Source organism: Trachypithecus francoisi, unplaced genomic scaffold, assembly GCF_009764315.1.
Source record: "Trachypithecus francoisi isolate TF-2019V2 unplaced genomic scaffold, Tfra_2.0 Contig01474, whole genome shotgun sequence".
Taxonomy (NCBI): Eukaryota; Metazoa; Chordata; class Mammalia; order Primates; family Cercopithecidae; genus Trachypithecus; species Trachypithecus francoisi.
In genome coordinates, this window is record NW_022681435.1 from 4,436,884 (window position 1) to 4,563,778 (window position 126,895).

The following is a 126,895-nucleotide window of genomic DNA, read 5'->3' on the forward strand; positions in this document are numbered from 1 at the left end:
AGTGAAGTTTAAGGACTGCTTCTGCTAGAAAGAGGTGGAGACTGTACGGCGCACCTACCTCGCCAACATGTGTAAGAATATAGCTATCCAAATTATTGGTCAGAAAATCCTGCTGCCTTGGGTGTTGAAAAGCTAATGGCAACAGAAATTGGGCCAGGAAGCCTTGTGTAGGGAACTATCTGACTGGTCACATTTCGTAAGTTACTTCCCTTTTTGTCCCAAACGAAGCCATAGTTTTCAAAGGGATAATGGCCTTGGATGTTGCTAAGAGTGGCAGAGAGAGCTCAGGTGTCATCCATTACGGATCACTCCAGGGAAGGGCATCCTCTACAGGGTTGTCTGCTTTGACGACGAAGATTGCGGGGGGCAGTCTGACCCGGGAAAACCAGATTATTCCTGCTAAATACAATCATTTCCAAGATCTGATTAGCCTTAAATATGCCACAGCTCAGTTTGCAAAGTAGTAATTTTTTAAAAGTCTAGTCAAAAATTTTGGCCAATTCCAACTCAAGTATCCGGATCTCTAGCACTACTTCCCTCTAGCAATGCCATACACATCTAACCCTAAAACGAGGAAGCGTCCGCTGAGGTTGCCCATTGCAGGATTCTGGTGTGTCGCTGGGCACATGCAAGTTCCTGAGTCAGGGGAGAGCGCCCACCGGAGAATGCGGGCGGGAGCCGGCGACGGAGAACCGCATGCCCAGCTCTCTGGCGTGAGTACGCAGGCCTCCTCCCACGGTCTCGGGAAGCCCAGACACCGCAGGCTTCCTCGTCGTAGAGGAGCTGCCGGGGCGTAGTTCCTCCACCGCTTCCTCCTCCAGCTGCACCCAACCCGTCCTTTCCTGCTCTGTGTGGCCTCCCCACCTCCCGGTTTTGAAGCGCGCGCCACGGCCAGCCCGGGACCGCAGGGGTGGGCGAGGGAGGCGCACAGCCGCACGCACGCTCGCTGTAGGCGACCCCGCCCCGCCCCTCGAGGCCCAAGGTCCCGCCCCTCGAGGCTCCGTGGCTCGCCCCCCGGGTGCCCCGCCCCTCTGCGTGGCTGGCGTGGCCGGTAGGCCCGGCTCCCCCGGGCAAACCTGTCTAGTTGGGGCGGGGAGCGGAGCTTCCTCCTTCGAGGGCCGTGCCGCGCTGCCAGATTTGTGCTTCCGCCCCTGCCTCCGCGGCTCGGAGGCGAGCGGAAGGTGCCCCGGGGCCGAGGCCCGTGACGGAGCCGGCGGGAGCCCCGGCAGTCCGGGGTCGCCGGCGAGGGCCATGTCGCTGTTGGGGGACCCGCTGCAGGCCCTGCCGCCCTCGGCCGCCCTCACGGGGCCGCTGCTCGCCCCTCCGGCCGGCGCGACCCTCAACCGCCTGCGGGAGCCGCTGCTGCGGAGACTCAGCGAGCACCTGGACCAGGCGCCCGAGGGCCGGGGCTGGAGGAGGCTGGCGGAGCTGGCGGGGAGTCGCGGGCGCCTCCGCCTCAGGTGAGCTCGGGGCCGCGGCAGGCCGGGCGCGCGTGCCGAGCGAAGTGGGCTCCCGTGGGGAAGTGGGGGTGCCGTCGCGGGGCTGAGCGCGGCAGGGGCGGCCGGCGTGAGTGAGCAGAGGTGGGGAGGACTTCGGTCATTGAGACGAGCGGAACCCAGCAGCGCCCCGGAACGCCTGGGATTTGAGAGCGGAGCCCAGAGCTCCGGAAGGAGGAGGCAAAAGTGGCCCAGCGGCTGCCTCGCTCCCTTTTCCCACCCCCGCCCCTGGATGAGAGGGAGAAGTCGAGGTTGACCCGGGAGAATAGTGAGAGAAGGAAAGCTGTCCGGAGGCCCCTGGGATGGGGCAGTCATCCAGAGGACTTAAAATGCAAAAGAAAGGGATGTGGACACTGCCCTGGGAGACCTAAGGAAGGCTGGGAAGAAGCGCAGGCGAAGTGATGAATGCAGAGGGTGGAGTGCAGGAATTCATGAACATTTTGCAGGGTATTGGAAAAGACTGACGCCGAACTCATCATCTTCCTCCATCAAACCAGGTTACCACGTTCCCTTCTTGACTTCACCATGAACATGAAACTCGAAGTAAAACTATTTTCCTTATTAGGTTTGGAATGACTGTATTAGGGTTCCTGAAGTTTTGGTCTCGAGACTCCTTTACCCTCTTAAGAATTATTGAGGACCCCAGAGAGCTCTTATGTGGGTTAGAGATAATACATACATGTAATATATACTGATATTTACTGCCATTGAAATTAAAGCTAAGACATTTTAAAAATATTAATTTATTTAAAAAGAACCCATTACATGGTAGCGGAAATAATACTTTCGTGGAAAAACAAATTTTCCAAAACAAAGAAGTCAATTAGAGAAGTGGCATTGGTTTTCATTTTGAAGATCTCTTTAATGTCTGGACTTAATCACAGAGCTGGATTCGTTTATGTGCTTCTGCATTCAGTCTTTTGCACTATTACAGGTCACAAGACACTGGAAACTGCAGTGTCCACTCCTGAAAGAATGAATGAAAAAGCTAAATAAAATCTTAATATTATTATGAAAAATCTTTCTGACCTTGTGGACCACGTGAGAGGCTCTCAGGAACTGCACTAGGGGTTCCCAGACCCCACTTAGAACCATTACTTTGTACCATTGTTGTAATTTTGGCCTGCCTTTGAACCCCTTAGCAGTTTTTTACACTTCTCAAATGACTATGATTTGTCTTATAGTATAATTATTTGTACACATCTTTATAAATGCCCTAAGAACAGAAACCGTCTCTTAATATTCTGTTATGCGTAGAAGTTCGTAAATACTTGATGAAAGGGAAGTCATTTATTCAAAATGGTATTAAGTGCTTACTATTTGCTAGAAATTTTAGAAGATAAAAAACTAACAAATATTAAATTCCTAATCATAAGGGGTTATCCAGTAATGGACTATTATTTGGGGACCTTTATAATAACATTAAATGCTGTGTTGGGTATGAATGATAATGGATTTTTGTCATTTTGTCATTTATTGAGGACATGGTATGTACCACAAAATGTACTAAATGTTTACATGCTGCTGCTGCTGTTTCATTCTTCTTTATTCTTCTTATTTTTGCATTATCTTTTTTTTTCCCCTCAAGATGGAGTCTTGCTCTGTTGCCCAGGCTGGAGTGCAATGGTGTGATCTTGGCTCACTGCAACCTCCGCCTCCCGGGTTCAAGCAATTCTTCTGCCTCAGCCTCCCGAGTAGCTGGGATTACAAGCATGTGCCACCACAGCGTGCTAATTGTTTTATATTTTTAGTAGAGACGGGATTTTGCTGTGTTAGCCAGGCTGGTCTTGACCTCAGGTAATCCATCTGTCTTCCAAAGTTCTGGGATTACAGGCATGAGCTACCCTGCCTGGCCACATTATTTTCTTAAACCCTCCTGACAACTCTCAGTTTCAGAGTTTGGGATTGAGGCAAAGGGTAATAGTGACTTGGGATTATTGCTTGTGCAAAGGAGTAATGATGTAAGGAGGGAATAACTAGCAAGACCTAACAGAGAGGTGGCATATTTTTTTTCTGTTCTAGGAAAAACACGTTGGGCTTTTGGATATGCAAAAAAAAAAAAAAAGTCCAAAATACTGTTATGCTAGGTCCATAAATTTCTGAATTTCTGGACTTACCATAATGTAAAAAATTGTCTTTGGGGGCAGATCTCCAGAGTATTACAGTGTTAAGAGTACTCTAGTTAGGGAAGGTTCTGGGCTTCCTGAAGAAAGCCGGCTATGGAGGACTCCTACATGGCCATGAAGGAGGGAGAAGAAAGTCAGCAAGGCCCTGCCAGGGCAGAAGCGTGGCTGCTGGAATCCAAAAGCGGTGGATACTTGATGTTGGATGTTGTGTTTTCTTTGCCTGCCTTCAGTCAGTTTTTGTTAAAGGCTACAGAATGGTCTTAGCTTTGGGGGAACTAAAGGAAAGATTTGCGGCCACTTTTCTGTGGAGTCACACAGAGAAGGGGACAGTTGCCTAACAAGAGGTGGCAAGCACAAAGGGCATGCAGTTATGGAATCTGAGAATTTGGGGTGGGAAGTCTGATGAGAGGCAGATGAATTTCACCTGTCTTTCAGGATGGTAAAGGTTAGTTTGGAGGAGGTTGGTTGCAGTGAGAAGTGTTGGAGAATTTGGGAACGTTAAGCTCATCCTTACTGAGATCAGAAGAATTAAACTGACTTTTTTCAAAAAGCAGCACTGAGAACTTCGGGGCTGGACAGTGAAGCAAGGTCAGCTGAGGATGCTTACTCTATTTAAGACAAAAAAGTTACTGTAAAGTGATTTCATACTGATGGGGGAGGATCTGTGATACTAGAAGGTCCTAAAGGTATTTTTTCCCTGGTGCCAGAGACAGGAATTACGGTGTGAGTGTCTAGTCCGTGTGGATGACAAGTCCCACGAGGCTGTGAAGTGCTTTCTGGATCTGCATGAAATCTCGAAATGTTGCCCATTCTGTTTCTTTTTCTTCTCTTCACTTTTTTTTTCTGACACTTTACATCTTTCCTCAAACTGGGTGAAAATTTAATAATACAAATAAGTAAACCACAAGAAAAGAGCCCGTTCAAACTGTCTACAAGGGATTAGGAATAATTGTAAATGTTTTCATTGCTGGTGACTCACAGTAAATCCTTGTTTATAGCTTAGTTCCCCACAGCCATGTACATTTGGGAATGCACTATAGTCAAACTCAGCCCTAATTCCATTCAAGACTGACCTGGACACCTTTTGCTGTTAGTGTGGATAGGCACAGACTCTGAGGGTCTTGCCCAAGCTATATAAATTCTTTGGTGGCATGGAACATCGGAGCCCTAAGGATGGCAGACCTTACAGGAGGCATTACATGCTGCCTGAAATTCTGTTAAGTAGGGAGCTTAGAAATGAGGCTGTGGAGCCTGGACCAAGGAAAAACAGTCATTGCATACCTGCTGAGTAGAAGGTGCACTTTTAGCTACAGAAATCCTGCTCTCAGGATTTCTGCTCGCAGTTTATTATAGGAATGAGAACATGTAAAAGGCTCTAACAAAAGGTTTCCTCCCAGCCTAGGAAACATACTGAGACCCTGTTTCTACAAAAAATAAAAAATTAGCTAGGCATAGTGGCACACACCTATAGTCCCAGCTACTCTGCAGGCTGAGGTGGGATTGCTTGAGCCCAGGAGTTCGAGGCTGCAGTGAGCCTCAACAATTTTGATTGAAATTCATTCAGTAATCATTCATTTATGAATAATGTGGACAAGACAAAATTTTAGGTATTGATTTAGGTATTGTCAGCCTCCAGCATGGTCGACAGAGTAAGACCTTGTCTCTAGAACAAATAAACTAAAAAAGGTTTCCTTCCCGTCCTCTTGGTCTTATCCTTCAGTCCCACGGCTTTACATTTATTTGGGTTGATTACTCCTAATTTCTATTTCCAGCCCGTTTCTCTGCTTTGAACTCCTAGATTCATGCATGTAAACACTTGTTTGCCATCTTCTCTTGAATGACTAAAAGACATCTTAAATGTAACATGTCCAGAATTTAACCTGTCTTTCCTTATAAACCTCTTTCTTTCACAGTTTCCGTACCCTCTGGTTGTTGAGGCCAAAAACTTCGAAGTCATTCCTGACTCCACTTGTTACACACAAATCACTTTTGTCAGTACATCCTGCCTGCTGTACCTTCACTATATGTATGTAGAATCCAACCTCCACTGCTGGCACACTGGACCAAGCCACGTTGTCTCTCAACTAGATTATTCCAGTAGCCATTTAACTTCTCCCTCTTTCGCTTTGCTCCCACCCCAGTCTGTTATCAATATAACAGTAAGAATGATTCTTTAAAAACATCACATCAAGTCTTATTCCTCCTTTGCTCAAAACTCTCCTATTGTGGCCATGCGTGGTAGCCTCACACCTGTAATCCCAGCACTTTGGGAGGCCAGGGTGAGAGGATTACTTAAGCCTAGGACTTCAAAACCAGTCTGAGCAACATAGACCCCATTAAAAAAAAAAAATGCCAACTCTCCTATTGCTTTTCCATCTCAGAGTAAAAACACCATTAGCTACCAGTTCAGTCTTCATCCTGATATCTTCTTATCTCCATCCCTCTCTACTCTGGTCACATGTGCCTTCTTGCCTTCCTTTGGACACAGTAGTCTTTATACTTGCTGCTTACTCAGACTGAGATGGTCTCCATAAGTAACCACATGACTTGTTCACCTCACTGAGCTCTTGTCTGATCATAATATTTAAAATTACCCCCTACATCTGCTCAGTGTTACCTGTCTACTTGCGTTACCTTAGTTTCCTCCAAAACACTTATGATCATTGGCTGCTTGGATACATACACAAAGAGATATCGCTGTGTATATTTAAATTTATGTCTATACTTCTCTAGAATGAAAGATCCAGGAAGATACAGAATTTTGTTTTGTTTCCTGCCGTATCCTCAACACCTAGAAAAAACGGTGGCCTGTTTTAGGTGATTGATAAATAGATCACATTAATGAATAAAGATTCCAAATAGTAAATGTACCAAGAGGAGAAGCAGAAGAACCTAAAAACAGCATTATGGTTTGTCCCCTAAAGGATGTATAATACATTCTATTTGATTATATATTTTTAAAGATAAAAATAGAGATATTTTTAAAAAGCAAAGTACATTTGTTTCAGTAATAAAGCAGTTTTTAAATAAAATCAAAAATTCTAAATTAGGACTTTCAGAAACTACTTCAAAGCACACTCTTACAGGAATGTAACTTAAAAAGGAAAGAAAGAAAAGTTAGGTCTGTATAAGCATCATCTTAGCTGAAAGCCAGTGCCCATGTGGAAAATCAGTAAAACAAAAAGAGATACAGTATCTTCTTTTTCTCCTGTGCCTCTTGTAATGGAAGATAAATCATCTATAGTTCAATTTGATCTTTGTTCTTTTGGGGGGAAGGAAAGCCAAGTGTTTTTAATTTTCTCTATATCAATATGACATTAATTAAAGCATCACTTGGTTGCATTTGATAAGATGGCTTCTTAATTTCATTTGTCAGATCCTGGTAAACTTCTGAATCATAAAAATTATATTTAGCATACAGCATCCTTATTTTTACAAATCTCATTCTAATTATTTACAAAATTGGTAATCTTTGTATTGTTTCTAACACAGGTTCTTTCACTTGGGCATTTCAGAAACTAAAATAATAAATAGTAAAATAAAGTTTCACAAAATAAGAGCACTAACAGGCAGCTTCAACTTTTTATGTATTCTGTCATCATAGTCACCATTGTTTCTTAAAAGAAAGAACACTTTAACACCTAAAAATAGAAAATATAATTTTAGAATAAAAGACAGCTTTATTGTCCTTATTTGTATCATTTTACCTTGGACTGCAGATCGTGCTGCCACTGGTCTGCAGTCCAGAATTTCAGACTGGTTGACCTGTGATATGATGATTCACATTTAACAAGAATGGCATATTGAATATAATAAAATTGAACGAAGATGCTTAGAAAAGAATACCTAGTAAATATAGTGATCACAGGAGGCCTTCGAGGACATTTTCAGGTTACCAAAATAATAGTTACTCAAAAAAATTTTTAAGGAAAAGCTAAAATTGTTTCAGAAATAAGCATAGTTAAGAAATTAGCTTTGGCCGGGCACGGTGGCTCAAGCCTGTAATCCCAGCACTTTGGGAGGCCGAGACGGGCGGATCACGAGGTCAGGAGATCGAGACCATCCTGGCTAACATGGTGAAACCCTGTCTCTACTAAAAAAAAAAATACAAAAAACTAGCCAGGCGAGGTGGCGGGCGCCTGTAGTCCCAGCTACTCGGGAGGCTGAGGCAGGAGAATGGCCTAAACCCGGGAGGCGGAGCTTGCAGTGAGCTGAGATCCGGCCACTGCACTCCAGCCTGGGCGACAGAGTGAGACTCCGTCTCAACAAAAAAAAAAAAGACAGAAATTAGCTTTAATATTCTTTTAATATCCCCATATTCTTATTGCATAGTAAGAGCTAACCTTTATTGAATGTTTGTTACCTGTCAAGCACTGTGTTAAACACTTCTTACATGGATTAGTTATTTAATTCTAACAACTCTATGAGGTAATGTTACTAATGAAATTAATTTGATCATATACATTTTTTCCATATGAAATAATCAACATCGTTGAATTATAAATCTTGGATGACAGTATAAATGGTATGGTAGCATCTTAATAAGACTACTCAAAATGAATGAAGATTAATATTTTAAGCAATAAAATAGCTTGCTAACCTTGATTCTGTCACACCCCGGCACTATTATGTTTCACCCCTTGCATTTCTTCAGGCTTTCAGCCTTGACAGTTATGATTGAGATTCATTCAGTAATCTTTCATTTATGCATACATAATTAATATGGACAAGACAGAATTTTAGGTATTGAGGGATTTTATGTCTGTGTGTGTGTGTATACACACATGTATGTTTAATATGCTGGGGTGTCTGTTTCAAGGAGTTTACTATAATCTAGTTGGATAAAGAAGCTTTTCTTCATGCTCATGAAGAAAAGCTCACAGTTCTGAGGTTAAATTATGTGAGATAAAACATGAAACAAGTCTGCACATGACTGCCTAAGGCCCAAATCCAGGCTGCTACTTGTTTCATATAACCCATGATTTAAGACTGGTTTTTGTGTTTTACGAATTGTAAAACAAAACAAAAAACAACAAAGAAGAACGTGTGATAGAGACTTTATGGCCCAGAATATCTAAAGTATATACTCACTGGCCATTTAGAAAAACAGTTGTCTATAAAATTAGTGCAGTTAGAAGACTGTCTATAAAGTGTGTTTGATGGACTGATGTGGTCTAGGAGGACCTTATAGAGAAGCTAGAGTTAATATGGGACTGTAATTGAAATTGGCAGGAAAAGGAGCAGGATCTGCAAAGATGGATGAGGTATGAATTTTACAGTATATCACGCAGATTATCTAAACACTTTGGTTGGCTGTTGTTGGTTATGTTTCTTGGGGAAAGTTTTTGTGTCGTTGATTGCTTGATTTTTACTTGATTCTTTTGTCTCCCCTTGAATGTTTCGTACTTACATTTTCCCCTTCTATAAAATGATTACAATTCATATCATTGTGCCATTCTTCCTGGCCTTCTGTGATCTGATCGTAACCTGTCTTTCTAATCTCGTATACCACTACTGCACACAATAACATGGAAAAGGAAATTGTATATGTATGTTAAATACTGACATTTTAAAAAGAATAGTTTTAACAAAAGGACAATAAGACACTCTTTAAAGGAAGAGTTAGCAAACTATTTCCATAGAGGACCCAATGGTAAATATTTTTGGCTTTGCAGCCAGGTATTCAGCTCTGCTGTTATATCAGGAGAGCTGCCATAGACATTTGTAAATATGTGAATGAATGAGTGTAGCTGTGCTCCAATAAAACTTTATTTATGGAAATCAGGTAGCTGAACACATTTGGCCCACAGGCCATGGTCCCTGCAGTAGGATATTTCTAGGTACTTAGAAGTACTATGGTTTCTTTTTCCTTTTTTTTTAAGAGAGTCTTGATCTGTCGCCCAAGCTGGAGAGCAGTGGCACAATCTCAGCTCACTGCAATCTCCGCCTCCTGGATTCAAGCGATTCTTGTGCCTCCTGAGTAGCTGGGACTACAGGCGTGCGTCACCACATACCAGCTAACTTTTGTATTTTCAGTAGAGACGGGATTTCACCGTGTTGACCAGGCTGGTCTCAAACTCCTGGCTTGATGAGATCCGCCTGCCTCGGCCTCCCAAAGTGCTGGGATTACAGGTGTGCGCCACCATGTGCAGCCTAAGTACTTTGAATGTCAATAGTACTGGTTCTCTTTCTAAATATACTTTTTAAAAATTATCAAAAGAGCCAGGAGTGGTGGCTCCAGCACTTTGGGAGGCAGAGGCGGGATTATCGCTGGAGCCGAGGAATTCGAAATCAGCCTCGGCGACATAGCAAGACACCATCTCTATTTAAAAAAAAAAAAAAAAAACTATCAAAAAATAAATGCACATAAAAAAACAACCATACAAAAGGGGTTATAGTGAAAAGTAGATCATCCAGCCATGAGCTCTACTGTCTTACCCTCTCTGAGGCAACCATGGCTATGAGTTTCTTAGATAGCTTTTCAAAGTTTACTCTCCACGGGTAAGAACACACACAAATGATCTTGGTAATAGCAAACACTGTTCTGTATCTTCCTTTTTTTGTATGAATATACACATAGACATACTACCTTGTTAATGCAAATAGTGTAAAATATACAGTTGTTTATGTTAATTCATTTTTCAGTATGTCTTGAAGACCTATGCCCTTACCTCAGGCTCAGTTTTTTGTACTGAATTAACAGTATTTCATTTGATATGCATGCCCTACTGTATTTAAACTAGTAATTAAGGATATTTTAAATATTTTTCCGTTGCTAACCTTGTCACATTGATTGTTCTGTCTAGTGTCATTTTCGAGACATTAGCCTCTCTTCCTTTCAATTCAGAGTACTACCAACACCGTTTGTATACATGCATGTTCTATTATTTAAGATGTTTTGGCTCCATAATGGAATGAGTGCATATTTCTTTCACTCAGGAGGCAGCAAAATGTAGCCTACTGGGGCTTCATTTGGGGCCACTTTGTATTTCACCATCTTTGAAGAAGGAGTAAGGAAATTTTTCTGGCCTTGCTATTCCCCATTCCTAAATTAAAGGCAAAAAACCTTTAAGTATCAAGGCTCAATTTCTCTCACATCCTGTTTCTAGGTTTCTCATTCTCCTGATTTAATAATCATGGGAGCTGAGTGGGAGAAGGGAATAAAGAGGGATTCTTCCCCATGGTGAAAGAGGAGGAAAGGATACTTGCAGTCATTATGTGAAAGTTTGTCACCACCCACCCACTCACTTGTGATTTATTCTGTACAGCACCACCGTGGTCCAGATGTATAGCAGGTGTAGCATGTGGAAGAAAGCTGTTGACTTGAATTCTTTCTGTTGCTTTCAGTTGCCTAGACCTGGAGCAGTGTTCTCTTAAGGTACTGGAGCCTGAAGGAAGCCCCAGCCTGTGTCTGCTGAAGTTAATGGGTGAAAAAGGTTGCACAGTCACAGAATTGAGTGACCTCCTGCAGGCGATGGAGCACACGGAGGTTCTTCAGCTTCTCAGCCCCCCAGGTGGGTTTGGTTCTTAGGAGTTCATGGAGCCAAACTTAGAAGAAAATATCTCTTTTTAACCAGGTGAATGGTGTTAAGTATTTTTGGAAAATGTAAATATGTAGTGCCTTGTTTGCTTTCCCAAGCGAAAGAACACATAAAAAGCAAATGCAGCACATGAATATTGGTTGGGTTGTGGTTGAAGAAACCAGCTACATGAGACATATTTGAGATAGTTGGAAAAATCTGAATATAACTACATATTTGACATATTAAGTAATTATCATATGATAATGATGCTATAGGAGAATGTCCTTTTTTTTAAAAAGGAGATGCATTTTAAAGTATTTAGGGAGAAGATTCCTATAATGTGCATTGGAATAGTGCAGCCAAAAAAATGAACATATATTTAATCCTATATATCTGTATAGATGAGGTAAAGCAAGTATGACACATGTTTAAGTTTTTTTGCTGCAGTGAGGCTTTTGAATGTTGAAATGGTATACATCAAAACCACATATAACTCAACCTTATAACCTTATGAGTTTTTCCTGAATTACAAATATTGGGTGAGGCTTTGCACTTCCCACATCAGGTGAGGCTTAGGCAACAGTCCATCTTCTCCATTCAGCTCCTCTCTTCTCAGCTGCAGATAGAGTTGGTCTGCAGCAGTGGTGGGAGGCAGGAGGGACATGCCATCGAAGTTGCCTGGTTGTGGCAGCACTACAGGCCTCCTTCCTTACCCGGGGGTCCAGTGGCCATTCTTTGTCCCACCGGAAGCAGAGAGGCTGGTTGAGCTTGGAAGGGCAGTGGACAAAGGACCTGATGCACTCTATTTTACGTGGTTTTGATATATACCATTTCATTATATAACCAGCTTGGTTATGATGTATTTTTAAGTTAACATGAGGAACTTAAAACTATAACTGAGATGTTATTTTTTTATTGTTAGTTGTGGGATAGGGAATTAGGAACACATGGTATAGTGCTATGCTGTCAGTTACATGTACCAGAAACCCCAACTCAAATAGACCTAATAAAGAGAATAATTTCTCCTTCTAATTGAAAAGCGTAGAGCTGGTTTGGCTTCAAGAGAATCAAGGAACAATTCTGTTCTCAAGGAGTTGGTTGGTTTTTGTCTTTGCTCTTCCTTTCTTGGCATTGGCTTCCTTCCATGACTGACTTTCCATATAACCCAAGATGTTTGCTGGCTGTTTCTGGGCTCTTCATTCTTGTCCCAGCAAAACCCAGAGAGTTCATCTGGTTAACTATTGGTCACGTGCCTAACTCTAAACCTGTCACTGTGCCAAGGAGATGGAATGTGCTGACTCCCTGGCTTGAAGCCGGGAGGGGAGTTGGGTTGAGTCAGCTTTCCTGGAACCACATGGATCACCAAACAAAACTGGAACTATTAGAAGGAAAAAGGAAGCAGCAGATACTGGGGAGGTAACTAGTTTTCTATTTGTAGTTTACTGCAAATGGAAAGGGCCCTGGATTATAAATAAGGAGACTTGGACTCCCAGTCATCCCTGCTTTACAAGGCCCGCTGTAGGTGGTGAAATAGGCCTCTGATAAATGCCCTATGAATGTGATACACACTGTATTGGATGCTTGCCTTCTGTTTCCCAGCGCCTCTTCCTACCAACAGGGCTGGGGTGGGAATAAGTAGCTGCTAATGCCACCCTCCCAAATGCAACCGTTGACTGGCACCAAATAGTAAACTTTCTTTTTTAAACCTGGCCCATTACTGATAGAAACAGTAGACTTCCTAAAGTGGTATTTATTAATTATTATATTGCTGGTACCTGAAGCAGCACCCAGGAGTTGTGACATTTGAAATCTACTAGTCTAGGTTTCATGCTGGTAAAGTCCGAGTTCTCATACTTAGTAAAGTCTCATACTTAGTAAAGTCTGCTTTTACTTACTTTAGTAAGTTCTCATACTTTATGGAATACTAGGGCCTCTGAAAGCTTAGGAAACCTTTCTGGGAAGTAAATATAACATGTATTTCATTCTCTTTTTCAATAATTATGCTTAATTACCCTAACCATTGTTTGCCAAGGCTATAAAATGAACATAAGTATTCTCTACCTCGCGGAGTTATAGGAGCTACATGAGATGATGCTGTGTTGAATTTCATCTATACAATGACAGGGGCCTCGTATCTCTTTTGATTTGTGTTGTGATCACTGGCCTGAGATCTAGGGTTTCGGAATTTTTTAAGGTTCCCATATGTGAAACCAGGCTTGACTGAAATTGAGTCGTATATTTATTTAGGTATAACAATTTGCCTGAATTTTTAAAATAACACTATATTTTTATTTTTGACAGGCCAGCAACTAATAAAGTGCCACCCTAATAAATATTAGTAATCTTCCTTTGAAAAATCCATTTTTGCTCATTGTGCTTTTTTCCAAATAGGATTAGCACTTTTCTATCAATGTTCCCCAGTGCAGATTATCCTGATATTTGGCTTACAGGCTTTCTCAAGATTATCTTATAGGGCTTTTTTGCATTTGAGGAGAGAATAGGAAAAGAAAAGCAGTTTCTTTTTCTCTTTTTGTTTTAAATTTTCTCTTCAGTCCATTTGTGAGCTGTAAGGAAATATTATTTGTTTTGTTTTTTAAGTTTTTTTGTGAGAAATGTCTTGCTCTGTCTCCCAGGCTGGAATGCAGTGATATGATCTCGGCTCACTGCAGCCTCTACCTCCCGAGGCTCAAGCAATCCTCCCGCCTCAGCCTCCTGAGTAGCTGGGACTACAAGCACACACCACCCAGCTAATTTTTTTTATTTTTGGTAGATATGGAGTTTCGCCATGTTGCCCAGGCTGGTCTTGAACTCCTGGGCTCAAGCAATCCACCTGCCCTGGCCTCCCAGAGTGCTGGGGTTATAGGCAGGAGCCACCGCCCTGATTCTGTGTTACCACTTGTGCACTTTTTCTGTGAGGTTTTCTGTCATGTTAGCCATATAATATCCTTAGGAATTGGTTGTTGCTTGAATGTTAGTTATTGATTTAACAGCAAATATTTTGGGATCTAATAAAGCTCAGTAATTTTAGGAAGAAGTAATTAATTTGTTATCTTACTATCTGCATCTAGTATGAATAATCTAAGCTTTACTCTTTTTTTTTTTTTTTTTTTTTGAGATGGAGTTTCACTCTTCTTGCCCAGGCTGGAGTGCAGTGGCGTGATTTTGGCTCACCGCAACCTCTGCCTCCTGGGTTCAAGCAGTTCTCCTGCCTCAGCCTCCCGAGTAGCTGGGATTACAGGCATATGCCACCACGCTCGGCTAATTTTGTATTCTTAGTAGAGATGGGGTTTCTCCATGTTGATCAGGCTGGTCTCGAACTTCCCACCTCAGGTCATCCACCCGCCTCGGCCTCCCAAAGTGCTGGGTTTACAGGCATGAGCCACTGCACCCAGCTGACTTATTCTATTTATACATAGTAGAATAAAGAAATATAAGGCCGGGCGCAGTGGCTCAAGCCTGTAATCCCAGCACTTTGGGAGGCCGAGACGGGCGGATCACGAGGTCAGGAGATCGAGACCATCCTGGCTAACACGGTGAAACCCTGTCTCTACTAAAAAATACAAAAAACTAGCCGGGCGAGGTGGCAGGCGTCTGTAGTCCCAGCTACTCGGGAGGCTGAGGCAGGAGAATGGCTGGAACCCGGGAGATGGAGCTTGCAGTGAGCTGAGATCCAGCCACTGCACTCCAGCCTGGGCGACAGAGGGAGACTGTCTCAAAAAAAAAAAAAAAAAAAAAAAGAAATATAAGAATTATAGAGAAGAATTTTAATATTTTAATAAAGATATTGAGAATAAAAGCTACTGTAATTATATTAAGAAGATAAGCTCTGATAGAATCAACTTAATTGGTGGTTTGCCTCATGCATTCAGTAAAGTTTGCTGTATTGCAGTGCCTTTGCTGTGCTAGACATTATGCTAGGCACTGTGAGTTCAGAGATGAATAAAGCAATAGTTTCCACCTGCTGATAGGTCATAGTTTAGTAGGGGAGACAAACATGTAAAAGATCATATCCAAGACAGTTGTAAAAAATATATATATAGTAAGTTTATCTGATCTCCAATTTTCCCTCTTTGCTATATTCTTGAGTCTTAGTGAAAATACAAAATAGAAATATACTAATGTTTTCTCTTTTTTGCATTAATACTATTTCATAGAAGGACATTACTTCTTATTCCGCAGGAAGTCTGATGATTTTTCTCGGTCCTTACAGAGAGAAGCCTGGTTTGGGTTGTCCTGTGAACTGGCCTTTGAGGTCTAAATGCAGGGAGAAGGGGAAACTTTAGATTTCTTTTGATTAAATGAGAAACTATAGTCTTATGTTGCCATAGTCTGTTCCAAGTGATGGTTCCAACTACAGTCAGAGGTAGCTCTGAGAGGTAACTATCATGTGGAGTTTCTCTGGCTTTTGAGAAACTGACCAAGTTTCTTTTCTGGATTTGTTTTGGTGCCCAGAAATAGCTAGGGCAGTATCCATGCATCTCTAAGTAGAACAGTTTCTGTGATGAGGAGCCAGCTTCAGCAGCCACTCAGCATGAAGTCTGAGTGTAAACTCCCTCTGGAATTGTAATTTTATCTATTTTCTGAAGGAGCCTCAGAGGATCCAGGTTTACTCTCTGTTGCTTTCTCTCTGGTCAAGCATTTCCACTGCACATGGGTTGACCAACTTGCCCCTCAGTCTGCTCTTACTTGAATTATATGATAGAGAAATCGCTTCTAGTTTTTATGTGTGGATGGTGTTCATCCCATTTTCCAGTGCTAGTAAATTGTTTCCCTACTTTTATTCCTTTGCTCATCTCAGTGGGAACTGCAGAAGGGGGTTAAATGAATGTGTTGAAATGGTTTTGAACCAAAGATCTGTAATGATTTTTTTTTTTAGATCTTATTTAAGTTTCAAAGACTGATTCCAAAGCAACCAATATTGACATTTGTGTTATTGGCAAATGCAGATAGACTTAGATGTGTAGTTCAAGGTGCTTTTGTTTCTTTTGTTGTTGTTGTTGTTGTTTGCTTGTTTGCTTTTTGAGTCTCACTCTGTCACCCAGGCTGGAGTGCAATGGTGTGATCTTGGCTCACTGCAACCTCGTCTCCCAGGTTCAAGTGATTCTTCTGCCACAGCCTCCTGAGTAGCTGGGATTACAAATGCGCACCACCACACCCGGCTAATTTTTGTATTTTTAGTAGCGATGAGGTTTCGCCTTGTTGGCCAGGCTGGTCTCAAACTCCTGACCTCAGGTAATCCGTCCACCTCAGCCTCCCAAAGTGCTGGGATTGCAGGCATGAGCCACCACACCCAGCCTATTTGTTTCTTTTGTTTTAAGTGAAAACATTGTGAGTGTAGAATTATAGGCTTCATCAGTCCTAGTTACATACACCACGAAATGGTTGCCTGGAGAAGTGATGCCCTTAACCTGGAATGGGCAGACCAGAGGCTGAACAATGGGAGCTGTTCAGAGAGAACATTTTTGATGTGGGTCTCATTAAGATGAATCCCAAGTTGCTTTTCAGCTGAAGTGTTGCGATATTGCTGTTTTATATCACTCTTCATATGAAAGGTGCCTCACTGAGGGTACCTATGAGATGTCTGTGGCAGGGTCATGTGCCATCTTTTCAGTAGCATCTTTTCCGTTTGCCTCTACTCCTTTTATTTCGTATCATTTTTTCTTAGATCCGGTGTAACACATGCATTATTATGTTTTGGCTATTAATTTTTATTTTTTATTTCTAAAATAAGTGCAAAGATTGTTTAATATTATTCTTTAGTTTCTTTTTTTTTTTTTTTTTTTTTTTTTTTGAGATGGAGTCTCGCTCTGTCGCCCGGGCTGGAGTGCAGTGGCCGGATCTCAGCTCACTGCAAGCTCCGCCTCCCGGGTTTTACGCCATTCTCCTGCCTCAGCCTCCCGAGCAGCTGGGACCACAGGCGCCCGCCACCTCGCCCGGCTATTTTTTTGTATTTTTTTTTAGTAGAGACAGGGTTTCACCATGTTAGCCAGGATGGTCTCGATCTCCTGACCTCATGATCCGCCCGTCTTGGCCTCCCAAAGTGCTGGGATTACAGGCTTGAGCCACCGCGCCCGGCCATTATTCTTTAGTTTCTAAAATGCCTTTACTTCACATTTTATCTTGACAGTTCTGTGAAGCGACGGAACAATACTATTGTGAACATTTAAATTTTAACCAACAAACATTTATATGGAAAATGAGATTTCCAAAAGTTATCATTTGGCCAAAGTCACAGTTATTAACAAAGATGGGATTAAAAACCAGGTCTGCTGACCCTGACCTGAACTCCATGCCATTTCCATTGTGCTAGGAAATTTCTGAATTAAGAAACTTAGTTTTGTATTATTACCTCAGTTGCCTCTTTGACCCATGGACTTCAATTTTTTTCTTCTTGCCAACTTCAAAAGTGCTCAGAGACTAGATCTTGTTTGTAAGGGACTTTTCTTATTTCATGAACATCAGGAAATTGGCAATTATTCCTCAAAGAAAAATATCAAGAAGTGAAGAGAGAAAAAGATGGTATGGATGGGCATGAATATAAGGAAGAAGTAGAGGGAGAGAAAGGGCTGGTGAACAAGGCATGAAGGAATATCTTTCTGGGTGTGGAGTGTTGAGGGGAGTCTCAGGCAATGTAACAGGATAAGGCATGTGATGTGGGAGACTAGATTTAGCTACAATCTATACAAATTTCAGTTGACATGTAAGAGAAACATGTAGACATACTTTGTATAATGCCCTGGGAGGGACACACATGGACTTACTTTGGTTATACAGTGGGGGAAATTGTTAGAGGAAGAGGAATATTTATCTGGGCACCTGTGGGGCATGTAGATACTCTTCTGTGATAGCATAGAAGATTGCAGAGTAACTTTGAGGATGAGTTTTAGATGGAAGTTGATGAAAATCATTTTTTTTGTGTCATGGCCTCTGAAAGTAGATGAACTTCAGTATATGGAATAGATGTGTTTCTGGAAAAAGTATTTATTGATAAACTGCATCAACATTTAAATGTGTTGTGAGAGACAGTAACTTCAAGGGAAGCTATGATGTGTCCTTTTGTCAAAAATTATCCTACTTTGTCTTTCTTATTCCAGCAGGGTTTTAAATTTTTGTTTTATTGCTTAGTAGCATGTACTTGTTTATCAGCATATGTGTGTGTAGTTGAAAGCACAATCCTTGGTTCCATCGTACCTAGTCACATTCTCCCAGGGTTACAGGAAATCAAGTAACTTCTCTGACTTCTTTGTAGATGTTATCTGAAAAATATGCTTGTTTGCCAGGAAGCTGTGTGTTCACCGTTTAAAATAGAACTTTCATTTGTGTGCCTTCATACAGCCTACATAGCACTATACCATATTCTTTTTTTACCTTTGTTCAGCACCTTCTCACTAGTGGGTGCTGCATTGGGGTGGCTAAGGGTTGACCATGGGTCCCTGTCGCACAGGGCTTTGTGGGAGGAAGGAAATTTGTGTGGTTAAAACATGGGAGGTATTGCAACTAATTTTCTTGACTATTCACCAGGGGTGGTTTCCAAATCACATTTTGCCTTTCAATTCTCAGTCTTTGAAGCAATAAATTGTATATATATTTTATACACACACACACTTGCTTATTAATAAAGTTGTTGGTGCAGGACAGGCTTATAAACTGTGAATTTAGATGTACATTAGAGGCCACTTTGTCTTGGCCCGGCATGGTGGCTCACACCTGTAATCCCAACACTTTGGGAGGCTAAGGTAGGTGGATCCCTTGAGGCCAGGAGTTCTGGGCAACATATGAGGCCAACCTGGACAATGTAGTGAGACCCTGTTTCTACAAAAAAATTAAAATAGTACTAATTTTAAAAATCACTTAGTCTTGTGTCCCACACAAAGGAAGGATAACTTTTAGAACCTGGCCATGTGGTCCGTTTCCAGTAGTCACCTACTTCTTTGTAAAATACTCAAGAGGAAAAACACTTTCCATCATTCTTGTCTCTTATCTTCTTGTAGAGTGGCAGAGAATATTTGCCATGGTATATATTCATGAGCAGTGTCCTGGTGTGGGATTGCTCTTTGTGTGATACACTTTCTCAGTAAGATAGGCTCACTGTGGCAGAAAGTGGATTACCATGGGAGCTATATCGAGAATCACCAAGAGGCCAGGCATGGTGGTTCACTCCAATAATCCCAGTGCTTTGGGAGGCTGAAGTGGGGTGGATTGCTTGAGCCTAGGAGTTCAAGACGAGCCTGGGCAACATGGCCAAACCCTGCCTCTACAAAAAATGCAAAAAGTAGCCAGGCATGGTGATACACACCCTTAGACCCAGCTACTGGGGGGCTGAGGTGGGAGGATAGCTTGAGCCCAGGAGGTTGAGGCTGCAGTGAACCCTGATCATGCCACTGCACTCCAGCCTGGGTGACAGAGCAAGACCCTATCTCAAAAAAACAAAAAAAAGAATCAGAATCACTGAGAAAGCAAAGCATAAGGGTTTAAAACCTTTAAAAGGCAGGAAAACCTAGGTTTGCATCCTGGTTCTGCCATTTTACAATGTTAAAAAAAAAATAGTCTCAGTTTAATTTAGCCCAGGTAATCTGGGTGACCTTCTGCAAATTATGTACCTTATTTTCATTGTAACATAGTTGTAAGTAGTATCTACCTTGTGTGGTTATTTCAAAGGTTAATGATAAAAATGCCTGGTACATGTAAAGCAGTAACTTGCTGCTGTAGTAATTTCTAGTATTATTATGTATATTCAACAAACACATGTTGAACACCCACTAACACCCACTGCACTGCCATATGCTGGGCACAATTCTAGGTGCTGAATGAACTGGTGACTAAGACCATCGAGGTCCTTGCTCTCATGGAGCTTCTATTTTAGTACCTAAGACAAACAGTAAGAAACAGGGATTTTAGAAAGTGAAGGACACTGAACTGGGTGAATGTAATAGATAACTGTGGGGGTGGGAAGGTACCTAATTTAGAGACATTTCCCAGAGAAGCTGGTGATAATTTAGTAAGAAACCTGGATGATGAGGAAAGGGCCTGCCATGAAACAGAATAGTGGAAGCCAGTGGGGTGGCGGTTGTAGGGGATGGCAGAGCGGAGCTTGTTGGGGGGAACCCAGCAGAGGACTGGTAAGTGGAAGGCAGAAAAGAGCTTGGCTTGTGGAAGGAAGGAGGCCCAGTACGGCTGGAGCTTGGTGAGCCTGGAGGAGAGCGGGAGGGGCCAAAGGAGGGAGCAATTCGTGGAGGACTTTGTAGCCCTGGTAAGGAATTTGGATTTTTTATTCTAAGTACAGGCACACTTTGTTTTATTATGCTTCACTTTATTGCACTTTGCAGATAACTTCGTTTTTTACAAGTCGACAGCTTGCGGCAACCCTGTATCTAGCAACTCAGTGCCATTTTTCCAACAGCATGTGCTTACTTCATATCTCTGTGTCACACTTTGGTAATTCTTATAATATTTCGAACTTTTTCATTATATCTGTCATGGTGATCTGTGATCGGTGATCTTTGATGTTACTACTGTGATTGTTGGTGCGTGGAAAGATGGCAGCATCCAGGTGGCAGTCTTAAGAAGACCAGATCAGTATGGTGTTGGCATTGGGGACTGCTAGGCAGGCACTGGCTAGCTCCAGGCAGCTCAACCTTGGGCACTCAACTCCGAGACGTGGAGTGGGGCCCCTGTAAGTGGGGCATGCACTCCATGTGGAAGCCAGAGCCTTCTCCCCTGGATGGAGTGTATGAGATCCCTGGACTGGAGCCCATCCGTCCGTCCGTGGGAAAGATGTACTTCATGCCCGGGCTGCCACCGCTGATCTTTCTGCCCTGGGACCCTGGCTAGAAACACCCAAAGTTCTGCTCACCCCCTGTTCATGACCCTGGGACCCTGACTCGAAGCCCCCAAAGTTCTGCTCAAGCTCCATTCACAAGCAGCCACTATACAAAGACGAGGCGTGCTAATTTCACCAGCATTGCCTCCTTCTCAGGGGTGTCAAACAGGCCCTCTGGCTTACCAAAGCCAAGTTAATAGAACGCCTTCCTGAGAAAGTACTTAGCCTTGTTGATGATACAGGGAACCACATAGAGAACCAAGATGAGTGTCTTCTGAATTTGATCTCTCATGCCTGTCTCTGGCACTGTACTGAGGACATCCTCAGGAGAGAGGCCTGCTGTCCGGTCATTGTAGACAGTCTGATACAGTTGTGTAAGTCTCAGATTCTCAGGCATCCTTCTCTGGCCAGGCAAATTTGTGCCCAAAACTCCATGTTATCCACCACCTGGAATTGAGTCTCTTCTTCAGGGTCATGGTTCTAGTGGAGCCCGCTGAGTGCCAAGGATCCTCTGTCCCCCTCATCTCCTCCAGAGAAGAGGTTGAAGCTACTAAAAATTATGTTCTTGAGACCTTCTATCCCCAACCCCCGCGCACTGATCTTCAGGAATGCAATGTTTATGATGTGAAAGATGGCACAGGATTCTGGGAGGGCTGTCCTTACCCCTATCTCCATATCCTGTACTTCCTGGAGAAAGCCAGTTTACAACCACATAGCCTTCAACCAGATCAGCTGTGGGCCAAGATGATCCTGTTTGCTTTTGGCATTGCCCTGGCTCAGGCCCAGCTCCTCTATGGGAACGACACCAAGATCTTGGAGCAGTCCGTGGTTGTGCAGAGTATATGCACAGACAGACGTGCATTCCATTTCCTGGTATTACAGTTGAACACCACAGACCTGGCCTCTAACAAGTGTGGCAAGGGTTTGGTCTGGATGGAATCATACCAGCTACTCTCAGCATTTTTGGTGTCTCCCAGTGATCAAAAAGAAGGTGGGGCCGGGCCCAGTGGCTCCCGCCTGTAATCCCAGCACTTTAGGAGGCTGAGGCAGGTGGATCACAAGGTCAGGAGATTGAAACCAGCCTGACTAACAGTAAAACCCCATCTCTAGTGTAAAAAAAAAAAAAAAAATTAGCCAGGTGTGGTGACACGTGCCTGTAATCCCAGCTACTCGGGAGACTGAGGCAGGAGAATTGCTTGAAGCTCGGAGGCAGAGGTTGCAGTGAGCCAAAATCACGCCACTGCACTCCAGTCTGGGTGACAGAGCGAGACTCTGTCTCAAAAAAAAAAAAAAGGTGGTTGTGGAATGTGTTGGACTGACTGGTTTCCAGTAGAAGACATCAGGAAGTTTTTTAGCTCTGTATTTACATGGTGTTGTGTGAGGCAAGGACCACTCTGAGGCCTGAAACCCGCCTTTGCCTTCTCCCACTGAAGAGGGTCTGGAGTCCCCCTGGAGCCTCAGTGCTCATCTAGCCTGGTGGTCTCACTGACAATAAAGAGCCCTTGCATTGCAAAGGAAAAAAAAAAAAAAACTATAATTGTTTTGGGGTGCCACAAATTATGCCCCTATAAGAAGGTGAGCTTAATTGATAAATGTCATGTGTATTCCGACTGCTCCGCCAACTAGCCATTCCCCTTTCTCGCGTGCTCTCTCTTTCTTCCTCTCCCTCTCCCTCCCTGTCCCTCTTCCTCTCCCATCTCCCCCCTCCCTCTTTGGGCCTCCCTATTCCCTGAGACACAACAATATTGAAGTTAGGCTGATTAATAACCCTACATTGATCTCTAAGTGTTCAGGTGAAAGGAAGAGTCACATGTCTCTCACTTCACATCAAAAGCTAGAATTGATTTATACTTAATGAGGAAAGCATATCAAAAGCTGAGATAGGCTGAAAGCTAGGCCTCTTGTGCCGGTTAACCAAGCTGCGAATGCAAAAGAAAAGTTCTTGAAGGTAACTAAAAATGCCACTTCAGTGAACACACGAATGATAAGAAGGCAAAACATCCTTATTGCTGAGATGGAGAAAGTTGTAGTAGTCTGGATAGATCAAACCAGCCACAGCATGCCCCTAAACCAAAGCCTAATCCAGAGTGAGGCCCTAACTCTCCTCATTTCTGTGAAGGCTGAGAGAGATGAGGAAGCTGCGGAAGAAAAGTTGGTTCATGAGGTTTAAGGAAATAAGCTGTCTCCGTAACATAAAAGTGCAAAGTGGGCCGGGCGCGGTGGCTCAAGCCTGTAATCCCAGCACTTTGGGAGGCCGAGACGGGCGGATCACGAGGTCAGGAGATCGAGACCATCCTGGCTAACACGGTGAAACCCCATCTCTACTAAAAAATCCAAAAAACTAGCCGGGCGAGGTGGTGGGCGCCTGTAGTCCCAGCTACTCGGGAGGCTGAGGCAGGAGAATAGCGTGAACCCGGGAGGCGGAGCTTGCAGTGAGCTGAGATCTGGCCACTGCACTCCAGCCTGGGCGACAGAGCAAGACTCCGTCTCAAAAAAAAAAAAAAAAAAAAAAAAAAAAAAAAAAGTGCAAAGTGAAGCAGCAGGTACTGGTGGAGAAGCTGCAGCAAGTCATCCAGAAGACCTAGCTAATGCCAGGCATGGCGGCTCACAATTGATCATGGTATCTGTAGTACCAGCACTCTGGGAGGCCAAGTCAGGAGGATTGCTTGAGCTTAGGAGTTCAATACCAGCCTGGGCAACATGATGAAACCCCGTCTTCGCAAAAATACAAAAAATTAGCCAGGCACGGTGGTACCTCCCTGTGGTCCCAGCCACTCAGGAGGCTGAGGTGGGAGAATTGCTTATACCTGGAAGGCAGAGGTTGCAGTGAGCGAGATCATGCCACTGCACTCCAGCCTAGGTGACAGAGTGAGACCTTGTCTCAAAAAAGCAAAAAAAGATCCAGCTCTTTAAAGAAAATGGCTATAATAAACAGATTTTTGAGCATAGATGAAACTGCCTTCTGTTGGAAGAAGATGCCATCTAGAACTTTGATAGCTAGAGAGAAGTCAGTGCCTGGCTGACTCTCTTGTTAGGGGCTAATGCAGCTGACAACTTTAAAGTTGAAGCCAGTGCTCATTTACTATTCTGAAAATCCTAGGGCCCTTAAGAATGATGCTAAAAACTGCAAAGTTTTTGTCCTAAATAACCGGATGGATGGTGGTAGACTGTAAGACTGGTTTACCATCTTTGAGATGTGGAAAGTGTGGGGACTGGCAGAGGAGTAGATTTTGTGTCAGAAGGGATTTGGGTATATGAAATTTGTAGTGGCTATAGGACATTCAAATGTAAAGGTAGGGTAGCCAAAACTCCTATATTTTTTAGGTTTATTACTTATTCTCTTTTGTCATTGTTGCAACTTTTTTTCTGTCACATTGAAACTTGGGAAATTAGAATCTTTGTATTTCAAAGTTGTGATGTAAAACTCTCCTGGCAGATGAATGGTAAATATGGGGACATTCAAATACAGTGTTATAAATTTGCTGGCTTCAGCAAGAGTGCTTATCCCATTTTCTACCTTTCCTACCAACATGTATCACAGATTTCAGAAAGATTTTGAACTTCTATCCTGTACTAACTTGGCCTCTACATAAAGGATTAGTGAATCAATGTCCTCCCTTGGCAAGAGTTTAAAATTCTGAGAGGCTCTACTATATTTACTAAAGATTTTCTAGGGTTTCTCGAGCCCCTCTAATGTGCTAGGTATACAATAAATATTTACTCGTTTTTAATTTTGGTTTTATTTAGTATCTTTGTGCTATGACTTTCGTGAACATTTTTTTTTCCTAGAAAGTTTAGCACCTTTGATGTATTAAGATTACTGTTATTTACACTGTTTCCTTTTTACTGGTAGTCTTGTTTTGTTTCTTTGCATTGGTGGGTGGTAGAAGAAAAAGACACTGTTATGAGGTCACATTCAGTATAGACAAGGAAAGAAAATAAAAGTAGGTGCAGGAAATTAAGTTTTATAAGTTTTAATTTTTCTTTCCTTTCTAAAAGCCAGCTAACCCAGTTTTATTTATTAAAACTTTTGCAAATGTAAACTTTTCTACGTTGGTTTCTTTTATGTCAGTTATCTCTTGCTGCATAATCAATTACCCCCAAGTCAGAAATGAAAAACAACAACGGTGTATTATCTCACACAGTTTCTGAGGATAGCAGTCCAGGAGTGGCTTAGCTGGGCAGTCCTGGCTGAGGGTCTCTCATGAGGCAGCAGTCAGACTCTAAGCCAGGTCTGCAGTCGTCCGAAGGTTTCCCCAGGGTTGGAGGATCCTCTTCTCAGATGGCTCGCTCACACCTGTTGTCAGGAGACCTCGTTTCCTCACTGGCTGTGGCAGGAGGTCTGTTTCTTTCCACAGTGATATGGTTTGCCTGTATTCCCACCCAAATCTCATCTTGAATTCCCATGTGTTGTGGGAGGGATTCAGTGGGAGGTAATGGAATCATGGGGGCAGATCTTTCCCTGCTGTTCTTGTGATAGAGAATAAGTCTCATGAGATCTGATGGTTTCATAAGGGGGAGTTTCCCTGCACAAGCTTTGTTCTCTTGTCTGCCGCCACGTGAGACATGCCTTTCACCTTCCACCATGATTGTGAGTCCTCCCTAGTCACGTAGAACTGTGCGTCTATTAAACTTCTTTCTTTTGTAAATTGCCCAGTTGTGGATCTGCCTTTATCAGCAGCGTGAAAATGGACTAATACTTTTACCACTTGGGCCTGTCTGCAGGGCTACCTGAATGGCCTCCTGCCATAGTCATGTGCTTCCCTGGGGCGAGTGAGTGAGAGCGCGGCAAGAGAAGGAGTGGGGGTATTCCATTATTGACTAGGATTTTCTTCCAGATTCCTGTCAAAAGTCTTCCAAGCTTCGATGTTGGCAGTTATTCCTCAAATGAGGAATGTTTGTGTCACGGGTATATCAAATATATATCCCACTGCTCTGTTTCTGTGTCCTTCTCTTCCAAAATCGTTTTCTTTTCAATGCTAACTAATAATGCAGTAATTTGAAGACATTTTCAGTGGTGTTGTCTTTGTCCATTGCATGCTTCCATAGTAGAGTACCACAGTCTGGGTAGTTTTTAAAGAACAGACATTTATTTTGCACAGTTACAGAGCCCGGGAAGTCCATGATCAAAGAATCAGCTTCTGATGAAGGCTTTCTTGCTGTGTCCTCACACGGCACAAGGCAGAAGGGCAAGCAGGGAAGAACAACTTGTCCTCACATGGCAGAAAAGAGAGAGAACCCACTCCTGCAAACCCCCTTATCACAGTGTCATTAATTCATTCGTGAAGGGAGGGCCTCCCGCTAGGCTCTACCTCCCAACATTGTTACATTGGGGATTCAGTTTCCAGCTCATGAATTTGGAGGCATACATTCAGACCATAGCAGACATTGCAACTTAACACTTGTGTTACTAGCAGTGCATGTAACTCGACTGAAGTGGCAGCTATATGAGCATTTGTGACCAAACATTTCCATGAGCTGACACTGAGAACTACCCTATGGCTCTGCCTGACAGGCATCTGTTATAAGGTGCATCCTGATTTCAGAAGTGTTAGAATACGGGGGAAAAAGCTTCTAAAAATTGAAGAAATATGGTAAATAATTTTCTCCCCCACCCAGTCGTGGGGAAGTACAATAGATCAAAGTCTTCTGCAAGTAAGTTTCTTTCCTCTGATTTTACAAAGCCTGCAACTCACAAAGTGTAAATTGATTGAGAAGGCGATGTGAATGAGTGATTTATGAGAAAGATAAATATGCAGGTTATTTCTAAAATGTTTCAATTTTTGGTTTCAGATGTATAAACAAGGAAAATCCCTCTTTTGTGACTTTAACTTTTTTTTTTTTCTTTAGGAATAAAGATTACTATAAACCCAGAGTCAAAGGCAGTCTTGGCTGGTCAGTTTGTGAAACTGTGTTGCCGGGCAACTGGACATCCTTTTGTTCAATATCAGTGGTTCAAAATGAATAAAGAGGTAATTTTTAAAAACATATCTTTTAATTCTTCTGTTATAAGGAGAGAGAATGATAGAGAATTAATTAACATTATTATCCTAAATGTAGTTTTAACAGTTTGGTAAAAGTCTGACAGACATTGCTAGGTTATTATTGAAGTAGTCAATAATCATTATTTTGGTAAGACAGTTCCAGCATTGTTGTATAGAAACATTGTAAACAATAATGAAATAGTTCTCTACTCTAAAAATTGTGGAAAATAGGGATTACTTAGGGCAACAGTGTTAGCAAGTATAAAACATCACCAGTACATTCTTGTATATACAAAACTCTTTACAACAGATTATGTTCCAACCAAAATCTTTAGAAGATTTTCAAGGCTATATGGAAAGTTAATGTGCTATTCTTTTTAAGAATTCCACATCACTGTTTTATCTGTATGAGAAGATTTAGTAAAATCTGAAGTAAAATTCAGATTGGCAGAATGGGCCATTTATTCCTTTTGTGAAATGATTGGATCCCTGCAGATCTTAGAATCACATCTTAGAATTCTTTTTTCTTCAGAGTTCCTTGAGCCATCCTGCACTGGGAGTTTCTCAGTGGTCTGGCTGCCTGCATTGTGTCCCACTTCTGTGGGCTTTTCTCTTCCATTCCTTCATCCCTCTCTACTCTGCTCCCACTTCCACAGTGCCCAGAAAGTCCATATTCTTTTCACTCTGTTAGTCCCAGTAATTCACCTTTCTTTCAAACTTGATGCCATGTCTCCCTTTGCAAATCTGAAACTAAATAAAAGCTGTTCTGAGAATGACTTTTCCTTTAATTGGATTGCCTCATACTGTAAGAGAATTCTGTGGTTTTATACAATCTTTTATTTCTGTCTGTTACACAGCGGTAAGACAGAGCAACTGTGGAATGTAGTAAAAAGATTGCATGTAGCTTTGACACTAGATAGGTCTGTGTTGGAACCCTGACTGCCATTATTAGCCATGTGAATTCCTATCATCAGAGGTTGTGAGAATTAAGTAGACAGGATGTTTTACATGCCTAGGCTTTTGAAAGATGGTACCTAAAGGTATTTTTTAAATCATATTTTCTCAATTGCAAAGTTACTTTCATTTTAATAAATGCCCTTTGAGGAGTAGTAGTGGAAAAAACCTACTACATTAAGTGTATCATTTGTAAACTATGTCCTGATTGGAGAAAGGTAGAAATACAGGGGATGGAAAATGCATCTTAGAGTTAAAGAGTTGTAATGGATTTTAAAACTCTTAACAAGTCAAGTTTTGTGAAACCACTCTTATGATCATAGGTGTATTGTAGGAGATGTTTACTTAACAAGTGCTTGTTGAGCACCTGTTTTGTGCCAGGCCATGTTCTAGGCTTGATGATACAGCAGTGACCAGAAGGTCTCTGCCCTCAAAGAGCTTACACACCAGTGGGGACAGAGCAAGCACTGTTAATTCCTGTGAGTTAAGAGCTATGAGGAAAATCAACAGAGTGGCAACATAATGTGAGAAGCTACTAAAGGTTTTAAGCAAGGGAAGTAACATGGTAGGATTCATGTTTTTTGTTTTTTGTTTGTTTGTTTGTTTGTTTGAGATGGAGGCTTGCTCTGTCGCCATGCTGGAGTGCAGTGGCACGATCTTGGCTCACTGCAACCTCTGCCTCCCCAGTTCACGTGATACCTATGCCTCAGCCTTCTGAGTAGCTGGGACTACAGGTGTGCATCACCACGCCCAGCTAATTTTTTGTATTTTAGTAGAGACAGGGTTTCACCATGTTGGCCAAGATGGTCTCGATCTCCTGATCTCTTGATCCGCCTGCCTTAGCCTCCCAAAGTGCTAGGATTACAGGCGTGAGCTACTGTGCCCAACCAGGATTCATGCTTTTAAAACATGAACTTGCTGCTTAAAGGAAGCAGAGAACAGCAAGATGAGCAGTTGTCTAATATCTGTGCTTGACTGGAAGTAGCAGTAGTGTGGAGCAGAGAAGGTGGATCACAGTGCATAATTCAGTGTGTATTTTAGAAACAGTCAACTAAGCTGACAGATTAGATATAGAGTATAGGGAGAAGGAAGAGAAATCAAGGATGACCCCTAGGCTTTCCATATGAGCCTCTGAGATGTGTTATGTACTGAGGTGTTGAAGATTGGAAAATTAACTGACAGAAGACAGATTAATGGAGAAAAAGCTTATTTGTGTGCATGCTAGAGCTTTCAGAAGGAGTAGCTTGCTAACTGGTTATGTAACTAATTTAGTAGGGAAAGGCAGGGGCCCTGTGAACATAATGGATGGGTTTGTTCAGGACAGACAAAGGGGAGAAGAACAAGGGAAGATAGCAAAGTTTGTGGTAATGTTTGTTCATGCAGGCACCGGTGGTATCTCCCTTCATTGTGACCACAAAGTCCCCAAAGAGAGATTTATGGTAGTTTTACTCTTGGTCTACCAAGGGGAGTAAAAATTGCCCCAATAAGGAATTTATGGCAGCCTCATTTCCCAGAACTTTTTGCTTTGGGTCAGATAAAGGAAGCCTGAGAAGACTTCTTTCTCCATCTGTTGAATCCCAGATGTCTTCAGTTTAATATAATCTTCGTACCATCTCTGGGGTTCTGAGTGTGTCTCCACAGATCTTCAGCCCAAGTAGCCTTTGTTCAGAAGATGCATCTTCCATTTTAACAGGAGGGAACAGAGGAGTTATAAATAGGTACAGACATGGATAGGTTTGTGATTTGTTGGCAGAAAAAGGAGATAATTTCTATCTGAAGTCAGTGCCTGAGAGAACTAGGATTACAGGAGGTTTGAGGAGAGAGTATACATCAATAGTCTAGAAGGAGAACACACTTAGGACCATATAGTAGGATTGTCAGGCAGTTCAAAGTGCAGCCTGTTGTCCCAGTTGTCACATTCTCAGCAAAATACTCTTGCTTTGGTGTAGGTACTGAAAGGGGAGAGAGTAGAGTTCAGTTACTTGGGGTTTGGAGAGGGAGGAGGTGAGCTTGTTAAAGTACAGGTTGAATATCCCTTGTCTGAAATGCTTGGGACCAGAAGTATTTCAGATTTTGGATTTTTTTTAGGTGCTGAAATATTTGCATTGTGTACTTAAAAGTTCAGCATCCCAAATCTGAAATGTTCCAGTGAGCATCATGGAGGTGCTGAAAGAGTCTTGAATTTGGGAGTATTTCAGATTTTAAATCGTCAGATTAACCGGTTCTTTGCAAGGGAGTCGTTGTAATGAGGCACTTGAGTAAGCCCCTTGGCAATGTGCCAAAGTTGGGTGTAGCTGATCAATTGCTGGAAGCAGAAAAAGCATTAATAAAAGAAACGTTACTGTTGGAGGTGGGGCCTGTGGATGGCCACCCCCTCTCACTGTCTCACTGATACGCTTTCCATAGCCCTTCTCTGTCTAGACCTTGAAGGAGATTGGATATTGTTTGGTTGAGGAGTTTATCCTCTTACAGAATTTTGCAGATCAGAAGGTGGGGTCTCAGGGTCAAATAACTTGCCAATGTCTTCCCAGCTAATGTGGTTAGAGCTGAAAACAATAGCCAAGCCTAATTCTCTGTGTTTTCTCTGTGCCACCGTGGTGTTTGTATGGCTGCTAAACTCGTAAATGTTGCAGTTGTAGATTCTTTCAGAACTCAGTGATTGATCTCTTAAATGACAGAGCAAATAGTTAGTGAGCCTTTGGAAGATATTTGGGACCAGCTTAACTCTCTAGTTAATGGATTTGTGAAAGACTGAATTTTTAATACTTGAGTCCTAAATAACTCAAAGTGTTACTGTTTTTAACTTAGAAATGTTTTAGAACTTGGGGGAAAAATGTTGCACTTTCAAAGCTCCATACTGAAATCAAAGATTTTGTACAGCATATTTTATAAGGTGGGTTTTTGATGAGTCATCCACTTCTATCCTCTTATTGATTCTTTCACAGATTCCAAATGGAAATACATCAGAGCTTATTTTTAATGCAGTGCATGTAAAAGATGCAGGCTTTTATGTCTGTCGAGTTAATAACAATTTCACCTTTGAATTCAGCCAGTGGTCACAGCTGGATGTTTGCGATGTCCCAGAGAGCTTCCGGAGTAAGTAATGAAAGAAACTGAATGTTAGCATGGGGATTCCTCATATTTTATTTTATTTTAAATGTTTACTTTTAAATAATTTTAAAGTATCAAAAATCATAGCAAAATTTCACATAGGTACTTCATTATAATGTCAACCATTGTTAAGATTTGATCCATGTGCTTTGTCTTTTTTTTTTTAATTTAGTTTTTGGTTTTGTTTGTTTGTTTGTTTGTTTGTTTGTTTTTTAAGACAAAGTCTTACTTTGTTGCCCAGGCTAGAGTGCAGTGGTGCCATCTGATCTCAGCTCACTGCAACCTCTACCTTCCAGGTTCGTGTGATTCCTCCTCCCTCAGCCTCCGGAGTAGCTGGGATTATAGGCACGTGCTATCACACCCAGGTAATTTTTGTATTTTTAGTAGAAGTGGGGTTTCACCATGTTGGCCAGGCTGGTCTCAAACTCCTGACCTCAGGTGATCCACCTGCCTCGGCCTCCCAAAGTGCTGGGATTACAGGTATGAGCCAACATGCCCGGCCTAATTTGTCTTTCTCTGTGTGTGTGCATGCGTGCGCGCGCACACACACACGTATACGTGTGTGCAGATACCTTAGGATGACGTAGACATAGACAGGCCTTTGTCTGGTCTCTGCCATGGACCTCTTCAAGTTTGCCTTCCTTCATGGTCCATGACTCTGCTCTCACACACGGCACCTATACTCAACTTAGTTTCTCCCTGCTGCTTCCATTGTCTCGAAAATGCCTTGCATATTCACACTCCACATCTTTGCATCAGTTCTTCCTTCCATCTTGAATACCTTTTCTGCCTGGCGTACTCTTATGACTCTTTCAAGCCTCGGCTCCCTCTACTCCCTTGGCATTCTGATTTTACCTCTATTATAGAACTCATTGCATTGCTTTTGAAATTATTTGTTAGCTAGCTGTCTGAGCAGTATAGGGATAAGGAGTTTTCTTTTCTCTTTCTAGTTCTTAGAACAAAGCCTGGCAGGTAGTAGTCGCTCATCAGTTATGCAGTTCAGTGACCACCCTCATGAGGCACAGCCTTGGGCTTCGGTGTTAAAGCTGTTTTAAACTAAGCATAAGAGAGAGCCCCTGACTCCAGGTTACTTACACAACTATCAGAAAAGATTATCTGTTGCAATAGAAAGCAGGAAGACTTTCTTGCTACCACCTCTTTCTCCCAAAAATTAATCTTTTGAACATATTTCTATATTTTGATTGTTTATATTGTCAGGCTTGTCTCCCTATTTAACGGAACTCCTGAAGGGAAAGTCTGGTTCTTAATAATCTTTCGTAAAACCAAACACTTAATAACCAATAGCACTCGGTAGGTGTTTATTGACAGAATGAAGAACTAGGGTGAATTCTGTTTAACAAAGCAGAGACAGATATATTTCCGTCAGTAACATTTAATATTCTTACATTTAAAGCACAAATTCAAAGCTATCTAAAAATCTCTGAAGGGTTCTTGATATCTAAAACTTACTTTTCCTTATTTAAGAAACAGATTGTGGACCTGGCATGGTAGCTCACACCTGTAATCCCAGTACTTTGGGAGGCTGGGGTTCTGGGGCGGGTGAATCGCTTGAGGCCAGGGGTTCAAGACCACGCTGGGCAACATGGCAAAACCCGATCTCTGCAAAAAAAAATTAGTCGGGCCTGACGGTGCACACCTGTAGTCCCAGCTACTCGGGAGGCTGAGGTTCGAGGATCGCTCAAGCCCAGGAGGCAGAGGTTGCAGTGAGCTGAGATCACACCAGTGCACTCTAGCCTGGGTGGCATAGCAAGACCCTGTCTCAAAAAATAAGAAAAAGAAACACATTGTGAAACTAACATCATGGAAAAATGCTGTTTCCTGAAGTTACTCACAAATACTAAATGTGATCATTATAAAAAGTAGATCAGTAGATAAACACATAGCATTTAAGACCTGACAGTCTTGAGTTCTATAATTCGGATGTGAATCAAGAAGAGGTCAGTTTGTTATGGATTTGAATGTTGTGGTCTCCAGTTTTGTAGGAGAAAAAACTCTCATGTGGTAGTCTTGCTGCTCACTTTTCAATTCCTTTCCATACTGCATATTTTTCTCCCAAACTATTGTATTGTTCCTAAAAAATTATGTTGTGGAAAAAAAAAAACGCTAGCATTGATGTCAGCACTAAAGGCCGTGTAGTGTATCATTCACTGCAAGGAAACATTCATCAGACTGCTTTGCTACTCCCTCTACTTCATCTTTTTATTTCAATAACTAGCAATGATCAAGGCAAAAAAAACAGTATACTCTATAAAGAGTAGTTGTCAGGTATTATTTTATTTGGTGCACAATCAAGAACCATGTTCTTTGTTGTATTTGCTGGACAAAAAGAAGAATAGGGAGGGAAACACACTTTTTGTTAAAAGAGTTAAAATGCTGCTTTCATTCTTTCACTTTAGCCTTTCTTAAACTCAAATAGCAATAAAGTTATTGAGAAATAAAATATCAGCTGGGTGCAGTGCCTCACACCTGTAATCTCAGCACTTTGGGAGGCTGAGGCGGGCGGATCACAAGGTCAGGAGTTTGAGACCAACCCGACCAACATGGTGAAACCCTGTCTCTACTAAAAATACAAAAATTAGCTGGGCATGGTGGCGTGTGCCTATAATCCCAGCTACTCAGGATGCTGAGGCTGTAGAATTGCTTGAACCCAGGGGGCGGAAGTTGCGGTGAGCCAAGATCACGTCATGGCACTCCAGCCTGGGTAACAGAGTGAGACTCCATCTCAAAAACAAAAAGAGAAAATATCACCATTTTCTTTAAAGAAAAAATACCTCATGCACCTCTGTATTAGCCCATTCTCACACTGCTGTAGAGATACTACCTGCAACTGGGTAATTTATAAACAGAAGAGTTTAAATTGACTCACAGTTCCACATGGCTGGGAGGCCTCAGGAAACTTACAATCATGGTGGAAGGTGAAAGGAAAGCAAGGCATGTCTTACATGGTGGCAGGAGGGAGAGAGAGCAAACGGGAAATGCCAGACATGTAAATAACCAGATCTGTGAGAACTCACCGTCACGAGAACAGCATGGGAGAAACTGCCGCCATGATCCAGTCGCTTCCCACCTCATCCCTCCCTCAACATGTGGGGATTACAATTCTAGATGAAATTTGGTTGGGGACACAGCTGACCCATATCAACATTTCTCAATTTTATTTAACTTTTTTATCCCATTTTTATTAAGGGGTAATTTATATACAGTACAATGTATAGATACGTGTACAGTCCAGTGAGTTTTAACATGTATATATAACATTGGTATATGTATCTATTTAACATATGTATAGTCATTGACCAGTCTAGATATTTTATATTCAGCTTCTTCCACTCAGCATAATGTTTTTAAGATTTACTCATGTTGTTCAGTGTATCATTAGGCAGTCCTGTCTTTTTACTGAGTAATATTCCATTGTATGAATTGACTAGGTTTGTTTGTTCATTCTCCTGTTGATAGACATGTAGTTTGTGTCCAGTTTTGGAATATTATGAATAAAGCTACGATGAACATTCTCATACAAGGCCTTTTCTGGACATACATTTTATTTCTCCTGGATAGTTACATAGAAGTGGAATTGCTGAATCATAGAGTGGATATATGTTTAATTTTTCTTAACTGCCAAAGCTTCCAAAATAGTTTACCGTTTTGCATTACCACCAACAGGGTATGAGAATTAAGGTTACTCGCCCCATATATTGGCCAACATTGGTTGTTAGCTCTTATTGATGAATTAAGCTTTTGGTCATTATGAAATGTTCCTTTATCTCTGGTAATCCTCTTTGTCTTGAAGTTTACTTTGTGTGATACTAATATAGCCATGGAAGCTTTCTTTTTTGTTTTGTTTTGAGAGGGGGTCTCACTCTGTCACCGAGGCTGGAGTGCAGTGGCATGATCTTGGCTCACTGCAACCTCTGCCTCCCAGGCTCAAATGATCCTCCTATCTCAGCCTCCCGAGTAACGGGGACCACACACATGTACCACCATACCTGGCTAATCGTTTGTATTTTTGGTAGAGACGGGATTTCATCATGTTGCCCAGGCTGGTCTCGACCTTTGAGCCCGCCTCGGCCTCCCAAAGTGCTGGGATTACTGGCGTGAGCCACCATGCCTGGCCAGCACCATGGTAGCTTTCTTGAGCTTTTTTGTATGGTATATATTTTTCATTATTTTAATTTGGAATGTCTTTTTTTAAAGTTTCATTTTAGATGACAGAATACAGATAAGTGTTGCTTTTTGCTCTAGTCTAGAAAAAAGTTGCTTTTAAGGTGTTTAGACCATTTACATATAATGTGATTATGTTTAAGTCTGACATTTTGGTGTTTGTTTTCAGTTAGTTTCATTTGTTCTCTTTTGATCCTCCTTTCCTGCCCTCTTTTGGACTGGGATTACAGGTGTGAGCCACCGCGCCCGGCCAAAAGAGCATTTTTTAATATTCCATTGTATCTCCTTTATTGACTTTAGCTGTGCCTTAGTGTTATTTTTAGTGGCTGTTTAAGAGATTACAGTATGCCTCTTTAGCTTATTGTGGTAAACCTTTACATATTCAACCTTAAAATATAAGAACCTTATATAGCATACTTTCATTGTGCCCCCCATTGTATATTTGTTGTCATATGTTTTACTTCTACATTTACTTTTAAGCAATCTTATAAAGATATATATGTGTATATAATTTTTTGTTGTTGTGGAGACAGAGTCTCACTCTGTCACCCAGGCTGAAGTGCAGTGCCGCGATCTTGGCTTACTGCAACCTCTGCCGCCCAGGTTCAACTGATTCTCCTGCCTCAGCCTCCCAAGTAGCTGGGATAAAAGGTGCCTGCCACCGCGCCCGGGTACATTTTTGTATTTTTAGTAGAAACGGCGTTTCACCATCTTGGCTGGACTGGTCTTGAACTCCTGACCTCGTGATCCATTGGCCTCGGCCTCCCAAGCTGCTGGGATTTCAGGCATGAGCCACTGCGCCCAGCGCACGTGTGTGTAATTTTTAAAGATTTTGTTTAAAATATTCACTGACACAGTTACCTATTGTGGCACTCTTGAGTCTTTCCTTCTGACCCAGGTTGCTATCAAGTAAAATTTCCCTTCTGGCTGAAGAATTCCTTTTAACACTTCTTATGGTTCAGGTCAGCTGTTTTTCTGTAATAATTTGTAAAAATTATTTGTGAAATAATTTGTAAGCAAATTTGCTCAGCATTTGAATTCTGTTAATCTCTTTGTCTTCATTTTTGAAGGATATTTTCGTTGTGTATAGAATTTTAGAGGTGTGTTGGTTTGTTTTCACCACTTTAAAGATACTATTCCATTGTCTTTTGGCCTCGGCCTCCATTGTTTATCATGGAAATTTATTTATTCCTTTTATAATTGCTCCCTTGAATTTTTCCTGCTTGGAGTTCTCTGATTCTTGGACCTGTAAGTTGTTATCTTTCATCAATTTTGAATCATTTTTAGCCATAATCTCCAAATATTTTTCTTCTGCTTTCTTTCTGGGACTCTAATTATTAATGTATGTTAGACTTTTTGATATTGTCCCACAGGTCTTGTAAGCCCTGTCTTTACTTCTTTCTTTCCTTCACTTTATCTCTATTTCCAGTTGGATTTCTTTTAACCTGTTTTCAGGATTACTGATCCTTTTCTCTGGTGTGACCAGTCTGCTGGTAAGCCCATCAAATGCACTGATGAGTGAAAATCTTGATATTTGAAATTTCTGTTATTTCCATTTGGCTCTTTTTTTTCCTTCAATTTCTCACTGCTGAAATGGTAAGTTGGCCACCATCTTCTGTGCAAGTTGATTAACTGCCTTTCTCACCAGATCCTTTAAGATGTTTGTGTTTGAGTTAATGTGAGTTAATCTGATAATTCTAGAATGTAGGCCAGCTGTCCTTTTCTTTCTTTTTCTTTTCTTTTTCTTCTTCTTCTTTTTTTTTTGAGACGGAGTCTCGCTCTGTCACCCAGGCTGGAGTGCAGTGGCCGGATCTCAGCTCACTGCAAGCTCCGCCTCCCGAGTTCACGCCATTCTCCTGCCTCAGCCTTCCGAGTAGCTGGGACTACAGGCGCCTGCCACCTCGCCCACCTAGTTTTTTTGTATTTTTTATTAGAGACGGGGTTTCACCGTGTTAGCCAGGATGGTCTCCATCTCCTGACCTCGGGATCCGCCCATCTCGGCCTCCCAAAGTGCTGGGATTACAGGCTTGAGCCACCACGCCTGGCCTTTTTTTTTTTTTTGACAAGTAAACATGGTTTATTATAGAAATCTGAGACTATTTCAACATTAGGAAAATTTTTTAAATTATACTTTTAAGTTCTGGGATACATGTACAGAACATGCAGGTTTATTACATAGGTATACACATGCCATGGTGGTTTGCTGCACCCATCAACCTGCCATCTACATTAGGTATTTCTCCTAATGCTGTCCCTCCCCTAGCTTCCTGCCCACCGACAGGGTTACATTTTCTTTCTTCTTCATAAGTCTCATCATTATTCAATGGTGAACATTGAGTATAAAAGAAAAATAGCATTAACATATGAGATTAACATATTACACATTAACATATAACAGATTGAAATTAATATTTTTATGCCCAGGAACTAGGCACACCCCTTGTAATGGCTACTAGAATAGGGTTATGAGTCCATCCTATTTGTAGTTGTTATGTCTGGGCTTTAGATATATTCAATTTACTACTGATGGAATTGTGGGTGGAATGAGGATTTCCCTTTGGCAGGACTGAGATTGACATATCGAGAAGACTTCAAGAATCTGTTTTACAGCTCTAGTGCCAAACTGCAAGAGATCTCTCTTCACTTTACATCCAGAGTCTCAGCTTATTGAACCACTGAAGCATTTTTGTTCTCCAACTCTACCCTTGTCTCTTCTATGTCTCAGGGGGGGGTCTGAGACCCCCTGCCTAGCTGCCCTGCCCCCAGCCAGCCTTGGAAAGCAAAGGCATTGCACTCACTGAGGACCTCATGGGCCTCCAAGGGTTTCCCTCAGCCTTAAATTTACAGGCCCTGTGGACCTGCACTTCACAGGTGATCTTTTAGCTCTCCTCTCCTCCTTAGCCTTCTGCAAGAGCACTTGAGAAGGGCCCAAGAGAGGGAGTTGGTGAGGAAGGCAGAATCTTTGCAGGTGGGGTTCCTTGAGGATCTAATTGGTCATGCCTGCAAGGGGTGACCAGCCATCTGGTTTGCCCAGGACTTTCCTACTCTTCGCACTTTTAAGTGCTGCATTCTGGGAAACCTTTCTGTCCTAGGCAAACTGAGACCACTGGTTACCCTAATGCCAGCTCACACACTGCTTTTAAAATTTTGTAAAACATTGAGTTTTACCCTTCCTTGTCAGCTCAGTTCTAAAGGCATTAGGTGGGGCCAAACATGGTAGACATTTGTGCGGGTGGGAGGGGGTGGGAGGAACTGGGATGGACTGGGATGACCCAGAGCAGGATATCAAAGCCCAGGTAAGGTGTCCATGTGGGAGTGGAGCAGTTTCCAGAAACAATCCTGATGAATTAAGAGAGCAACGTATATCTTTTTAGACTATTTCTGTGCATGTAATAATATATTTATAAATGGACTCATATTCATTCAATGAATATTATTGATCACCTGTAATGTGTTAGACACTGAGTTTCATAATGGAGACTTGTTGCATAAAATTGACAAGCTCTTTGGGAACTTAAAGAGTTCCCAAATTGCCTTCTGGGAACTTAAGGAGTATTAAATGAGCCGGGCACAGTGGCTCAAGCCTGTAATCCCAGCACTTTGGGAGGCCGAGACGGGCAGATCACGAGGTCAGGAGATCGAGACCATCCTGGCGAACATGGTGAAACCCCGTCTCTACTAAAAAATACAAAAAACTAGCCAGGCGAGGTGGCGGCGCCTGTAGTCCCAGCTACTCAGGAGGCTGAGGCAGGAGAATGGCGGAAACCCAGGAGGCGGAGCTTGCAGTGAGCTGAGATCCGGCCACTGCACTCCAGCCTGGGTGACAGAGCGAGACTGTCTCTCAAAAAAAAAAAAAAAAAAAAAAAGAGTGTTAAATGAGTGTTAAGTAAATGATTTCTAATATCTGCCTGGGGTAGAAATGTTAGTGATAACTCATCTGTATTTATTCAGTGTGGGTTACAAAACTTATTTCAGTATGTCAAAGAACGGAAGGAACATAGAGCTTTCCATGTTGAATGCCAATATCACTCAAGATGTTAATAAGTTGTTTGCCTCCATCAAAAAGATTCTGCAGCCAAACACATTTGGAAGACACTTGAACTATATTCCTCTCCTTAACTAACAATGCATACTAGCACTTTGAAAACTTTGAGAAGTCCTGCAGTTGAGAAATGTGTTTAATCTTGTTTAACCCAGAATTTTGTAAAGTTATTTGTCCACAGCATTCTTTTGGCCACAGAATATCTCTTAACATTTCTATGAGTGCTATAGTTTTTTGAAACAGTTTGGGAAATGTTATTAAAGATTGTAACAAGTGAAGGGGGAATTTGACACGTCTTTTTTTTTAATAATAGGAAAATTTTATTTTTATTTTTAACCTAGAGATTTTATTTTTTTCTTTTAATTTAAGGAAGTGTTGATGGCGTCTCTGAATCCAAGTTGCAAATCTGTGTTGAACCAACTTCCCAAAAGCTGATGCCAGGCAGCACATTGGTTTTACAGTGTGTTGCTGTTGGAAGCCCTATTCCTCACTACCAGTGGTTCAAAAATGAATTACCGTTAACACATGAGACCAAAAAGCTATACATGGTAGGAAGTTGATTTTGGGGGCATTTGGGGGAGTTAACATGTAAAACAAATGGTACAATTGAAATGTAAGGTAAACATTAAAACTCATATCCTTTCAGATGTTTTAATGTTTTCAATATTTTTATTTAAAGTCCCTTATGATTTCATATTAACTAACTCTTATATTTGCTAAAGTGCTAGAATTCAACTCAGGCTTATATGTAAAACGTCAAATAGTATTGCATGAAACTCAGCACTGTTGGAATCATTACAACATTTACTTGCTGGTATTTAACCTGATGAATGGAGCTAATGTAACAATGTCTAAAGCCTTCTGAGATGTTACGTTTTGCAGGGTATTTTTAAAACACAATGACTTTTTCTCCAAGCCATTAACATTGAAGAGGAAGTACTGACATGTTCTAATATTGACATAGGTGCCTTATGTGGATTTGGAACACCAGGGAACCTACTGGTGTCATGTATATAATGATCGAGACAGTCAAGATAGCAAGAAGGCAGAAATCATCATAGGTAAGAAGTATTTACCCAGTGTTCTGACAAGTGGACTATAATATAAGCTATATAAACTGCAACGTTTAAGCAAAGGAAATTATACTTTTTACCCCATACTATTTAATGATGTGTTAAGTATTAGAAGTTATATTATTTATATTGAAATTTGAAAGAATGCATACTGAAATCATAATCTAGGTTCACAGCAAAAAGAATCAGGGAAAAAGGCCATTTTATTTAGATTATTTTAGTTATAGTTTATTTTCAACATTTATGATAAAATATGTATTCTTTAAAGCTTTAGCTACAAAAAACTTGATTCAGTGGAAAAAGATTTTTGGCCAGGTGCAGTAGCTCACACCTGTAAAATCCCATCACTTTTGGAGGCCAAAGTTTGGTTGTTCATTTGAGCCCAGGAGTTTGAGACCAGCCTGGGCAACATAGTGCGACTCCATCCCTAATACCAATAGATAAATAAATTAGCTAGGCATGGTAGCATGCACCTGGTACCAGCTGTTTGGGAGGCTAAGATGGGAGGATTGCTTCAGGCTGGGAGGTTGAATTAAAAATAATAATAATAAAATAAAAAGATTTTTAATAAAACATTTTTAAAAACAAACAAACATATAAAGGAAAGAAAGGTTATTAATCAACAATCCCATTATTAACCTCATAATTTGGGAATTTGTTATATTTCAGCTTAATATATTTAAAGTTATATTGTTCATAGTAGGAGGTATTGATGCATGTGTTGGTTTGCCAACATATCTCTATGATATTTATCTCTGTTTGCTTGACGGCCGCCCTTCTTAAGATCATGAATTACAATATATTCAAATTTGTTTTTTCTGAAACAAGGAAGAACAGATGAGGCAGTGGAGTGCACTGAAGGTAGTGTAAGTCTTTGGTTTGAAACCAAATCTCCTGCATGCTAGTTACTCTTGGGATTGGTGGAGTGCTCTTAGCTTACTGAGTGCAGTGATGGAAAAAATACTAGCTGTAAGAAATGATTTTGATTGAAGAATATTGTATTTTAATCTTCGAAGTTTTATAAATGGACAGACACGATTAAATTGACACACTATTACAATAACTAATTTTCAGTTGACTTTCTATTAATATTACATATAAGAACAAAGTTCCTGCATTGTATCTTTTGAGTAGTGAAAATTTGCAATTAATTTTTAATGTTAATTTTTATCTACATAAAATTTATTAAAAAGATAAGTGGCTATATGATCATGGATATTTGTTTTAGATTATTTTGTCTGTCCTTTAGCCATGATTAGATGCTCTCAAATGAAATTTAGTTTTTATAAAAGTTTTAGGAGAGGAAATTTGTTTAACATATGTTTTATGAAATATTAAATATTCTGTATTAATATAAAATTGATCAGGATTTTTTGAAGCTACAAGACTTTAGATAATCTACCATGTCACCTTTATCATAATATGTAAAGGGAACTGAAAATCTGTTTCAACATAAACTTCTAATTTTTTTTAATTAGCCGAAGCATTGTACTTAAATTGTAATGAGTAAATATTAAAACGTGGATCATCTTTCCTTGGTGTGATGTCACATTGTTTTGCAAAATGAGATTTGTGGATGGCAAAGTATTTTTTTCAATTTCTGCCTCTTTAGTCCATAAGCTTAGGCTCTATTTGGGTAAAGTAAGGAAATAATGTTAAATTTACATTTTCTGATTTTCCTGTCCTTTGTGTCTCTGTAGTATCACTTTGAAATACTGTAATTACTGTTTTCATCCTAATGTATAGTTGCGAACAAGAATTCTCTCTTGTAAGGGAGTTATAATTCGATGATCTGTTAACTCTGTTTGAGGGAAGCCATGTGAAGAAATCCTAATCGAATTCCTCTTCCTCTCTTAATCCTTTTTGCCTAATTGCATGGTTTTTAAGGCTTCCTAAAGTTGGTAACCTCTAAGAATAAATATAAGCTAGCACTGCTGTTTGGCTCCAGGATGATGCATGTGAGTTACCACCTTGCTGTGCTGCTTCTATACCTGCAATATTCTCTATAATTTTTGCAGTAGCAGGCACACTATTAAATAATAATTTTCAGATAACTATTTAGAACACATAAAGATGAAAATCCAGTTATGAAGTTTCTCCAGAAGTCTCAGATGAAAAAATTAGATCCAAATTATTTTTCAGTGAAAGTTCACAAAGTTGAGAATTGCATATGAACAGTGTCCTTTATTATATATATATATATTTTTACCTATAGAGCATGGTGTCCTCTGTTGCATTTTGTGTATTTTGTTCAAGATACTTGATCAGACTATTCAGCCATAAAAAAGGAATGAAATTATGTCATTTGCAGCCACATGGTTGGAACAGTCATTATGTTGAGTGAAATAAGCCAGGCACAGAAAGACAAATATCATACGTTCTTACTTATATATGGGAGCTAAAAAAGTCGATCTCATGAAGGTAGAGAGTAGATTAAGACTGGGAAGAGGCTTGGAGGTGGATGAAGAGAGGTTGGTTAATAGGTACAGACCTGAAGTTAGAGGGAATAAGTTCTAGTGTTTGATAGCACAGTAGGGTGACAATGGGTAACAACTATTTACCATGTCTTTCAAAATAGCTAGAAGTGAAATGTTCCCCACACAAAGAAATAAGTGTCTGAGATGATGGATATCCTAAATACCCTGACTTGATCATTATACATTATATGCATGTGTCAAAATATCATATGTGTCCCATAAATATGTACAATTATTATGTTTAAATGACAAGAAGGTACTTGATCAGGATGAGGGGTGCGGGTTGAATAGGTGGATTTTTTTAGGGCAGTGCAACTATTCTATATGATTAATGATGAATACATTTATACAAATTTTAATAATTTAAGAGGTCAGAGGAGGGAAGTCCCAAGATGGAATGGAGACTGTGAGAAAAGAACCTAACTGTATTGCAAATGTATGATACAGCCTCACTGAAGAGGGGTGAAAGAGTATAGTGCTGCCTACCTAAGTAACTAGGTAACTGGGAATGAGTTGAGCCTAATACTGAAGGCAAACAAAATTGCACATAACCCATGTGCTAACTCAGACCTTCTTCAATTGATTTTATGTAACATGTAAGAATAAAGTTTCTACATTTAAAAAGTATGAATAGTATATAACATTTGTAATTTATTGTTAATGTTAATTTTTATCTTCATAAAACTTGAAAAAAATAGATGGCTGTAATGTCATTGCTTATTTTACCTATCCATTGGCCATGATAAGATGTCCCATGGGGGTACAGGTTACTTCTGAAACCACTGTTTCTCCCCAAAAACACCTTACACCTTGAGAAACTATGAATCTAACCATGAGAAAAACATCAAATGTCAGTTGAGTGACATTCTGCAAAATACCTGACCGTTACTCCTCAAAACTGTCACTGTAATCACAAACAAGGAACACCTGAGCAAGTGTCACAACCAAGAAGATACAAGCCTAAGGAGACACAAGCAGTTGTAATGTGAGATCCTGAATGGAGTCCCTGAGCAAAAAAGACCATTAATGATTCATTAGTTGTGACAAATATACTATTCTAGCATAAGACGTGACAAATACACTATGCTAACATAAGATGTTAATAATAGGCCGGGCGCAGTGGCTCAAGCCTGTAATCCCAGCACTTTGGGAGGCCAAGACGGGCAGATCACGAGGTCAGGAGATCGAGACCATCCTGGCTAACACGGTGAAACCCCGTCTCTACTAAAAAAAAAATACAAAAAATTAGCCGGGTGTGGTGGCGGGCGCCTGTAGTCCCAGCTACTTCGGAGGCTGAGCCAGGAGAATGGCATGAACCTGGGAGGCGGAGCCTGCAGTGAGCCGAGATCACGCCACTGCACTCCAGCCTGGGCAACAGAGCAAGACTCCTTCTCAAAAAAAAAAAAAAAAAAGATGTTAATAATAGAGAAATTAGGTATGGGGTATATAGGAACTCTGTCTGCACTACCTTCACAGTACTGTAAACCTTAAAATGTTCTAAAATTAAAAGTTGACTTAAAAAAAAATCATTTGAGATTACTGGTTTTAATTGGCCAGAATATCTAAAACTATGAATAAATTATGAAAGAGCCTAGTTTTTGTCACTTAATGAAAACATTGATAGCTTAGAAGTCCTAAATGATAAGCACAGCAATATTCACTATTCTTTGCTATTCAGTATTTGCATGGCTTCTTCATTTAATTTGAAAAGTTGTAAACTGATAAAACACTATTGCATGATTCACTGGCTCAAAGCTACTTTGATTAGTCTTACTATTTATGCTAAACTGGCATTTAGATTACTTAGTCTGTTTTCTCTTATTTTGTTTTAGATGAATTAAATAATCTTGGTCATCCTGGTGAGTAATATAAACATAAAACTTTAGTTTTAGATTTTTAAATTGTTGAATGCAGTAAAAATACCATAGGTACTCTTTTGCTATAGTAATACCAGTAACTTTTTTCTCTTTACTTAAATAATGTAATTTAAGGTTGAAATTAACTACATGAAGTACAATTTTATACAAGTGATACATTAAAAATATTTTAGGTTATAAAACTGTAAGGGTAGAAAAAAGTGTTTGAGGTAACATAAAACCTCAATGTATTTTTTATCATTGTGTGTTACTCCTTGTATCATAACAAGGAAGTTAATGGGGGAAGTACATGATCTTTAATCTGAAAGCAGGAAGCAGTGTTTGACAGAGTGACAGGGGTAACATTTCTGAACTGATCAGACCCCTGGGACCTTTTTTTCGGTTCCTCAGTCATACAGTGTATTTGAACTAGTTGGGTGGGTGCCTATATCTGGAGTAAGAAGTGTGTTTATGGGGATCATTGGCACCGTACAGGTGGGTTGGTCAGTGACCATTTCTTAATGAGTGACAGTTGTCAAGAGTATGCAGAACTCTGTAGGCTAATTTTAATTAGAACAGATTTCTAACAAGCCTTCAACTGAGATAAAAGGCATATCAACAGTGAGAACTACATGAAGACACAGGATATCAACACAGTGTAGGCTTTCTGAAAGACAATGATGGAACCTGTGAATAGATCTGAAAATAAAACCTTTCAGGAGTAGATTAAGAAGGTGGTTATGTCATTTAATATTTGTAGAAAGCCCTATTACTTCTCTACTTATTTCTTACTATTTTAGCATCATTACTAGTTTGCTTAGTGTCATATTCATATTGCATTAGCAAACATCTATTATTGTGAATGCCATTGGGCTGTGCTGACTGTATATAAGCAAATTAGACACAGCAGAAAGTCCCCATTATGTGTGCATCATTCTCCTTGCTGTAGTAACCTCAAATTCACACAAAGCCTCAGTGAGACCTGCTTCAAGTAGGTCTTGAACTGTCAAAAACCATCCTAGTAATTGTTTCTCTTGGTCTGAATAGAATCCCCTTTCCTAAATTAGTCTGTTAGTTCTTGCTTTTCTTTAATGATCGTTATGAAAAACTATTTTAGGCTGGGCGCGGTGGCTCAAGCCTATAATCCCAGCACTTTGGGAGGCCGAGACGGGCGGATCACGAGGTCAGGAGATCAAGACCATCCTGGCTAACACGGTGAAACCCCATCTCTACTAAAAAAAAAAATACAAAAAATTAGCCGGGTGTGGTGGCGGGCGCCTGTAGTCCCAGCTACTCGGGAGACTGAGGCAGGAGAATGGCGTAAACCCGGGAGGCGGAGCTTGCAGTGAGCTGAGATCTGGCCACTGCACTCCAGCCTGGGCGACAGAGCCAGACTCCGTCTCAAAAAAAAAAAAAAAAAACTATTTCAGAAAAACTTTTGTAAATAGCCACGGCTAAGATTCTAAAATTTTCCTGACCCTTTGGGTTTTTTCTTATTTCCCACAATTCAGGGAGTACCAAAAATTTAGGTTTAAAAGAAGAATGTTGTACAGGGAAAACTTTTAATAGGCTTCAGTGGCATTTATTTTACCAATAGTACAAAGTTATCTCTCGACAGTAGTGGACACACAATTGATCAACTACATGTTTCCCTACATGGTGCTCCAGGCACAGGGAGGGATTTAGTTTACGTATAGTAGAGAGTGAAAGCATAGAATCCAGAAGGAGACTCCATCAGTTAGTATCCAGATTTGCTACTTACTAGCTTAATCACTTTGGACGAGTGACTTTAATCTCTCTCTGCCTTAATTTCGTTATCTATATAATGGGTTTAATATAGATAGGGTAGAGTGAGGTTTCATTAGATCTATTATATATAAAGCATGTAGAACGGTGCCAGCTGTGGCATCAGGAAATGGTAACTACTGCTACTTCTTATTGTGAACACCACCATCAGTTTTTTCCATTCAAGAGTGTTTTTATTAAAAATCTGAAGATTAGAAACTATATTCTGTAAATGATGCTGCTGATGTTTTATACTTTTCCTGTATCTTTAACTCTGGAAATATACCATGGACAACAGCATCTTATATGTTTTACTTTTTTATCTTTATATAGATAATAAAGAACAAACAACTGACCAGCCTTTGGGTGAGTAGAGCTTTAAAATGCATGATCAAAGTATAATTATTGTGTATAACTCCAGAAGGAATTTAAGACATTTTAATTTGCTTTTTTAAAGAAATACTTGAATAACATTGGGGCCACATGTTTTATGTTTTGTATCTGTAAAAGAAGGTTTAGAAGAGGAGGCTTAAAAATGATTACAAATTCGGTGTCTAGGGTCAAGTCACCTTCTGTGGAGTGATTTGTGTGTTTCTGACAACATGCAAACAGACGTGCGTACAAAAAGAAACATGTACATGCTGCATAGTTAGCATAGGGGAGGAAGTGGTTAGTGCTGTCTCTTGGTAAGGGATAGAAATCACAAGGGCTGCAGTAGCTTTAGCGTTTGCCCCTCTGTCTTCTCCAATGGGAAGAGAAAATAATGTAGGATAAAATGTAAATGAACAGTTGCATTTAAAGAATGCCTGGGACAAGAAAATGTAAGGGAGAAAAGTTTAGCAGATTAACATTTAAAGATGATAAAAATAGGTAACATCTTGATTCTGGCAGAAGCCAGATAAAATATGTCTAAAATTTGTCCATTAGATTCAGCTACTGAAGATGTGATTGGTGGCTTTGAGTGGAATGTTGAAAGTGCCTAATATGTGTCAGTTACTGAGTTATGCTGGGAATTTAAACATGGATACAATGTAGAAAATAGTGGAAAAAGATTCAGAAGTGTACAAATGAAGACAGTACATATTAATTTGTTGGAAAGAAAGGGTGATTTGAAATTAACTAGATAGGGCATATATTCAGAGTGTTTTGGTAGGAGGGGAAAATGTGAGGATATTTACATTTGGAAAGGAAGTATCTGTTGAGACTATGTAAATTAGAGTGATCCATCAAAGAGAGGACAATTTATAGAGCAAGTTCCTAGAAGAGATGATAGGGATTTGGGCCCAGGTGAAAACAAGAGAAATTGGCTTTAATCAGAATGTTGAAACCTCTTTTGAGATTAAAAAGAAGGAGAGATTGGTGAACAGATAGATTTATTGGGAAGTTGAGGACATTTTTAGTTAGTTTTTTGTTTCTAGGTAATTAGGCATAGTCATATGCTTAAAAGATTGAGGAAAAGGCCGGGCATGGTGGCTCACGCCTGTAGTCCGGCACTTTGGGAGGCCAAGGCAGCAGGATCACCTGAGGGTCAGGAGATCGAGATCAGCCTAACCAACATGGAGAAACCCTGTCTCCATTAAAAATACAGATGCTGGGCGTGGTGGCGCATGCCTATAATCCCAGCTATGTGGGAGGCTGAAGCAGGAGAATCTCTTGAATCTAGGAGGCAGAGGTTGTGGTAAGCTAAGATCACACAATTGCACTCCAGCCTGGGCAACAAGAGTGAAACTCTGTCTCAAAAAAAAAAAAAAAGATTGAGGGAAAAAGAGTAAAGTAAGGCTGAATATAGATCTTACGCTGTGGCAGAGGCTTAGAGGCTAAAGAATATGGAAGCAAGGTCTGATAAGTCTGATCTACAAGTGAATGTATATTGAGAGTCCAACTAAGACTTTTAAAAATTAAGAATTTATAATGGTTCAGATCAGTTGTGTGATTTTTCAGTAGCAGAACTCAGCTTTAAAATAGAGAAGGTGATCTGGGCGTGGTGGTACATACCTGTAATCCCAGCTACTCGGGAGGCTGAGTCATGAGAATCACTTGAACCCAGGAGGCAGAGGTTGCAATGAGCTGAAATCACGCCACTGCACTCCAGCCTGGGTGACAGAGTGAGACGCTGTCTCAAAAAAAAAAAAAAGCCTTCAAAAAGTTACTAAACTGGAAGAAAATGAAGGAGTCAGGAGATTTTTAAAGTTCACCAACTTAGAAGAGAAGTAGAATAAGTAGTAGATGGCAAAACTGTTAAAAGAATAGGAAGTTGTTTTGATTACAGAGAGGAAATAGATTATTTTAGATTTCAGAGGTGGAGCAGCTTAGGTTGACGCAAAGTCCAAGCCATGATCATGGAATCAGGAGGCAGTGAAGGTGAAGGTGTTTGATGTTGATAAGGATAAGGGACTGTGAATTACCACCTTAAGAAAACCTGCTATGAGGGCCAGTCGCAGTGGCTCACGCCTGTAATCCCAGCATTTTGGGAGACCAAGGCAGGGGGACCACCTGAGGTCAGGAGCTCCAGACCAGCCTGACCAACATGGTGAAACCCCGACTTTACTAAAAATAGAAAAAAACAATTAGCCGGATGTGGTGGCACATGCCCGTAGTTCCAGCTACTTGGGAAGCTGAGGCAGGAGAATCGCTTGAACTTGGGAGGCGGAGGTTGCAGTGAGTGGAGATCATACCACTGCACTCCAGCCTGGGTGACAGAGTGAGACTGTCTCAAAAAAAAAAAAAAAAAACCTGCTATGTTTCATTCATAGTGGTAAGTTTTCATGTATTCCAGCTCCATGGTCTTTTCTTTAGATCTCCAGACAGACCTCGCGGATTAAGAAATACCTATTAAAATAGTGTTCTGAACAAAGGCATAGCCATCATATTCCATAGTGAGGAGCATACGTATGTCTTAGGTACACAAAATGACAAGATCCAAATGTAACTGGGTTAGTTGTTGAAGATCGTTTAATCAAAAATATGCATTTAATAGTAATCCTAACTAAGTGTTTTCACCTAGTGAAATGTATAATTTAACCCTGAGATGTAGGTATTTTTCCTCATTTTTAGTAGATGAAAATTTAAAACTGTGTTTAGTAAAACTTGCTCAGGATTATACAATTTAGTGATTGAGACAGGATTGAAACCCAGCTGTCTCTCATTCCATAGCCTCTGTTAGCTCCATTATGCCAGGTATTCTTTCTCAAACGTGTCCCAATTGAAAGAATAAGATGGGCTGGGCGCGGTGGCTCAAGCCTGTAATCCCAGCACTTTGGGAGGCCGAGGCGGGCGGATCACGAGGTCAGGAGATCAAGACCATCCTGGCTAACACGGTGAAAACCCCATCTCTACTAAAAAATACAAAAAACTAGCCGGGCGAGGTGGCGGGTGCCTGTAGTCCCAGCTACTTGGGAGGCTGAGGCAGGAGAATGGCGTAAACCCGGGAGGCGGAGCTTGCAGTGAGCTGAGAACCAGCCACTGCACTCCAGCCTGGGCAACAGAGCCAGACTCCGTCTCAAAAAAATAAAAATAAAAATAAGATGAATGGAATATCAAGTCAACCTCTATCATGGAAGTTCACCAAACATTTATCTAATGTTTCATCTGTGCTTTATGACAGGCGTCCCCCACCCCCAGGCTGTGGACCAGAACCGGTCCGTGGCCTGTTGGGAACTGAGACACACAGCAGGAGGCAAGTGAGCAAGCATTACCGTCTGAGCTCTGCCTCCTGTCAGATCAGCAGCGGCATTTGATTCTCATAGGAGTGTGAACTCTATTGCGCACTCCTTAGGAGAATCTAATGCCTGATGATCTGAGATGGAACAATTTCATCTCAAAACCACCCCTCCCCTGACACTGTCCATGGAACAATTATCTTCCACAGAACTGGTCCCTGGTGCCAGAAAGGTTGGGAACCGCTGCTTAATGAAACAAGAGAACAAGCCTTGGTTTGTGAATTCAAGGCTTTGGGATACTAATAGGAGACAGACATTAAATGAATAATATAGTACATGATACATGCCTAGTAGAAATATGTAAAGAATCTAGAAATTGTTCATAGAAGATGGTGATCAGATTAGTTTAGGAGAGTTAGAGAAGGCTTTATCCTAAGAGACAAAGCCAAGGTGAGAATTTTCAAGGATGAATTGGGAGCTCTCAAGGGGATAAAATGAAAATATATGGGATGAGAGTTCATTCAGAAATGAAGGAGAGGGAAAAAAGGGTGAAGACATGGTGAGGATGGAGGCATGAAGTAGATGGTGTGGGTGAGGAACAAGTAGTTCAGTATTGTTGGAAGGTAGGAAACCAGGGAAGGAGTGACTGGAGGCTATACTGGTAATGTAGTTATTTATTGCTGAATAACATTGCAAAATTTACTAGATTAAGAACTGCATCAGTTTTATTATCTCTCATGGTTCTCTGGGTTGGACTGGGTTTAGCAGGTGGTTCTGCTGGTCTTTCTTGGGGTCTCTCATGCAGTTGCAGTCAGATGAGGCTGGGACTGCAACATTCAAGATGGCTTCGCTTACATACCTGGCACCTTAATGGGGGTTGCTGAAAGACTGTGAAGACTGAAAAATCTCCCTCCCTCTCTCTCTCTCTTTCTCTTCCTCTCACTCTGTCTCTCCCTCTCCTTGTCTGTCTCTCTCTGTCTTCCCCTCCTCTTCCCGCCCCCCAACTTCTTTCTCTTCCTTTCCCTCTCCTTTCCCTCGGTTCCTTCTCCCTCCCTGAGTGGTCTCTCCATGTAGCTGTTTTCTTTATGTCGTGGCTGGATCTCCAAAGTGGAAACTGTCAGAGCTTCTTAAGGCTTAGACCCTGAACTGGCAGAGTCACATATCATGTTGCTCAAAGAAAGTCACGATACAGCCCAGATTCACAGGTGGGGTGACTGTACTACAAAAGGGCAAGGATACTGTGGTTTGCTGGGGGCCACCTGCTACCACAGCTGGAAAGATAGGCATGGACTAGAATGCAAATGGCCTTGAATGCCAAACTACATGACCAGTCTAATCCCCAGCCACTCCTTCCCTAGTCCTCTACCTTCCAGCAATACTGAGCTGCCTGTTCCTCACCCACACGAGCAAACTGGGACTTTATTTTGTAGGACATGGAGAGTCACTAAAAGATTTAATACATGAGATTTTTAAACAAATACTTAATAGCATTTACTATATGCCAGCTCCTTTTCTAGGTGCTTCTGAATATTAACTCATTTTAGATAAGTAACATAATAATTAAAATTATTAGACATGGGACTAACGATATAACACCAGTTTTTGAAGAATATATTACATTAAACTTTGGAAGCTGTTTAGAATCATGAGTTAAAATGTCTTTCTGAAGTGGCTTCATTATTCTTTTGCTGAATCCAGTGGCATTTTTGTTGCACTTTTCCAATAAATGGTTTGTGTTCAAGAAGTTGTGGATAGCTCTTACAGTAAATGTTTTTCTACAGAAAAACTCCTTCATTTATGTTATCACTTGAAGACCATTATAAATTGCTTTATATTTGCCATCTTGAAGTTTTCTTTATTCCTCAGTCTTACCTCCTCAAATTCAAGTTTTATTGTTCGTTTCTCTGTCGTGTCTTTTTTCCTCTCCCTTTCTACTGCTTCTCCATCTTCCGATCACCCCAGTTCACCTGTCACCCAGGAACTGTTTTACAAGTAGATTGGACAGGTAAGATTTACTTACCCACCATCTTTTTCACCATTAAAGTCAAGGAAATGCTCTAAGACATCTTAGAATCTAGCTATTAAAAATTATCATTGGGGAAAAATTTTAGAAGTGTTATAGACAATTATCAATACATACATTTTAAGACCTGTAGTTCTCACACTGTTGAGCCTGTGCATTCTGTAAACTGTACCAAGTGTTTCTTTCCCAAAGAGATAACAAAACCAGTGAATAAAGATTTGATAGCAGCAAAAACATCCCGTGATGCTTCGTTTGACAGTTAATTGTATTTGCCTAAAGACCCAGTGATTTCTTTTTATTATATACTTACAGTTGTTTTCTACCAATAAAAATCTATGATGTATATAATTAAATGATGGTATTCCATGGAAAAATGGAATGATTTACAAGCATTTTACTACCCCAGTAACTTTTTAACCTCTTGCTGTAAACCTATGATTTGGGCTATAATGATGTAAACCAGAGACAATGCATTCTCGCATTTCCTCTCACTTTAGAAGAAGATTAATCTAAGTCTGTCACTGTGTTGAGGTTGGATCTGGATTCTAATAGCATTGATGGACTCACAAAAAATGTGCTGTGGATTAGCCAGCTAACAGTCTTGCTATAGTGGGTACTTTAGTGTAAGAATACTAGCTTATTTTAAAATAAATTTTGAAAAGGAAATACAAGGCCAGGCGTGGTGGCTCACACCTGTAATCCCAGCACTTTGGAAGGCCGAGGTGGGCAGATCACCTGAGGTCAGGAGTTTGAGACCACCCTGACCAACGTGGAGAAACCCCATCTCTACTAAAAATACAAAATTAGCCAGGCACGGTGGCACATGCCTATAATCCCAGCTGCTCGGGAGGCTGAGCCAGGAGAATTGCTTGAACCCGGAAGGCAGAAGGTTGCAGTGAGCTGAGATCGTGCCATTGCACTCCAGCCTGGGCAACAGGAGCGAAACTCCATCTCAAAAACAAAAGGAAATACAAGTGATGTTGGCCGGGCGCGGTGGCTCAAGCCTGTAATCCCAGCACTTTGGGAGGCCGAGACGGGTGGATCACGAGGTCAGGAGATCGAGACCATCCTGGCTAACACGGTGAAACCCTGTCTCTACTAAAAATACAAAAAACTAGCTGGGCGAGGTGGCGGGCGCCTGTAGTCCCAGCTGCTCGGGAGGCTGAGGCAGGAGAATGGCGTGAACCCGGGAGGCGGAGCTTGCAGTGAGCTGAGATCCGGCCACTGCACTCCAGTCCGGGCGACAGAGCGAGACACCGCCTCAAAAAAAAAAAAATACAAGTGATGTTAAGTTTTATGCTGCCTCCTATTGAAATCCATGCTGAGTGTTCTCAGCTTTTTCATTGAATTAATAATGTGGCTTAAGTATCATTTTTCACTGTTACATATATTCATAAGATTGGGCAGTTTGCTAGAAATCTCTGAACATGTACATACAGAATAAAGATGACATGATGTAAAGTTACGGAGGCTTTTCACAAAGTAGAGTTTTTTATCCTTTGAGAGAGTCACATTATTTTAAGTTGATGCCAGTTTTAACACTAGGTTTAAGTGTTCTATGGAAAGAAAAGCAATTTCAGCAGATTTTTGGTGAAATAATCATCTCAATGATTTGAAACATCTGAAATTACATATTGTAGCCATCAAGTCAGCAATGTGATTATTCATGCCTGTTTCAACTTCATAAGAGTAGTATTAGCCGGGCGCGGTGGCTCAAGCCTGTAATCCCAGCACTTTGGGAGGCTGAGACGGGCGGATCACGAGGTCAGGAGATCGAGACCATCCTGGCGAACACGGTGAAACCCCGTCTCTACTAAAAATACAAAAACTAGCCGGGCGAGGCGGCGGGCGCCTGTAGTCCCAGCTACTCGGGAGGCTGAGGCAGGAGAATGGCGTAAACCCGGGAGGCGGAGCTTGCAGTGAGCTGAGATCCGGCCACTGCACTCCAGTCTGGGCAACAGAGCGAGACTCCGCCTCAAAAAAAAAAAAAAAAAGAGTAGTATTCATAATAACTTACAAATAAACAGGGTTGGTTACCAAGTCCTGGCCTGTGTCAGAGGCGGGTGGCCTGCAGTTCTGCCCAGGCGGCTCTTCAGCCAGTTGACTGGTGCTGCAGGTACTCTTGTCACCTTGTCTCTCTGCTCCCTGGCATTTCTATCACTGCTGCTACCATGACAGGTGCTGCACACGCCCCACTGTCAGCCCTCAAGAAAGAGCCATCACAGGCTCTTATTGTCACGGGATGGTCTTGAGGTTTTGGTTTGTTGTTTTTTTTATTTTAATTTTTTTCCTCCCTTTGATACCAGCGGGTCTTGAGTTTTTAACCATTGACCCCATTCCAGGCTATCAAAGAAAGGTACCGTGTTGAAGACCTCATAAGCACTGGCCAGCCTTCTACACTGTTTTAGGTGGGCTGCACACCTGGTTAAGCTAGCTGCTACTTATAGGCATAGATATACATTCTTTTACGAACGAAAAAACTGTTTCTATCAGAATATATTATCTTTGAGCAAAGTCTCAGTGCACTAATTTCAAAAAATGAACTTTTAAGGTACTCATACACAAAATCTTCACATATTCCTGAATTTGAGTCAAATGAGTATTTTTAAAAGATGCTAAGAAGAGGCAGTAGTACATCCACATGGCTACTGCAGAAACCGAGAATACGGTACTCATGAAGGTCTCTCTCTCTTTGGTATTTCTCTTCATTCACTCTAATGTGAATTCTTCCTGTCCCTTTTTTAGTTATTTATCTTGATTTTAGCCTCTTCCATTCTCAGCAAAACAGAACGTAATTTGATGGGAACCCAATTTCAAATATTCCTTGTTTAAATTTGCTCCAAAAGTCTAGTTGAATATTATATCCCTTTTGTTATAATTTAATAAAAGTAAACTTTAATATTAATTACTATTATGCTTCATATGCAGCTAATAAATATCCTTTGCCTGGCCCTCAAAAGTGTGAACATGTTTAATTTCAGTTTGATGTTTTTAGCATCTGTGTTCCTCAGAGAATGTTGATCTGCTATATAAATAGTTCTAAAATGAAATTAAATAATAATGAAATCTTATTTGAAATGAAATAATGCAGTCTTAAAGCATACTTTTTTATTATAATACCATTTCCATAGGTTTTGTTTTAATCTTTATATCTTCTTTTAAACACCCCCTTTATTTTTTTTTCAAAGCAAAGGACAAGGTTGCTCTTTTGATAGGAAATATGAATTACCGTGAGCACCCCAAGCTGAAAGCTCCTTTGGTGGATGTGTACGAATTGACTAACTTACTGAGACAGCTGGACTTCAAAGTTGTTTCACTGTTGGATCTTACTGAATATGAGATGCGTAATGCTGTGGATGAGTTTTTACTCCTTTTAGACAAGGGAGTATATGGTAAGGTATTTATAATGTTTGTTTTTACAATTATCCATTATTCTTTTCATTATACCAGTTAGGTTAAGAGTTGAAAATCAGATAAGGTAAGCATGTTGTTGAATGGAAGAGTTTTATTTTTCTTATTAAGATGATGCGTTTGATCTTCATTCCATCTGAATAACTAATTAGCTTCATGTCTTTACTTTCATGTTTCTTGTTTTGTCAAAACATACTGTTCTTATTAGAATTCTTACCTGTCTTTTGTGATTTTTTTGTTGTTGTTGATAGAGCCACAGTATAGTAAAACTTGATGACCACACAGCAAAATTCACATTCATATGTGTAAAATACTACAGTATGTGGGGTTTTCTTTGGGGGGATAGCATAAAAGGTTCTAGTAGAATATATATTTTGTATGTTTCCTTTTCCTAACTATTGCATGGTATTTTCTAGTCTTTTAGTGGGAACTAGATTTTAACAAGGAAATGTTGGTGGATGGGGCCTATAAAAGCAATTTGTAAATTAAAGTTCTATACAGATATGCTTAGAAATGTACCTCTACAAAAATTCTAACAGTAAATGTTTAATTTTTTTTTCCCATTCTTTCACCTAAATATGTTAACACTGCATATATGGTAAAGAATTTCAAAAGAGACAGAATGTGCTATCAGTAGCAAATCATTTATTTGGTGATTTATTTCTTTCAATATGGGAAGGCCAGCTGTTGAGCTCATCTGAACCGTGTTTTGCAGGATTGTGCTTCTATGACATTGTGCAATAACATCAGATTGCCAGGGAAGTGACATTTCCAGGCCTGTTGTTAGGCATACAATGATAAACAAAAAGTACTGGTTTGGCTCCTGTATCTTTCCAGTTATTTTATTTTAATAATTTCTGAATTTACTCTTATTATTTGTAATTAGATTGATAAGGCAAGTTTGGTTAGAATTTTTAATGGTTCTCAAAGTAGAATTTTTAATGAAACAAAAGCTGTCTTCCTTTTTTTTCAAGATTTACCACACTGTTGTATAAGGGATGGGGAAAGTCTTAAAATCTTACTTAAATGAGTTTCTTTCTCTAAATAATGAGGATTTAGAGAAAGACAAATGAAGTTAACAAGGTAAACACCTCAAATGTGAGATTTCAGCTATTATGCTGATGTGTTAATACAGCTTTACTTCTAAGTCTTATGGAGTGATGACTAATGGGCGAATCCATCCGTTTTTTCTCATGAAAATCTGAAAGAATATACAGTGCAAATATGCCACCTTGGTAATTGGCTTATACAGGCTGAGCATTCCTCATCTGAAAATCCGAAGTCTAAAACTTTTTGAGTGCCAACATGATGCCACAAGTGGAAAATTTTACACCTTGTGTCATGAGGTGTCAAAGTTAAAACTTTGTATCATGCACAAAATTGTTTAAAATATTGTATAAAATTACCTTCAGGCCATGTGTATAAGATGTATATGAAACATAAATGAGGCCGGGCGAGGTGGCTTATGCCTGTAATCTCAGCACTTTGGGAGGCTGAGGTGGGTGGATCACTTGAGCCCAGGAGTTGGAGACCAGCCTGGGCAACATGACGAAACCCCGTCTCTATTGAAACAAAAATTCGCCAAGACACAGTGGCTTACGCCCGTAATCCCAGCACTTTAGGAGGCCAAGGTGGGCAGATCACCTGAGGTCAGGAGTTCGAGAGCAGCCTGTCCAACATGGTGAAACCCTGTCTCTACTAAAAGCGTATGGTGGCGATCACCTGTAATCCCATCTACTCGGGAGGTTGAGACAGGAGAATGGTTTAAACCCGGGAGGTGGAGGTTGTAGTAAGCCGAGATCACACCACTGCACTTCAGCCTGGGTGATAGAGCGAGACTCCGTCTCAAAAACATAAAATAAAAACACAAAAATTAGCCGGGCATGGTGGTACATGCCTGTAATCCCAGCCACTCAAGAGGCTGAGACACAAGAATTGCTTGAACCCAGGAGGCCGAGGTTGCAGTGAACCAAGATCACACCACTGTATAGGCGACAGAATGAGACTTGGAATCTTGGTCTCAAAAAATAAAAGAAAAACAAATGAGTTTAGTGTTTAGACTTGGGTGGCATCCCCAAGATAACCTCATTATGTGTATGTAAATATTCCAAAATCTGAAACATTTCTGGTCCCAAGTCTTTCAGATAAAGGATCCTTAACCTGTATTTTCAGTCTGGCATCAGGGGTGTTGTTTGTTTTTATAGTATACAATTAATCTCAGCTTTTAAGGTGCCTACGTGGCGTAAAAAGGAAAAGGCTTCCCAAGCTTCACTAGAAGTGATGAGATGTAAGGAAAAAAAATTAATCAGTTTAGGTTTCTGTATTGGTGAAGTATTTAAAGATTGAGGGAATTATATGAAGAATTACTACCTAGGTTGTTTATTCTCATTTCTTATTGATATTTTCACCTTGGCTTTTAGGCCCTTTTTTTGACTTTTAAAAACAAATCCTGTGGCCAGGGCATGGTGGCTCACACCTGTAATCCCAGCACTTTGGAAGGCCAAGGCGGGCAGCAGATCACCTGAGGTCAGGAGTTTGAGACCAGCCTGACCAACATGGTGAAATCCCATCTCTACTAAAAGTACAAAAATTAGCCAAGCGTGATGGTGGGCACCTGTCATCCCAGCTACTTGGGAAACTGAGGCAGGAGAATCGCTTGAACCCGGTAGGGGGAGGTTGCACTGAGCCAAGATCCTGCCACTGCCCTCCAGCCTGGGCAACAAAGCGAGACTCCGTCTCAAAATAACGAAACAAATCCTTGAGTTGCCCCTGTGAAGTAGAGAGTCAGAAATATTAAACATTGTGACAAGATTGCGGTTTAGGCTGAAGCTTAGCCCCAATAGGAAAACATCATCTTGGAGTACAAAATAAAGAGGCATGTTAAAGCAGAATGTCAGCTTAAGAAAGCTAGAAAACTTTTAAATCCTACTGATTCGTGTCTTAACAGGGTGGCTGCATTATATTTTGAAGTATTGTGAATATTCCAACCATCAGACACATCTACACTAAATGTAAGTGTGGTAGAGGCTTGAGGGTTTAGGGCATATCATAAAGAAACCTTTAGTTTTTCGTTTGGACTGTGCCTTTACTGCTCGTTGATATTACCAGGGGACTCAGTGCTTGAGGGCTGTGGGAGAAGATGGAAGGCAGAGTCACCGGAATTTCAGCATCAACAGCTAGATACGGAGAACAGAGGAACTCAAGTTCATGCCCTTTTACATTATATATTATATTGCGTGCAGGTTTGTAGAAGAAATAAAAGTTACAACAGAACAGACGATAATTCAGTTTTAAACATATATAAACATAAAAAACAGGAACCCAAATCAGAAATCACTGACTTACACTACATGTCCTTAAGTATAAATAAGGAGAAAGATTTCTAGTTATGTTAGAAAGATTTCTAGTCTAGGCCAGGATAAAAGGTAACCCTTTGGCCTGAGATCTATCCCCACATAGCCTTTCTGTTTTCATCGCTTGCTGCAGCTTAGCTGTGCTTTCGTGTAGAAGAACGGTAAAGGAGTCTAGTCGGAATATGGCGCAAAAGTGTTATTTGGCCTGCACTAGAGCAGCTGTTCAGTTCACGTAGCTCAGTGGTTAAGCAGTGGGCCTTAGTTAGTTAGCCTAGGTTCGAAGCTTTGACTTTCTGCTAACTGGCTGTGTGACTGTGTTTCTTTAACTTTTCTAAGCCAAAAGGAATCTACAGAATGGATAGAACTAAATTAATGAGGTTCACAGGATAAGACAAAATAATTATCCCTGTGCCTGGCACACTAAAAGTGCTCAAAATATTGTACCCATTATTACTGTCATTTCCTGTCAATTGATTAAAGACATTCAAGCACTTTTTCATCTTTAGATTGGTGATTTGGACTAGGTAGCATTCTACTTCAGGCTTCAATGAGAGAAACCCAGCTTTAATCAGTTTCTGTGTATTAAGGGTCTGCCTAAGGTTTTTGGGGGGTTCTTTTTTTTTAGGTTTTTAAGGTTTTTGTGGGTTTTTTGTTTGTTTAGTTTTCTGGTACAGTCTCGCTCTGTCGCCCAGGCTTGCTGTGGCGCGATCTCGGCTCACTGCAAGCCCCGCCTCCTGGGTTCAAGTGATTCTCCTGGCTCAGCCCCCCGAGTGGCTGTAATTACGGGCACATGCCACCAACACCTGCCTAATTTTTTGTATTTGTAGTACAGACGGGCTTTCACTGTGTTAGCCAGGATGGTCTCGCTCCATCTCCTGACCTCAGGATCCACCCACCTTGGCCTCCCAAAATGCTGGGATTACGGGCATGAGCCACCGTGCCCTGGCCTGCCTAAGGTTTTTTTTGAGAAAAAGAAGTCGGAGGGTTTGAAGCTATATTGTAGTAAAACAGTGAAAAACCAGTGCACTAACATTTTACATTGTCTGAGAGTCAAGTTCACTAAAAAGCCAGCAGCAGATTATAGACAGTATTATATAGGACAGTAGCGAGGCTGGCCAGCATCTGTATTTTGGTTCTGCCACTTACTAGGCATTTCAGTTTGGGTGAGCTTTTTTTTTTTTTTTTTTTTTTTTTTTTTTTGAGGCGGAGTCTCGCTCTGTCGCCCGGACTGGAGTGCAGTGGCCGGATCTCAGCTCACTCTAAGCTCCGCCTCCCGGGTTTACGCCATTCTCCTGCCTCAGCCTCCCGAGTAGCTGGGACTACAGGCGCCCGCCATCTCGCCCGGCTAGTTTTTGTATTTTTAGTAGAGACGGGGTTTCACCGTGTTAGCCAGGATGGTCTCGATCTCCTGACCTCGCGATCCGCCCGTCTCGGCCTCCCAAAGTGCTGGGATTACAGGCTTGAGCCACCGCGCCCGGCCTGGGTGAGCTTTTAAACCTCTTCATGTCTTAGTTTTCCCATCTGTGAAAGAGGGATGTTAATATTACCTACCTTGTTATGAGGACTGTGTGAGGCAATATAAGTAGTGACCTTTCTTGGAACCGTGCCTGGCACATAGTAAGTGCCGTGTAAGCCTGCTGGGGTGGCGGTTGTTGTGCTTATCGGCCACTCACGTGCTACGTGGAGTGCATATTCAGTTGAGTGGAAAACTTTTTCGTTTAAATGATTATTTTCTCTGTAGGCAAAAATAAATATCCATGACTATGTTCTTGAATCATCCTCGCAAGAAATAAAATTCCCTAAAGATCTAATTTACAGAACTATATTTCTAAGTATAGTAAGTTTTTTGACATTTGTAAAAAAAACACATATTTTCTTCTCTATCCTTCAGTAATAGGATAGTTAATTAAATAAATAAGCAGTACTAGAGATGGAATTTAAAACAACAACAACAGTGATTTGGGCCACGCACAGTGGCTCACACCTATAATCCTAACAGTCTGGGAAGCGAAGGTGGGAGGGTTGTTTGAACCCAGGGGTTCGAGACCAGCCTGGACAATATAGTGAGACCTCATCTCTACAAAAAATTTAAAAATTAGCCAGGCATGATGGCACATGCCTGTGGTCCCAGCTACTTGGGAGGCTGAGGTGGGAGGATAGCCGGGGCCTGTGAGGTTGAAGCTACAGTGAGTCATGATCGCACTGCTGCACTCCAGTATGGGCAACAGGGCAAGACTCTGTCTCAAATAAATAAATAAAATTTTTTAAAAAATGATTTGGACTAGTTCATTTTACACAAAAGTGCTTAGTTCCCCTCAATATAATTTGGTTGCAGACTTTGATAGAGAATAGTTACACTTTTCATAAGACATTTTGGGAAAGAAAAAAAATATGTTGGTGTTAGGTGCCTTAATTTCATTCAGCAGTTGCAGGGCTGGGCATGTGGCATTAATGTAACAGAACAACATTCAGCTTTTCCCTGTATGAATGGAAGCTAAGCCTTCCCTCAGAGTTGTATCTTCACCCCAGTCAAGTCTTGCTGAAGCCAGACGTATTACTTGACATGAGGGAGGCAGCACCTAGGCCTGCTGTCAGTTGTCTCTAAGTAACACCAGTTGTTGAAATGGTACCATTTCTACTAAAAGACCCTTGAAAAGAGAACTCCAGATCTGACACTGTCTTGATTGGTTTGCATTGTTAATTTAATGCAATTCAGTAAGTATTTGCTGAGTTATTTTCGTTACATCCACAGTCCAGATGAAGGAGTATGCTATGTGCTACGGGAAGTAATAGTGAATACAGATCATGATCTGTCCTCTCAAGAAAATTATAGTCCCAGGCCAGGCACAGTGGCTCATGCCTGTAATCCCAACACTTTGAGAGGCCGAGGCAGGCAGATCACCTGAGGTCTGGAATTTGAGACCAGCCTGACCAACATGGAGAAACCCTGTCTTTATTAAAAATATAAAATTAGCCAGGCGTGGTGGTATATGCCTGTAATCCCAGCTACTCGGGAGGCTGAGGCAGGAGAATCACTTGAACCTGGAGGTGCAATCGCACCATTGCACTCCAGCCTGGGCAACAAGAGTGAAACTCCATCTCAAAAAAAGAAAATTATTGTCCTTTAATACAATGAGAAAAAACACTATGGAGTCAAAACATCAACTCTGTGATTTTAAGCAAATCATTTAATCTTTGTAATTTAATTTTCTCATCTATAAAATAAGGATATAAATCATTTAAAGTTGTTATATGGATTAAAATTAGATTGTGTGTATGAAAGTCCTTTGAAAACCAAGAAAATATTATACAGGTTGAGTATCTCTAATCTGAAAACCCCAAATCCAAAACACTCCTGGTCCCAAACATTTCAGATAAGAGCTACTCAAGAGTGTGCAAATGTAAAAGATTAGTGTCATTATGATTTCTTATCAGAAAAACTAAGTAGACATAGGACTATACAATGTCAGGAAAAGCCTGTATGTGATTGTCAGAAAATGCTGCTACAGCATTTCAAGGTAGGGAGAATTTGAAGTGTGTTAGAAAGCCACAAACCAGTTACCAGGTAGTAGTTACCAGGTAGTAACTTGCGAAGGATTCTGACCTTTGGAAATAACCCTTGAGGACTGGTTATGGTTTGGGTAGATAGAAAGGAGATAGAGTAACTTGAGCAAAGTTGTGGAGGTTAAAAATAAGTTTGTCTTGCTCTTGAAGCTGTAACGAGACTGATGGAAAATAGAGTTATGTTTTGAATACTTGATAGAGGAGTATAAGTTGTACTCTTTTTAAAGTGTGTAATTCAGTGATTTCAGTATGTTCACAAAGGTGGGGCATCAGTCACCACTACCTAACTTCAGAACGTTTCCATCATCCCAAAAAGAAACCCTGTATCCATCAACAGTCACTCCCATTCCTCCTTACCCCAGCCCCTGGCAGCCACAAATCTGTTTTCTGTTTCTCTGGATTTGCCTGTTCTGGACATTTCATATAAATGGAATCACCCAATATGTGGCGTTTTATGTCTGCCTTCTTTCACTTCGTATAATGTTTTCAAAGTTCATTCATATTGCAGCATGTACTAGAACTTCATTATTTTAGGGGTAGATAATATTCCATTATATACTATATTTTGTTTATCATTTAACATCTCATGGACATTTTTGGACGTTATGAATAATACTGCTATGAGCATTTGTGTACACATTCTTTTTTTTTTTTTTTTTTTTTTTGAGACGGAGTCTTGCTCTGTCGCCCAGGCTGGAGTGCAGTGGCCGGATCTCAGCTCACTGCAAGCTCCACCCCCTGAATTCACGCCATTCTCCTGCCTCAGCCTCCAGAGTAGCTGGGACTACAGGCGCCCGCCTCGTCGCCCGGCTAGTTTTTTGTATTTTTTAGTAGAGACGGGGTTTCACCCTGTTAGCCAGGATGGTCTCGATCTCCTGACCCCGTGATCCGCCCGTCTCGGCCTCCCAAAGTGCTGGGATTACAGGCTTGAGCCACCGCACCCGGCCTGTGTACACATTCTTATGTGAACATAGTCTCCATTTCTCTTCAGTATGTACCTGGGAGCGAAATTCCTGGGTCATATGGTAATCTATATTTAACTTTTTGAGGAACTGCGAAACTGTTTCCAAAGTTCTTACACCATTTTACATTTGTGCCACCAGAAATGAATGACGGTTCCAATTTCTCTGCATCCTTGCCAACACTTGTTCTTGTCTGTCTTTTTTATTGTAGCCATCCTGGTGAGTGTGAAATGACTTGGATTTGCATTTCACTAGTGGCTAATGATGTTGAGCATCTTTTCATGTGCATATTTGCCACTCATACATCCTCTTTGGAGAAGCATCAGATCTTTGCCTATTTTTACATCAAGTCATTAGTCTTTTTTTTTTTTTTGAGATAAGAGTCTTGCTCTGTTGCCCAGGCTGGAGTACAGTGGCGGGATCTTGGCTCAGTGCATCCTCCGCCTCCTGGGTTCAAGCAATTCTCCTGCCTTAGCCTCCTGAGTAGCTGGGATTATAGGCTCCCATCACCACACTTGGCTGGGTTTTTGTATTTTTAGTAGAAATGGGGTTTCACCATGTTGGCCAGGCTGGTCTTGAACTCATGACCTCAGGTGATCCACCCGCCTTGGCCTCCCAAAGTGCAGGGATTACAGGCGTGAGCCACCGCACCCGGCCGTCATTAGTCTTTTTACTGATGAGTGGAAGAGTTCTTTATTCTGGATACAAGCTGTCCTTATCAGATAAAATGATTTGCAAATATTTTCTCCTGTTGTGTGGGTTGTCTTTTCACTTACCTGATCTTTGTCGTTTATTGAATTAAATCCATTCTTTTGGTCATTATTTTTAAAACCCTATCTGTGCACTCCTTTTTAAAATTCCCTATGTGTGCTCTCTTATTTTCATTCACAACAGTAATTTAGTTTTTTGCCAGGCTAGTCTCTTTTTCTGTTAGCTTTCATTCCAGGTCCTATCCGTGTTTATTTCTATCCTTGCTCTCTCTCTGCCTTTCCAAATTTCTAGCCATTCCCTCTCTTAAGACCATCCCCTGTTGTTTCACTGCATACTGATGATATTCCTCTCTGTACTTTATTCATTTTATACATACACGGTGGTTGTCCCACTAACATGATTTATGGCATTTAATTATATGATGGCTTTCATTGTTTTTTTTTTTTTTTTTTTTTTTTTTTTTTTTGAGACGGAGTCTCGCTCTGTCGCCCAGGCTGGAGTGCAGTGGCCGGATCTCAGCTCACTGCAAGCTCCGCCTCCCGGGTTCCCGCCATTCTCCTGCCTCAGCCTCCCGAGTAGCTGGGACTACAGGCGCCCGCCACCACGCCCGGCTAGTTTTTTGTATTTTTTTAGTAGAGACGGGGTTTCACCGTATTAGCCAGGATGGTCTCGATCTCCTGACCTCGTGATCCGCCCGTCTCGGCCTCCCAAAGTGCTGGGATTACAGGCTTGAGCCACCGCGCCCGGCCTCATTGTTGCTTGATAACATAAACGTGTGAATCTCCATACATCAATCTCCCGGTCTCCTGCTTAAGAGGTTAGGAACTTTGTCTTCGTCCTTCTTTTTCATCTCTCAGTGCCTATGTGATAACTTCCAGTGCACACATCAGCTGGAACCCACACTTGATAAATGGCTGTATCTATTTTCTCATTTTAGCTGAAATGTTGTATTTGAAAGAACCATTTTTCTCATTTTAATAGAAATTAAAAAAAAAAAAAAACAGACGACGTGGATTTTGTCCTGTAGGACCACATGCAGCAAATTGTCTTTAACTCTCAAAGCCACATTCTCTGCTAGGAGTCGGGGCCATAATTACAATGGATTAGCTATTTTGGGTTCCCTGTCTAAACGGCTTTTACTGTTTGCTTTAAAATACCGTGTAAAGAGGCCGGGCGCGGTGGCTCAAGCCTGTAATCCCAGCACTGTGGGAGGCCGAGACGGGCGAATCACGAGGTCAGGAGATCAAGACCATCCTGGCGAACACGGTGAAACCCCGTCTCTACTAAAAAATACAAAAAAAAAAAAAAAAAAAACTAGCCGGGCGAGGTGGCCGGCGCCTGTAGTCCCAGCTACTCAGGAGGCTGAGGCAGGAGAATGGCGGAGAAGCTCGGGAGGCGGAGCTTGCAGTGAGCTGAGATCCGGCCACTGCACTCCAGCCCGGGCGACAGAGCAAGACTCCGTCTCCAAAAAAAAAAAAAAAAAAAAAAAAAAAAATACCGTGTAAAGAAATAATTAAATCCAGAATATTGAGAGAGCAAAATTAGTGGGCTCCAGAAATTGCAAGCAGAGGGGAGGATATCTTCAAAAGTGTTTTGTCCAGTATTTTTATGAAGAAGTTCAGACTGATATTTTTGTTGTTTTTTACAGCCAAAACAAAATTCTTTTCAAGAAAACATTGAGTTGGTTGTGTTAGTTTTTATAGTGTCATTTCTCAGTAAGGAAATGACACTATAATTCATCTATTGAGTCCTAAAACTATTGCAAATTTTAGATTATTAATTCAAAAGACTCTAGATGGAGGATTGATACTCGTATCTCATAGCAAAAAGAAAAAATAGTAATCTGTGAAATCAGATTTCCCATCTCTGATTATAAAACTACCTTAACTAATGTTTATGGTAATACCTGCAGAGTTTCTTAACTTCATATTGCAGGTGCTGTTCATCTGAATTGTGTGTTTGTTCATCTGTTAAAATACTTACTAAGCTCCTGCTGTATGCCAGGAATACACAAATAAATGAATGTAAGACTATCTCTGCCCTAACAGAACTCCTAGCTTCATGGAGGAGACAAATGAGTCAGGAGAGAAATCCTAGCTGCATTCTTTTTTATATATCATAAAATAAAATTGTATTTTATATTATACTATTGGTTACAAATATATTACTTTTATAAATTAGGATATACTTCAGACAGCATTTTGATACTGTCTTAAAATGCAAATTTTAAGTACAGACTGTTGGTAATAATTTTTTTATTTATTATTTTTTTGAGACGGAGTTTTGCTCTGTCGCCCAGGCTGGAGTGCATGGCATGATCTCGGCTCATAGCAACCTCCACCTCCCAGGTTCAAGTGATTCTCCTGCCTCAGCCTCCCAAGTAGGTGGGATTACAGGTGCCCACCACAACGCCAAGCCAATTTCTGTATTTTTAGGAGAGATAGGGTTTCACCACATTGGCCAGGCTGGTTTCAAACCCCTGACCTCAAGTGATCTCCCTGCCTTGGCCTCCCAAAGTGCTGGGATTATAGGTGTGAGCCATCATGCCTGACCTGTTGCCAATAATTTTAAATGCAAATTACCATTGTCTATATTTATAATTGGGTATTTCTTACATATGCTCACATCACCTTGAAGAAAATTAAAGTCATGTTTGTTTGGTTTTTTTTTTTTTTTTTTTTTTGAGACGGAGTCTCGCTGTGTCGCCCAGGCCGGAGTGCAGTGGCCGGATCTCAGCTCACTGCAAGCTCCGCCTCCTGGGTTCACGCCATTCTCCCGCCTCAGCCTCCGAGTAGCTGGAACTACAGGCGCCCGCCACCACGTGCGGCTAATTTTTTTGTATTTTTAGTAGAGACGAGGTTTCACCATGTTAGCCAGGATGGTCTTGATCTCCTGACCTCGTGATCCACCCGCCTCGGCCTCCCAAAGTGCTGGGATTACAGGCTTGAGCCACCGCGCCCGGCAAAGTCATGTTTTTTTACAAAAAGTTATGCAGTCTGTATGTTCACAGTGCATTTAGAATTGACATCTACCTCTCTTTTATTTTTCCTCTTTTCAAAGGGTTATTATATTATGCAGGACATGGTTATGAAAATTTTGGGAACAGCTTCATGGTCCCTGTTGATGCTCCAAATCCATATAGGTCTGAAAATTGTCTGTGTGTACAAAATATACTGAAATTGATGCAAGAAAAAGAAACTGGACTTAATGTATTCTTATTGGATATGTGTAGGAAAAGGTAAATTTTCTAATCTTTATTAAACAATTGTTGGAGTTAAATATCAACCTTGACAAACTAGAGAAACCTGTGAAATGCCAACAGCCATTTGCGTGTGTGAATTTTAGTTTATACATTGAAACTGGAAGAACAAAACTAGAGAAAAATATATTTACTCCATGTATATCTAATTATTTTAACTCTTCATATTTGCTATAGAACACAAACAAAGAACTAAAGGGCATGGGCATTTACTCATACTACAGGGGATTCAACTCTCCAGAATGCCTTTAGATGACTTTAATACTCATTGTAGTTATTCCCTCAGGAATTAACAAAACCAACACCCATGGAGTTGGGATTTCTGGTCACTAGTCAGTCCTGGTCTTCCAGACACAGAATGAGTAGCCGAAGCAGATGTTTGGAGGTTTGGATCCCATTTATCTGCCATTGCCTTTCTAAGAAATAGAACCAGTTCCTCTAGATTTACTATTTTTTGCTTGCTCAGCATTTACGAATCAAAATCCAGTGCCAGAGTTCAAATGCAACTCCGGTTTTAAAGCTAACAAGGAGTTAGTGGGTTATTTTGGGTAGATATGTAGCTACCTAGATGAAAAATTTTGAATCTATAATTTTAAATTATGTATTCTAAAATACTGTTGTATTATCTCATTATTTATACTCTTTTAAGGATGATCTTTAACTTTTCATATTTCTGTCTGCCCTTCTCTGCCTCCGTTGAATAGAAATGACTACGACGATACCATTCCAATCTTGGATGCACTAAAAGTCACCGCCAATATTGTGTTTGGATATGCCACGTAAGAAAATTTTATGTTTACGTTTAAATTTCCTTTATTCTTTGATGTCTTTTTGTTTGCTTTTGCTTTTTAGGAGCAGGGGTCTTAACTCTGTCGCCCAGGCTGGAGTGCAGAGGCGCCATCGTAGCTCACTGCTCCTGGGCTCAAGCAATCCTCCTGCCTCAGCCTTCTGAGTCGCTGGGATTACAGGCATGTGCCACTGTGCCTGGCTCCTGAGGTCTTTTTGATTCTAGATTAGAGGCCTAGAAAATACCTATAGACATGTAGGCATAAATTTACCTCCTTGATGTTCTTGGTAGAAAATTTTAAATGGTCAACTTTAGCATTCCATATCATGGCATCTTCTTATTAAGCCCAAATTGGGCATGTAGTTCCTGCTTAAAGATTAACTCTTTAATTATTGATGTCATGTGAGAGGCAGAAGAGAAAATGAGGCTCATCAGTGTATACAGAAGTCCCATGTGGCAAGTGTTTGCTTTTCTAACATTTTCTTTTTAAAAAATTATTTTTATTGGATATTGACAACTTATAATTTTATGTATTTATGGGATACAAAGATATGCTATGATGTACGTATTCAATGTGGAATGATTGAATCAAGTTAATTCACATATCACCTCAAATACTTACCATTGTTTTCCTCCTAACTGAAACATTGTACCCTGTGACTAACAGTCCCTATGCTATGCCCACCTCCCAGCCTCTGGTAACCACCATTCTGCTGGCTGCTTCTCTGAGTTCATTTTTATTAGCATTCACATGTAAGTGAGAACATACAGTATTTGCCTTTCTGTGCCTGGTTTAACTTCTTTTTCTATTTTTAAGGTGTCAAGGAGCAGAAGCTTTTGAAATCCAGCATTCTGGATTGGCAAATGGAATCTTTATGAAATTTTTAAAAGATAGATTATTAGAAGATAAGAAAATCACTGTGTTACTGGATGAAGTTGCAGAAGGTAAAAAATAAAGAGAAACTACTCAGAAAAAGGAGAGCAGGGGGGACACACCTATTCAGGGTTCCCTGTCTGGTGATTGTTTTATTCTTATTCTTATTATGTGGGTTTGAAATTAGTATCTACTTTGTAAAACAATTTTTATATTAATATAACATTCAGCAACACTTCTGCTATTTAATGTCATCTTTCCTTCCTTTTTGACATAGCTCTTCACCATCTGTGCAGCATTACTTAGACTACAAGGCTAAGCCTAGGCACAGTCATTAAATAAGTAAAGTTGAATCCTCAGAGCTCTGCTTTGCTTCTGTGCCCAGTGCCTTGGTGCTGGCAAATCTCCCTATTTGGGGGTGAGTGGGGGGCGTGAAGGGGTAGGGGGGAGTTGTCCAGTGAGCAGTCTCTCCCAGGATGGGAGAGAGAAAACTTTACAGAAATTTTTAGACACTGCTGGGAAAAGCTGAGTTCATTTTTTTTCCTTAATGAACTTAGTAGATTTAAAATCCTAATTTAAGGATGTGATCCTAGGGGGTCTAATGCCACATCTTCCATTTCTATCTGTTCTTTCCTTGCCTGCTGGTATAATGTTATGCATATGTCAGATGCTGAATAAGTACCTATTATTTTGGTAGATTGCACTGTGTTTTTTGAAAAAACATTTTATAAGCCATAGCAAAAAGAAGGTAACTTGGTCAGGCATGGTGGCTCAAACCTGTAATCCCAGCACTTTGGGAAGCTGAGGCAGGAGGATCACTTAAGGCCAGGAGTTCAAGACCAGCCTGGGCAACATAGCGAGACCCTGTCTTCAAAATAAAAAATAAACAAATAAAAAGGAAGAAAGTAATTCTTACAAACTAGCACCACTAGAAAATGGAGTTTCATGGATGTTCCAGTGATGGCAGTTTGGGTATAAGGTGTTTGGCCAACTGTCAGCCATATTTATTTTCTTTTTTTTTTTTTTATTTTTTTATTTTTTTTTTTGAGACGGAGTCTCGCTCTGTCGCCCAGGCGGGAGTGCAGTGGCCAGATCTCAGCTCACTGCAAGCTCCGCCTCCCGGGTTTACGCCATTCTCCTGCCTCAGCCTCCCAAGTAGCTGGGACTACAGGCGCCCGCCACCTCGCCCGGCTAGTTTTTTGTATTTTTTTAGTAGAGACGGGGTTTCACCGTGTTAGCCAGGAGGATGGTCTCGATCTCCTGACCTAGTGATCCGCCCGTCTCGGCCTCCCAAAGTGCTAGGATTACAGGCTTGAGCCACCGCACCCGGCCAGCCATATTTATTTTCATGTTTTTATCTGTGTAGCTATTTTAGTTAAATCACTTGACTTAGCCACTTTTCCATTTAACGTAACCAGCCAGGGCTTTGGACTTCCTGCCACCCTCCCGCTTCAACCAGAGAAATTCCACTTTTATTTGTTTTCTACATTAGGCTTCTTCTGAAGCTCACATTTGAAGGAAAGTCTCTGCTTTTTTTTAAAAAAAAAAGAAAAAGAAAACCTTTGGATTACGTCAGTTGTATTCAAACTGAGATCCAGTCAAGGGCTCCAGAAACTCTACAGTGTTTTATTTCAATTTCGTTTTTAAGTACATTTTAACTGTTTTAAAACTTAATAATAAGCACCATGCTCACCCACATATGATATGTACTAAATTGTCATAGCAATGAATGGCATCCCAGTATGTGCTGTGAGGATATTTGAACTTTTTATAAACGTCTTAGAAAGTTTCGCTTTTCACTGGTCTTTTTCGGTCCTACCATGTCTGCTTACCTAGAAGTGCCCAGGCAGGAAGACCCTGCAGTGTACGTGGAGCACGCTCAGCTCAGTGCCATGTACATTGTGCCCTTCGTGGGTAACGGCCCACTCATTGTACAAAATAAGTAAAGGCCTAATAGTATCATGATAAACAATACAGTTAAATCTAGCACTTACTTTGAGTTTTGGGTGCTTTATGTCTGACCCCTGTCTTAGTAGTGAAAAGCAAAAGCAGTTGTATGAAATTTTTCACAAATTGTCCAATTTTGAAACAGAACTTTGCTGCTTCTCCCTTTGGATCTTCCGGATTACTTAATTAAAAATTATTCCATGGCTGGGCATGGTGGCTCACACCTGTAATCCTAGCACTTTGGGAGGCTGAGGTAGGAGGATTGCTTGAGTCCAGGAATTCAAGACCAGCCTGGACAACACAGCAAGATTCCATCTCAATTTAAAAATATATATATATATTTGGGGCCAGGTACAGTGGCTCATGCCTGTAATCCCAGCATTTGGGGAGGCTGAGGCAGGAGAATCACTTGAGCGCATAAGTTTGAGACCAACCTAGGCAACATTGTCAGACCCCCATTTCTATAAAAATTTTAAAAATTAGCCAGGCATTATGGTGTGTACCTCTATTGCCAGCTACTCGCGAGGCTTAGGTGGGAGGACTGCTTGAGCCTGGGAGTTTGAAACTATAGTAAGTGTGATCACACCACCGCTCTCCAGCATATGTGACAGAGCGAGTCCTGTCTCAAAAAAAAAAAAAAAATTCCAGAGGGGGAAAAGTATTCAGAGATTATAAGCCAAGCAGTTGAAGGGGAAAATAAACATGTTACCAATTTCTTTTTTAAGTTTTTGGTTTCCTTGTGTGAGACAGTCTCTGTTGCTCAGGCTAGAGTGCGGTGGCATGATCTTGGCTCACTGCAACCTCCACCTTCCACGTTCAAGTGATTCTCTCACTGCAGCCTCCCGAGTAGCTTAGGACTATAGGCACGCACCACCATGTCCGGCTAATTTTTGTATTTTTGGTAGAGATAGGGTTTCACCATGTTGGCAAGGCCCGTCTTGAACTCCTGGCCTCAAGTGATCCACCGGCCTCTGCCTCCCAAAGTGCTGGGATTACAGGTGTGAGCCACCGCTCCCAGCCCACCTTACGAATTCCAACTGTGTGCAAGGAAAATACAATATGAGGTAAATTGGTTGTTATAAAGCTACAGCCGTCAGTCTGTAACCCAACGTTTATTTTTGTACTATTCAGAACAGCATTATTATTATAAGTATTGAACATACTACTGAGAGTTTTTATTGTGAGTGGATGTTCGATATGAATATAGGACCTTGACAGTAACCTACACCTAATTATAGGACCTCTCTTTTCCCTTCCCCCCGCTCCATGATAACTACCATTCTAAACTTATTCCTTTTTCTTTTTACATCGTTTTATTTTGTATATACCCAAAAAAGTATGCATAGTTTTGTTTTTAACTTAATAAAAAGATATGCTCTGTGTAGTCTTTTGGGACTAGAATTTTTTTATCTAATATTATATTGCTAAGATTGATCCATATTTTTGCATGACTGTAGTTTTTCATTTTAACTGCTATGTAATATTCTATTATGCAAACATACTACAGTTTTTTTCAACTACTCTGCTGTGTTGGTGAGCATTTGAGTTAGTTGTGGTTAACAGTCTTGTATATGTCTCCTGGAATATATATGCATGAATTTCTTTGCAGTGTGATTCTAGGGCTTGGAATTGCTGTGTCATAGGGTGTGACGGTATTCCATTTTACGAGAGAATGCCAGACAGTTTTGTAAAGTGGTTGCTGAGTCTACACTTACCCTGCTCCCCGCAGCCAGCAAGGGATAATGTGAATCTGTACTCTCTCCATCACTTGATAGTCAGACTTTTTTATTTTTGCCAATCAGATGTTAAATAGTATCTCATGTGGTCTTGATTTGATTTTCCCTAACCATTAGTGATATTGAACATTGTTCATATTTTTAATAGCTATATGTGTATGTTGTGTGAAACATCGGTTCATGTCATTTGTCCATTTTTCTACTGTGTGTGTGGGTTTTTTTTCAGTTTATTGATTTAGAGAAATGTTGTATATGTTCTTGATATAATACTAGCAAGGACTGCTAAGACGCTGTTGAATATAAGTAGTTATGGGCATCCTTGTCTCGTTTCTGACTTCAAAGGGAATATTGCTAATGTTTTCACATTTAGAATAATATTGTAAGTTTTTTATTAACACTCCTTATCAGGTTAAGGAAGTTCTCTTTACATTGTTTTTTTGAAAAAAAATTTTTTTTTTTATACTTTAAGTTGTAGGGTACATGTGCGTAACGTGCAGTTTTGTTACATATGTATACTTGTGCCATGTTGGTGTGCTGCACCCATCAACTCGTCAGCACCCATCAATTCGTCATTTATATCAGGTATAACTCCCAATGCAATCCCTCCCCCCTCCCCCCTCCCCATGATAGGCCCCGATGTGTGATGTTCCCCTTCCCGAGTCCAAGTGATGTCATTGTTCAGTTCCCACCTATGAGTGAGAACATGCGGTGTTTGGTTTTCTGTTCTTGTGATAGTTTGCTAAGAATGATGGTTTCCAGCTGCATCCATGTCCCTACAAAGGACGCAAACTCATCCTTTTTTATGGCTGCATAATATTCCGTGGTGTATATGTGCCACATTTTCTTAATCCAGTCTGTCACAGATGGACATTTGGGTTGATTCCAAGTCTTTGCTATTGTGAATAGTGCCGCAGTAAACATGCGTGTGCATGTGTCTTTATAGCAGCATGATTTATAATCCTTTGGGTATATACCCAGTAGTGGGATGGCTGGGTCATATGGTACATCTAGTTCTAGATCCTTGAGGAATCGCCACACTGTTTTCCACAATGGTTGAACTAGTTTACAATCCCACCAACAGTGTAAAAGTGTTCCTATTTCTCCACATCCTCTCCAGCACCTGTTGTTTCCTGACTTTTTAATGATTGCCATTCTAACTGGTGTGAGATGGTATCTCATTGTGGTTTTGATTTGCATCTCTCTGATGGCCAGTGATGATGAGCATTTTTTCATGTGTCTGTTGGCTGTATGAATGTCTTCTTTTGAGAAATGTCCGTTCATATCCTTTGCCCACTTTTTGATGGGGTTGTTTGTTTTTTTCTTGTAAATTTGTTTGAGTTCTTTGTAGATTCTGGATATTAGCCCTTTGTCTGATGAGTAGATTGCAAAAATTTTCTCCCATTCTGTAGGGTGCCTGTTCACTCTGATGGTAGTTTCTTTTGCTGTCCAGAAGCTCTTTAGTTTAATTAAATCCCATTTGTCAATTTTGGCTTTTGCTGCCGTTGCTTTTGGTGTTTTAGACATGAAGTCCTTGCCCATGCCTATGTCCTGAATGGTACTACCTAGGTTTTCTTCTAGGGTTTTTATGGTATTAGGTCTAACATTTAAGTCTCTAATCCATCTTGAATTAATTTTCGTATAAGGAGTAAGGAAAGGATCCAGTTACAGCTTTCTACTTATGGCTAGCCAATTTTCCCAGCACCATTTATTAAATAGGGAATCCTTTCCCCATTTCCTGTTTCTCTCAGGTTTGTCAAAGATCAGATGGCTGTAGATGTGTGGTATTATTTCTGAGGACTCTGTTCTGTTCCATTGGTCTATGTCTCTGTTTTGGTACCAGTACCATGCTGTTTTGGTTACTGTAGCCTTGTAGTATAGTTTGAAGTCAGGTAGCGTGATGCCTCCAGCTTTGTTCTTATGACTTAGGATTGTCTTGGCAATGCGGGCTCTTTTTTGGTTCCATATGAACTTTAAAGCCGTTTTTTCCAATTCTGTGAAGAAACTCATTGGTAGCTTGATGGGGATGGCATTGAATCTATAAATAACCTTGGACAGTATGGCCATTTTCACGATATTGATTCTTCCTATCCATGAGCATGGTATGTTCTTCCATTTGTTAGTGTCCTCTTTTATTTCACTGAGCAGTGGTTTGTAGTTCTCCTTGAAGAGGTCCTTGACATCCCTTGTAAGTTGGATTCCTAGGTATTTTATTCTCTTTGAAGCAATTGTGAATGGAAGTTCATTCCTGATTTGGCTCTCTGTTTGTCTGTTACTGGTGTATAAGAATGCTTGTGATTTTTGCACATTAATTTTGTATCCTGAGACTTTGCTGAAGTTGCTTATCAGCTTAAGGAGATTTTGGGCTGAGACAAAGGGGTTTTCTAAATATACAATCATGTGATCTGCAAACAGGGACAATTTGACTTCTTCTTTTCCTAGCTGAACACCCTTTATTTCTTTCTCTTGCCTGATTGCCCTAGCCAGAACTTCCAACACTATGTTGAATAGGAGTGGTGAGAGAGGGCATCCCTGTCTTGTGCCAGTTTTCAAAGGGAATTTTTCCAGTTTTTGCCCATTCAGTATGATATTGGCTGTGGGTTTGTCATAAATAGCTCTTATTATTTTGAGGTACGTTCCATCAATACCGAATTTATTGAGCGTTTTTAGCATGAAGGGCTGTTGAATTTTGTCAAAAGCCTTTTCTGCATCTATTGAGATAATCATGTGGTTCTTGTCTTTGGTTCTGTTTATATGCTGGATTACGTTTATTGATTTGCGAATGTTGAAACAGCCTTGCATCCCAGGGATGAAGCCCACTTGATCATGGTGGATAAGCTTTTTGATGTGCTGCTGAATCCGGTTTGCCAGTATTTTATTGAGGATTTTTGCATCGATGTTCATCAGGGATATTGGTCTAAAATTCTCTTTTTTTGTTGTGTCTCTGCCAGGCTTTGGTATCAGGATGATGTTGGCCTCATAAAATGAGTTAGGGAGGATTCCCTCTTTTTCAATTGATTGGAATAGTTTCAGAAGGAATGGTACCAGCTCCTCCTTGTACCTCTGGTAGAATTCAGCTGTGAATCCATCTGGTCCTGGACTTTTTTTGGTTGGTAGGCTATTAATTATTGCCTCAATTTCAGAGCCTGCTATTGGTCTATTCAGGGATTCAACTTCTTCCTGGTTGAGTCTTGGAAGAGTGTAAGTGTCCAGGAAATTATCCATTTCTTCTAGATTTTCTAGTTGATTTGCGTAGAGGTGTTTATAGTATTCTCTGATGGTAGTTTGTATTTCTGTGGGGTCCGTGGTGATATCCCCTTTATCATTTTTTATTGCGTCTATTTGATTCTTCTCTCTTTTCTTCTTTATTAGTCTTGCTAGTGGTCTGTCAATTTTTTTGATTTTTTCAAAAAACCAACTCCTGGATTCATTGATTTTTTGGAGGGTTTTTTGTGTCTCTATCTCCTTCAGTTCTGCTCTGATCTTAGTTATTTCTTGCCTTCTGCTAGCTTTTGAATGTGTTTGCTCTTGCTTCTCCTGTTCTTTTAATTGTGATGTTAGAGTGTCAATTTTAGATCTTTCCAGCTTTCTCTTGTGGGCATTTAGTGCTATAAATTTCCCTCTGCACACTGCTTTAAATGTGTCCCAGAGATTCTGGTATGTTGTATCTTGTTCTCATTGGTTTCAAAGAACATCTTTATTTCTGCCTTCATTTCGTTATGTACCCAGTAGTCATTCAGGAGCAGGTTGTTCAGTTTCCATGTAGTTGAGTGATTTTGATTGAGTTTCTTAGTCCTGAGTTCTAGTTTGATTGCACTGTGGTCTGAGAGACAGTTTGTTATAATTTCTGTTCTTTTACATTTGCTGAGGAGTGCTTACTTCCAATTATGTGGTCAATTTTGGAATAAGTGCGATGTGGTGCTGAGAAGAATGTATATTCTGTTGATTTGGGGTGGAGAGTTCTATAGATGTCTATTAGGTCCGCTTGGTGCAGAGATGAGTTCAATTCCTGGATATCCTTGTTAACTTTCTGTCTCGTTGATCTGTCTAATGTTGACAGTGGAGTATTGAAGTCTCCCATTATTATTGTATGGGAGCCTAAGTCTCTTTGTAAGTCTCTAAGGACTTGCTTTATGAATCTGGGTGCTCCTGTATTGGGTGCATATATATTTAGGATATTTAGCTCTTCCTGTTGAATTGATCCCTTTACCATTATGTAATGGCCTTCTTTGTCTGTTTTGATCTTGGATGGTTTAAAGTCTATTTTATCAGAGACTAGGATTGCAACCCCTGCTTTTCTTGTTCTCCATTTGCTTGGTAGATCTTCCTCCATCCCATCATTTTGAGCCTATGTATGTCTCTGCATGTGAGATGGGTCTCCTGAATACAGCAGACTGATGGGTCTTGACTCTTTATCCAGTTTGCCAGTCTGTGTCTTTTAATTGGAGCATTTAGTCCATTAACATTTAAGGTTAATATTGTTATGTGTGAACTTGATCCTTTATGATATTAACTGGTTATTTTGCTCATTAGTTGATGCAGTTTCTTCCTAGCCTCGATGGTCTTTACATTTTGGCATGTTTTTGCAATGGCTGGTACCGGTTGTTCCTTTCCATGTTTAGGGCTTCCTTCAGGGTCTCTTGTAAGGCAGGCCTGGTGGTGACAAAATCTCTAAGCATTTGCTTATCTGTAAAGGATTTTATTTCTCCTTCACTGATGAAACTTAGTTTGGCTGGATATGAAATTCTGGGTTGAAAATTCTTTTCTTTAAGAACGTTGAATATTGGCCCCCACTCTCTTCTGGCTTGTAGAGTTTCTGCCGAGAGGTCTGCTGTTAGTCTGATGGGCTTCCCTTTGTGGGTAACCCGACCTTTCTCTCTGGCTGCCCTTAAGATTTTTTCCTTCATTTCAACTTTGGTGAATCTGGCAATTATGTGTCTTGGAGTTGCTCTTCTGGAGGAGTATCTTTGTGGTGTTCTCTGTATTTCCTGAATTTGAATGTTGGCCTGCCCTACTAGGTTGGGGAAGTTCTCCTGGATGATATCCTGAAGAGTGTTTTCCAACTTGGTTCCATTTTCCCTCACTTTCAGGCACCCCAATCAGACGTAGATTTGGTCTTTTTACATAATCCCATACTTCTTGCAGGCTTTGTTCATTTCTTTTTCTTCTTTTTTCTTTTGGTTTCTCTTCTTGCTTCATTTCATTCATTTGATCCTCAATCGCTGATACTCTTTCTTCCAGTTGATCGAGTCGGTTACTGAAGCTTGTGGATTTGTCAGGTATTTCTCGTGTCATGGTTTTCATCTCTGTCATTTCATTTATGACCTTGTCTGCATTAATTATTCTAGTTATCAATTCTTCCACTCTTTTTTCAAGATTTTTAGTTTCTTTGTGCTGGGTACGTAATTCCTCCTTTAGCTCTGAGAAGTTTGATGGACTGAAGCCTTCTTCTCTCATTTCGTCAAAGTCATTCTCTGACCAGCTTTGATCAGTTGCTGGTGATGGGCTGCGCTCCTTTGCAGGGGGAGATGCGCTCTTATTTCTTGAATTTCCAGCTTTTCTGCCCTGCTTCTTCCCCATCTTCTTGGTTTTATCTGCCTCTGGTCTTTGATGATGGGGACGTACTGATGGGGTTTTGGTATAGGTGTTCTTCCTGTTTGATAGTTTTCCTTCTAATAGTCAGGACCCTCAGCTGTAGGTCTGTTGGAGATTGCTTGAGGTCCACTCCAGACCCTGTTTTCCTGGGTATCAGCAGCAGAGGTTGCAGAAGATAGAATATTGCTGAACAGCGAGTGTACCTGTCTGATTCTTACTTTGGGAGCTTCCTCTCAGGGGTGTACTCCACCCTGTGAGGTGTGGGGTGTCAGACTGCCCCTAGTGGGGGATGTCTCCCAGTTAGGCTACTCAGGGGTCAGGGACCCACTTGAGCAGGCAGTCTGTCCGTTCTCAGATCTCAACCTCCGTGTTGGGAGATCCACTGCTCTCTTCAAAGCTGTCAGAGTCGTTCGCGTCTGCACAGGCCTCTGGTGCTTCCCCTGTTGTTGTTTAGCTGTGCCCTGTCCCCAGAGGTGGAGTCTACAGAGACAGGCAGGCTTCCTTGAGCTGCTGTGAGCTGCACCCAGTTCGAGCTTCCCAGCAGCTTTGTTTACCTACTTAAGCCTCAGCAATGGCGGGCGCCCCTCCCCCAGCCTCGCTGCTGCTGTTTCGGTTAGATCGTAGACTGCTGTGTTAGCAATGAGGGAGGCTCCGTGGCCGTGGGACCCTCCCAGCCAGGTGTGGGTATAATCTCCTGGTGTGCCTGTTTGCTTAAAGCGCAGTATTGGGGTGGGAATTACCCGATTTTCCAGGTGTTGTGTGTCTCAGTTCCCCTGGCTAGGTAAAGGGATTCCCTTCCCCCTTGCCCTGCTTCAGCTCTCGCTGGTCGGGCTGCAGCAGCCGACCAGCACCGATTGTCTGGTACTCCCCAGTGAGATGACCCCAGTAACTCAGTTGAAAATGCAGAAATCACCAGTCTTCTGTGTCGCTCGCGCTGGGAGTTGGAGACTGGAGCTGTTCCTATTCGGCCATCTTGCTCCACCCCCCCCGAAAATTTTTTTATGAATAAATGTTGAACAAGATTAAATGGTTTTTCTGCAGCTATGAAGAAGATAATAGAATGTTTCTTTTCTTTCAGTTTCTTAATATGGTGAGTTAAATTTATAGTCTAACATTAAACCAACTTGAGATAAATCATTTTCATTGAGATGTATTATATTTTTAATTTACTACTAGATTTAATTTGCCATCATTTTGTTTAGAATTTTCATATCTATATTCATATGGGAAATGGGCCTGTAATTTTACTTTCTTTTAGTATTTGGTTTAACTTTATGAGAAAATAAAATTAGTATTTAGTGGTATCAGTGTTATGCTGATAGAATGTAACATAGGCCTTGTAGAATGAGATGGAGGTTGTGACGGTTGATTTTACGGCAACTTTCGCCAGGCCTCAGTGCCAAGATATTTAGTCCAACATTATTCAAGATGTCTCTAGGTGATGGATCGAGCATTATTCTGGATGAGATTAAAGTTTAAATTGATGGACTTTCAGTAAAGCAGATTGCTCTCCATAGTGTGAATGGGTCTCATCCAGTTAGCTGAAGGCCCTAATGGAGCAAAGACTGACCTCCCACAAGCAATGAGTTTGCCAGCAGCCTGCCTTTGGGGCTCAAACTACAGCTCTCCTCTGCATCCCCAGCCTGCCTGCCTGCCTGCCTGCAGATTTCAGACTTGCACCGCCACAATTCATAAACCAATACCTTAAGTCAATCCCTTCTTCTCACTCTACCTCTGGGTACACACACACATACACACATGTATGCGCACGCATGCACACATCTTGTTTGTACTGCTTCTCTGGAGAACTCTGATACAGAAGAAGTACACCCTGTTGTTTACTGGGGAATTCTGTATAAATTGTGACCTATTTATGGTAGAACTTGCCTATAAACCAACCTGGGATTGGTGTTTTTTTGGTAGAAATACTACTGCTTCAATATCTTGAATATTTATTGTACTATGTAGGCTTTTCATTTCTTGAGTCAATTTTGATAAGTAATATTGTAATATTTTTGTAGGAATTTGGGCAGTTTTCAAATTTGTTGGCATTTAGCTGCTCATGTTCATATTTCTTTTTTTTTTTTTTTGAGGCAGAGTCTTGCTCTGTCTCCCAGGCTGGAGTGCAGTGGTGTGATCTCAGCTCACTGCAACCTCCGCCTCCTGGGTTCACGCCATTCTCCTGCCTCGGCCTCCACAGTAGCTGGGACTACAGGTGCCTGCCACCACGCCCAACTTTTTGTATTTTTAGTAGAGACGGGGTTTCACCATGTTAGCCAGGGTGGTCTTGATCTCCTGACCTTGTGATCTGCCCACCTCGGCCTCCCAAAGTGCTGGGATTACAGGCATGAGCCACGGCGCCTGGCCTAGTTGCTCATATTTCTAATAGTGTTCTTTGATCTCTGCTTTATCTGTAATTGTGTATCCATTTTCATCAGTATTACTTACTTGTACCTACTTTCCTCTTTTCTTTATTGCCAGCTTTTGCGAGTTGTGCTATTTCGTTTTGAAGAACCGATCTTTGGCTCCGTTGATTTCTTCTACTTGTTCATTGTTTTCTACATCACTAACTTCTGCTGTTTATTTATGTCTTGCCTTGCATTTGATTTATGCTTTCTTTTTCTAACATCATCATAGTTCATTCACTTTTAGCCTATTTTTTCCAATTTAAATTTCTAAGGCTTTACATTTGTCTTAAAACTTCAGTTTCATCACATCCTACAAGTTTAGGGACTTCTTTAGTTTTTTTTTCTTTGACCTTTAAGTTATATAATACTGTCTTTAATTTTCAAATATGGCAGGAATTTTCACTTTTTATTTCTACCTTAATTGCTTTGTGATCGAATATAGTCTGTCTAGTTGCTATGCTTTGAAATTTGTGGAGGTTTTCATTATGGTCAAGTAAAAGATGAAATTTTGTAGATTTTGCATGTGTACTTGAGAAAAAATGGATATTTTTATAGTAACTGGTTGCAGAACTCTGTGTGCCCATTAGGTTTGGCCTATTTTTTATTGTTTTTTTCAGTTCTATATTTCTGCTGAGTCTCTTTGATCAATAATTGAGATGTTGAAATCTCTCAGGTTACCAGATTTTCTTGTAATTCTAGCAGTTTTTACTTCATAGTGACTATTTTTGTTTTAAATGTTTATATTTTCTTATTGAATTGAACCTTTATCATTATGTAGTGATGCCTCCATTTCAAATGCTTTTTTGTCTTTCTGCATCATATTAATAGAGCCACACCAACTTCCTTTTTGTTGACCTAATATGCTATTTTTTACACTTTTACTTTCCTACTCTTAACCCCTAGGCTAGCCTGCTTCTCTATACTTTTACTTTCAAACATTTCATGTCATTCTGCTTTGCTGTAGCTTTTGGAGGCACCATATAACAGATTGTTTAAAATCCAATCTAATAATCTTGGTCTTTTAATGAGAAAATTTAGTGTTTTTTTTTTTTTTTGAGACGGAGTCTCGCTCTGTCGCCCAGGCTGGAGTGCAGTGGCCGGATCTCAGCTCACTGCGAGCTCCGCTTCCCAGGTTCACGCCATTCTCCTGCCTCAGCCTCCCGAGTAGCTGGGACTACAGGCGCCTGCCACCTCGCCTGGCTAATTTTTTGTATTTTTTAGTAGAGACGGGGTTTCACCATGTTAGCCAGGATGGTCTCGATCTCCTGACCTCGTGATCCGCCTGTCTCGGCCTCCCAAAGTGCTGGGATTACAGGCTTGAGCCACCGCGCCCGGCCGAAAATTTAGTTAATTTTTACATTTGTTATTTTTTGTACTTGTTTTAACCATCTAATTTTTTGATTTGACTCATTTTCTCCTTTTTTAAAAAAATTGTATTTATATCTTTTCTTCTCTAACAAATAATTTTAATGTACTCCTGCAATACTTGGTGTCACCTTTTAACCCCCAATATGTTGATTTAACTTAGACTTTGTTCTGGATCACATATATTTTTGTCTCTTTTTTTAAAAAAAGAAACTTTACTATTGTTAATTTATAACGTAGTAGACAGAAGTACGATAAACTATAACTTAAAGAATATACTTCTAAATTTAAATTGATGTGTATCCATATACATTAGTCTGTGTATCTAAAACATGTTGAATGAAAATGGCACATTACAAAGACATACATATAACATTTTTGTTGAATTCGAAAACCTAAAACATTGGCATATACCATTTATGAATACCTACACATGAGTAAAAATTAAAACATGCTTGCTATGTCTGGCACATAATAGGTGCTCTGGAAATACTTGTTGAGTGAATAAATGATGCTGAGAATATAACCTGATAATGTAGGAAATGATGCTGAGAATATAACCTGATAATGTAGGATAGTTCTTATCCTAAATATTTAAAACATAAGAATTGGTGGTCTTAAAAATAATACTTATTTTCATATCTTTTAGATATGGGTAAGTGTCACCTTACCAAAGGCAAACAGGCTCTAGAGATTCGAAGTAGTTTATCTGAGAAGAGAGCACTTACTGATCCAATACAGGGAACAGAGTATTCTGCAGAATCTCTTGTGCGGAATCTACAGTGGGCCAAAGCTCATGGTATGGTAAAGCCTTTTCTTTAGATCTATAATATACTTATGTTAAATCATAAAGTTTCTTCTGAATGAATAACTTTCCTGCCAGTTTTACAGTGAAAATATTTTGGCCTTCTAGGCAAATCTCAAACCAAACATATATTTCAATTATGGATATTACACTGGTGTATTTGATGTTAGAGATATCAAATTATTTAGCCCATTATTGTCACTGTTGGTAAAATTAAAATGACCATTTAAAAATTTTTCTATTTTTAAGATAGGTTAATTTTCCATTCGTCTAATACACAGTCCTTAGATTCTCCTGTATTGTGACCTGTTAAAGTGTGCAGCTGTCGAAAATCATGGATTGGGTTCTGATCCAGTCTCTACCACTGTATGAACATGTTATCTATAACATGTAAATAAGAAATAGTACCTGCCTCAGGCCAGTTGTGGTGGCTCACACCTGTAATCCTAGCACTTTGGGAGGCCAAGGCAGGTGGATCACCTGAGGTCAGGAGTTAGAGACCAGCCTGGGTAACATGGCAAAACCTCATCTCTACTAAAAATACAAAAAGTTAGCAGAGTGTGATGGCGCATGCCTGTAATCCCAACTACTAGGGCAGCTGAGGCAAGAGAATCTCTTGAACCTGAGGTGGAGGTCGCAGTGCAGTGAGCAGAGATTGTCCCACTGCACTCCAGTCTGGGCAACAGAGCAAGACTCTGTCTTGAAAACAAAAAAAAACAGTACCTGCCTCATAGGTTATTGGGATTGAATGAGTGCGCAGGTGGAAATGAGCAGGTACAGAGCACTCAGCAAGTCCTCTGTACTTGCGATTATTCATATATAACTGAGCATCCTCTCTTGGACACTTGATCAGTAAGTTGAGTGATCAGCAGAGAAGACAAGGTGAAAATCAATCTGTACCTTAATTACCTTTTGCTAATTATGTATGGTTTAATGAAAAGTTGACCAATTGAAATAATTTTGGATTTTCTGAGTCCAAGTATCTATTCTGTGAGTCTCTTACAGATAATTGAAAAATTTCATTTATTGAACTTCTATAAATTTTGTTCTCGGCCAGGTATGGTGGCTCACACCTGTAATCCCAGCACTTTGGGAGGCCGAGATGGGTGAATCACCTGGGGTCAGGAGTTCAAGACCAGCCTGGCCAACATGGTGAAACTCCATCTCTACTAAAAATACAAAACATTAGCTGGTCATGGTGGCAGGCGCCTGTAACTTTGGAGGCTGAGCCAGGAGAATCACTTGAACCAGGGAGTCGGAGGTTGCAGTGAGCCAAGGTCATGCCATTGTACTCCAGCCTGGGCAACAAGAGCAAAACTCAGTCTCAAAAAAAATGTGTTCTCTAATGTATATTTTTAGTAAATTAACATACTAAAGCACATTAAAATGTAAAATGCTATAAATATCTCACCATTCCAGATAACTGGATAAGTAATTGAAATTGAATGTCTTATCTAAAAAAGATCTAAACAAACAACAAAATTACAGTGGTAAAGGTAAACAATAAATGAAACAATAAAACTAAAAGGTCATATAGAAAGTATTTGTAACAAATTTAAGTAGGTAGTTTTTTAATAATAAAGAGCTCATACAAAATGGTAAGAGAAAAAAACATTTAGACCCTCCTCAGTAAACAAGCAAATGATGCAAATTCAATAATCCACACTGCTGGAAGTGTAGAGAAAAAAAATTTTAATGGCCAATTTAAGTAATTAAGGAATAGTTAAAACTATGATGGTATCTTTCTACTTTTTAATACCATCAAGTAGACGAATGTTTTAAAAATACTCTGTTTTGGACATGTTATGCTGAAACTTTATATTCCATGTAAATTGAAAATAATTTGTCCCATATGTAAAGGAACAATCACATAGCTATCTCTAACATAATCTTAAAGCATTATGAACTATGATAGAAAAGCAATAAAACCCAGAAGTATTATATTCAAGAGTTAACAGAATGGTTAAAGGTAACAAACTATAGTATGACCATTCAGTGACACTGTGCTTTATTAAAAATTCTGGTCATATAAATTGTGGCAACAGCGAAAATTTATCTACAGTTGTATGCATATTTTTTATTGCCACAGTAAAAATTATATATACAGTTGGATAAGAACTATAAGCAAATGGTAAATGAAAGATTTTGTTTGGCCAGCAGAATATTGAGCTTTATTTTTTAAATTGTATGTGTTTAAACAATGTAAATCATGTTTTTAAGCAGAAGAAATACTAACTATATTCTCCTCCATAAATACTTGCCTTTTATCAGGAAACCTACCAAAATTGTTCTTATTGTTCTTTTTCAGAACTTCCAGAAAGTATGTGTCTTAAGTTTGACTGTGGTGTTCAGATTCAATTAGGATTTGCAGCTGAGTTTTCCAATGTCATGATAATCTATACAAGTATAGTTTACAAACCACCCGAGATAATAATGTGTGATGCCTACGTTACCGATTTTCCACTTGTGAGTTTCTCTTTTATTTAAAATAGTGATATATTCTCACTTATTAAAGACTAAATTTTTTAACTTAAAGTTGATGGTAAATATAAAGGAAATATATATATTTATATATAAGTGTACATATTTATAGTTTAGTAACACTGGTCATAATATTTACTAATTGCCAAAATACCTTAAGTTTATGAGATTTAGAAATGTCTAAAGTTCACTCAGGAGGGATGCCTTTAATTTCTTGTATCCTAAACAGGAGAGCCAATGTGAAGGAATAAAATGTGCTATAAATATATCAATAATAATTTCCTTTTAAACAGTTATAACTTATATTGGAAACAGTAGTTTTTAAGTCTTGTTAAGGTATGGTCACATACTGGAATAATAGAAATCTAGTTCTGCTCTTTTCAAACATTTAGGTATGGTAGTCATTTTATGTTGGTCTAAAGAAGCCAGTAAATAGTACCCCTCTTTCCTACATGAGTGTGACAAACTGAGAAGCAAGCAAGGAGTAAGACAAGCAGAAACCCAAAATATCACTTTTATTACTGATAGAGGCTTTGTGGAGGATATTGCTTCATGTCAGAGTAAACGGTCTAGCACCAAACCCCAGAATTCAGTGGCCACCCCACACCTCCAGTTTCAGCACTGTGGAGCCCAGATAGGCTTCCTGGGGTGCTGAGCAAGCCAGGGGCCTGTGGGCTTCTCACTGGAGGAGCAGAACCCTCTTACTATTGGCCATTGGGTTGGGTCTAGAAGAAGAAAAAGGAAAAAGGCTGTTTATTTATCTTTCTTAAATATTCTAATCATATAAATTTCCCTGCACCTTCCCAAAAGTGATGATTAAGAGAAGAGAATCCAGGAGTCAAACACTAATGGGGCTCTCTCTGCTTAAGAGGAAACTTGAGTAGCTCAAAAAGCAGTTCTAGGAATCATTTGAAAGGAAACTCTTTCAGAGCTCACTTTACTTTTTAAATGGCTTAATACAGAATTGAGAATTCCTATTAGATTGTTGTTTTCATTGTTTAGCCCTGGATAATGTTGGGATTATCAAAATTTACAAAAGGCCAAAATTCACGCGAGAACAGTATCAGTTAAGACCCCTCATGTGCTAGATGATATTGTGGCTTTCATGGATCTCCTTATTAACAGTCACTACTTTTTTTTTTTTTTTTTTTTTTTTACAGGACCTAGATATTGATCCAAAAGATGCAAATAAAGGCACACCTGAAGAAACTGGCAGCTACTTGGTATCAAAGGATCTTCCCAAGCATTGCCTCTATACCAGACTCAGTTCACTGCAAAAATTAAAGGTTACACTCTTTTCTGTTTATAGCTACTAATGGAAAACTTGATGAAACTGGAAATTTACTTTGGCATGGACCATAGATATGCTGCCTTATTATTAAACTAGAGATAACCAATCTACAGAAGGTCCTATCAGTGACCCTTCTTACATTCTGTTTCCGCTGGTGGCCACAGGACTTTGTGTGCTTACCTTCCATAATGCTGAAAAATTAGTAACATAGAGCATATTCTTTTTTCTTTTTGTAGAGACAAAGCCTTAACTCTGTTGCCCAGGCTGCAGTGCAGTGGTATGAACATAGCTTACTATAACCTCAAACTCCTGAGTGCAAATGATCCTGCCACCTCAGCTTCCCAAGTAGCTGGGTCTGCAGGCACATGCCACCACACCCAGCTAATTTTTTTTAAAACATTTTGTAGAGAAGGGATCTCACTATATTGCCCACTCCAATCTTGAACTCCTGGCCTCAAGAATCCTCCCTTCTTGGCCTCCCAAAGCAGTCAGATTACAGGTGTGAGCTACCACTCCCAGCTCCATATTCTACTTTTAAATATGTTCAGATTTTCAAGTAATCATTTCCTAGTTCTGTAACTAAACATATAGCAAATTAGAATTGGAATTTCTTTTCCATTTTTTATTTCTAGTTGACTTACAAATGAGAAGCTAGTTCTGCATGTTGAGTGTTCTAATGAAAGCTTTCTTTGCAAAAATTGAGATTTTAATTTGTTCACAAGTACATGACCATAGAATGTATCAGCTAAAACTCAAAGAGAATGGAATGGACACAATTGAGAATTACACACGTAAACCTGTTGTCATCCTGTTCGGAGCTCATCTACTTAAAGTCCTTTCTTCTCTTAAAAAGTTAGCCCATTGGCCGGGCGCGGTGGCTCAAGCCTGTAGTCCCAGCACTTTGGGAGGCCGAGATGAGCAGATCACAAGGTCAGGAGATCGAGACCATCCTGACTAACACGGTGAAACCCTGTCTCTACTAAAAAAAATACAAAAAACTAGCCGGGCGAGGTGGCGGGCGCCTGTAGTCCCAGCTACTAGGGAGGCTGAGGCAGGAGAATCGCTAGAACCCAGGAGGCGGAGGTTGCGGTGAGCCGATATGGTGCCATTGCACTCCAGCCTGGGCAACAGAGCCAGACTCCATCTCAAAAAAAAAAAAAAGTTAGCCCATTATCTGATTCAGTTATATTTTCCATCTACGATTATGGATTACTCTATTTTAAAAACAACTTTAGCTTTTTTAATAAAACTAGTATAAAACCAGGGTTTTTTGTTTTTGTTTTTTGTTTTTTTGAGATGGTGTCTGTCACCTAGGCTGGAGTGCAATGGCACAATCTCAGCTAACTGCAACCTCCACGTCCTGGACTCAAGTGATTCTTGTGCCTCAGCCTCCCTAGTAGCTGGGACTACAGGCACACGCCACCATGCCCAGTTAATTTTTTGTATTTTTAGTAGAGATGGGTTTCACCAAGTTGGCCAGGCTGGTCTTGAACTCCTAACTTCAAGTAATCCATCTGCCTCATCCTCCCAAAGTGCTAGGATTATAGGCATGAGCCACCATGCCCAGCCCAGATCATTTTTTAAAAGATAATTCCCTATCTCTAGTAATAAGGAAGGATAAGTTTCCTAAGCTGCACTGCTTGGAAAATATGTTTTCCCTGTTCATCTAGAATATAAGATCTCTGACTTTGACTACTAACAGTAGTAAGAACTAGAAATTCTAAATGTGTTGTTAAGTATTGCATGAAAGAAAGGTAAGATGATAGCTGGCATTTCTCAGTTTTGGGGAGATATAAAGGATGCCTTGAGGATTTTGAACCTGGAAAAGGAGAGTTAGTGGATTTTTGGTGGCGAGGGGGCAGGGTATGTGGGTGTGTATGTGTGAATAATATTTTCAGATTGCTATATATTCACTGTTGATGCCAATAATAAACCAGATTTTTTTCCTTTCCAGGAACATCTAGTCTTCACAGTATGTTTATCATATCAGTACTCAGGATTGGAAGATACTGTAGAGGACAAGCAGGAAGTGAATGTTGGGAAACCTCTCATTGCTAAATTAGACATGCATCGAGGTTTGGGAAGGAAGACTTGCTTTCAAACTTGTCTTATGTCTAATGGTCCTTACCAGAGTTCTGCAGCCACCTCAGGAGGAGCAGGGCATTATCACTCATTGCAAGACCCATTCCATGGTGTTTACCATTCACATCCTGGTAATCCAAGTAGTGTTACACCAGCAGATAGCTGTCATTGCAGTCGGACTCCAGATGCATTTATTTCAAGTTTTGCTCACCATTCTTCATGTCATTTTAGTCGAAGTAATGTGCCAGTAGAGACAACTGATGAAATACCGTTTAGTTTCTCTGACAGGCTCAGAATTTCTGAAAAATGACTGCCTTGTTTTTGAAAGTTAGCATAATTATAGATGCCTCATGTGAGATAGTACTACACTTACATAAAGTGAAAAGGCAAATTTGTATATGTAGAGAAAGAATAGTAGTAACTGTTTCATAACAAACTTTAGAACTTTGAGATGTTGGAATTACATTATTTAATCACAGACTTCCTCTAAGATTTTGTGAATTGGTTGATTAGTTCTGTACAAATGAAGTATGGAGGTGTGTATGTTTATATGTATATAACAAAATATTTTCATGGTGACCACTCTGAAGTAAGAGCAATGGGAATGGCATTATTGCAGAATAAGTCATTGTATTTTTAACACCAGAAAGAACCTTGCGGCCGGGCGCGGTGGCTCAAGCCTGTAATCCCAGCACTTTGGGAGGCCGAAACGGGCGGATCACAAGGTCAGGAGATCGAGACCATGCTGGCTAATACGGTGAAACCCCGTCTCTACTAAAGAATACAAAAAACTAGCCGGGCGACGAGGCGGGCGCCTGTAGTCCCAGCTACTTGGGCGGCGGAGGCAGGAGAATGGCGTGAACCCGGGAGGCGGAGCTTGCAGTGAGCTGAGATCCGGCCACTGCACTCCAGCCTGGGCGACAGAGCGAGACTCCGTCTCAAAAAAAAAAAAAAAAGAACCTTACTGATCACCAGGCATAACCTCATTTTATCAATGGAAGAAACACATAAAGGCATCTAAGTTAGAGCTGGCACCAGAACTGAGACCTCCAGAAATCTATTCCAGTATTTTTTCCACTACACACTGCCTTCCTGACAGGTTCTGAGCTAAGTGTTATTTTTGTAGATAGAGTGAAATATATTTATATGTATAAATATATAGAGATACATAGCTGTGTATTGTCTCAAGAAATGTACAGACTTTAGTTTTTGATTATAAGGACTTTGCTGCAAGTTTTAGTTAAGAGGTTTGTATATAAATCTGATGTAGAACAGGCTGAAATTTCTTGTTCATAAGGTTATAAAACCGCATGAGAAGTGATCAAATGTTTGTTAAAGCTAGATAGAGGTTAAGAATCAAGATACAATGGATAATTTTCATAGCTGCCTATCTGAATTTTCCAAATACTTAGCATCTTCCTTGATAATATGTATTTTCTTCTTGAATTTCACTGGCCTAATGAGATAATATTGTTATCTTTGGTTCTACCTAAAAGTTGGTTAAAAATGCAATTGGCACTAACAAGGAAAAATACTGAATTAATAATTTTAAAAGTCTCACAAAGAAAATCCCAGGCCTAGATGGCTTCACTGCTGAATTCTACCAAACATTAAAATTAGCACTAATTTTTTGCAAACTGTTTCTAAAAGTAGGAGAGAAAAGAATACTTCCCAACTTATTCTAGGAGGTATTATCCTGATACTAGACTAGATATCACAAGAAAACTATAAGCCAATATTCCTTATTAATACACAAAAATCGTTAACAAAAATATTAGCAAACTGAATCCAGCAATGTATAAAAAGGATTCTACATCATGACCAAGTGGAATTTATCCCAGGAATTCAAGGTTGGTTCAACATCTAAAAATCAAACTAATATACAGTCAGTTCTCATTATTGACTAATTATGTTCTACAGAATATTCTCCCACAAACACTGAATTAAATATGGAACAACTGCTTTTTGGAGAATGTGTTTGTGTATATGTGTGTATACATATGTTTATCTCATGCACATTATGAGCTTGAATTCTTAATTCATCCTAGCAAATTCTACTTTATTTTACAGAAGTGAAACTGAGGTATCAAGTGTTAAGTGACATGCCCACTAACAGGTGTCAGAGCTGAAATTCAAACCCCATCCACCTGGCCCTGGAGCCAGAGCTTCTTGTACTACACTGAATTTCCCCTGCCATTTCCATCCTCCAGTCATTTCTCTATGAGGCTGAAACAGGAAAGCAGAGCATCATCATGTTCAGCCTCAGCTGGGACCATGTGTATTGGGTGACTCAAATTTTTCATCCATTTACACACATCCACAAATGACCACAAAAGTGCCACAGATATCAATTTGAGGGTTATAAATTTTAGCAAGTTGGTACATTCACAAATACATAATTGTGAATAATGAGGATCAACTGTACCATATTTAATAAAGCACAAAACCCACATAGATTGTCTTATTAGAGACAGAAATAGCATTTGATAAAATCCAAAACCTTTCATGATAAAAACACTCAACAAACTTAGGAACAAAAGGAATCTTCCTAGACATGATAAATATAACATCTGTGAAAAGCCCACACATGACATTATACTTCATGGTGATAGACTGAAGGCTGAATGTTTTCCCCTTAAGATTGGGAAGAAGGACAAGGATGTTCACTCACACTACTTCTATTCAGCATTGTACTTGAAGTTCTAGCCAGAGCAGTTAGGTTAGGAATTCAAGGTTTGTTCAACATCTAAAAAATCAAATAAGCTAATAAAGAAAAGCCATTTATACTGCAACAATAGTGAAACTATATGTATTCACAGTTGATATATACTTGTATATAGAAAATGCTAAAGAATCCCTAAAAAGTAATGAGTTCAACAGGTTGCAGGATACAAGATCAAACATTATACAAAAATCAGTTTTATTTCTGTACTAACAACAAACATTCTGAAAATGAGAATAAAGAAATCCTACATACAGTAGCATCAAGAATAAAATTACAACACGTTGTTTAAAGAAATCAAGATCCAGATAAATGGAAAGACATCCATGTTCATGGATTAGAAGACTTAATATTGGTAAGATGGCAATGTTGCCCAAATTAGTCTACATATTCAACACAATTCCTATCAAAAACCTAGCTGTATTTTTTGCAGAAGTTGACAAAATGGTAAAATTGATGCGGAAATGCAGGGGACCCAGAATAGCCAAAAAATCTTGGAAAAGAACAAAGTTGGAAGACACTTTTACCAATTTCAAAATGTGCTATGAAGCTACAATAAGATAGTGTAGGCATATGAATAGACATATTGATCAGAGGAATGGAACTGAACATCTAGAAATAAACCCATACATTTCTGATCAACTTATTTTCAACAAGGATGCTACTACCATTCAATAGAGAAGGAGTGGTCTTTTCAACAAACGGTGCTGGGACAACTGGTAGCTACATGCCCAGCAAGAGGATCCCTCCTTCCTACCACATTACAAATTCTAACTCAAAATGGATCATAGACCTAAATATAAGAGTTTAAACTCCTAGAAGAAAACAGAAGTAAATCTTTGTGGTGTTGGGCTTAGGAATGGTTTCTTAAGTACAATACCAAAAGCACAAGCAACAAAGGAAAACAATACATAAATGGGGCTTCATCAAAATTGACTTTAGCACCTTAAAGGATACCATTAAGAAAGTGAAGTTGGCCGGGCGCGGTGGCTCAAGCCTGTAATCCCAGCACTTTGGGAGGCCGAGGCGAGCGGATCACGAGGTCAGGAGATGGAGACCATCCTGGCTAACACGGTGAAACCCCGTCTCTACTAAAAAATACAAAAAACTAGCCGGGCGAGGTGGCGGGCGCCTGTAGTCCCAGCTACTAGGGAGGCTGAGGCAGGAGAATGGCGTGAACCCGGGAGGCGGAGCTTGCAGTGAGCTGAGATCCGGCCACTGCACTCCAGCCTGGGCGACAGAGCGAGACTCCGTCTCAAAAAAAAAAAAAAATTGAAACATTATAGAAGCAAAAGTGCATCTCTAAATGTGATGTACTTTTAGGTCACATTATGTCCAAAGGATTTGACCTAAAATTAATGTTGCTGTATTATGCTCCACACAATAGGCTGTTCTGCTAGAGAAATTTTTAATATTTTAAAAAATATTTTCATAAGCTTTGGTTTTACCACTTCCAAGTCTGTACAGACTGGTTATTTCTACATTACAAAGACAGTGTCTCCCTCAAAGGCTGACAGTTTTTATCGTCTGTGTTTGTAACATATACATCTATTCTTGCCAGATATGGGTCACATTGCCATCTGACCTCAGCATCCTTTATGTTATGCTCCAACTTGGATAAGCGGCTTTGTTTCCTTCCCAATCTCCTGGTCAGACAGTTGACCTCACGTCTATGTCTAGTGGTTTTCAAACGTCAGAGTAGCCCCTTGTTGGAGGGGCAGGGTTGGGGTTCCCCACTGTTTTTCACATTGCCTTTCCAGGTAAGCTTTGGTCTGCGCTAAACCCCGCTTTTGCTTTGAGATTCTCCCCCAACACAGCCATACGCCACACACAGCCCTTAGAAAAGGGGAAGAAAAGCTTCCTGACTGCACAGTGAGGGCTGGAGGCGTCTGGCCTGGAGGGAGTCCTGTCAGCCAGTGTGAGTGTCAGCCAGTGTGAGCTGCTGGTGACAGGGAAAGGCCGTGTGAACAGGTCCTGACCTGCAGTTCGGGCCCTCAAACAAATGACACCAAACTTGGCCCCCAGATCAGCTTTGTTATTCAAGATGTGGCTTGCTAGCAGGTACTACTGATTAGCAAGGCGAAGCACGGTCTGGTATCTTCCCGTTGGAATCGGTTGTTACTGCTAACTAGGTATGAAGTGTCTGAAAACCTGATCTGACACTTTGGCGTCAGCTAGCCCAGTTATATAGCTTTGGGAGGGATACAGTTTCGAGGTGTGCTGTGACACTCTCACCTGCAAGGCAGAAGTGTGCTTGTTGGGGGAAGGCCAGATAGGGGGCGCACAGGGGATGGCATGCTGGGACACACACTTCCTGGAAGTGTACGTGCAGAAAGCCACATCATAGCCCAAGGCTTTATGAGCACGAAAGGAACATGGCACGGGGCTGGGTGGGGGTCATCTAGATTAACCTGACAGTTAATGACAGCAGGCTAAGATGAGCCAAATGTCCCTCTCGTTGGCCAACCTTGCCAGTGAGGCTGAATGCTTCCAAGCTAAGAGTCTCCCTGTCCTGGACAGCACCTACAGGACCTGCCAGTGCCTGCTGCCCGAGGTGCTTTCTGACCAGTTTGCTTGAGCTACAGTAATTCATTGGTTCAGCTTGCAGACTTGCCTTGGAGCCCTTCTAGCCATGTAAGCTGACTTCACATCTGAGGCCTGACCCATGGTGTGACTCGCAAATTTACCTTTTCCGGCATTTTTGTGTCCTGGCCCCTTGTTGGCAGCATGTGACCAATACTGGCCACCAAGGCCCAAGCTAGACTGGCCGACAGAGTGTGGAGGGCGGAGGGCTGAGGGCTGTGGAAACCACAACCGTTATTAGGTAGGATTCATTCTGCCAGTAGACTGAAAAGAATGTCACCAAATAATGTCGAGAAGAAGGATAAGGAAGACCATTCTGTGATGCCCTGCTCAGCTGAGCAGACCAGGAGGCAGGCCCCCACTGAGGAGAGGCAGGAGAAGGGATGTCTTCAGGTGGGCCAATGGGAGCAGCTGGCTTTCAAAATGCCACTTAAAAGGGAGGCTGGCTATTGGCCTACACTGCACAGGAGCTTCCTGGCCAGATGCCACAGGGCCTGGGGTCACCAGCAAGCCTAGAGCTGAGGCTCCCTGAGCCCGTCTCCAAATACATAATCCGAGTGGGGCTGTGAGAGGCCGGAAGGGCAGTGTGGGCTCTACTCCTGGAGGACTCACCCACTCCCCAAAGGGCATGTGATCCATGCCCCAGGCCAGTGCTGCTGGCTGAGCGTGAGGAAGCTTGGACTCCGTTCCTCAGGAGCCCAAGCCCTTCAGCAGGAAGGCCGGGGACGTCTGGGGCCAGCACTGGGGGCAGAGCAATAGATGAGACTAGAGGGCTGAGGGCACATGGGAGCTAAGCCTGGGGAGATAGGCGGGGGAGCTGCCACAGAGCTGGGTCCAACCCAAAGGCTTCAGGGGTAAATCTGCCACCCCAGCCAACATTGGGTTTCTCCAAGTCCCTCTCCTTTCAGGGTTGTGTTATTTACCAATTCCTAAAGGGGACCTCAGAGACTAGCTCAAAGGCCATCTCTCTTACTGCATCCTCCCTGGTCCCCTCAATAGGAAGCCATGTAGAGACAGAGAGTAGTGGTTTCTGTGTGCATTTCACCCAAAAACGCACACAGAATGGAAACTAAACCATGTCTTGGCATGAATGACTCCTGACAATGACCCCGGATTGCTCCAGCCAGGCTGGGCTCATCACCTTCCCCGGATGGGAAGGCCCACCTGTGACCTGGCTATTCTAGGACATCACAGGCCATCACGGGCCAATCTGGTTCCCGCCCACCCCATTCCACTGGAAGATCGGGTCCATTAATTCACGAGAACAACACAGAACTCAGAGAAGCTGTAACACTCATGGTCATGGTTTATCACAGTGAAAGGGTATAGATTCCAATCAATCAGCAAGGGAAGAGCCATGTGGACAGAGGCCAGGAGAGACCAGGCCCCTCCATCATCCTCCTCTGGTGGAGTTGCACGGCCAGTGCTTACTCCTCCCAACAACGATGTGCCCAAACACACAAAGCGCTGCCAGCTAGGGCCGCTCACCTGAGCTTTGGTGTCCAAGATTTCTACTGGGGGCTGGTCACCCAGACATGGCTGATCCTGTTGGCTGATTCTGGTTTCCAGCCCCTGCAGAGGTCAAGCTGATACCACTTGGCTCAAGGGACCCCCATAGGATACATTGTTAGCAGAGACTATCTCTTGGGGCCCAAGGCCCCCAGGTAAATAAATGCACTCTTATCAGGGAGGCAATTCCAAGGGCTTAGAGGTGGCCTCCTGGGAGCCGGGGATAAGGGCCAAACCTTTCCTTGGTCAAGGTTAATCATGACCGCACCCCAGGACACTTGAGGCTGTCTCACTCTGGAGTATTGTGCCTGCTGCTGACTGCCTGGAATGCCTTCCTCACTTTGTCAGAGGGATTTGAACGAGTGACTCGATCTTGAATAGGGGCTGCATTCAGGAGGTTAGGCATCCTCAGTCACAGGATGAGACAGGAGGTCGGCAGGACTGATATCACAGGACACAGGTCACAAAGACCGTGCCGGTAAAACAGGATGCAGTAAAGACGCCAGCCAAAACCCACCAAGACCAAGATGGTGATGAAAGTGACCTCTGATCATCCTCACTGCTACTTATTTGCTAACTGACCGTTTACAAATGCCATGCAGTGTCCAGAAGTTACCCTATGTAGTCTAAAAAGGGGAGGGACCCTCAGTTCCAGGAAATCACTTTCTCAGAAAACTCATGAACAACCCAGCCCTGGTTTTGCATAGGATCAATAAGTAACCACGAATATACTCCATCCAGCAGCCCACGCCACTCCTGTCTATGGAATAACTACTCTCATTCCTTTATTTTCTTAATAAACTTGTTTGATAAACTTTACGGACTCACCCTGAATTATTTTGTGCACAAGATCCAAGAACACTGTCTTGGGGTCTGGATCAAGACCTCTTTCCAGTAACAGTTTTGCCAGGCTCACCCCTCTTCTTTCTTCAGATCATACCTTAATTAAGTGACACATCCTTCAGAAAACCTTACTGCTCAGCCTCCAAGCTGGATAAAATTCCCCTTTGCACATTCCCAGGGAGCCTCGGCTTCCCCATCAGAGCCTCTATCCCTCAGCACTGCACGTCCTCTCCTTGTCATCCTTTTCCAGCATCAGGCAGACTCTGCAGGGCATGCCCAAGAGATGGAGCTTAAGCTCTCTAAGGAGCCCCCGTCTCTTTCCCACCACACTCATCTCAGCAGACGACCACTCAGCCCACTCCATGGAGACACAGAGGCCATAGGGGCCCACGCCCCCATTCCCGTCCTCAGCCTCCATGTTCTCTCATGCCCACCCCGCTCTGCGCCCCACCGAGCTCAGAGTTCCAGATACTTCTCCAGGCTGAGCTTCAAGTGAGATCCCATCTCCTCTCTCCACCTCTGGGTTTTTGCCCATCTGTTGCCAAATTTGCCCAGGATGCCAAATTCATAGAAGCACTCCCTCAGGACCTGCCCCTGCTCACTCCTCCGTGGAGCTCACATTGTCCTCCCTCTCTGATATGTGCAGCCTCTCCCTGAACACTGGCTTCTTGACCAGAGGCTGCAACATCACCCCTCAAGACATCTCTCAATCCCAGATGCCCTCTTCAACTCTCCCTCATTCTCTCCCACACTACTCAATAACACCGTCCACACCCACATCTCCATTCCTTCACATCCTGTTCATGCCTCAGTCTCCTAATCCAAACACAATTATGAGACGAATGGAGAATGGTTTTGGTTTGGTTTTGTTTTGTTTGAGACAGAGTCTCACTCTGTTGCCAGGCTGGAGTGCAGTGGCGTGATCTTCGCTCACTGCAACCTCCACCTTCCGGGTTCAAGTGATTCTCCTGTCTCAGCCTCCCAAGTAGCTGGGATTACAGGGATGCGCTACCATGCCCAGCTAATTTTTGTATTTTTAGTACAGACAGGGTTTCACCACATTGGCCAGGCTGATCTCAAACTCCTGGGTTCAGGTGATCCACCTGCCTTGGCCTCCCAAAGTGCTGGAATTACAGGCGTGAGCCAGCATGCCCAACTGAAAAATGTTTTTTTTGTTTGTTCAGCTTATGCTGGCTACAATCTACTTTGAGATACTTCATACCTTTTCAAAGAATGAATCCCTGGTGGGGCACAGTGGCTCATGCCTGTAATCCCAGCACTTTGGGAGGCCAAGGCGAGTGGATCACCTGATGTCAGGGGTTCGAGACCAGCCCGGCCAATGTGGTGAAACCCTATCTCTACTAAAAATACAAAAATTAGCCGGGCATGATGGCAGGTGCCTGTAATCCCAGCTACTTGGGAGGCTGAAGCAGGAGAATCACTTGAACCCGGGAGGCAGAGGTTGCAGTGAGCAGAGATCACACCATCGCACTCCAGCCTGGGTGACAGAGTGAGACTGTCTCCCCCTGCCAAAAAAAAAAAATGAATTACTGATGAAACCTTAGTGAGGGAGGCACACATGCGTTCTAACCTAAGCAGGCGGTCCAGGGAGAGGGCACTGGCTCTCGCTTCAGCCAACCTTCCAAAGCCAACCTGAGATTCCCCATCCCTGGAAAAATGCCTCCTTTAAGATCTCCCAGATCATCTGTACATGGCTGCGCTTATGATGAGCATTTTTGAATGTTCTCATTTGCTTTCAGAATCCTTCCTGGGCATTATCTGATCCCCTCAGATCTCACAGATGCCACGTGCCCAAAAAACCTCGCTGCCGTTTATTGCTTCCTGAGATGGAGTCTTCCATTCAGTAGAAACAGCCCACAGTCGCTGCCACCCCTTCTGCTGGGACACCCTGGGGACTTGATGTCAATACTGCAAATCCCCAGAATTGACTGCAGTTCTTTTTGCTATGGGGAAGAGATGGGATGAATGGAAGTGCAAGAAGATGCCTTCTTGCCACCTAGTTTCCAGTCACTGCCTTCCTCTCCAAAACGATCCCTCCACTCATCCACTCTAAAGTCCCAATTCCTCAGCTTTCAGGCAGAGAGCCCACTACTATACCACTCTTAAGTTGTGACTGACTAGCCCTCCCAGGAACATTGGAAAATTTTGAGGGAGAGAAAGAGAAAAGTGGGCCGGGCGCGGTGGCTCAAGCCTGTAATCCCAGCACTTTGGGAGGCCGAGACGGGTGGATCGCGAGGTCAGGAGATCGAGACCATCCTGGCTAACACGGCGAAACCCCGTCTCTACTAAAAAATACAAAAAACTAGCCGGGCGAGTTGGCGGGCGCCTGTAGTCCCAGCTACTCGGGAGGCTGAGGCAGGAGAATGGCGTAAATCCGGGAGATGGAGCTTGCAGTGAGCTGAGATCCGGCCACTGCACTCCAGCTTGGGCGACAGAGCGAGACTCCGTCTCAAAAAAAAAAAAAAAAGAGAAAGAGAAAAGTAAGAGAAGGGATGAGACAGAAATCTCTCCTAGAAACAGTTACATATGGCTGGACGTGGTGGCTTACGCCTATAATCCCAGTACTTTGGGATGCTGAGGCGGGCGGATCATGAGGTCAGGAGATCAAGACAATCCTGGCCAACATGATGAAACCCCGTCTCTACTAAAATACAAAAAGATTAGCTGGGCCAGGCCGGGCGCGGTGGCTCAAGCCTGTAATCCCAGCACTTTGGGAGGCCGAGACGGGCGGATCACAAGGTCAGGAGATCGAGACCATCCTGGCTAACACGGTGAAACCCCGTCTCTACTAAAAAATACAAAGAACTAGCCAGGCGAGGTGGCGGGCGCCTGTAGTCCCAGCTACTCTGGAGGCTGAGCCAGGAGAACGGCGTGAACCCGGGAGGCGGAGCTTGCAGTGAGCTGAGATCCGGCCACTGCACTCCAGCCTGGACAACAGAGCGAGACTCCATCTCAAAAAAAAAAAAAAAAAGATTAGCTGGGCGTGATGGCGCGCAGCTGTAGTCCCAGCTACTCTGGAGGCTGAAGCAGGGGAATCACTCGAACCTAGGAGGTGGAGGTTGCAGTGAGACAAGATCACACCAGCCTGGTTACAGAGTGAGACTCCATCTCAAAAATAAATAGATAAATAAATGAATAAATAAAATAAATAAAATAAAATAAATAGAAAAAGAAACAGCCCCCTGTGGACCAGAAAGCTGAGCCTCTGGTGATTTGACTTCAGGTTCTGTGGCAGGCGGGTGGCCCAGGGAGTAACTGGGTAGTGAAAATGAGAACGGAGCACGTGGACCAACTCCTGTTGAGCCTCTGGGCAAAAGCCAGGCCTGTCCAGCAGAGCATTTTCCAACTGTTGCAAAAATTATCCTATGAACACCTCTCTCTCCAGGGCTCAAACTCGCACCTTTGATGATACGGCTTCCTGCTGCCATTGCCTGTTCTGATGTCAGAGCAGTCATTCCCACGGCAAATGGAACGGAGAGCTAAATGGGAGAGTGACTAGGGGCTAAGACTTCTCTGAAATACCATGGCTGCCAGGCAATTTCATTAAGGAGAAACAGAGATGGACAATGTCATAAACATTCTCCCGCCATCAGAAGGAATCACCTGCAGGACAAGTCACTTCTGAGGTCGTAAACACTCACACCACGGGCCAGGCCACTGGCAGAGAGCAGTGGTTGAGGTGAAAGTCACCCTGGAGAATGGCGTAAACCCGGGAGGCGGAGCTTGCAGTGAGCTGAGATCCGGCCACTGCACTCCAGCCTGGGTGGCAGAGCAAGACTCCGTCTCAAAAAAAAAAAAAAAAAAGAAAGTCACCCTGGGGCCCAGGTCTCAAACTTACCCTGGCTAGACTGAACCAGAACGTTTTTCCATTTCTTTTCCTTAAATTAATGTTTAAAAGTTCCCCTCCCCACATAATCCCAATCCCACTTCCAGGAGACAATGCTACCTCTTTAGTGTATATTTCTTCCGGTTGTATTATGTATATAAATCCCCAGACCACCTGGACACACACACACGTATGAGTGTTATACACATACATGTGTACAGATCTTTTATACACAGGTGTACACGTGTGCATGTGTGAGATTATGCTGAGTGCACCGTTTTCCAGTTCCTACTTTCACTTCACAATAGCTCTTGGCCATCTTCCACCGCAGTGTATTTAGAGTGACTCTAGAAATAGAACGATTTCTAATGCACCTTTCAGATTTCAACTCTTTAAATAAATGCGACAAGGGCACATCTCGTGGCCCAAGGTCGTGACTGCTAAGGCCCAGAGAACACCACAAAGTTGTTAGCTTCAGCCGTGCTGACCTGCTAGAAGGTGGGTACAGGCGCCTAAGTGGAGGCTACCATTCATGTGCCCCCCAGCCACGCACCCCACCCTCATACACACACTCTCCCTCGAGGAGCATTTACCTTCACCTTCCTTCCCGCCCCAGGTGTTTGTGACTCGGTGGGTGGGTAGTGAGTGACAGAGACACACCCGTGTCTTCAGAACACAGGCCACTGAAGGACAGCAGGCCCAGGGCTGGAGGGGGCCTGAGCATGCCCTCCCTCACCAGGCTGACCAGGCTCGCATGCAGTGGGGCAGAGGCAGTGGAACTATCCAGAAAACGTGCCCATCCCCCCGCCCAAGCCATCACAGTGGGAGCTGAGTACAGGGTCACTAGGACAAAGAGTGAACGGAACCATCTTGAAAACAGCGGCGGCCGGGCGTGGTGGCTCAAGCCTGTAATCCCAGCACTTTGGGAGGCCGAGACGGGCGGATCACGAGGTCAGGAGATCGAGACCATCCTGGCTAACATGGTGAAACCCCGTCTCTACTAAAAATACAAAAAACTAGCCGGGCGAGGTGGCAGGCGCCTGTAGTCCCAGCTACTCGGGAGGCTGAGGCAGGAGAATGGCGTAAACCCGGGAGGCGGAGCTTGCAGTGAGCTGAGATCCGGCCACTGCACTCCAGCCCGGGCGACAGAGCGAGACTCCGTCTCAAAAAAAAAAAAAAAAAAAAAAAAGAAAACAGCGGCGATGTTTCCTGTCTCCACTGGCACAGGCCTCCGTGGAGCCCATGTTCTTTCCACAAAGAGTTCAAGTTGCTCAAAGAAATAAGGAAAGGCCACTTGTGAGCAGTGGTTCTCCAGGTGAAACCCAGAGGGCGTCGGGATGCCCACAGATTCCTCAGGAAACTCTTGCAGGGAGACATGGGGGTACCAGGGACACGCCTCCACCCCACCATGGCTGCCCACAGCAGGGTCCATAGCAAAGGGACCAAGTGGCCCATGGGCTGGTGGGAGCAGAAGCCCGACCACCTCCTCCAGGCCCCACTGCCCCCTTGGGCCACCGCAGAGACTTCCAATGCCTCCATCTTCTCTGTCTCTCCCTCTCTCCCCACTTGCTGTCTTCCTCAGGGGCCCCTTCCCTGTCAACTACCACTGGCACTCGGCTGGAAGAACAGGACAGATTTGCCTGTTAGTACCTGCGGCAACTCATCCCCCAGCCCCTAACTCTGGGAGGATCCCATTTTCCTCCTGCTATTCCCTGGGCTTGACACGGCTGAATGTGGAAGACCCCCAGGGAAACAAGAGGCTTGGGAAGGAAGGTCACACTGGAGTTCGCAGGGGAAGCGTCACCCAGGCACAGGTACTCGGCATAGAGTGCAGATGCTGGCCGGCCAGTCCCACACCCAGCTTACTGCAGAGGCACAACCACACTTCTGCTCCAAGGCTGGGGGAACTCCGTGGTCTTGGTGAGGAAGAGGAAGAGGACGAGGAGGTGAGCAAGCTGGGAACAGCCCCCACATGTCTCTTACCACGCCTTCATTCCTCTCTCCTCACAGCGCTGAGTTTGGATGTTTCCTTTCCACTGTTCTCTCGGCTGGTGGTGGCAAAGGAGAAGGCTGCAGTGGAAGGAGAGAGAAAAGGGGGGACCCCAGAGATCCTCCTCCTATTCTCTAAGCCGTCAAAGGCTTCAGATATCTACAGCTTTGCTGCTTTAACTGCTCATTGTGAAAAGAATGAGTCTTATACTTGAATACAACCCTAAAATCAAAAGAATGACATCTAACCCGCTGTTCATGACTTTTTTTTTTTTTTTTTGAGACAGAATCTCACTCTGTCGCCCAGGCTGGAGTACAGTAGTGTAATCTTGGCTCACTGCAACTTCTGCATCCTGGGTTCAATTGATTCTCCTGCGTCAGCCTCCTGAGTAGCTGGGATTACAGGTGTGCACCACCATGCCCAACTGATTTTTGCATTTTCAGTAGCGACAGGATTTCACCATGTTGGCCGGACTGGTCTCAAACTCCTAACCTCAAGTGATCTGCCCACCTTGGCCTCCTAAAGTGCTGGGATTACAGGAGTGAGCCACAGCGCCCAGCTCGGCCCGTCAATAATTTAAAAGACTGCATTTCTACTGTCCGACTCCATTTGTGTAAAGAGTCCAGGAAAGGCAAATCTCTAGGGATAGGGTAGGCTACCAGGGACTGGGTGCCAGGGAAGTTGCGAGAAACGGAAACTGCCAGTGGGTATGGGGACTCTTTTGGGGTGATAAAAATGTTTTCAAATTGATTGTGATGAACAATGATCTGGAAATATACCAAACTGGTGAATGGCATGTGAATTATTTCTCAATAAAGTTGGTTTCTTTTAGAAAAAGTAGTTCAAAATTTCTGAGGCTGTTTTTGTTTTTTTAAAAAAGCATATCATGGGCCCCAGTGTGTGGCTCACGCCTGTAGTCCCAGCACTTTGGGAGGCGGAGGTGGGCAGATCACTTGAGGTCAGGAGTTCGAGACCAGCCTGGCCAACATGGTGAAACCCCATCTCTGCTAAAAATACAAAAGTTAGCCAGGTGCAGTGGCACACACCTGTAGTTCCAGCTACTCGGGAGGCTAAAGCAGAACTGCTTGAACCCAGGAGGTGGAGCCAAGATTACATCACTGCACTCCAGCTGTGAGAGGATAAGTGTTCACTATTGTAAGGCCCAAGTTAGTGGTAATTTATTAGAACAACCCTAGGAAACTAATGCAGAAAGGCCAGGGGGACCACAAGCTCTTTTGTGATCCACCCCTTTGTTTTCCAAATGGCTTCATGTAGATTCAGAACCTTCTGTGGCAGTCTCTTGCTCCCTCTCCTGGCTCAAAGCAAGAACTGTGCCCCCTTCAGTCCCACGGAGATTGATCTCCCTGATGAAGTGGAAGAAGAGAGGAGTTTGCAAAACTTAGAAATGCTGTTGTAAGAAAAAAATTTTTTTTGAGACAGGGTGTCTGTCACCCAGACTGAAGTGCAATTACTTGATCACGGCTCACTGCAGCCTCGAAATCCAGGGTTCAAGTGATCCTCCACTAAGCCCTGCTAATTTTGTTTGTAGAGATGGGTCTTGCTATATTGCCCAGGCTGGTCTTAAACTCCTGGGCTCAAACAATTCTCCCACCTGGCCTCTCAAAGTGCTGGGATTATAGGTGTAAGCCACCATGCCTAGAAGAAAAATAATTTTAATGGTGCATTATTTTCCCATCTTGAGAGAAGAGTGAAGACTTAGCACTTGTCCTGAAGGCTTAGCTCCATCCTATGCCCTCATCCTTCCTGATCATTTCAACTCCATGTTGATGACCCACGCAATTCTTCTCTCGGCTCCTTGGCTTCCTCATCCACAGAGACTTCTTGTAACCCAACCACACACCACCCAAGAGATATTCTGGACCTTGTCATCACAAAAATTACACTCTTCCAAAATCACGGATTTAAATTTTGTCCTTTCTGATTACAAAGCCCTATCTTTCAGCCCACTTTCTTGAGTGCCCCTCAATATCACAAGTCACCAGAATCAAGATGCTAACACTTAGCCCCTCTTATTTCACTCATATCTCGACTTTCTTGTCTAACAAAGAATCTGGATTGTTTCATCTATTTGCTCTCACAAACACCAACTCCCCGATCCACTCTTCTACTTTCAGCTGGCGAAACTCCAACCCCACCAACTTCCACACACTTCTCTCTACTTAAGCCCCTCATTCCCCTTTCTCCTCCTACCCTCCCCCACTCCTGGGAGCGTTGCTTCACCCGCCACTGAAAAACTGAAGCCATCACAGCGTGTTACTAACCCTCTTGCATCTATAGTTTTCTTTCTTCCTGTTACAGTGGAGGACTTGTCACTCCTGTCTAACCCCTCCACATAGACTCTGGGTTGCATCCCCTTTTATTTTCTTTTAGAGACAGGTTCTCACTCTCTAGCCCAGGCTAGAGTGCAGTGGTATAATCATAGCTCACTGCAGCCTCAACCTCCTGGGCTCAAGCAATTCTCCCACCTCAGCCTCCCGAGTAGCTGGACTACAAGCACACGTCACCTATGCCCAGCTAATTTATTTTTATTTTTGTAGACAGTGTCTTGCTATGTCACCCAGGCTAGTCTCAACTTCCTGGGCTCAAGTGATCCTCCTATCTCAGCCTCCCAAAGTGCTCCGATTGCAGGCATGAGCCACCGCGCCCAGCCTCTCCATCTCCTTTTTGTCTGTCCTAAATTTCATTTATTCGGTTATGTCCCCTCTAATATGATCAATATGCCTCATTTTGACCCCTTCTTCTCACAGGCACACAGGCACGCTGTCAGAGCCAGCTTCGTGGGCTTGAGACCTCTGCAGACACACAGGGCCCTGTGCCTGGTTTCATGTTCTGCTGTCACTGCTTATAAATTCTTAATTTTTTAACAAGGAGCCAGTCCTGCCTGCTCTAGTATCTGCCATTTTCTCTGCTTCCCCTCTCTAAACTACCAAAACAGAGCCTGTGTGAACTATCTCTACTTCTACTTGTATCTCTACTTTGTCACTTTTACTAATTCTGTTTTTTTAGACAGGGTCTCATTCTGTCATCCAGGCTGAAGTGCAGTGGTGCAATCATAGTGAGCTCAAGAGATCCTCCCACCTCAGCCTCCCAAGTAGCTGGGACCCAAGCATGTGCCATTATGCCTGGCAAATTTTTAAATTTTTGTAGACATGGGGTCTCACTGTTTCTCAGGCTGGTCTCCAACTCCTAGAATCAAGGGATCCACCCACCTTGGCCTCCCAAAGTGCTGAGATTACAGGCAGCAGCCACCGCACCCAGTCCCCTTTCATTAACTCTGAAAGTATTCCAATCCCAACACTTTTCTCCTGAAAACAAACCAACAAAAAAACTATCCTCGTCAATGTTTCCATATGGCCTCAATCTGGTGACATTCAAAGAACCTTTTCAGAAGCCATCCCTGAAGACTCTCCTCTTGCAGTTCTCCATTTTATTCTCCAACCTGGCAGCCTGTTGCTTTCATTCCCAGCATTTTTCTCATGCAAAATTGCATAACTGTGAATGCGTTTTTTGCCTTCTTCCACTCTAAGCTCTGTGGGCAGAGATCATGTGTGCTGGTCCCTGACACAGTCCCTGGGTGTTCACTGAGTGAATACATGAGGGAATGGATGTGCAAGAGAGTTCCAGAACTTGGTAAGAGTTCAAGGGATCAGTAACGTATAAACCCAGTAGGAAAATTTTAAAAAGCTAGAAAGATCTGATAGTAAAAGGAGAGGCCAAAAATTTGGATAACCAGGAAAGAAAATGAGCAAATAAAACATCATTTATATTAAGATAGCTGGAAGGATAGATGGGTGCTCTCAGAAGGTAGAATACTGAAGTGTAAGATTTCAAAAACAGTTCTGCTAGTGTAAGTGCTGGCCAGTTCTGGGGTGGTCATGAGTAGGGGTAGATTGAGTAAATTGGAAGTGAAGGTCACTGGGGTTCAGATCAAGGAACTGATCTGAGGTTGCCGGATAGGTTGCTCGAATGGCTATTCAAGCCATCAGATGAACAGGAGAAGTTGAAGTCAAAGGGAAGACGTTGCAGCCAGTACAGTGCCACGTGCCTATAGTCCCAGCTACTAGGGAGGCTGAGGCAGGAGGATCCCTTGAGGTCAGGAGTTTGAGGCTGCAGTGAGCCAGGACCACTCCTGTGAACAGCCACTGTACTCCAGACTGGGCAACATAGTGAGATACCCCACATTTTCAATGAATAATGTTGACTAACACTTATAAAGTATCTACTATGCGCCACATACTATTCTAAGTGCTTTGCATACATTTATATATTCTATATGCAAATAATATTAACAACAACCCTATGAAGCATATTACTGTTATCATCCCCAGTTTATAGATGAAAAATTGAGGCAAGAGCCAGGCGCGGTGGCTCAAGCCTGTAATCCCAGCACTTTGGGAGGCCGAGACGGGCGGATCACGAGGTCAGGAGATCGAGACCATCCTGGCTAACACGGTGAAACCCCGTCTCTACTAAAAATACAAAAAACTAGCGGGCGAGGTGGCGGAGGCTGAGGCGGGAGAATGGCGGGAACCCCGGAGGCGGAGCTTGCAGTGAGCCGAGATCGCACCACTGCACTCCAGCCTGGGCGACACAGCGAGACTCCGTCTCAAAAAAAAAAAAAAGAAAAGAAAAATTGAGGCAAGAGAAGAAACTCTGGGGTTGGGCGAGGTGGGTCACCATCTGTAATCCCAGCACTTTGGGAGGCCAAGGCAGGCAGATCATCTGAGGTCAAGAGTTCAAGACCAGCCTGGCCAACATGGTGAAACCCCATCTCTACTAAAAATACAAAAAAATTAGCCAGGCGTGGTGGCGGGCACCTGTAATCCCAGCTACTTGGGAGGCTGAAGCAGGAGAATTGCTTGAACCTGGGAGGCAGAGGTTGCAGTCAACCAAGATCACACCACAGTACTCCAGCCTGGGTGACAAAGCAAGACTCCATCTTTAAAAAAAAAAAAAGAGAGAGAGAGGAAACTCGGCCAAGGTCAGACAGCTAGCAAATAGCAGAGCTGGGAGAGGACTCCGGCTGTGTGGCTCCAGAGCACAAGGCCTCTCGTCTCGACAGGAAGATGACAGACATAAGAGACCATAATGCTGGGGGTTAAAAGGTAGAAGAGAAGCAGGAACCAGATCTGAAGGCCTTTGCATTTCATGCTGAGTTTTGTAATGACCCTCTTGGCAATTGGCAGACTTTGAAGGAGGTCAGGCCAGGGCATGACAGAATCAGATTAGTGCTCTGGAAAGATCTGTCTGGCTGCAGAGTCAGACGGAAATGGATGGTCTGGAGGCAGGAGGGCCCTTCAGAGCCTGCTGCAACAAAGAGGGACTTATAGTGGGCAGGCGCCTACACCTCTGCTTTGGCAAGGAAATGGGGCAGGTGGCAATGTTGGAAAAGGAGCCCAGGAAGGCACAGCTTGCAGGAGTCACAGCCTCCCCAGGGGGACAGTTCGAGCTCACCTGGCCCCTAGGCAAGACAGCAGAGTCCTGGCCACCTAGAATGGCCCGGTACGGGCCAGCCTGAGCCCAGAGGGCGTGACGTGCCCGGCGAGAAACCCTGAGGTCCCCGCGCGGGGACAGCCAAAAGTCTGCACGGGGGCCTTGGGAACTGGATGCACCCCTTAGAGGACCCCCGCTTTGTGGGCCCCAGCCTGGCCTTGGGTCCCTTCGCCTTCTGAGCTCGGGGCAGGCCGGGAGCTGGGTGCCCAGCAGAGGGCAGCACAGGCTTGCACTCGTCCCGGTCTGAGCGCCGTTTGCACCTGCCGGGGGCCCTGCAGCTGCGCAACACAGAGGTAGTGGTGCGCTCTCACCCACCCGCGAGCTCCCATGCATAGCACACCCAGGCCCTCCCCGTCCAGCTCGTGGCTCAATACGATACCTGGAAGGCCTGGGGGCCCTCAGGAAGAGCGAGGGACAGCAGCCAGGGCGGCTGGGATAACAGCCAGACTCGGGCACGCACGAACAGGCCAAGACAAGTGGCGGGTTCCCTCTCCCACACCCACGCCTGTGATGCTGCCAAAGGGCAGAGAAATATCAAAAAAGCTCCACCTGGCCGAGCGCGGTGGCTCAAGCCTGTAATCCCAGCACTCTGGGAGGCCAAGATGGGTGGATCACGAGATCAGGAGATCAAGACCATCCTGGCTAACATGGTGAAACCCCGTCTCTACTAAAAAATACACAAAACTAGCCCGGCGAGGTGGCAGGCGCCTGTAGTCCCAGCTACTCCGGAGGCTGAGGCAGGAGAATGGCGTGAACCCGGGAGGCAGAGCTTGCAGTGAGCTGAGATCCGGCCACTGCGCTCCAGCCTGGGCGACAGAGGGAGACTCCGTCTCAAAAAAAAAAAAAAAAGCTCCACCAAATCTCCTGGGAAGGAGGCCCCTGCCTTGAGAACAGTCAACCAGATACCCCCCGGGGCCGGGGCAGGGCACGGAAGCAAAAGCGTTTAGATTCTAATGGAGTTTTGAAAACTACCCACCCAACAGGGAAAAAGAAAAAGGACTGGAATCCTGGCAGGGAGCTTCCCTGACTCTGGCCTCTCCAAACTGGATGTCAAATCATGAAGAGACGTCCCTAGGTCCCTCCTACTCTAGTTTGTTTTTTATAATTGTGGCTTTTTTACTATTATTTTTAATTCTTGTAAAACATAACATTTGCCATGTTAACCATTTTTAAGTATACAGTTCTATTTTACATCGTTCCCACTCTGGATTTTTACTGGGATTTCTCACGTACAGAATGAGGCACTGAGAAACACTATAAGGAAAAGACAGACCTGGAGAATGACTTTACTGAGGAAAGTACATTGGGAATTCTAAGGTGGGTATGAGGTTTTGCAGCCACTGTGCCTTATGAACTTTCCAGTGCACCTCTGTCCTGAGGGTTTCCACCCTGTACATCTCAGTCATGCCACCCTCCACGCCCTCCCCATACACAGCCCAGACAGAACCCATGGCTCATCTGGGAGTGGTCAGCGAGCACCCCAAAGGGATCCCTGCCCATATTCAGAAATGGGAAGTAGGCTATTCAAAAACATTTGCAATGTTGTGGCAGAAATAATCTTTGCAGTATGTAAATGAAAAGTTCCAAGCAATTATGACAAATTTTTGAGCAATCAATGCACTGGGTCTTTAGCGTTCAATGAGCTAGAAAGCTGAGCAAGACAGAACTTGAACCCCTAATAATTATAACAGCTAATACTTACAGAGCGCTATGAGCCTGGCACGGTGCTAACCACTTTACTCATTCAGGTCTTTGCAGTGGAAATGCTGCTATTATCCCCATTTTACAGAGGAGAAAATCAAAGCCCTGAGGGCTAGCTGGCTTGTTCAAGGTCACAGGGGAGGTAAATGGTGGGGCCTGGATTTGGACCCAGGCAGACAGGCTCCAATAACACGACTCATGATGGCGCCCCTGCCTGATGCTGTGCTGGGAGCTGTATAGACTGAGCCAGTTCCCACTCTGGGAGGCTCAAAAGCTTGTGGAAGGGTGAGTCTGCTAACTTATTTCTTGGTTTTGGTTTGAGATGGGGTCTCACACTGTTGCCCAGGCTGGAGTGCAGTGGCACAATCATGGCTCACTGTGGCCTCAAATACCCAGGCTCAAGCGATCCTCCCACCGCAGCCTCCGGAGCAGCTGGGACTACAGGTGCATGCGACCATGCTCTAGCTAATTTTAAAAATTTTTGTAGGGACAGGATTTTGCCATGTTGCCCAGGCTGGTCTCAAAACCCTGGCTTCAAGCAATTCTCCTGCCTCAGCCTCCCAAAGTGCTAGGATTACAGGTGTGAGTTACTGCACCTAGCCCAGTCCATCATCTTTGAATAATGTCAGAGTCACTGGTCTTGGGGACCTAGAATTGCCCTAAATTCTCTCCATTTTGACTTGTAAATTTTCACATGAATACTTTAACAAAGCTTATCAATGCAACCGCAGGCTGTCTACATGCACTCACCAACAATCCTCTTTCCACCAGTCCTTCTGTTTCAGCCTTAGTGCACACACACACAAAAATTTAATGTTGCCAAAGGACTTGAGAAAATCCAGAATGTTTTCATATCCACAACATGTCTCGGGAATGTGCTGCCTATGGCAGACCTTCCTCTGCCTGTCCCTTCTCCTTCATCCTCGACTTTGCTGTCTAGCTCTTTAAGGGACTTGAGCCTGAGAGCACGTGACCAGAGGACAGCCTAGGGAGGTGGTGGTATTTCTTGATAACACCAGAAGAGCAGAGAGCAAAAGTAGAACTGGAAGTGTGGTCTGGTTTTCCATTTTCCTGTACTTGGATTTTAAGCTAGTGGTAGGTAGAAAAGAAAAAGGTTTGAAAACAATGTTATTTCAGGTGCACCCAGCAGCTGTGCACACCATGACTTTAACCTCTCCTTTCTTTCACTCCATAGCTGACCTTCTCCCTCAACCTATACCCAGTGCATTGTCACTGGGGAAGCAGGGTGAGGAGGAAACCAGTAGCTATGCTAATTGGTGACAGCCCACATCTATTTATTTATCACTTAGCTATACTTATCAGAGAACAAAAAATACAATCTTTCATGCCCAGCGCTGGATCAATTTGCAGCTGAGGCATTTATGCTTATACACTTTCCTTTCTCCCTTTGTTATCCATTCTTTTCATTTGTATGTACAAGTGGGTGATATTTGATTGCACTTTGAGGCCGAAGCATTTCAACAGATGTCGGATAATGGGGAAGAAAGAATGCAGAGGCCGCCCTGCCTGCTGCCCAGGTGGGCTGTGTTTGCATCTGGTTCTTTCAGGATTTCATTTTGCAGAATATTGTCAGGGCTCACATTGCCCAATGCAGCTGCATTTGGTGGCTTTTAGAATTTTCACAGTCCCAGCTGGGTACGGAGGCTCACACCTGTAATCCCAGCACTTTGGGAGGCTGAAGTGTGCAGATCACTGGAGGTCAGGAGTTCGGACATGGTGAAACCCCATCTCTACCCAAAATACAAAAAATTAGCTGGGCATGGTGGTATGCACCTGTAATCCTAGCTACTCGGGAGGCTGAGGTACAAAGAATCACTTGAACCCAGGAAGTGGAGGTTGCAGTGAGCCGAGATTGCACCACTGCATTCCAACCTGGGTGACAGAGTGAGACTTCATCTCATCTCAAAAAAAAAAAAAAATTGTTTCAGGGAGTAGGCCAGCGAGGAATCTTATCCCAGCACTCATCAGTTAAAACCAACTATTTTTGGCTTTCTTAGCATGGGGCCAGATTTTGCAGAGGAAATAGGATATGAATTCTGTGTTTGGGGGAAGTGTGGATCTTCTGGGGGTTTTCTCCTCTCATCCTATTGGATCAACTTCAATGCCCACTTCCATTCCCTCAGACCCGGATTTTTCTTTTTTTTTCTTTTTTTGAGACGGAGTCTCACTGTGTCGCCCAGGCTGGAGTGCAGTGGCCGGATCTCAACTCACTGCAAGCTCCGCCTCCCGGGTTTATGCCATTCTCCTGCCTCAGCCTCCCAAGTAGCTGGGACTACAGGCGCCCGCCACCTCGCCTGGCTAGTTTTTTGTATTTTTTTAGTAGAGACGGGGTTTCACCATATTAGCCAGGATGGTCTCGATCTCCTGACCTCGTGATCCGCCCATCTCGGCCTCCCAAAGTGCTGGGATTACAGGCTTGAGCCACCACAGACCTGGATTTTTCTACCTTGGCATGACTGGCATTCAGAAGCCCAGTAATTGTTGCTGGGAGCTCTCCTGGGAATTGCGGGATATTTGAGCAGCATCCCTGGCCTCTGCCCACTAGCCACCAGTAACGCCAACTTCCACCCCTCACCTCCAGTTGTGACAACCAAAAATATCTCCAGACATTGCCAAATGCCCCCTGGGTGAACAAAATTGCCCCTGTTTGAGAATCACTAAGGTAATGGGTAGAAGCCAGAGATTCTGCAAAGCATCCTCCAATACACAGGACAGTCCCCCCACAACACAGAGCATCAACCCAAAAATGACAATAGTGCTGGGGTTGAGAAACCTTGTCCTGTTTAAGTTAGCAGTAGTCGAGTTTTTTGGATTTTGCAACCTAACAGATTCCTAATACATCCCTCAATCTTTTTTTGCCCTGATACAAAATCAAGGAGATTGAAAGAATGCTGTAAAAGGTAAACACTTTGAAGAGGGAACGTGTGCTTATCCTAAACCTGGGGCTGTCTGACACTTCGTAGAGATGTAGCAAACCCCTTCAAAGGGAAAGGTTAGTGGAAGTCCCCTTCACGGGAACTGACCAGTGGGATGCGGAGGCTGTGATGGGCGATGTGACAATCTCAGTGGTGACCCAAGAGGCCGCCTTTCCCCTTCCACGGTTTCTGTGAAGAGTCTTCCACTGGGGACTTCAAAGCCACAATATTAGGAGAGGGGGCAGCAATAAATCCAACAATTCATGCTGTAAGGAGGAAGAATCCAGCTGCTCAGTGTCCTTGGGTCAGATCTGGTTCTAGAATCTACCACAAGAGTTGATAACAGGACAGAAGATTTGTAATCAGGACCATCTCAGAGGTTCTGGGACACGTGGATTCCACCTCCTGTCTCAGAAGGGCGAGACTCCACTCCTTTTGAATGGTGCTAATTTTGGGATGTTGGAAACTTGGAGGTATTCTGAAGCAGCTGCCTCTGCTGAGAACTTTTTTTTTTTTTTTTTTTGAGATAGTCACTTGCTCTGTCACCAGGCTGGAGTGCAGTGGCGCCATCTTGGCTCACTGCAACCTCCGACTCCCTGGTTCAAGCAATTCTCCTGCCTCAGCCTCCCAAGTAGCTGGGACTACAGGCGCCCACCACCACACCCAGCTAATTTGTGTATTTTTAGTAGAGACAGGGTTTCACCACATTGGCCAGGATGGTCTCGATCTCCTGACCTTGTGATACAGCCACCTCGGCCTCCCACAGTGCTGGGATTACAGGCATGAGCCACCACGCCGGGTCCAAGAACTGTTATCTTGTCCTTGTTCTCACCTTACAAAACCCACTATTCTGCTATTTCCCAGTGGGTTACAAGACCAAATAAGAACATTTAAGATGGAGGTATCGGCCGGGCGCGGTGGCTCAAGCCTGTAATCCCAGCACTTTGGGAGGCCGAGATGGGCGGATCACAAGGTCAGGAGATCGAGACCATCCTGGCTAACACGGTGAAACCCCGTCTCTACTAAAAAAATACAAAAAAATTAGCCGGGCGAGATGGCGGGCGCCTGTAGTCCCAGCTACTCAGGAGGCTGAGGCGAGAGAATGGCGTAAACCCGGGAGGCGGAGCTTGCAGTGAGCTGAGATCCGGCCACTGCACTCCAGCCCGGGCGACAGAGCGAGACTCCGTCTCAACAAAAAAAAAAAAAAAAAAAAAAGATGGAGGTATCAATGATGAAGTTTTCGGTCAATCTCTCAAAATCAAGAGGATGATCAAAAGTGGGGAATTGTTAAATCAAGTTTAGCCTAAATCTGCCTCCTTACATATTTAAGTTCAGCCTACAGGTTTCTCTGTACATAATGAACTATAACCTAAATGGAGGTGCCAACCACCTAGTTCCGGTCAATCAAAGGGGGCTAACTGTTCCAACTATTCAAAAAAGGTAAACACGAGCTATAACCAATCCGGATGTTTCTTACCTCACTTCCGTTTCCTGTAAGTCCTTTTCCATTTTCTGTCTATAAATCATCTACCACGCAGCTGCACTGAAATCTCTCTGAACCTCCCCCAGCCCAAGAGGCTACCCAATTTGTGAATTGTTCTTTGCTCAATTAAACTCTGTTAAATTAAAAATAAAAAGGAAGGCTGGGTGCAGTGGCTCATGCCTGTAATCCCAGCACTTTGGGAGGCTGAGGTGGGCTGATCACCTGAGGTCAAGAGTTTGAGACCAGCCTGGCCATCATGGCGAAACCCCATCTCCATTAAAAAGAATACAAAAATTAGCCAGGCATGGTGGCGGGTACCTGTAATCCCAGCTACTCAGGAGGCCAAGACAGGAGAATCGCTTGAACCTGGGAGGCAGAGGTTGCAGTGAGCCGAGATCATGCCATTGCACTCCAGCCTGGAGGACAGAGTGACACTCCATCTCAAACAAACAAACAAAAAACAAGGCAATGTGACGACAGAGGAAAGACTGGAGTGATGCTCTTTGAAGATGGAGGAAGAGACCACGGGCTGAGGAACCCAGGCAGCAAATGAAAGCTGAAAGCTGCCAAGAAGCAGATTCTCCCCTCAGAGCCTGCAGAAAAAACAAGCCCTGCCAATACCTTGACTTTAGCCCAGTGAAACTGACTTCAGATTTCTGTTCTCCAGAACTGTATGAGAATTTTTTTTTTTTTTTGAGACGGAGTCTCGCTCTGTCGCCCAGGCTGGAGTGCAATGGCGTGATCTCAGCTCACTGCAAGCTCCACCTCCTGGGTTCAAGCGATTCTCCTGGCTCAGTCTCCCAAGTAGCTGGGATTACAGGCACCCGCCACCACGCCCAGCTAATTTTTGTATTTTTAGTAGAGACAAGGTTTCACCAGGTTAGCCAGGCTGGTCTCAAACTCTGGACCTCAGGTGATCCTCCCACCTTGGCCTCCCAAAGTGCTGAGATTACAGGCCTGAGCCCCGTGCCCGGCGGCTCCAGTCTTTTCTATGCACAGCTCTTGCTGCTTCCTGACATGAGACCTTCATAGCACTTTCTGCCCTTTCCTGAGAAACTCTTTTTCCTCAACAATCAAACGTGTACCAAATACCCACTCCATGCCAGGCACTGTGCTAGCTGGTAGGAGACTAAGATGAATAACTCCAGGAAGCTGAACAGGACATGGGTTTAAATGTTTATATGGTTTGTATGTATCTGCTCAAAATCTCATACTGAAATGTGATCCCCAATGTGGGAGGTGGGGCCTAATGGGAGGTGTTTGGGTGATGCAGGCGGATCCCTCATGAATGGCTTGGTGCTGTCCACACAGGAATGAGCAAGTTCTCACTCTATGAGTTCACGTGAGATCTGGTTGTTTGAAAGAGCCTGGCACCTCCTCCCTCTCTCATATGTAACAGACTGGGTTCCTTTTGCCTTCTGCAATAAGCTTCCTAAGTCCTCGCCAGAAGCAAATGTCAGCACTATACTTCCTGTAGAGCCTAGAGAACTGTGAGTCAAATAAACCTCTTTTCTTTATAAACAATCTAGCCTCAGGTATTTTATAGCAACACAAAAAGACTAACACAAATATATAACTTCTGTAATTTTTGGCCAGGTCCAGTGGCTCACAACTGTAATCCTAGCCCTTTGGGAGGCTGAGGCGAGCAGATCACTTGTGTCAGGAGTTCAAAACCAGTCTGGCCAACATGGTAAAAACCCTCTACTAAAAATACAAAAAAATTAGCCAGGCATGCAATCCCAGCTACTTGGGAGGCTGAGGCAGAATTGCTTCAACCCGAGAGGCAGAGGGTGCAGTGAGCCAAGATCACACTGCTGCACTCCAGCCTGGGCAACAGAGCAAGACTGTTTTAAAAAAAAAAAAAAAAAAAAAAAAACAGGGCCAGGCGCGGTGGCTCAAGCCTGTAATCCCAGCACTTTGGGAGGCCGAGACGGGCGGATCATGAGGTCAGGAGTTTGGGACCATCCTGGCTAACACGGTGAAACCCCGTCTCTACTGAAAAATACAAAAAAGCTAGCCAGGCGAGGTGGCTGGCGCCTGTAGTCCCAGCTACCCGGGAGGCTGAGGCAGGAGAATGGCGTAAACCCGGGAGGCGGAGCTTGCAGTGAGCTGAGATCCGGCCACTGCACTCCAGCCCGGGGACAGAGCGAGACTCCATCTCAAAAAACAAAACAAAAAAAAAACACTTATGTAATTTCTCTTTCTTTCCCATAGCAGATGATGTTGGTACCCTGCCCATATCCTGCAGGGCTCACCACTTCAACGTGCTCTTCCAAATGCCAATATCTGCAACTGTTTCCTAAGGGTTTTCTCCAGAGGTGATTCTGCCTATGTACCCAGCAGCCTGGAGGTACCCAGGGATTTACACCAACTCCCACCTCCTCAACCAGTGACTGATGGGAGTTAGAGCATAAATCCATCAGCTCCTTCATCTCTTAGGTGGGATCACTGTTTTTGATACAGGGTCTCCCTCTGTCACCCAATCCAGAGCACAGTGGTGCAATCGCAGTTCACTGCAGCCTCAACCTCCTGTGCTCAAGCAATATTCTTGCCTCAGCCTCCTGAGTAGCTGGAACTACAGGTGTGCCACCTCGCCTGGCTAATTTTTAATTTTGTGTCGAGACGGATCTCACTTTGTTGCCCAGGTGGTCTCAAATTCCTGGCCTCAGGTGATCCTCTCACCTCGGCCTTCTAAAGTGCTGGGATTACAAGTGTGAATCACCTCACCTGGCTTATTTTCTGTCTTTTTTTTTTTTTTTTTTTTTGAGACAGAGTCTCGCTCTGTCACCCAGGCTGGAGTACAGTGGCCGGATCTCAGCTCACTGCAAGCTCCGCCTCCCGGGTTTACGCCATTCTCCTGCCTCAGCCTCCCGAGTAGCTGGGACTACAGGCGCCCGCCACCTCGCCCGGCTAGTTTTTGTATTTTTAGTAGAGACGGGGTTTCACCGTGTTAGCCAGGATGGTCTCGATCTCCTGACCTCGTGATCCGCCCGTCTCGGCCTCCCAAAGTGCTGGGATTACAGGCTTGAGCCACCGCGCCCAGCCTAACCTGGCTTATTTTCATGTATCATCAGCTTCAACCTCAATTGAAACAATCAATTCTATCAAATTAGAAACATGTGCAGGTTTACAGAGCGCACACTTGGGCCGTAGCTCAGCTCTGAGCAGCCTATTTTCGACTCGGATTTGCAGGGGAAGATGAGCTTCCCAGGAACGTCCTTCTGGCTGGGGTTAGGGCTGTCCTGGAGCTGTGAGGGACCATGCTGTCTTCAAAGACAGGCTGGAGAGACCAGCAGACATCACCTTAGTCATATGGCTAAAGAAACATCACCAGTAAGGAGACATGTCAACGTCACGTGCCCCTGACATGGCCTGCTAAACAGAGCACAACCTCACTTTTAAGATATTCTTGCAAAAATGCATAACCTCCATCTAATCATGTGAAAACATCAAACTCAAACTGAAAGACGGTCTGCAGAATAACTGTCAAGTGTCAAGGTCAGGAAAGACAGGAAGTCACAGGTAGGAGGAGGCTAAGGAGACAAGACAAGCAACTACATGTGTCATGTGGGATTCTGCCTGCCTGGGATCTGGGAACACAAAAGGGACATTTATGGAAAGACTGGTAAAACCCAAATAAAGTCTGCAGTTAAGAGGATTGTACTAATGTTAAGATGCTAACTTTAGGGGAAGTTGGGTGGCGGGTAGATGGGAACTCCTTTGTAAGCCTTAAATCATCTTAAGATAAAAAGGTTTTTTTTAAAAAGCTTTAGCTGGGGGCTAGGCGTGGTGGCTCATGCCTGTAATCCCGGCACTTTGGGAAGCCGGGGCGGATGGGCAGATGGATCACCTGAGGTTGAGAATTCAAGACTAGCCTGACCAACATAGTGAAACCCCATCTCTACTAAAAGTACAAAGTTAGCCAGGCGTGGTGGCAACGCCTGTAATCCCAGCTACTCGGGAGGCTGAGGCAGGAGAACCGCTTGACCACAGGAGGTGGAGGTGGCAGTGAGCCGAGATCATGCCATCACACTCCAGCCTGGGCAAGAAGAGCGGAAACTCTGTCTCAAAAGAAAAAAAGAAAAAGGCTTCAGCTGGGCACAGTGGCTCATGCCTGTAATCCCAACACTCTGGGAGGCTGAGGTGGGAGGATTACTTGAGCCCAGGAGTTTGAGACCATCCTGGGCAACATAGTGAGACCCTATTTCTAAATTTTAAAAAAATTAATTAGCTGGATGTGGTGACACACACCTCTGGTCCCAGCTACTCCAGAGGCTAAGGCAGGAAGATCGCTTGAGCGCATGAGTTCAAGGCTGCAGTAAGCCGTGATCACACCACTACACTCCAGCTGGGGCAACTGAGGTAGACCCTGCCTCCAAAGGAAAAAAAGGAAGCTTAAAGACAGGTAAAAGGAGACAAAGAACAAGCTGGAATTAGACTGTGAGAAGGAATGTGACCTTAAGCTCTGCTCCTAACAGTCACACGCATAGATGATAGTCTTACTCTAAATTTTTTCACTTTTTGCCTTTCTTCTGGAGACTTAGAAATGTCTCCAATGAAAAGTGCTTCGAGTTTTGACCTAGGAGAAAGAGGTAAACAGCCTAGTTTCCAGCTTCGCAGGCAGCTTAGGGGGAAGCAACTCAGCTTCAAAGAGCTGCACTTAACTCTTCACCACCACAGACCGACACAGGCACAAGAGCCCACCGGCCGCTCCAAGGCCCTGCAAGCCCATCCAATGTCGCTTTCCACACTCTTATCCTACATCCTCCTCTGATCCTCACATTGACTTGATTTCACCTATATTCAAATACTGGGGAGGAAGAGAAGGGACGATGTGAGCCCTCCAGTCCTCCCCGTTGCCCTGCTCATGGGCTAATCCTGAACCACTTTTCACAACTGTATTCCTTCCCCACCTTGGGGCAAATAAAAAGTCTCCCTTTACCTAGAACATACAGTTCAATACCAGATTGTTTACAACATAGTTTTATTGCTCCAGACTTTGAGGGAGACTTTGAAGAACTGCCTGTACCTTGTCCTAACTCTATTACTCAGATTAATGGTCGGCCAACATTCCCTTTCAGGTCACTTCCAGGGGAGTTTGCAAAGACTCATGGGTTAGTATTTGGAAAGAACTTAAACTTCCTCAAATAAAAATTCTTATAGCTGGAAATTCTGATGCCTTATAATGAGTCCTTATAAAATTCTAAGGCACTTGAAAATGCACATTGCTCCCAGGCATTGTATTTATATGCATAAGCAGCTACCATTAGGAACACATACGACAACGTGACAGTGAGTTATGCTCAGTATGTGCGTTAGTCCATTCTCACACTGCTATAAAGAACTACCTGACACTGGGTAATTTATGAACAAAAGAAGTTTAATAGACTTACAGTTCCACAGGCCGTACAGGAAGCGTGGCTGAGAGGCCTCAGGAAACTTACAACTATGGTGGAAGGCGAAGGAGAAGCAAGCATACCTTCACAACGGCAGAGCAGCAGAGAGAGGAAAGGGAGAGGTGCCACACAATTTTAAACCGTCAGATCTCGTGAGAACTCACTCACTGTCACAAGCACAGCAAGGAGGAAATCCGTTCTCATGATCCAATCGCCTCCCACCAGGCCCCTCCTCCAACTCAACATGAGATCTGGGTGGAGACACAAATCCAAACCATATCTATATGCATAGGATCTCATTCAGCTGAACTCTGTTGCTGCCTCTGATGTAGGGAGATAAAGATCACCTGTGGCTGAAAAAGAAAGCAGGCCAGGCACAGTGGCCCACACCCATAATCCCAGCACTTTGGGAGGCCAAGGCAGGAGGATTGCTTGAACCCAGGAGTTCGAGACCAGCCTGGGCAGTATAAGGAGACCTCCCTCCAACTCCAGTCTCTACAAAATTTTTTTGTGTGTTTGAGACAGGGTCTCGCTCTGTTCCCCAGGCTGGGGTACAATGGCACAATCTTGGCTCACTGCAACCTCCGTCTCCCAGGTTCAAGCAATTCTCCTGCTTCAGCCTCCCAAATAGCTGGGATTACAGACATGTGCCACCACGCCCGGCTAATTTTTTGTATTTTTAGTAGAGACGGGAATTCACCATGTTGGCCAGCCTGGTCTCAAACTCCTGACCTCAGGCGATCCACTTACCTCGGCCTCCCAAAGTTCTGGGATTAGAGGCGTGAGCCACCGCGCCCAGCCTTTACAAAACATTTAGAACTTAGCCAGGCGTGGTGACTCACACCTGTAGTCCTAGCTGCTGAGGAGGCAGGATCACTTGGACCCAGAAGGTCGAGGCTGCAGTGAGCCACGATTGTGCCAATGCACTCCAGCCTGGGTGACAGAGAGAGACCCTGTCTCAAAAAAAGAAAGAGCAAGTAGCACACTTGTGTTTGCGCCTTCTGGGGGGACTGAGGCCACCAGCAGTGGATGGAGCAGACAGAACTCCCAGGCATCGTGCCTGGCCCAGAGCAGGAACTCAAAATGCAAATGGATGGCGTTTCTTTTAATTATCGCAAAGTGAAATGAGCCGTTACTTGAGATGCCAAGCATGGGTCAGGGAAGCAGAAATTGATATTGATAATGCAGGGTTCCCTGCTCTTCCATCATTGCAGTTAAAACATGCACAGTAGGGGCCGGGGGCGGTGGCTCAAGCCTGTAATCCCAGCACTTTGGGAGGCCGAGACGGGCGGATCACAAGGTCAGGAGATCCAGACCATCCAAGCTAACCCGGTGAAATCCCGTCTCTACTAAAAAAATACAAAAAACTAGCCGGGCGAGGTGGCGGGCGCCTGTAGTCCCAGCTACTCGGGAGGCTGAGTCAGGAGAATGGCGTAAACCTGGGAGGCGGAGTCTGCAGTGAGCTGAGACCCAACCACTGCACTCCAGCCCGGGCGACAGAGCGAGACTCCGTCTCAAAAAAAAAAAAAAGCACAGTATTGACAGAGGCTGGAATCAGCTCCTGAAATCAAGCCCTTTCTCGGCTATTCTCTGCCTCCTCAAGTCCACAGTTTCTTTCCTAAAGAAGCCCAGTTGTCTGAGTTGGAAGGCACGGGGCACCGGGAGTGCATTTGGGAGATGTTTTCGGAGTGCTGTCTGTCTCACCCAGACTTTCGTGGGAACACTGTCAAACACTCCTCAGAAGTACATTTATGGTTTGGCTCATTTTCAGAGAAAAGGACACGAGGGAGCTGAGGGACTTTTGACTGTGGGAACCGGAGTAACTAAGTACCAAGTAACACAACTTGTGTTACTTATGCTGGAGACTCAGTGGGGCCTTTGAATGTGAATAGCCACCAGGTGGCAGTGTTATTCTCTCGAAAGTATGCACGGTGGTGATGTGTGTATAATGTGGAGTGGAGTGTGTGGTGTGTGAGTATGCGCATGGTGTGTGCGCGTGATGTGTGTGTGGCATGGGGTAAGGAGTGTGTATATGGTGTGTGTGATTCAGTGTGCATGTGTGATGTGGTGTGCATGGTATAAGGTGTGGCACGTGGCTTGTTGTGTGCACACCCCTGTGTCGAAGCTGGGGGACAGCTTCCTTCTCATCTACCCACCATCACTCAGCCTGACAACCAGCTCTCACTCTCCTTCACCCCGCGCCACTCACACACACACCCTCCTCTTGCCACCATCCCTCTTCTCCATTTCTAGCCAAAAATTAGCAGGGAGGAGCCAGAAAGCCCGACAGAGACCGCGAAACAAATATCAAATTAAAAGTATTTTCCTGGCTGGGCACAGTGGCTCCCTCCTGTAATCCCAGCACTTTGGGAGGCCGAGGCGGGTGGATCACTTGAGTCCAGGAGTTCAAGACCAGCCTGGGCAACATGGCAAAACCTCATCTCTACAAAAAAAATTTTTTAAATTAGCCGGGTATGGCGGCATGTACCTGTGGTCCCAGGTACATGGGAGGCTGAGGTGGGAGAATCACTTGAGCCCGGGAGCTCAAGGCTGCAGTGAGCCAAGATCACACCACTGCACTCCAGCCTGGGCAACAGAGTGAGACCCTATCTTAAAACAAACAACAGAACAAAACAGAAACACACCTTGGGAAGGACAGTGGGTCCTCAGTGAGCCTCTCCTTGTTGCCCCATTCTCTCTCCCACTTGTTCTCAAGCCCCCACACCCGAGTGTTCTTCCTAGGAGCCCACGCCCTCTGGCTCCCCAAGCCCAGCTAGGCAGTGGTTAATGCTTTCCAGAAAGAGGTCCCCATCACTCTTGTGATTTCCTTCTTGTTGGCATGTGCATTGGAAGGAGGACCCTAGACAGAGCAAAGTCCTCAGAAGAAACATCCACAGACACCGGCGCTTCAGGCCCGGTTCATGTTAGATTACCTGGATCTAGAGGACACTTTGTGGGGAAGCTTCCCATTGCCCTGAGATTACAGCAGTGCAGGAAAGCCCATTTCCTCTGTGTTTGTGGAAAGCAGTTATCCTCAAAGGCCTTAAGACTCCAGCCGGCCAGGTATGGTGGCTCATGCATATAATCCCAGCACTTTGGGAGGCCAAGGTGGGCAGATCACAAGGTCAACAGATCAAGACCATCCTGGCCAACATGGTGAAACCCCGTCCATACAAAAAATACAAAAATTAGCTGGGTGTGGTGGTACATGCCTGGTAGTCCCAGCTACTCAGAAGGCTGAGGCAGGAGAATCGCTTGAACCCAGGAGGCGGATGTGGCAGTGAGCCAAGATCGTGCCACTGCACTCCAGCCTGGTGACAGAGCGAGACTCCGTCTCAAAAAAAAAAAAAAAGAAAGACTTTAGCCTAGCGAAGGACCTGGGCAGCACACACAGGAGCACACTCACACATGCAGGAGCTGCAAGAGTGTCCCCCAACATTGATATTGCTCTCTCCCCACCTGCTTCAGAGGCATTAAAAGCCATCCGGAAGGACTGCCTCCAGCCATTTCCAAATGCATTGACATAATGGACTTGTCTCCACAGAACAAACCTCCAGGGACTCAGGTGAGGCCAGCCGTTTATAACAGTGTCATGATGCAGGAGAGGCAGTTGATGCTCTGGAAAGAGCTTGTGGTTTACTTTGATGAGTGCTTTGAGTTCAGATCCAGACTCCATGGTCTAACTGGCTGCATGACCCCAAGAAAGTTATTGAACCTGTCTAAGTTTCCATCTCTCTGTCTGCAAATTGAGGTTGATAATCCTGTGAGTCTTGATTATATAATATCTTATTGTGAGTCTTGGTAATATGAGGTAATAGAGGCAGATTTACAAGGCAAAAAGGTCAAAGACAATCTTTTTTTTTTTTTTTTTTGAGACGGAGTCTCGCTCTGTCACCCGGGCTGGAGTGCAGTGGCCGGATCTCAGCTCACTGCAAGCTCCGCCTCCCGGGTTTACGCCATTCTCCTGCCTCAGCCTCCCGAGTAGCTGGGACTACAGGCGCTCACCACCTCGCCCGGCTAGTTTTTTTTGTATTTTTTTAGTAGAGACGGGGTTTCACCATGTTAGCCAGGATGGTCTCGATCTCCTGACCTCGTGATCCGCCCGTCTCGGCCTCCCAAAGTGCTGGGATTACAGGCTTGAGCCATCGCGCCCGGCCCAAAGACAATCTTAATATTGCTAATTGTGCTGAGTGCTCAACATACATAAATTATCTTCACAGCAGACCCTACTTTGCAGAAGCAGAAAGTGAAGCCTAAGGAAGGTAAGTGCTTCCATGAGCTGTAATTGTCAGAGGAACTCTGTGCTGGCCAGAGGTCCAACTCCTTCCTATGAGAAATAAACTGGGATATTTTTACATTTCGGCCAGGGTGTGTGGTGAGGAGAAGAGGCTTTGGGAGAGGTTAGATTTGGGTTTAGGTTTGCATGCTTTGTTCTGCTGAGTCCTGGGTATTGTTCCTGTATGTAGGTGATGCGTTTAATAATGAAAAGGCCCCTCATGAAATGGGTGACTGGGTCTCCCCAGTGCGTATTTAAGAGCATGACAGGCCAGGCACGGCAGCTCACCGCAGAGGCCAAGGCTTGGTGGATGGCTTGAGCCTAGGAGTTCGAGACCAGCCTGGGCAACAAGGCAAAATCCTGTCTCTGCAAAAACTACAAAAATTAGCCAGGCACGGTGGTGCATACCTGCAGTCCTAGCTACTCAGGAGGCCAAGACGGGCGGATCAATTGAGCCCAGGAGGTGGAGGCTGCAGTGAGCTGAGACTGTGCCACTGCACTCCAGTCTGGACAACAGAGCCAGACCTTGTCTCAAAAAAAAAGAAAAAGACATTTTCCAGGTCGAAAAACTGATCTCTAAGAAAGTGGCAATATAAGAATTACTAAAAACATCAACATATCCCTCCAGAAGACATTTATGTTCTTTTTTTTTATTTTATTTTTTTGAGGCGGAGTCTTGCTCTGTCGCCCGGACTGGAGTGCAGTGGCCGGATCTCAGCTCACTGCAAGCTCCGCCTCCCGGGTTTACGCCATTCTCCTGCCTCAGCCTCCGAGTAGCTGGGACTACAGGCGCCACCACCTCGCCGGCTATTTTTTTGTATTTTTAGTAGAGACGGGGTTTCACCGTGTTAGCCAGGATGGTCTCGATCTCCTGACCTCGTGATCTGCCCGTCTCGGCCTCCCAAAGTGCTGGGATTACAGGCTTGAGCCACCGCGCCCGGCCCGACATTTATGTTCTTTTTAAGGCACTAAATGATGTTTAGAAAATACGCTAACATCTTTTTCATCAGGCATGGTCAGAAAAGTGTTCATTTTTACAATAACCGTGTTCTCCATTTGGAAGCTCAAATCTTTACATACCAAGGCATTTAAATATCACTACTGGGGCCAGACGCAGTGGCTCACACCTGTAATCCCAGCACTTTGGGAGGCCAAGGCAGGCTGATCACTTGAGGTCAGACGTTCGAGACCAGTCTAGCCAACATGGTGAAACCCTGTCTCTACTTTTTTTTTTTTTTTTTTTTTGAGACGGAGTCTCGCTCTGTCGCCCAGGCTGGAGTCCAGTGGTGCGATCTTGGCTCACTGCAAGCTCCACCTCCCAGGTTCACACCATTCTCCTGCCTCAGCCTCCTGAGTAGCTGGGACTACAGGCACCCACCACCACACCTAGCTAATTTTTTTGTATTTTTAGTAGAGACGGGGTTTTACCACGTTAGCCAGGATGGTCTCGATCTCCTGACCCCATGATCCCCCCACCTCAGCCTCCCAAAGTGCTGGGATTACAGGCGTGAGACACCACGTCCGGCCCCCTGTCTCTACTATTAAAAAAGAATTACAAAAATTAGCCAGGTGTGGTGACGCACGCCTGTAGTCCCAGCTACTCAGGAGGCTAAGGAATGAATCTCTGAGAATCACTTGAACCCGCGAGGTGGAGGTTGCGGTGAGGTGCGATTGCCACTGCACTCCAGCCTAACAGAGCAAGACTCCATCTCTAAATAAATAAATAAATAATAGGCCAGGCACTATGTCTCACGCCTGTAATCCCAGCACTTTGGGAGGCTTAGATAGACGTATCACCTGAGGTCGGGAGTTCGAGATCAGCCTGGCCAACATGGAGAAAATCCATCTCTACTAAAAATACAAAATTAGCCGGGCATGGTGGCACATGCCTGTAGTCCCAGCTACTTGGGAGGCTGAGGCAGGAGAATCGCTTGAACCTGGGAGGTGGAGGTTGCCGGGAGCAAAGATCGCACCACTACACTCCAGCATGGGCAACAGAGCGAAACTCCATCTCCAAAATAAATGAATGAATAAATAAATAAAAATATCACTATTGGAAAAACCTTTCTAACTTGCATTGCCTGTCTAGGTCACAAAGTTTGCTAATGTCTTATAGCCTGGATGGTTTTATTGATCCCCGACAGAACTTTTATTATCCTGAGGGAAAACAGACTGGAAAGAAGCCAGGAAATCTGTTTGTTTTTGGAACAGCGGTGGGGGAGGAATAAATGGGAAGAAGGAACGTGGGGAGGAGATGGACGCTAAGAAGGAGAGATGGGGCGAGGGAGAGGGGACCACAGCCACGCAGGATGGAAGAGCAGGGACAGCGTGAAGGCATGAGAACCAAGGCAGGGCAGGGGACTTCAGAGGCAGAAGGCCTTCAGAAGCTCTGCAAATCGAAATGCTAAGAAGAACATGCAGTCATTTTGACAAGGGCAGATCAGAAAATGTCACGTGTGTGCACAGAGGACGGAATGCCAGGATCCACTGCCAAGCAGGGCTGTCGGGGACTGGTCGCCTCCTCTGGGCATCGTCAAAGGGCAAGATTGGTCTGGTCCTCTTTCTAACACCTCCCACTCGGGATGCAGCCAAGAGTGGCTGCAGCCTAATTTTCCACATGTAAACAATGACCTCAGTGATGCCCACGGGGCCCCTCTGTGGCCTTCTCCTCCTGGGAAACGACTGAGTTCTCCATGGGCGTCTCCTCCCCCTCCGGAACCAAGGGCTGTGGGATGTTTACAGCCCCCTCTGAGAAGGGCAGGCCGTGGAAAACCATCTCCTCCCTTCCTTCCCCCTCTGCCTTTCCTAGCTGGGGCCTCTGCACAATGGAGCCCGGCCAGGCCCTGTTGCTGAGGGAATCAGTACAGGGCCCAGCCCCCTCCCCACAGAAATAACCCCAAGAAAGGAGTGAAAGATTCACTTGCCCTCATCTCCAGGCTTTGGAGGAGGGTAGGTGCCTGGCCAGCAGAGTGGCCACTGCTCACTGGCCCAGAGGAAGCAGGGCCACCGGCCTGATCCCACCTCTCCCTTCTGCCCATCTTCACTCCCCTCTCCTCAACTACAAGTCCCCCAAAAACAGAGACCTCAGGCTTTGCTCCCCTGCTGCAGGAAGGGAGAGCCACCGCCAGACACTGCCTGCCTGGTCCTCCTGTTCTGATCTCACCCGGTACTTGGAGTCAAAGAGGACCTGGCTTCCCTCTCGGGATACATGATTTTCTTTGGTTGTGACTCATTGTCTGTAAATGTTGCTGGAGATGAATCAGACCCCACCTGCTACCTGCGGCTGAGACGCTGCCAACAGACACAGAAAGGTGTGTGGCAGCCACCACCTGCCTCCTCTCTCCCAGCGCTGAAGG

At 43.0% G+C, this 126,895-nt stretch overlaps 1 protein-coding gene, 1 long non-coding RNA gene and 1 pseudogene across 6 annotated transcripts; 2 read left to right on the forward strand and 1 right to left on the reverse strand.

Annotated features, from left to right (window-relative positions):
- The first annotated feature begins 999 nt into the window (after positions 1 to 999).
- MALT1 (MALT1 paracaspase) lies at positions 1,000 to 89,235 on the forward strand. 4 transcript variants are annotated; one of them, XM_033238728.1, is made up of 17 exons: positions 1,000 to 1,460; positions 10,970 to 11,136; positions 26,816 to 26,937; positions 30,849 to 30,999; positions 39,608 to 39,786; positions 40,203 to 40,299; positions 41,140 to 41,172; positions 44,621 to 44,647; positions 46,763 to 46,795; positions 55,300 to 55,503; positions 67,173 to 67,350; positions 68,076 to 68,150; positions 68,976 to 69,103; positions 82,730 to 82,879; positions 85,194 to 85,351; positions 86,527 to 86,652; positions 88,612 to 89,235. In XM_033238728.1, exons 1-17 carry the CDS (start codon positions 1,252 to 1,254, stop codon positions 89,047 to 89,049), a joined length of 2,475 nt encoding a protein of 824 aa, XP_033094619.1. In that variant the 5' UTR covers positions 1,000 to 1,251; the 3' UTR covers positions 89,050 to 89,235. The 4 variants fall into 4 exon arrangements, with proteins under 4 accessions (XP_033094619.1, XP_033094624.1, XP_033094626.1 ...); XM_033238733.1 differs by lacking the exon at positions 55,300 to 55,503 and having other exon boundaries at positions 1,021 to 1,460; positions 88,612 to 89,220; XM_033238730.1 differs by lacking the exon at positions 41,140 to 41,172 and having other exon boundaries at positions 1,146 to 1,460; positions 88,612 to 89,227.
- On the forward strand, positions 17,180 to 23,148 carry LOC117099321 (annotated as a pseudogene). Its single transcript, XR_004443764.1, has 3 exons — positions 17,180 to 21,003; positions 21,042 to 21,956; positions 22,260 to 23,148. The product of XR_004443764.1 is annotated as a 39S ribosomal protein L37, mitochondrial-like (transcript).
- LOC117099333 lies at positions 89,205 to 91,587 on the reverse strand. The gene is made up of 2 exons (XR_004443769.1): positions 89,700 to 91,587; positions 89,205 to 89,392 (listed from the first exon to the last, which is right to left on the reverse strand). It is a non-coding gene; the product is annotated as an uncharacterized LOC117099333 (long non-coding RNA).
- Between the last annotated feature and the right edge of the window lie 35,308 nt (positions 91,588 to 126,895).

Coding starts and splice junctions, on each gene's coding strand:
- MALT1 (XM_033238728.1), top strand. CDS start 1,252: ATGTCGCTGTTGGGGGACCCGCTGCAGGCCCTGCCGCCCTCGGCCGCC. Junction 69,104..82,729: donor ACTGGATGAAGTTGCAGAAG/GTAAAAAATAAA, acceptor CATATCTTTTAG/ATATGGGTAAGTGTCACCTT. Junction 86,653..88,611: donor GTTCACTGCAAAAATTAAAG/GTTACACTCTTT, acceptor TTTCCTTTCCAG/GAACATCTAGTCTTCACAGT.